Below are 144179 nucleotides of genomic sequence, written 5' to 3' on the forward strand. Positions count from 1 at the left end.
AGATGTTAGTTTGCCATGAACAGTACAAGTCATATAGGTGTATGTCTGTAAGACCACGTTTTTCTAGCAAACTGGTTAGCCTGTAACATTGTTACTCTAATAAAACCAGTTAATGTTACCCAATACATTTTAGAAACTGATCAATGTTTAAATTTTAATGCATGTAAGAATAATGAAAATATAGTTCACTGAAAACATAGTAGCATCCATAACAACTGATTTTATATTTCAATCAAATACATTATTTAGCATTACTGAATCAAATAAATGACATTAACTTATGCCAACCAAACTTATTTGTATGGGTTAAATACATTTTTTAAACAAATGCTCTGTAAGGTAACCACATGCCGAACATGTCTTTAAAATGACAAAAAGGCCAAAAAAAAAAAGTACTATGACTTTTGCCTAAAAAACTAAAACTCCTAATTTACTGTTTATTTATAGTTATTAAGGTAGTTGTTAAATTTAGGTATGGGGTGAATTAAGGGATCTAAAATAGATAGAATAAGACATTATTATTTGCTTTATAAATACTAATAAACAGCCAATATGGCAGTAATATGCAATTAGTTAATAGTGAAAATTGGCAATTATTTGTAATATAAATAAAAATGTAAATAAAGTCAAATTTCCTTGGGGATTTTTTTTCCCTCCCTTTCTATAGAGCTTCCCATTGCAGCACTTCCTGTAGCTTGACGGAAGGGGTGTGACTTACTGTAGTTGAGGCAACATTCATGCCCGACATGTCTTTGTGACATAAACGTAACGCTAAACAACTGTCTCCACCCCCTTCACCCCCCTGCTGTGGCTATTTATATCCTAATATCATGGCAAGTACTTTATCTTACGGAGTTTAATTGACCTTACAGGGGGGCGCAGGCACCCCAGGACAAAGCAGCAGTAAGATTAATGCAGCAGAGTGTTCAATGGGCTGGCGTTGAGGACTCTCAGAGGACTCTGGATGCTGAGTCTATACATTGCCAAGACTTGTCTCGCAGGCTCTTTACTGAAGGTGGACATCCCTGCCCCTGTTGCTCTGGTCGGAGGCCCTGTGTCCCAAGCTGCCGACTGCATAGGCGTCTTATCGGAGGGACAGTCCATGCAGCTTTTGTCATTGTCAGTGTTGACATTACCTCTTTCGTCCATCCTTTTGTTTTGGTTTTAATTACATGTCAGACGATGAAGAGCCTGTCAGTGTATTTTTGTCTGGAGAGCATGCTAGTTTTTGGGACTCCATTGTTGTTGTGAAGCTTGCACAGATTAGCTTTTCACCGTAATCAGTAGGAAGTGCATTTTTTAAAGCACTATTGAGCTTCTGTACTGTGTAAGAGCAACAATAACAATGCTACAATGCTTTTTATGATTTGAAGTTTAATATTTCGTTGCCTACTAAGAATGTGATAAGGTATCTTAACCTTAAAGCTAAGAATTTGTCATATCAAGACTCGACTGCAACAAGACAGAAGTGCAGGATGGAGTCTGAAGTGTGCATAATTCTTCACCCCTGCTGTGTACAATAGCGATAGGTAAGGTTAGCCGATTAGCTTTTAAACAACAGAGTAGTCAGTTAGTCATGTTGACTAAGGAGATTGTTTAAAATAGATGAATTTATTACAAAATTGAGTTATTGTTTATTTTTGTTTGGATACCATTTAGAAGCAGCATGCGTAAAGCTGAAAATGTGACTGTGGATACAAAATGGTTACAAAATAATATCACATTGCTTGTTGTACCACATTGCATGGAAGTTTCAAAGTGAACTGTCCACTGTCTCATGTTAAATTGCATGTTTAATTTTCTCATATTACATTGTGTCATGGATCTGTCTGTTCTCCACCAATCACGATGCACTCACGCACCTGGTTCCACCTAGCCATTGATTGAGCACACCTGCACGTCATCTGTTCACTCATCAACATGGCTACAAATTCACAAACCTCACAGCACTCCAGTGTCTGGTCTCATTACTATCTTACTACGTAAATATGGTAAACGGTCATGCGAAGAGGTGACCATTGCTATCACAATCTCTATGCCTGTGTGTCATCCCGAGTTTGTCTTCCAGCGATCCCTAGTCTGTCTGCTCCTGAGTTTCGTCCTTGTCTGCCGTATTGGTGAGGTGTATGTCCAGCTCCTGTTCCTTGTCTCCTGTCAAGAAGAGATATCAAAGTTAACGTTCCTCCAGATCTCCCAAGAATCCAAGGATCCCCACTTACCTGTTCTACTCCCTATTGCTCAAAGTCTGCCAATAAATACCTGTTTTCTATACGTCACGCAGTCCTACATCTGTAACACATTGTTTGTTGATAGTGTTAACTGAAAGTATTAATAAAAGCAAATGTGAGATAAGAACGCATTTTAAAAATTAGCAACGTCAACTTGCTTCCTTATACAAAGCTTTCAGCTCTTTTGTATAGTGTCTTGACTTGTATTTCACTCGAGCGTTTCGTATCATTGTTAGTCACCGAGCAAACTACGAAAAACAATGCAATAGTTTTGTGCGAGGAACCATGCAAAAAGCTAATAAATAATTGAAATGTAAAATTAAAATCTTTTTTTTAAATGACAACAATCTAAAAAAAACAATAAAAAATATGAAATATTATACCTGTTTACCTGCATGTCATGTGACCACGTGAATATGTATTCATGTAATCAATAAAAAGTAACTGTAGCCTGATTGCGGGTATTTTAAAGATGTAATATAATCTAATTACAAGTATTACATTTTTTGGAATCTGATTACATATTCCAGATGATTACATGTAATCGGTTACTACTCAGCACTGTATATATTATGAAAAATATGAATAAAAATGTGTAGTTGCACATATCTAGCACATAAGCACTACGCATTCTCAAATAAATCAATGTTTCTGTGTTATGAGCGTCTACACAATGTCTGGAGGCACGCTCTTGAACACAGATACAGTACAACATGTAATCTCTCTCTATCTGTCTTGCTTGATCTCATCGTCTCTGTTAAACCCTCCCCTTCCAATCTGTGACCATGCCATGCTTAAATGTCACTAAACATGTGATCTGTTTGGTCATCATAGGCTTATAAAAGTCATGTTCGGAAACAATTCTATCCTCCCCACGTGTTTCCTATCTGTCACTCTCTTCTGCTCTCATCTGTATGCTTGCGGGGATGGCCGGCCAGTGACTTCTTTGTGTAATCCATCCCTACTCTGCATTGCTTGTCAAATTAATGAATCATCAGTCACCAGGTATTAAGGATTGAGAAGGCCTCAAGTGTCTGTCCCCTCCTCCTTTATTCACTGTTCCATCAAATCATCCATCCCTTCCATCAGTCCTAGTGTGGGACCTGGACATGTCAATGCTCACCATTGATGATGGCAGTATTCACTGAACATGATCCAAACATGGGAACTGATTAGTAAGTCTGATTCACCAGTTAATGTAATAATGAGATTTGCCAAAAAACGGCATCTTAGGGTCATACAGAGTGGGATACTGGCTCATTTCAAGGAATAACTGTCAGACATGTCCAAAAGTGAGTTTTGATTGAGGAACCTGTAGCTCATTTCATACCCATATTACTTCTATTTCTATGGTAATCTGGAAGATATGGCTTGGCATTCCATCCAAATGCTCAGTACAATCCCTCCCAAGTCTCTATTGGCTCGTTTCCACCAAGCAGTACGGTTCAGTACAGTATGGTACGCAATTTCCATTGTCAGAAGTTGTGAATGGTAAAATAGTAAACCGTACTGTACCACTTTTTTGGTACCCTTCCGTTGGGGTACCTGGCACAGCAAAGGGTACCAAAAGGGTGGAGCTAAACTCACTGCAGAACATTGATTGGCTGACTAGAATAGTTTTTTGCGTGATACAAGGGGATCAAGCTTCTCCTTCACTCGTTCCGCTCTGCTGTCCATGAGTGTTGGGCTTATTTACATCAGAGTGTGCAAACACAAAAAAGAATAACAGTGTATTTTATAATTTTATATTTTCACACAGACAATAGTCGTTTCTCAATATGCATTCTTGTCTGTTCTTGTGGACTTGTGAAACGTCATTGGCCAAAAACCTGCGTAATTTTCAAAAAGTTATTCTGTCATGAAATGTAGTTTTAAGAGTTTTTCAGGCGAGAATGTAGTTGTTTAAAACTCAAATCTGCGGTTTATTTATAAAGATAGCACCTATTTGGAAAATTTGCTATGCCGATTTTGGAGCTCCAGGCGATCACCGGGCGGTCAGTGCACATGTATCCGCATAGAGCAGCCTTAGCTCGGCTAGTCCTTCCGACATTTGCCGCTGGCTCTGATGTCTCTGGAGGCAGAGTTGTGCTTATTGTCATGCTTTATCATCGATCGCTACTTTCCGGCATACACCACGCCGATCAGGTAAGGGTACTGTTGGCAGTGGAAACGCAAGCTGGATCAGGGTGTTTGGTCCCGAACCGTACCGTACTGTACTGTACTGACCCGAACCACTTGGTGGAAACCAGCCATATGATATTCTAGTGCGAAGATATGGCTGATTGCTTTGCTTTTCTGTTTTTAAGGTTTTCTGGGTGGTTGCTAGTATGTTGTTAGGTGGCCACTACTGATGATTTTTTTACAGGGCAGCACTATTGGTAGTTTGGCAGTGTATTCTGGTTGATTGCTGGGCCATTGCCAGGCTCTGGCTAGGCTCTTACTAAATGATTTCTTAATGGAATAGATCAAACGAGGTAAAAGGTAAAAGCTCTTTATAATTCTGACCCTTTTGAATGGAAGTACATATAGGCATATTTTGGTCTTTCTGGCATAATTCATATGTCTGATCATTAATAACGTCGTAGTACTACAAGTTTTATCCGTAAAACATTATAATAATGGTGATTCTTTGCTTTGCAGGAACCACTGATTAAACAGAATCCAAAATGCCCACAGAATTCCTCACTGCCAGCTTTTGTCTGTCTCTCTGGGTCCATGCCCTCCCATTGCTGTCTCGCACCGCCCCCACCCTCCACCCTGCGCTTCATAACGCCTGCAGAGAAATGTGAAAAACATGTCATCACTGAGCAATGTCTTCAAATATAACCAAGCTCACACTACAGACAGATGCAGCAGCAGATACGGGAGGGCCTGCACTCTCATTTGTGTGACCTCGTAGAAAGTCCCGACCATGGATTCGTAATGCACAAACAAAACACATTTCCACTCTGTGACATATTCCCAGTCCACTGTGATGTCCAGGGTCCTTGGTCAACAGATGATGCGATATCCTCCAGCTGTGGATACAACTGCAATTGTAATCGCATGACTGTGCACAAAGTGTACAGGGATTATTTATAGCCCATCTGTTTAACTTGGGTCTCCAATTTAAGTCTTCATATGATACTGCCTTATTGCAAGGGACGATTTAAATTAAAGTTAAATTCAGGTGATAATATCCACACTGAGCCTCATAGGATATCACAATGCTGCGGAGCATGTTGAATGCTACATTTTCTTTGGTTATCATAACTAGATGAAACAAAAAAAATGTTGGTTGATATCATATGTCCATTAGTGGTGTTTGCCACCTGATCAAAAGGGCTCTGCAGACTCCAGTTGAAAATCCTTCGCTCAGTTGGACTGATTCAGTCTTGTGCTGTGTGTTTTATTAAGGAGGTGGTCACGCTTGTCAGTAAATTCAGCTGTAGATCATTTGAACTCAACTGTTATCATAAATAGCAACCACAGAGTGTTTAAAGTCCATTTAAATTTATGGTGCAGAAAGTTGCCCCTTTATATCCTGTTCTGTCCTAATTACAGTTTCCCAGTTCGGTTCAGATGGCAGAACACATTTACAGATCTCTTCATCTGTATTTCTGATTTGGCAGTGACCTTAGTGACCCTAAGATGAGTCCCTTGGTGAAAACTATTTCTAGCGTTGTGCTGATAGCAAGTTACCAAACACTGCGACTGCACATACACGCAGACGTGCTTTGACTTAGTACCTTTAATGTACTATCAATTTGTTAAGACTGGATGGGACAGAGATTACTGTATTGTGGAATGGTAGTCTGAAGCTAGATGCAGAAGATTAGCACAATATGCCACACTTTGCTGACAATGTACAGCGCCACTCAACCACTATAATCTAAATCATGATTCAGGCCTTTATAGCACTGAATGGTCCTCGATGGATTGCCCAAAAGCATTGTAAGCCACCTATGTCGCCAGTTCCGTTGTTGCTAACATAATTCAATGATCTGGTGTTTCCTGAAACCATAGCTCCAACAAACATTCGCAAACAGCATTGCAGACTTGTGTAGTTGGAGCTACAGCTCAATACCTGGTTAGAATCTTCCAGTCTGTACATGTTAGCATGTCAAAAATCAACTGCGTTTTTTCAGATTATGCATATGTATGTGCATAAGGGAGCAATGAACGGATTTCTGTTGCTTTGGGTGAATAAAGTATAATATTTAAACATTAATTGTGATCTTGAATCAATTAATTAGTAGAATTTATTACTCAACCACTGCACATGAAGTCATTAATGACACTTCTATATAATCGAACCAATGTGGTTCAAACAGTGGAGGTGCAACTATCTTACACAGTATCAGAAAACAGTTACTGGCTAGTTAATTTCTTCAACTATGCATTGCACTATGGCAATTAAGCAGTTATTTACACTGTTTTGTGGGAAATCCAGATTGATAAAAAAAATATATACAAACAAATATTTTTACCAAAAATTTATTCACTACTTATACTTCCATGGATGATAATAGCACAATGCAAATTCTCTAACAGAATATTCTCTACCCCAAAAAATGTGTATTTACCCATACAGTATGTCGCTTCAAACCAAGACTTTCGATCATCTTCAAAACCGGGTGTGTCTCACTTGTCCTTAAAAGTGAAGCTGCAGGCTCTTTGATTGCCCCCTAATGGCTGGCTGCAGTACAGGTCATAAACCCCACCCTCTCCATGTAAACGAATGGGACTTCAGTCAAAAAAAAAAAAAAAAGAAAAAAAAAAATTACACTTCCAATACAATTTTCCGAAATATGGTTTTGGTCATTTAAGGTAGTTGTTATCACGCTGATATATGTTCAATTGTTCGTTTTTGTGATAAGTTTGATTTTAGCTAGTAATTTGATGCTATAAAAAATGGGGCGTGTCGTTATGGTTGATTGGGTCTGCCGGAGTTTGGGCGGGAGTTTGATTCCGTGGCTCCACCTCACGACTCTACTGTGCAGACTCTGGCTCCAAACGAAGCTCTATTGCACAGACTCAGGCTCCAAATGACGTCATTTACTCAAGATGGCAGCGGCCATACTGAGATGTATTCGCTTCACTTTTCTATAGTGGAAGGAAGCGGAGACGCATCATCCATCTTTTTTTACAGTCTATGTTCAAAACACAAATTAAAGGGGTCATATGATGCAATTTCAAGTTTTCCTTTCTCTTTGGAGTGTTACAAGCTGATTGTGCATAGATAAGATCCCTGAAGTTTCAAAGACTAAAGTCTCAAAACCAAAGAGATATTCTTTATCAAAGTTAAGACTCTGCCACGCCCCCCTAAAACGGCTCATTCAAACCCGCCCCCACATGTCTACATCACAATGTGGAAATATTTGCGTAATGCCACCCAGATGTTCACACAAAGAAGGCGTGGTTTCAGTAACCGCTGTAGTGTTGATGCAGCCATGTAAGGGAGAAGCTGTGTGTTTCTATGTGAAAGCAAAAGCACTTTATTTGGCCTTCCGCAAGTAGATGCATTTAGGAATCATTAAGATTACTTGCAACAGAACAGCAATGCATTTTATGGAAGACCGTTTCATGAACCTAGGAGAGGAGGTAATTCTGACTTTGCTATGCCAATCTGGTGCTTCTGAATCAGCGACTGTAAGTATGTTTTGTTATTATTTGCTATTGACTGTTCAAATGCGGAGTCTTGTGTACGGGCCGGAGGAAAGATTCTGGGTTGCCCGGGACGATGTGCTGATCCCTCTCTCCTGGCCGAGTTTCACCAGAACCATTCTGACCGTCTCGCACCCAGAAGCCGTGGCCGACCCCGTCGCTGTAATAGGGTGTCAGGAGGAAGGGTTACTGTCAGAGAGTCACCACAGTCACCGCAGTCTCCACCAACGACACTCACCAGTTCTCAATCCCCTGATTACTGATCACCGCCACCTGTCAGCACTAATCAGCAGCACTATATCCTTGCACTCCTCCCGTTCACTCACTGTCTGGTCTCAAACATTCTATGTTTCCTGTATCCTGGAGCAAAGAAACGCAACTGACAGCTGTCTAATGTAGGAAACTCAGAAGTAAAACCAAGAGAGTCTAGTTTATCTACAGCAGGATTGTTTTTGAGAATGTTTTGTGTGGTGCTGCAGTTATCAAAACCTGACCAAGGCAGGCATACAATGTGTTTTATAGGCATTCAGTGGCTAGTCCTTAAACCACAGCCGTAGAGCCACTCTGACTGTGAGCTCCAGCAGAACTAATCCCTTAAGATAACAGTAACCCATGTATATAACAGTTTAAGCAGAACCTGGTCATGAAAACTAGAGACGTAAATATTCACGCAGTTTACCTTTCAGTAGGACAATCAGAAATTGGCAAACCCCCCTCAGTGGAAACTATTTTGAATCTAATCTGTAAACGGAATGCGATCATGTTCTCCTTGAATGGCCAAAACATTGTAGTTCACCTTAGTTTTTCACGTGATGTAATGTCAGGATGCAGGATCAGCAGATCTTAAACAGACAGTGTAATCCCACACTAATTAACAATATGCCCAATAACATGGTAATTACACAGTGAGCATGGCCAATGATTGACTCCTTAGGTGCCTGCAGGTCTGTCATCATACTAGTTGTACCCTTGTACATTAGTGTGCATATAGACTGGTCAGTATGTTCACACACATGCTATCCAATTAGCTTCAGCTGATTGGTCTTAAAATAGACATGGAGGTATTTCACGGACCACTTGCACCTTGGCTCTGGATTCGTGAATCGACTCCTCTCCAGTGAAGTGATGACATTTCTTGACTGATTGCAATCAATATGGGTGACCTCTTGCAAAAAATAATGCTTAACGGTTAACAGAGTCTCTTAGTACCCTATGACAATCGGATGCATATCAGGGCGCACCCAAAACATCTTCTTAAACATGCAGTGAATGTGGTATCGGAGACCCATTGGAGCAACTTCCCTGTCAAGTGGTGCACAATGATGAATGGTTGATATGAACACCCCTGGCTTCACAGTGGTGAGTCAACAACTGTTAGACCCCCACTGGATGCAAGAACAGCAGGTTTAGGCCGGAACGCAGCCCATCAATATCTATCAACATTATGTGACAGTGAGTTCCTTGTAATCTTGGCTATGAGAAAATACATTGAGCACTGCAATAGAATGCCCTTGTTGAGCTATACATTTTGTGGGTGTGTCTCATATTGGGTTTCTATGACAAAAAAAAATCGATATTTTACATTTGCATTTATATTTATATTACATTTTACATTTATATTTTACATTTTACATCTTTGTAGCAGATTTGTACGTAACAAGGTTAAGGCTGTTCAAAAATGTTTCAAAGCTAGATTTGTAGGCTTTTACCCCTAATAATTAATATGTGGTTACAGTATATGTAATATATGTATATGTGTTTATTTGTTGTCACTAACCATAAGCCAGTCATGAACACTTTATATACTTGCATCAACACATTACAATTAAAAAAATATTTTTCAAAACATGTTTTGTGCCAATCTGTTACATTCCAAATATTCTGAGATGGTTAAAGGTTGGTGTAAAATTGTTGATTACTGAAACTGGTAAAACTTTATAATAACGTTATTAAATATTTTTATATGCATTATGTTTAGTATACTGTTTATTATATTAGTCACAACCGGAACACATTGCTTCCTGAGGATGACTCCAAATGCCAGGACCGGCGGCTGCAAATAACACAGTTCTTAACTTCAAAATGTGCAGACCAAAAATGAGAAAGAAAGAAAAAAAGGGTCATGTTTGGTCTTATGACTCATGTGAGGTCAGGACTTTTGCAGAGCGCCCAGTGCACACAGCTCAATTTGTAATTTTCCCAGAAACCCATGTAGCACTGGTCCAGTCTTTCTAAAGCCTTTGTATTATGTATGATCTGAAATGTGTTCTTTCATCCATTGTACCGTTTACAATAAAATGTCCAGAATATAAAATCTTTTGTTTTAATAGATTAACAGGAGGCATTTGTTATTGCATAGAACACAAGTTTTATCAAATGTGCAACAATAATGAGAACAGCGGTGTACCTGTTGCAAAAAAAGCAGTGGTTACATTGCACTAATTCTAGAACTGGATCTAGAACACTCAGTGATCTATCTCTCTAGATGAGCCATTCTTTCAAATGGAGCGTCTGACACATAGAGTGTGCCGTGCCAACAGTGTTTACAATGAATTGTGTGCCTTTCCATGGTCTTTAATGCATTCTCCCAGTCGCCTCAGGCAGTGAAGAGGGATTCTAAATGTGTCCAGCGTGCCGCACCAATGAGTGAGTCAAACGCAGCACAGATCAGCCAGCACTCTAAGGGGAAGGAAGAGAAATAAGATGGAGGGGAAATCAAAGGAGGAGGGTAGGGGGATTCTCTGTGTGCCCCCTTTTCTACGTCATCACTGCTTTCTTCTCTCACTTGCTCCTCTCTCTCTCTCTCTCTCAGTTTGCTCAAGCCGCACTGCTTCAGGTTTTGCACTCTGGCAACTAATTAATTTATTAATTTATTTATGGTTTATTTATGGCATTTTAGCATCTATAGGAAGTGCAGTGTCAAAGCGTGCCAGCAGACTGCATCCTGCACAATGCCACACAAACCATTTGGCATGTTATGTCCACACTGCATAGATACACTGAGTATAGGAAGGGGGGGATTGGATGGTACTGACTGGCAGCTTCCTTGTTTTCTGTTTTCTGTTTTCCTTTTTTAATCGACTCCACCCTTCTTAATTCTTAAATACGAGCTAAGTGCGCTTTGAACGTCAGCGCTCTCAGAATTGTAAAATACTTCTGGCGCTATTGTTCTGCCTCTGCTTCATTCTCAACAACACCACCCCCCATACCCCCCTTTCCTGTGTGTACTGAATACAAGCTGCAAGCAGTCACGCAGCTGTTTCCATGGCAATATCTATCTGCGAGAAAGATTCGTTAACCCTCTCTCACAGGCATTCCTCACCAAGAGCCCACACTGTCCATGGCCAAAGCAAAGGCGCTGCTATTTACAGCAGGATGTGTTACATTACAGACACACATATGTCATCTTATTCATATGTTTCTGTACGTGCTTTGTGCATGCATTTCATTTGTGTGGGAATATGTGTTAGGGTTTCCATTGTTGCTGATTTATTATTATCCACCAGGCTGAGTCCACCTGATTTACTGTATTCTGACTATGTTGCAGAAGAAAAAGATTTTGTATGTCGGGAGAGAAAGCCATTGCTGCTCAAAGGGGTTTTTCTCAGCCTTATTGTGTGGAGGAAATCAATTAGCAATGGCTGCAACTTTTAACGCCACCAGCTGCTTTGAAAAAGAAAGAAAGAAACAAGTTTAGTTGGTTTGTGGTTCTCAGCTGGTTGTGCGTCAAGACTTAGATTTTACCAAAACCTAAGTTGTTACCTGAAAATATATTAATATTGCAATGGACTGCTTAAGCTCAGCAATATGCAAAATTATTAACAAGACAAAATTGGCAATTTTGTAAATACATGAACAATTTATTATATGTTCTCAGTAGTCACTAATTCATTATACAAAACATATTGCATAAACCTTAATGTACATAAACCCTGTTGTTGCATGCGAACATGCCTGTAGTTTAGTCTGGATCACATTTTCTATGGTTTTGTTTATGGGTTTTGAGGAAAAAGGTATAGTATCTGTCTTATTTGTCTAGCTTTGACCAAGTGATGAATTGATATGCACCAAAATATTGTTGATTGGACACACGTAGACCAGTGGTTCCCAATCTTGATCCTGGAGAACCCCCAACTCTGCACGTCTTTGACCTCTCTCTTTGACGCACACATGTGAGGCCTTGACTAAAACTGAAAGGGAGTTCCCCTTTCAAAGTGTAACTTTGAAGCTGTGACTTGGCGTTGATGCTATGGGAATGTGTGTACTGGACATGGTGACATAGCACAGTGTGTCAACAAGACCATAAACATACACCTAAAATGCATGTCATTAGAATATTATGTTTGTTAAGAAAGTGTTTGGAATATACAGTAATGGCAGGAAAAAAAAGTATTGGAGAAATATAATGCCATGTCAACACTTCATTATAGTGGATGACTGTTGCGATATGTGTGTGTCCTGTATGGGTGAGTAGCATGCATGGTCAGTCCTTGAAGTGGCTGATTGTGTGCACTGTGAGAAGTTTTCCACACCCATTGTGTCATTGTGTCCACACTCATGCAACTTCGACATATTCTGTGGCTGTTGAGATGCGCGAACATGGGTATGGGGTGTTGCTGAATGTGGAAGAGACACTTGTGGGCTATCTCACCCATTCATCAGCATCGTGGTGGAGGAAAACCATCTTACCCTTGAAGCTGTGTAAAGTAACATCTGGCTTAGTCCTTCTCCTTTATGGCCATTATGTTGAGACACAGGTACCACTCCATGAAAACCATAACAGCCATTTAACGGCCTATGGTGCAAGCCATTTACTTAGTGGCAAGACAGAGGGCATTATCTGTGGCTCGGCAGAGTTCTTGAACAAGACAAGCTCAGCCATCCAAGTGCCTGGTGGTTTATCTGTCAGATTTTTTTGGCAGCATGGCTGTATACTGCCAAATGTATCTCTGTGGTTCCTGAACAATGTAAGAAAAGGCCTCCCATCCACCTTGCTGCAATGTTGTACTGCCCATGGTGGTGCATCAAGAGCAAGCAGTGTTTCTCACTCAAGAACTGAAGCCTGTCTTGGCCAGAGGGGCCATAGAAAATATACCCCTTCCTGAGAGAGAGGCAGGTTTCTATAGCCAGAACTTCTTAGCACCCAAAAAACGATGAGGGGGTGTATTTGATTTTAGATCTGTGTGACCTGAACCTTACTCTGTGGACATACGTGTTGCTCAAATTTATTGTGTCACAAATTCAGTCGGAGGATCGGTTTGTAACAATAGATGTAAAAGATGGATGCATTCGCACTGGGATTCTGCCAGAAGAATACTGAACGTTTTTCGGGTTCACTTTTGGGGCATATTAAGTTTAAGCCTAGCCTTATCTCCACATGCATTTATAAAGTGCATGAATGCAGATTTGGCTCCTTTGCAACTCCAGGGTATTTGTGTACTCATTTAGTTTGACGACAAGCCAATCCTGGCCCAGTCTAAAGAGTTAACAGAATGGCACTGAGAGGTCATTCTTTCTCACGTGAGGTGTTTGGGGCTCAGATTAAACCTCAAGAAGAACATGCTATCACCCAATCAGAGAACCACTCTTCTAGGGGTACAATTGTTTCCTGCATATGTGGGTTCTCACTGCTTCAACGGGCACCAAGCAAGGTCAGGAGTTATAGGGCAGCCCTCAACAAAAGATTCTCAAAGATTCTCCTATCAGGCATTAATTGAAGCCATTAGTCAACTATTCACAGGTTTATGATATTAATTTAATGTCATCATATTTACTTTCTTTGCTTTCAGGGGGCTGTGGGACATGAGCAGGACAGAGACTATCGCTTGTTTAATATCTTAATTTCTTCTTCCAATGTTCCAAAGCAACTGGCACTTGTTGTAAAAGGTCAGAAGAGCAACTTTTGCCTTCCACACATGCATAAAATTAAGGCTATATTTGATCTCACGCTGTTGTACTGTCAAAGGAAGATAAACTAAATTACTGACTGACCCACTGTCCCCTCTTGTTCACATTCACGCTCCAGGTTTCTTTCTGATTTTCATCCCCTGCCGAAGATCTGTAAACTTTGGATTTGGCCCCTGAAGGGTACCAGCTCATAGATTCCAGTCTTTCAGCCGAGGTTATCGAGACAATCCTGAGTTCCAGAGTTCCTTCCGCTAGGAAACTGTTTGCACTAAAATTGGAGCTCTTTAAGCCATAGTATTTGCAACTTGAACCCAGTTAACTGTACAGTCAAGTCAAGTCAAGTCACTTTTATTTATATAGAGCTTTTTACAATGCAAATTGTGTCAATATAAAAAAAACACTGCACAATATCAAAAAAAGGAAAATAATGTGTCAATAAGTTTAAATAGTGTCTTTGCAATAAGGTCGGCGATATCGCTGGAAATGAAGCGTCCCCAACTAAGCAAGCCAGAGGCGACAGCGGCAAGGAACCAAAACTCCATCTGTGACAGAATGGAGAAAAAACCTTGGGAGAAACCAGGCTCAGTCGGGGGGCCAATTCTCCTCTGGCCAAACAAACCAGCAGTTCAGTTCCAAACTGCAGCAAGTCAGATTGAATGGGCTCAGCTGGTTCCAGTGGTCTTTTCCGATGGCTGTCTAAGTGGCGGGGTCCTCAATGGGGATCTGTCTCTGGCGTTCATCCAGGTGTTTGGCCTCTGCCTACGATCAGGGACACATACGTCATCTCCCGGCGCTGATCCTCCATCTCAGGTGTTCGGTCATCTCAGATCATGTAATGGTTAGATCCAGACTGAAGTTCTGTAATTCCTGGCTGCAGAAACGTAGAGACAAGCAGAGACATGATTAGCGTAGCTGCTGTTCCTAAGCAAAAATAAATTGTTCAACCCAAGCTAAAGAATAATAATAATGTACATTTGATCAGATATAACTGCAGTACAAGATTATAAAATGCATTATGTGTATGCTTGGCTAAAGAGATGTGTCTTTAATCTAGATTTAAACAGAGAGAGTGTGTCTGAACCCCGAATGTTATCAGGAAGGCTATTCCAGAGTTTGGGAGCCAAATGTGAAAAAGCTCTACCTCCTTTAGTGGACTTTGCTATCCTAGGTACTACCAAAAGTCCAGAGTTTTGCGACCTTAGAGAGCGGGTTGGATTATAGCGTGGTAGAAGACAAGTTAGGTACGCAGGTGCTAAACCATTTAGGGCCTTATAGGCAAGTAATAATAATTTGTAAATGATACGGAACTTAATAGGTAGCCAGTGCAGAGACTGTAAAATTGGAGTAATATGATCATATTTTCTTGATCTGGTAAGAACTCTAGCCGCTGCATTTTGGACTATCTGTAGCTTGTTTATTGAAGATGCAGGACAACCACCTAACAGTGCATTACAATAGTCCAGTCTAGAGGTCATGAATGCATGAACTAGCTTTTCTGCATCAGAAACAGGTAGCATGCTTCGAAGCTTGGCAATGTTTCTAAGATGGAAGAATGCTGTTTTTGTAACATGGGAAACATGATTTTCAAAGGACAAGTTGCTGTCTAAAATAACACCCAGATTTTTGACTTTAGAGGACGTACAGTTGGTACAGTGCAGGAGTTACAGCAACTCTCACCAGGGTTGGTCCCTGCTATTTTTTACTAGCCACATACTTTTGGATGGAGCTTCTTTAGAATTTTATTTATTTATTTTTTGCATTTTTGCCTTTATTTTGATAGGACAGATCAGGGCTAACAGAAAGCAAAGTCAGAGAGAGATAGGCGGCGGAATTCCAACTCGGAACGCCCATAGTGGAACAGCGCTGAATGTCGGTGCACTGCCCACCTAACTCAACCTAACTCATACTGGCTGGCGAAATCATTCTAATGCAACCTAAATCAACACATTTGAACTTATCCAGGATTGTATCACATTTAATGAAGAATGCTGTTTTCCTGAATATCAGCACATCTGCAAAACAAGAAGTTAATATTAAGTGACATACATTTTAGACACAGTATCGTCTGTTTTTGCTCGATATTCCCAATGAAAATAATTCCACTTCCAGAACAGAAGTGTTGTGCATCTCCGAGCAACACAGGTGTTTGGTTCCTAAATAAATTTTGAACGAATAGGCTGAACAAATGATCATCAGCCACTTTCTGAATGAATCAGTCCTTTATTTCTGAATGAATCAGTCCTTTTGAGCGAATCAAATTATTTTATGTCTCATTCTTTAAGAAAGCGACTTGCCGCCACCTATTGATGTTTTAGTTTCATATTTTAAAACATAATTTATTTTTCCCCATATTTCTGTTCAAAATATCATAATATTAATCTCATAGCATTATTCATGTAATTATAGCTGCATTAAATGTTCTTTGTAAATACATCTATTGCCACTTCAGATGCAGTTTCTATGCCACATCTTCAGTGCAATCGTGGATTTGGTACTGATTGGTAGCTTACAGTGTTTTATTAATCTAAGTATATATACTAATAGATGTAAGAATTTGGAATTGGCAGTATTCCACTGTAAAAAGTGAAAATACATTACAGTCTGATGTCTACTATTTACACATCAACTAAGCACAAACTAAACATCTGTGAATAATGGACACGGTATGATAATGTTCAGTTAGCATGCTAATTATAACTCATGTTCCATGTCTGTGTGAGGACAAAAATGGTTCAATAATACTGTTGTGTAAATTAACCTTTTTAGTGCACCCTACAAGCACCTAATTGACCGTGTTAGATTAATGAGCGTTGTGTATGTGTGTTATGGTTAACAAATACAAAGTGAGAGGCAAAACCTGCCTATATGACCCTAGAAAACATATCTGGCTCAGTCAAGAAACTCTAGATGTAATCTGCTAGCAATCACCTAATTTAATACATGGCCAAGCTGACTGGCCTTTACTGATTTTACAGTCAATGAGACTGCTTGCTCAACATTTGAATAGTCTGGCTCAGCGATTACTTGCTTATTTATTTATGAATGAATGAATGAATGAACGAACGAACGAACAACAGATTCCTCCAATCACTTGCACACCAAAAACTCATGTATGCCTATATGCTTTCTTGCACACAGTAGTGTGACTGTGTATCTATTGGCAGTTGCAAGTCCATATTTGCATACGTGTGTAGCAGATCTAGTCTGCCAAAACAACATGCATTAACATTGTCATAAACATTAACGTGCTAAAACTATATGCAAACTATTTGCTATTTAAAACTAATAAAACTACCCAAGATTGATCATGATTGAAATTATATTCATATGAGCAAAGATGGCAGTTAGAATCTTCTGGGGGTCATGCACCACCTGAGCAGCTGGCATTGACTTAAATGGAAATGGTCAGTCCTTGTTACTCATGTTGAGTAAATTGGCATTGCATCAGGATCAGATTGAGTGTACAAATTGGAATTATATGAATGACTGTCGTGTGTTTTTTTCCTCAAAGGTAAGTGATCTTGCTGTGAGCTAAAACAGAAAGTTATCAATTTGACTATACTATATTCCAATTCTTCTAAAGCCGTACAATATCTTTGTGTCAGGAACTGGCTGAAATTTATTTACGATGTCAAACATCACTGGGTTTTTCATGTCTCATGAGAAATGATCATTGACAGTATTTGTATTTTTAGGTGTAAGACCACTGAGTTTAAACATGAAGACTGCAGTCAGAACACTCTTATCTTATGACCACCCATATCCCATCATGTACGAAGAAGGAAAGGGGGTTGTGGGATTGGCTGCAGAAAACAGATGAATGAAAGCCTCGCGGAAAGTCGTCAGTGAGATGATACGAGAGTAAAGTCTTGAACATTCATCAGTTTTACAACAATTGATTTTCATATGCCGCAAGCTCTCCTGCTGTGACGCTTCCCATCAAGGTGAGACTGTTATTGGGATGTATTTTTCAACCTTGTGTCTTTGCCGTAATTCTGGAACGCTCTGTTCCCTCTTGAGGCAAGAGGGAAAAATACTTCAAATTTCATATTAAAATCAGTTTAGCCTGCTGTAGGAAAATGACTAAAGTTAATGATGATGAGTTTACAGATTTTATTTAATTGGCTAAAAATGTAAGAGCCCTCCAGCCAACTAAACTGATGTTTAAGGTACAAAATAAGGGCAATTATGTCCTCAGTCTGTGTCCTCAATCACTACCGGACATAGTGGCAAAGCCTGTATGTAACCATAAGGGAAAATTGGCAGAAACTTTCTTAACATTTTTACTTGGAAAAGTTTTGATTTCAGTTAATAAAGGACTACTTTATTATTCATATTGAAATATTTTATTTCACCAATGAAGTAACAGTTTAAACATACAGTTAAGTAACACAATTTTAGAAAATCAGTTTTATAAGATGAAACACATGCCACTGATCAAACTAAAATCTAATAAAAAAAGTCTAGTCCCACAGTACGGGAAACATGCCTAATTTAAAAATAAAAACTAAAATCAGTACAAAACTTTTACCTGTACTAAACCAATGTTTCATAATTAATGATATAATTTCTAAAATTTACCCGACCCGTATTTACTAAAATATTGACGCTGTGTGAAAATAAATGCAATAATAATTAGCACCACAGAATTACAGTAGAACCCTAAAAAATTAACTGAAACTGAATTGTGATTTTTTTATTTTGCAGTTCTATATCATGCTGACTTTAATTCAAATTGTTCTACACATTTAATATGTTTCTAACATTAAACTATGCAACACCAATAAGCAATGTTTCAAATAACCATATTGGGGGGGGGGGGGGGTAAATATAATAAATTTAAATATAATAACTCATTTACTAACTACAAAAAAAGTTTTGGACAGTCTCTTACTTCGAACTTTGATGTTATGTACTTTTCCACAGCTCTTTGTATTTTTCCTTTTTGTAAGTTGGTTTTCAACTTCCTTTTGCAGTCTGTGTGGCCTGAGGCTCTAGGTACCCATGGCAGTCTGAGACCCCGGGGCCCAATTCAAAATCCAGCCCTGGTAAAAGGCCTTATTTGATTGATCTACTGATAAACCATTAATGGAAAGACTGAATTACACAGCTAACTAAGGCCTAACTAACAAGCAATCTGGTTTTCTAATCAATAGCTTAATTTATGTACAGCAGTTTCAAAAAATCTTTAAGGAAATGTGACTCTGTAGTGGAACCACCTGTCTATTCTGCCATCAAATGGTATTGCCTTGGTTGCAGAGCAGCACATGGAAGCCTAGTTTATTAATAGCAATACAACACATTGTAAATTAACTTTTCCATTTCCGTAGTCTTATTTTAGATATTAGTTTAGATGCAAGCAATGAACGGTGTATATAAAAAAGCAGGCGAGAATCTTGAAGGCAGCAATACATTAAGCATGTGATACTATTTATATCCAAGATGTGAGAGTGACCTAGTAATTCACATGTCTTATGCAACGTGTGTGTGTGTGTGTATAAATAAGTGAGTGAAGTGACATACTGCCAAGTATGGTGACCTATACTCAGAATTTGTGCTCTGCATTTAACCCATCCAACATGCACACACACAGCAGTGAACACACACACACCGTGAACACACACCCGGAGCAGTGAGCAGCCATTTATGCTGCGGCGCCCAGGGAGCAGTTGGGGGTTCGGTGCCTTGCTCAAGGGCACCTCAGTCGTGGTATTGAGGGTGGAGAGAGCGCTGGACATTCACTCCCCCCACCTACAACCCCTGCCGGCCCGAGACTCGAACCCGCAACCTTTGGATTACAAGTCCGACTCTCTAACCATTAGGCCACAACTTCCCCTAGGAATTTCTTTCATTCTAGGAAAAAAGAATCAGCGCACGTGTTGGGACTAAACATATATATTAATTATTCTCATATTCTAAATGCATGTACCTCAAGAGTCCAGACACTTACAATGGGTACATTGCAACTCAGAGAACAATGAGGGAATGGCCTAGGAATATACTACCATTCCTAGGTTTGAGGTCAGTACATTTTTTGAATGTTTTTAAAACAAAAAAATTTATATTAATAATATGTCTTAATTTTAAAATGTAATTTATTTATGTGATGGCAAAGCAGAATTTTCAGAAGCCATTAATGCAGTCTTCAGTGTCACATAATCCTTCAGAAATAATTTTAATATGCTGATTTGGTGCCCAATAAACCTACCTTTTTTTTCCACAATTATAATTATAATTTAATTTTATCTTATTTTATGTTATGTTTTATGTTATTTTATTTTATGATTAATACAAAGCTCAGAAGAGCAGTATTTATTTTTAAATATTATTTCTTTGTAACAATGTGAACGTCTAACAATGTAAAACTGTCACTTTTGATTTTTATACATCTTTGCTGAATAAAAGTTTTAATTCCTTTAAAAAAAAAAAAAACTGCCGAGTATTGATTGGTGAGTGTGATTTTTTTTTTTTTTTTTTTATATATATGTTCCAATGAAGACACAAACTCATCTACATCTTGGATCAGCTGAAGGTAAGCACATTTTCAGGAAAATTTCATTCTCAGGTAAAATATTCCTTTAAGCGGGTGAATGATGCAGTGTCACTTCAGTGTATGTTGCACTCAAGCAAAGTTTAAAATAATTGGTGTAAGCACTAATAAACTGCCCAAAAGTGCATTTTCAGAATTCGACAACGGAAACCGAAAGAATGTCTATCTAAGCCGTTTTAGGAGTGCATTCCTACAGATAAAGCAATACATCGTGATGTAAACCTCACAGGGAGAGTTGAGAGAGAAGAAAAAAATACATAATAATTAGTCTTCTGCAACGCAACTGAGTGACATTTTTAATAAGAGAATTTGCAACAAACAAATTCAAGTGTTGTAGCGCTTCCAAAGTTCATACGTTCACGTAAGCTTTCCGAAGCAAATTTTTCAGTGAGTCAGCACTGGTGAAATTGCTGTAGCTATTCGAATTTACCTCATGATTGCTTTTAAGTTTCCAGATATTTAAATGGAGACACAAATACATTTTCTTTTCTCATCCTCCCCAGAGTCAACATGCAACAAAAAGTAAAGGGCATGAAAAATCTACAACTGATAATAGATGATTGTGGCTTCCCAACATTTAATAGGCTCACTATACATTGTGAAGAAGGATTATAATTCATTTTTGAGAATAGCTGGGTGCTTCATGAAGACTTTTGGTCCTGTGCACCATTAACCCTTGCAGTAAATTACAGGGTAAATAACTGTAAAATAGCCAGTGTGTTGCTGTAAAAAAAAAAAAGAAAAGCCTGGTAAGGTCTAACAGTGTGGACACAATGTTTAACATAATTTATGTAAGATTGAAAGATTGATGTTTGGAGATTTTGTAGTTGATGGTTAATAAAATCTTGCAAAATAAATAAAGCGTAGTAACAAAAATGTGTTGTATATGTGTATATACAGTATGTTATGTATAAAATGTATACATACGTACACACACACACACATATGAACATTTAAGCTACACTATAGTCTCGCATAGCCAGACCTTTAGACTGACGGCTGAAGGTCTGGGAACTTTGGCAGCTATGATTGGCCAAGGCCCACCCAAGAGGCCATGTGATTGACAGGTAAAGCGACCAATCACATTTCTATTTGTTCCGCATCATGTTTAAGGGCGTGGAAATGTCTCCACAATAACAGACCGGTGTGTAAAACTATACACACCTTTCTATGCCGCAAACTTTAAATGTTTCACATACTTTTGAAAATTCAGCGTTTAGTTGATCCTGATAAGCACTCGTCATCACAGTTGTAAACACAATGGCTTTCTTCTTTCGTGAGGGGGTTTGGCGTCACGGCATTTGTGTTCCCAGGCGGAACGTTAAAGAACTCGACACACACGTTTCCTGGAAATCCTGTATAATTCAACCAGTCCAATAAAGACTTTGGAACTCCTGAAGTGTTTCCAGATAAGTGTGCCATTTGCATCAGATATTTAGCCAACATTCCGTGGACGTGACATCTGAGGCTGAGACTAGCTACACTATGATCCATATATGATGCTGAAGAATTTAAAGAAGATGATGGCGGTGATGATCATCATTCTGCTGAGCTTGATTTCAGCTGAACTTACTATAAAAAAAAAAAAGGGAAGTAAGGCAGGCATCAAGATATCTTGGTCTCTTGTGCCCGCAGCCATGTTTCTTCTATTGTTTGACTGTAAAGCAATTTAGATTCAAATAACTACGCATACAGTCAAAGGAGCACTGTCATTTCCATTGTCATTATCCCAGTGGTCTTTAATATCATAGCTGTCATTCTAATTCATTAAAGCATCTAATGGCCTTCGGACAGCCTGGAGCTCTCGCTAAAGTACCTTACTTTAATGAGATGACTGCAAAGATGCCTTGCATCCAACCCGAGGTTGGATAGAGGGTGAAACTTAAAAGTAACTAGGAAATGTGTCTTAATGACCTTCTTATTCTCTACATGCACTTGAAAGAGGTGTGCCAAGTTTTTCACCATTTTACCAGAGAAAGCACTTATATTAGTGTGGGACCCTTGGGTCTATGGGATTAGCAGAACTTCACTTGTACAAACATGACTCCATTAGCTAATCACATGATAAATTTGCTCCTTGAATCTCAAACACAGAGGCTGACTAATGCATATTTATTGTAAAGCACATATGCGTGTTTGTGATGATATTAGACCAAACATTTGCATTGTAAGGCCATTTTTGCATGGTGATGCCATAATTAGGAATTTCATAATCTTGAATGTTCTGAAATATACAGCTGGAGACAAACAAAATATATGAATGTGTGCTTATTTACAGCAGAATTTTGTATTTGTGACCCTGGACCACAAAACCAGTCATAAGTGTCAATTTTTCGAAATTGAGATTTCTACATCACCTGAAAGCTGAATAAATAAGCTTTCCATTGATGTATGGTTTGTTAGGATAGGACAATATTGGGCCGAGATGCAACTTAAATAAAAGGTTATAAATAAAATGCAATAAATAATAATAATAATAAAATTATTTAAAAAATAAAATAAAAAAGTTAAGTAATGAAAAAAGGAATTTATTAAAGGTGTTTGTCATGATGGATGGAAAGATGTACAGTATTTTATGTGGTTGCACTTCATTTTAAGGTGTCCTTGTTACAGTGTAATTATTAATTTAAGTGTTAAGCAATATTAATTTACTACATGTACTTACTATACGCTTAGGGTTCAGATTAGGGTTTGTTTTAGTGTTACTTGCATGTAATTATGCATAATTTATTGTTATTATAATAGTAAGTACATGTAACGTGTAAAAAGGACACCTTAAAATAAAGTGTTACCTTTTATGTTTTAGTTTATGAAAGCGAAAGGTTGCTTCATCCTCACTGGAATTTCCTCTCCAGATCATTCAGCACAACAACAATGGACAGTCCATTGTGAATGACATGTAACATAAGGAGAAGAATAGTTCTAAAAGACAATGAAGCTTGTTTACTGTGTCCAGAACAGGTGTAGTCCATGTTTTTGGGGCTTTTACTCTGACTACGGTGTTTTGTACATGTCCATAAAGCATGTGGATTTTTTGGAGACTGTTCCAATATGAAAACAAGCACAACCTGCATTGAGTATTTAGCTTTATCAGTCCTTCATTTCTACATGGACTGCACAACAGCGATCCAGAGCCTTGTCCATGGTCCTGAACCCACTCTTCTCCAGCTGAGCGAATATGATGCTGTCCATGGTCCTGAAATTACTCTTCAGTCATAGTCTCCAGCAGAGGTAAATCTGATCTGGCCTTTCTTTCAAAGAAGACAAACATTGACAGCCCAGATCTGTAATTTTAATTTATGTTCATTGTGACACAGGGAGGTGCACTAGTAAGGTTTTAAAATTCTCATTAGGATTCCATATACCCAAGACCACTGCCAAGCACACATCTGAATCCACTCCACATCACACCCAGTAAACATATGATGGGGGTGTTACTGATATGGCTTATAATACCTCTTGTAAAGCACAGCTGAACTACTGCAGATAGTGCTGATGGCTGTCTATCTCTGCCCTTCACATCAATGTGCCTCACGTTTCAGCGGGGACCATCAAGGAGCTAACTGGGGGTCGAGGATGCCCACATCACCACTGGGGCCCTCATGTCCAGGAGATGCAACAGAGAAGCTCCTTTAAATGTTCCATCGAAACACCACTGCTCTGCATCACTGCTAGCACGGTTGCCTAGCAACTAGACAGCAGATGCCTGCATCCCTCATCTTCTGAGTAAAAATACATGGAAAAGAAATCAACACATCTTATGTGTTTGTGCAGTACGCACGATAATTTTTTTATCATTTCGTTTGATCGTTAATCTTGATCTGAAATTTCAAACTGCATGTTGGCTGCACTGATTTCGAATGGTTATTACTCCATCATTATTTGCATATATAAGCCATTTCTGAGTTTGTGTTTTGGAGGGTGTGTTTGGCTGAAGAATTTGGAAAAGTGGAAGAAATGCATGAGAATGCGCCGGGATACTCTCGCAGCATTTTAATAGGTTGCAGCTCGCGAGCCGACAAGTACAGACATCATTCCTCCGCTAGACACGCGCGTGGACAGACTGCATTTCCTCTTTAGTTCGCGTTCGCTTTTATTTTTTCAACAAACACCCGCATTTTATTCAGCACATTCAGAAGAGGACAATGTCTTTTCCTCTTCTTTTGAAAATCCAAGCGTGCGCGTCGGAGATTTTTGTTCAAGTCTTAATTATTTTCTTGGTTCCTGGAGGTGTTATTGCAACTGAAGTGTGTCATCATTTGCTCTGAACAAGAGCAGGAACATGCCCTGGGATTCAACCGAGAGATAAGGTGGCTTTTCCAGTAGGCTAGACAAATATTGGACATTTTCAAGCGTTTTATTGTGATACACACACAAATACCGCGCGTTTTTGTCCCGCTTCTGCTTCATATAAGGTTGTACTATGGACTACAAGCTCTGACGTCTGCATCAGATATTCTCTGCTGCATTTCTTTAAATGTGCATCTTTTCTCCACTGTGACTTTGAGAGGAACATCTCGACCATCAGAAGTAGGGGATGTAGATTTTATTTTTATTTTATTTCATTTTCCAACCTTTATAGCTGAGGTGGGAACTAAATAAAAATATCACACACTGTGGAGCACCCCCTCTTTGAAGGAGCATCACTGGAGCCATGGCTTGTCCACAGCTTTGGACCTGGAAACTGCGACGACGGGTGTAGAAGAAGACTGATACTCTTCCCTTCCATTTTTTTTTTCTTTTTTCATCATCATATTTTTCTTTTTTCTCCATGGTTTGGTTGAAGAAGACTTTCCAGCACTTTTTCCAGAAGTCCTGTCGAAACTGAGAGATGTCTGATCTTCTGGTGTTGATTGAGGGGGTCTCTGACCTGCACGGATTTCCATAGCAGAAGAATAACAGCTGGGACCTATTAAAGGCCCCCCCCTCCCCATTTTATTTATATTTTTGTTTTGTTTTTTCTCCTTTTCCTGTTTCTTTCTTCTTCTTTTTTTTCGCGGGGCCATCACAAATGTGTGCATTAGTGCTTTGATCTCAGTCATTCATTTGGCCTTTTTCTCCCATGCCCTTTTGTTGGATTCTTTTTTCTATTTCTTCTTCTTTTTTTCTTTTCTTTCTTTCTTTTTTTACCATCAATTTGGAGCACGGGCGGTTGGATTACTGAAATTGAATTAACGGATTTGTGGAAATGTTGGGTCCTCAAGAAGACAAATTATGTGGAATTGTTTCTGCTCTGGCGGCCTTGTCCTTTGTCTGCTTTGCACAAAGGTAAGACAATTAAAAATATTGCCAATTATGACTGTTGGATTAAATAAATGAGCCCACATATCAGTCAAATTCAAACAGACACACCGATGATTCACTGATAGGGAAACATGACTGCATAATATCATTTTGACTTTATTTTTTATTATTATTATAATATTTTTTTTCACCTGAAATAACAGTCGAATTCGTGTGTGTGTGTGTGTGTGTGTGTGTGTGCGTGTGTGTCTGAGTGAGTGTGTGTGCGTGTGTGTGCGTGTCTGAGAGAGTGAGAGAGAGAAATCATATGTGTAAGAAACATCCTCGCATCGATTCTATAGCGCATATAAGCCTATTATTGAAAACTAAACATATATTTTATTTATAATCCGTCACAATATTCTTTTGTTTGTGTGAGTTACACATTATCCCCCTTTAAAAATCCCTGCTCAGTTAAACAGTTAATTAACAATTAATTAGCACAGCTACAGTAGGCTATACGAATATATATATTTTTTAAATCTTTCTAACCATATTCTACATCCACCTGGCCTTGCGATTCATAAGGGACAACTCTGGCATCAATCAAAAGCAGGTCATTACAGAGCTGTGTTTTAAATCTCCGATAAGCAAGACTAACGATATATATATATATATATTTTTTTTTTTTTTAAGAACGCTTTCCAACATCTGTAACCAATATGTTTTTGATGCAACGGTCCACTGAGTGAAATACAAATATATAAACGATGAATGTTTTTCTTCTGATCCACCCCCACCCATGCCACCATGTCGCTGGCGTTAGAAGAGATCCATCATCACTCCATCATCACTAAAAACGACGACGTCTATCAGTCAATAATGGTTAATGACATGTGTTCACTAGTGATCACTAAGATGCGACGTGGCTTTGAAGCCTTTGAGGCCGAATGAACGTATATTTTCTCATATGTGATTGTGGAGCACCTGTAAGACAAATTACAAGCCCGATTATACTTTAAACATTTTTGCCTTTACTCATCACATAAGTATGAGCATTGAAGTATGAGTCAGTAAAAGCATTGAAATCAACAGTGGCCTAAAACCCAGTGCCTTCAATTTTGACGTTTACCTACATTCCTTTCAGTTCAGTGTGCAGTGAGATTTTATTTATTTATTTATTCATTTGTATGCATTTATTCCAGAATGGCTGTCATGTGCAAACTATCTGTTGTAAAAAACACTAAAAGGTGCCCATAAAAAGAGTTTTAAACATTTAAAGACCAAGCAGGATCCCCCATGCTTTTACATGTTCAGCCAAGCACCCCCAATAGCTCCATTTTACCCCCCCCCCCCCCCCCCCCCCCCAAAAAAAATAAAGTTTATAAATTATTAAACGTAAAAATATTAATAATGTTTTTTTTCTGTATTTATAGGTAACATTACATATCTTTGTAAACTGACACATCTTGCTGTGTAACATTCCATACTGCACTGAAAAATATTTTATTTATTATTATTCATACAGCTTTAATGATCTCATAGTAATTGAGACCAAATATTTGCTGTTTTCATATTTTGTCATACGCCACAACACCACACAACCATCTACAATAAACTAGTAAGGGCAAAATCGTAAAACAGTTTAACCTAAACATTCATATGCATTTTATCCTAAAATAAAAAAAAAATAATAAAAAAAAACGGAATATGTTATGCATCAACTACCCATCTGTTCACAGACCCTCAGGGGTCCCGGAACCCCGAGCTGAAAACCCTGGCTGAAGACTGCATGTTTGAACCAGATAAACCCAGTCACGCCAGCCGTCAAAGTTACATGTTGAACTGACCACCCACTGTTGACTGCTGACAATGTGATGTTTTCAGGTTTTTGTTATTCAGCAAAATGTCACAGTCAAATGTTTTTGTGCATTTTTTTTTTTAGATTCAATGGAGCTTTCAGTAGCATGCTCTGAAAAAAACAATAAATGATTCACTCCCATAGATTTATGTTAATGATTATGTGGTGGTTATATTGATAGAGATAAGCCTCTTCGGATTGGCAGCATTCAAGAAAAACAAAATCTTGAATAAATACAGAATGCAGTGCAATAAAATCATAAATAATTGCATCAAATCACATGAATGAACAAATTAGCTATGTGATGTATATTTTGCTTTAGCGGAATTTCCAACAAAAAGTGCTCTCAATTCTCTCTCTTGCAGCACCTCCACCGGAAGTAGCGGAATATCTGTGGCCAAGACGACAGTAGACAAATTGCTGAAGGGGTATGACATCCGCCTTCGGCCAGACTTCGGAGGTACATGTGATTCTTCATTAGAAATCTTAAATCCTCACCAGTTACTGATGAAGCATTCACTTATCTGGAGCATATGATATCATTGACTGATGAAGTACGTACATAGTTGTGCAATATTTTCCTCATCTCCTTGTGTAGGAAGGCTTTCAAAACTTTGTGCTTTAAAAACATATATATATATATATATATATATATATATGTATATACTAAGACTGGTTTGTTACTCATGGTCTCATGTAAATACTTAATGTTAAAGTGACAGTATGAAAGTAGACATTTTCTAGAAACTGCTGAAACATCTCATGGTTTAATAGCATCAATCTCAAGGTTAGGCAGTACTTGAGAAACGGCACACAGAAAACAATGGACTGTTTGAGATGGAAAGGCACTTTGTGCTCTTGCATCCTGTATGCCCACAAATCTCCACCGCCCCCTGTAAAAACGTTGTGTTGGTACAGTTTTCACAAAGGCTGAACACACAGTTTTAGGTTGCTGTTCATGGTCAATATTTCTGCACACGTTTACATTGTTGAAGGACAATGAGATGCTTTCCGAACCCCAAAGTCGGGGAAAATTTTGTTTCAACACACCCAGATGTCAGCTTGTCTGGCTATTCATCACAAGTCTTGTGTTTGTCCGCTGATATCGCAAAGGGACTATAGATTTGCTACAGAATGTACTTTTAAATTCTGTCCTTCAGAAGCTTTGTATTTCAACAAAGAAGCAAGCAAGTCTATCTATCTATCTATCTATCTATCTATCTATCTATCTATCTATCTATCTATCCATCCATCCATCCATCCATCCATCCATCCATCCATCCATCCATCCATCCATCCATCCATCCATCCATCCATCCATCCATCCATCCATCCATCCATCCATCCATCCATCCATCCACCCATCCATCCATCCATCCAAATATCATATATGTATATTCTCTCAAAATGCGTTCATATACCATAGAGCCTTAAATGATGAGTTTGATATATAATTCCGTGCTACATTGTTGTATGATTTGCAGTATTTTAGGACACATTGACCAGATTATAAACATGTTCTATGTACTCTTCAACAAAGCTGGGTAGATTACTTATAAATTGTAGTCCTTTACTCATTCCAAATTACATGACAAAAAAAAAAATAGTAAAGTAATCCATTACATTACACATTTTAGGTAACATAATTTGACTACTATTAGATTATATTTAGATTAATTTTGACCTAACTTGTTTATGCCATTGATTTAAATAGGATAATCTTGTACCGTGTTGATATAAAAATACAAAGAAAAAATATGTGACCCCGGACCACAAAACCAGTCATATGTTGCATGGGTATATTTGTAGCAATAGACAACAATACATTGTATGGGTCAAAATGATACATTTTTGTTTTGTTCCATGAAGATATTTTGTAAATTTCCTACCGTGAATATATCAGAACTAAAGTTTGATTAGTGATATGCATTGCTAAGAACTTCATTTGGACAACTTTAAAGGCGATTTACTCAATATTTAGATTTTTTTGCAAACTCATTAGATTTTCAAATAGATGTATCTCAGCCAAATATTGTCATATGCTAACAAACCATGCATCATTGGAAAGCTTATTTATTCAGATGATGAATCTCAATTACAAACAATTGACCCTTATGACTGGTTTTGTCATCCAGGGTCACATATATTGCATAGTGCATTAAACGTTGCATTACATCAAGGTTTCCCAAACCGTGGTTTGTGAAGGAACTGCAAGGGATCCGTGAGTTGAATGCAAAACTAATAATTAATTAAAAATCATCAATCAAATTTAAACACTTTCTAAAAAGATTAAAAGTTTTATTTGTTTTTTGATAGTTTATTGCTATTTTGTCAATAAAATGTAATCATGTAATCTATAAAAGTAGCTGTAGTCTGATTCCAAGTATTTTAAAATGTAATATAATTAGATTACATGTAATCAGTTTATACCCATCTCTGCTCTTCAACGCCATTTTTACAAGTCACAAAGAATTTTCAATCATTTGGCCAGGAGTGATGGCCCCTCCACAGAGCGCTGATGGGAGGTCAGTTATCTTGCAGCGCTGCACGCTTGTATTGGGAGCAGCATCCGCTCTGATAGAGGCCAGGGAACTGTAGTCTATCACATCCTGATAATTCCATCATCAGTCAGAAACCAAATCTCCTGACACAACTGCTGACCAACTTCAGCTTTGGAGCGCCGTGCATTTTAATTGGACCCAGGCCGCAGCAACGCTAGCCAGCGAGAGAGAGAGAGAGAGAGGGGGGGGGGGGGGGGGGGGGGGGAGGGTGAAGAGGGCAGAGAGGATAGAGATGGAGAGAAAGAAAGAGGCCAGTTAGGTGGTCGAGAAACCAGGCCGTCCTAAAAGAGCTTCATCTCTTTGGCTGGCTAGAGGGATAGCCGCGGGGTATAGTCGTGGTGTATTTGTGTATTTGTGTGTGTGCGCACCCCAGAAGTTGCATACCACACATAAATGCAAAGCCTGCTTACGCATACAAGCATACACCGATTCACATACATACATACAAAGAGTTGTTCAACTTTAGTGCGCTGTATTGCAGCACAAAAAACTGCTATAAACAAAATATCTGCAGTTCAGTTGAACAAACTTCAAAATATGCTGAAATGTTTTTTACATTTATTTTTTTTCCATATATTTTTTTTTTAATGAAGGCGTTGTCATTCTTTTTAGTGCATATGCCTTATTAGAAATTGTACTGCACTGTGCTAATTTGCTGACACACAAAGTTCATCACAATTTATTTAAATTTCAGACCTATTTAGCACACTTGATTTGAAGATTTTGTGTTAAAAACCTGTCTCTCCGATATTATAAATGTACTGATTATTATTATTGTTAGATACAGTTTTTATATTTAGCTAATTTAATTCTATGTGCCTCAAACACATAAAGTTTCCACATTATGCTCATTTACATGTTCATAATTTTATTTTTGCAGTCAACTAGAATGCATTTACATGATTTTTATTTTACTGTACATTGCTGCAGCACCTCTTTTACTCTCTGCTTGAAATTCAAGTTTTAATGTCTCTTTAAAACCCACCTTTCTGAAAAGCCTATTCTTTGATTGCTCAGCTGGCCTAGTCTGTTGTAAAAACCACTTGCCATAAACATTTTTCAACTCCCGAAGCTTCATAAGCAATATTATATCTATGGTAACTTTTGTGCCGGTATTGGTCACTGCATTAAAAAAAAAGAAAAAAATATTTGCAACGTGACGTAGCTAAGTCACATAAATAATGACAGGCCAAAACACAAGGTGTTTAATTTCCAACTGGCATTGACTTAACATGCACAAACAGCTATATCACACATTAAAGCATTATACACATTAAATGTATAACAAGCATTTCTACAAAATACCATGCTAGTGCATTTTAAACATGATTTTCAATATTAGGTGTGCTGTCTGAGGCTGAGACTAACGTGTATATGGCAGTTACGGTCTTCCCATTGTAGCCTGTTCATGTTCATTGTTTCAGCAGCAGCAGATGATGAGTCATTTTATTCAGCCTTGCTTTACACTCAACGTCGTTGCCTTTCGTGTTTAGGTTGTAGTTATTGGCTTTGGCTCCAGCTCTTAACAAATAGCCCATGGATGTGGTGTCTGAGCAGAACTCAAATTGCATTTTGTGTTTGAGCGGGATACGACTTTCAAAGCATTGATGCAACAATAGAAACTGGAGACAATATTTGATGTTGATGTTTATGGTGAAATATGCAGTTGTCTATCTCCTTGTAATCATTATAATCAGTGCTCATGAGAAATTTCAAGAATTCGATATGATGAATGGTTTGATTGTCACTGGATTCGAGTTTTGTTCCAATATCAAAAAATCAGTTCAACAGTAGCATATTGTTAATGTATTTTTTGCTCAGAAAATGAGTAAAAAAAAAAGGAAAGAAAATTTGTATAAAATTTTTGTTATTTAATTAAAAAATGTAAAATATTTAATTTGATCAATTTATTAAATATTTTGGATTTTTGTCTTTCTCCACAAAGGCTAGATGCAGTACTGCTTTATTATATTATATTAAAATCATTAAAATCATACAATAGATGCAGATTTATTGTGACCTAACCCTAGCCATATTGAATCTGCTGATCAGTAAAGGTGTCCTCGAAGGTCTTCGCCTTCAATGTGTTGGCCCATCCAATCAACATGTAAACACCACATCCAATTTCAATTATAGGGAAATCAAATACCTATTAGGAACTTCATTAATCATATTTCCTTCATTTACTTTTAAATAAATGTATCTTCTAGCTGATATGCAATGGGAAAAGGGAGAGGAAATACCTGATACCTGATGTTATTTTGTTTTATATATATATATATATAATATATATTTAATATATATTAAATAGCCTCTGCCAACAACATGTGTTTTTTTGCACATTTTTTCATCATTAGGTAATCTGTATACAATCAGCTGGCTATTATCATGAAATAAACTTCTTTAGGGTGACACAAAACCTGCTGCAAATCCTGCTCACCTTGTCCGGGTTTATTTTGCGGTCGTGGCCTGCTGCAGATGATCACTTATGTATAAACTACTAAACGGTGGGAATATTCCACTGAAAAAAAAAAAAAATGACAATGGAAAATTATAATTTTGCTTTATTCAAAGGAAACAGAATTCCCCATTGTCTAGAAGAAGAAGACGACAGCGGATTAATTACAGCCCGTGCTGGCCTTATTTACAACCTCAATAATCAGGGCAGCCTCTGAAGCTCTCTGAAGACTTTGAATTTATGAGATTGCCGTTTCTCATTTCAAGTCATCCTCTCTAACAAAAGACACCTTCATGTTCTCAGGTCTGGTTCAGTCCAGCTATGTTGCCAGGGCCTGTTTATGTGCTGCTCATAAAAAACATGCTGAAAGTTTAATCAACAGAATGGAACATGAATACAGTTGCCTAGATACGCAACATGTCACACCCGAGGCCATAAATCAACTACATGTTTGTTTGTTTTTTCTCTTGCAACAGAAACTGTTGTTTTTAATATTCACACTAGGGAAATAAAATTACTCAAAACAGATCTTCCACACACACCGTGAACACACATCCAGAGCAGTGGGCAGCCATTCTTATGCTGCGGCGCCCGGGGAGCAGTTAGGGGTTCGGTTCTTGCTCAAGGGTCTCACCTCAGTATTAAAGGTGGAGAGAGCGCTGGACATTCACTCCCCCCACCTACAGTCCCTGCCGGACCTGAGACTCGAACCCGCAACCTTTGCGTTACGAGTCCAACTCTCTATCTATTAGGCCATGCTTGCCCCTAAAATATTATACATATTAGTTATTAAAACATGATTCACTACATTTGAGAGAGTTTACGATAACTGAACTTGGCTGTATAGCTGTCTTTGCAATACAATGTGACACAAAAACAGTATATAATTTTTTTTTTTTTGAGCTGCAGTGCTATTGGTAAAATATAGTAATTAGTAGGTGATTAGTAATTACTGCAAGTGATAAGTTAGGTCACTACCTTTATTTAGTTACTTCCTGACACTAAAAATCCATCTATCCATGTTCCATACCAGGACTATGGGAGCCTACAGTAAATGATAATAATAATAATAATAATTAGCCTTTGCTGACTGAGTGATGAGGTATGTAAGGCGTTCATGGTATTTACAGTATGTACATTTGTAATGTATAAAAGCAGTCATTCACACGTGAATTTATTTGTTAAAATGAAACACAACTATATTCACTAACATCCTTACAAATGTGTGAAGATCAACACAGCATTTACCTGTGTGTGTTTACGTTATGTAAGCAGTTCATGCTTCCCGACACCCCTCCAGACATGCATCCACCCACACACAGGGCATTCTGACAGAACAGGCTCCTGTCTATTTGTCTGTATCAGAGCATGGCTTGACTGAGATTCCTATTACAATCTGCTTGCACAGAATGGCTCAGACTGAAAGTGTGTATCTCAATTAACCACATTTCTCTTTCTCTGTCATGGCCACTATTAATGCCAACAGTAGTGCTACCGATGCAACACAAATACTGCAAGAATCCCTTATGGAAAAACTCTTTTGGAAAGAGTACTTTTTACACAAAATAATACAGAAATAATAAGCTTTAAAATATATATATATTTATATTTAAATATATATATAATTGCAAAATTTATGTAATGTTTTGGGGGCACTTGCAGTACATTTGTATATTGATTGCAAATGTATTATTTATTATTTATATATTTAATATAAATATATCTACATTAAATGCAATTAGTGTGCGTTTTTACCCAATTAAGGACCTAAGTACATCTGGTCCCATTTTATATTAGGTGGCCTTAACTACTATGTACTTACATTTAAATTAATCAGTTGATACAATGCACTTATTTTGTATGTACATGTTTTTAAATTGTACTTACATTTAAAATAATAATAATAATAATTAAATACCTGCATGTTATTACATCTGTAATTCATTTATATAATTACATTTGTAATTACACTCTTGACCCATCCCTTACACCTTAACAAACATGTATAACATGTATAACTCTACAATAAGCCCTCTCCAAAGGCGTTTCAGAGAAAATTTGGCAGTACATCCAACCGGCCTCACAACCGCATGCACGTGTAACCACACCAGCCCAGGACCTCCACATCCAGCATCTTCACCTCCAAGATCGTCTGAGACCAGCCACCCGGACAGCTGCTGCAACAATCGGTTTGCATAACCGAAGAATTTCTGCACAAACTGTCAGAAACCGTCTCAGGGAAGCTCATCTGCATACTCGGCGTCCTCATCAGGGTCTCGACCTTACTGCAGTTCGTCGTCATAACCAACTTGAGTGGGCAAATGCTCACATTCGATGGCACCTGGCACTTTGGAGAGGTGTTCTCTTCACGGATGAATCCCGGTTTTCAGGGCAGGGCAGATGGCAGACAGCGTGTATGGTGTCCTGTGGGTGAGCGGTTTGCTGATGTCAACGTCGTGGATCGAGTGGCCCATGGTGGCGGTGGGGTTATGGTATGGGCAGGCGTATGTTATAGACAACGATCTCAGGTGCATTTTATTGATGGCATTTTGAGTGCACAGAGATCCACGACCATCACCTCATGTTGCAGCATGATAATGCACGGCCCCATGTTGCAAGGATCTGTACACAATTCCTGGAAGCTGAAAACATCCCAGTTCTTGCATGGCCAGCATACTCCTTGGACATGCCACCCATTGAGCATGTTTGGGATGCTCTGGATCATCGTATACGACAGCGTGTTCCAGTTTCTGCCAATATCCAGCAACTTCGCACAGCCATTGAAGATGAGTGGACAACCTGATCAACTCTATGTGAAGGAGATGTGTTGCACTGCGTGAGGAAAATGGTGGTCACACCAGATACTGACTGGTTTTCGGACCCCCCCGGACCCCCCTAGTACAGTAAAACTGCACATTTTAGAGTGGCCTTTTATTGTGGCCAGCCTAAGGCACACCTGTGCAATAATCATGCTGTCTAATCAGCATGTTGATATGCCACACCTGTGAGGTGGATGGATAATATCTCGGCAAAGGAGAAGTACTCACTAACACAGATTTAGACAGATTTGTGAACAATATTTGAGAGAAATAGGCCTTTTGTGTACATAGAAAAAGTCTTAGATCTTTGAGTTCGGCTCATGAAAAATGGGGGCAAAAACAAAAGTGGTGCGTTTATAATTTTGTTCAGTGTATAATATAAACCCCTTGTCAGATTACTGTCACACACACTATGCTAGATTACCTCTCCCAGTCTCCCTGGTGCTTCAGTTTCATATGAAAAAGAGGGGTGCCCTGTTCCCTGAAGAGTAAGGCCTGTAGTCTAAGAGAGAGACCATTGAAGTGAAACTATGAACAGAAGGCCGCTAATTACATTATCTTTGAGGAGCTCACCATTTTGCCCAAGATGTAAGTGGCCCCCATGGACTGCAGGAAATCTAATAAAAAGCAGTGGCCTGTAAATTGTAGCAGTAAGTGTTTTTCCTGAGCTGGGTTATTGGCGTCTCCTTCAACTTTAGTACTATAGGCAATATTTTAAAAGCTTTGTTACATCAACACTTTGTAAATTAGCTCGGAATTTGAGGAAATGCCATGAAAATATCTCAGATGTGCTATGACCATGTAATAAACATGTAATAGGACATTTTTAAGCATTTATAGCTGCTCGGTATCATAATGCATAGAAAATACCAATTTCATTCAACTCAAAAGCCATTTTCTTCTAAACAAAATTGAATCATAAGTATTTCAAACAGAAAGGATGAAAACACTGAAAATATATTAGATTAATGGTGCATCTTCTGTTAAAGTGGTCATCTTCTACAGATGCGAATATATAGGATTTCTAACTCAAGTGCTATGGCACCACATCTCACACGCACATTTACATCACAGGGCCGATATATAATCCGAATGGTTGCCAAGTCCTAGACAAATAGCAGTGCAGAGTAGCCAGAGGGCAGACCATCTCGTTAGCAATGTGATTTACTATACCCGGCCTTAGTCAACAGTGTATGTGTGTGTGTGTTTGATGATATGTAGTCACTCTGATGGAACGAACAAGCTGACACTTCTCCTTCAAGCTTAATGCATTGCTGTGCATTACATGCAACTGTCACAGACAAGGTGCTGTGGATACATCTTAACTTGGGAGGATGTATATGTCTGTACGCTGTCTTAACGCAGGCCAGAATGTTACTGTGATGTACCATTTTCTGAGGCTCTCAGAGGCTTGTGTCAGAAAACGACATAAAGCTGGGCTGCAGAATGATGTCAGCTGTGATTTTACCAAGTTGGATATACTAAGCAATACAATAATTTCTCAATAATTTCTCCACCACACACCAGTAAGCTGGTGTGTGGTGGGCGTTCTCGCGCACTATGGCTGCCGTCGCATCATCCAGGTGGATGCTGCATACTGGTTGGGGAACGAGGAGACACCACCCCTCACAATGTAGAGCGCTTTGAGTGCTTAGAAAAGCAGAAAAGCGCTATATAAATGTAATGAATTATTATTATTATTATTATTATCCAATTGAATATTCAATGATTCACTGGCCAGCAGTAGAACTCCCCCAATGTCAGGAAAAGGGGAACTGTCGTGCTATTGTTTTGCACATGGGATGCAAAAGAGAGAACTCGGCTACCAACAGTCTCCTACCCATCCAGTTTGAGCCCCTCACTCTGGAGACAGCACTTTACAGTAAATCTAGCTGTCGTCGCCGCTAAAATGGGTTTTATGGTCTCAGATCCTGCCGTTAACAAAGCTTGAAATGGTGGCGACACATCCATAAAGCTGTGAACATGGACCCTTTTCCCTCAAGAATGAGCCTACTCTAGGCCTTTGGTGTTGCTATGTACCTTGAAATTAAACCAGGTTGGAGTTACCGCATAGATGCATTGCTGTTCTCTGCAGATGAACTACATTGTTAGTGTTGTTTGCTTAGGTAATAATAATATGCATCATCACTATTGCCATTGCTAATTCTTCAGATCTGAACAAACCTCAAAAGTTTGTTTTTGTTGGTGTTGTTATGCTGGCAAAGTTTTTAGTTACTCAATGCTATATTTGCCATCAGAAAGTTAATTTACTCCACAAATCAAAATACAATGTGAAGCAAGAAGCATTCGGCATGTGATCTTTCTGAAAATTCTGCCATAATTTACTCACCCTCATATCATTTCTTCAACATAGGCAATTAGAAAAATCAAGCCCCCACCTACATTTTTACAAAATTCCAAAAATGTATAGTTCACTGCAGTTTCTTGCTGAAATGAACACTTGTGGCAGGAAAACACCAACACTTTCATTCCTTTTCACACAAATTTTGATTACAGTGGCAGAATATTGATTAAAGACTTCACCTCGTTCACCTCATACTGTTAACCTCGTACAAATTAATGCAAAACTGCCACCTCGTAAAATGATGTTTTCCCGTGAGATCAGCTTGAAAATGTTGTGTTTGGACTTGTAGGTGGACACTTCATTTCCGAACTGCTGCAATGCATTTGTAGATTCGTGTTCGTCTTTTTTGGATGAAACTGAACATGCTTTTAGTGCTACTTGCTGGATATTTGTCACAAAGAAATGTCATTTTGCAGAAATGTCGCCACAGGCACGTTTTTCAGATGGACCTTGATTGCATTTCTTTTGTGCATGAAACACAAAATAAGATATTTTGAGACACATTCTTCAATCGTCTCCCTTTGTCTTCCACAGAAGAAAGTTAGGAATTGAAATGACGTGAAAATTATTTTATCATTTACTCACCTTCATCTCTTTAACATATCTGTCCACCTGAGGCACCCTGCTCTACATAGAAAATAAATAAAAAAACATCTCATGTGAGTGTATATTTTTAAAATATTCTTCAAAAATATTATTTTTAGTAACTTTTTTGACTGAGTGCACGTGAATGATACCTCAAGCGACTTGTTGGATATCAGACTTATTTTTGCCTCCCGGACAATAAAACTTGCAAAACCGTTCCACAGACATAAACTGAAGGAGACAACCAAGCAACATTTAAGTACCAGAATCATGGGTGGGTTTTATTTTTTGATTCAATAAGCAACGACATAGAACAGAGAAACAAGTTGAAATACTCTGTTATGTTGTACATTACATCATGTTGTTGCAGTGGGTTTGCTCCCACCTAAGGATTAGGTTGTCATGGACACCAGTGCATTCTCTAAATAGTTTGCACTAACTGCTAACGCACCGCCATCTTGCAGACACTGGCCTCCATGAGGTCAGACTAAATGGCTAGAGATAGGCTGCAGTTTTAGACTGAAAGTATTCTAAAGACAGGAATGCTGGGCTGAAGTCTTAACAGCTTGAGTGATAGTGGTCAGCAACTGGCCATTAATGGTTGGCAGTAATTATTTTACACTTCTGTAGTAAATCTGTCCTTCTTTATAGCTATATAACAACTGCTTCTTATATGATCAGCACACTGCAGTGGTCAATCACCTGAAAAATACAGTCACAAGTTAAATTACTTTTTTGGAAACGTTGATTGGCATGTGCAATAAATGTGTTCGACCATAGCGTTGTTCATACAGGAGACACAGGTTGGAATGTGAACTGTGCCATGTCCTGTAAAAAGAAAGTAAATGTTATAAATACAATTTATAGGGTGAATGCCAGACATTTTCACTTGACACCTTATCAATACTTATGAATGACAATAAAATAACTTATGAATAAAAATAATGTTTTTTTATTTGTATACATGCATTTTTGATTTGATTTCATTTCATTTGAATTGATTCGGGGTGAAATATTACCAGTACACGTTTTTGTGAGATTCACCCAGGTGTACTGCACACATCCTGGAAAAACTGGGGTGTGGTGTCATGATTGTGAGTTTGTGATCGGCTCTGCAGGAGTTTGGGCAGGACTTTGATGCTGCAGCTCCAGCTCACGATCACTACTGTGTAGACTCAGGCTCCAAATGAATCACCACTGCGCAGACTCAGGCTCTGAGTCATTAATGAATTTGAAAATTATTTAATAAAAATTAATGAATAATAATGAATCATTATTGCGCAGACTCAGGCTCCAAATACATCATCTACTGTGCAGACTCGGACTCCAAAACAATGATTACTCCACAGACTCAGGCTCCAAATGAATCACTACTGCTCAGACTTGGGGCGAATTCCAAACTGCTTTTTTGAGATCTTGAAGGGCACTTCGGGAAGGGGATGCCATTTGTAGTGAAGTTCCAAACGAAAGTGAGCAACTGAATTCCTTCACGATGGGCTCTTCCAGAAGTCCGTTAGTGAAGGGAACATGCAATGGTCACTTCACAGAAGTTATTTCCATTTGTGATCATGTGATCTTCAGTTAGGAGATCTTGCGATGCATTTTAAAGCAAAGTTAGTGTTGATTTGGACTGCACATACAATCGTAAGTAGAATAGGCTAATTAAATTTGTCTTTATTTTAATGTATTACAGAATATTTTTCATCAGACATAGAAATATGATTTAAGACGGTAGTGTAAGCAAGTTTAAGCAAGTTTGAAAAAGTGTAATAGTAGTTAAATAAGACACAATTAGACAATAGAATAAATACAATATTTGAATAAATTAAAAATAAGAAGAAATATTTATTAGCATCTGGTCAGTCATTCCCTTTGCCAAGGGAGTTCCAAATGCTTATACGAGACAGTAATGCCCTACACCCTTCAAAGAACTCACTTCAAAGGGCTCTTCACTACTGTTTGGAATTTGCCCTTGGGCTCCAAATGAATTACTACTGCACAGACTCAAGCTCCAAATGAATCACTACTGCTTAGACTCGAGCTCCAAATAAACCACTACTGCTCATACTCGGGTTCCAAATAAATCAGTACTGCGCAGACTCTGGCTCCAAATGAATCACTACTGCGCAGACTCAAGCTCCAAATGAATCACTACTGCTCAGACTCGAGCTCCAAATGAATCACTACTGCGCAGACTCAAGCTCCAAATGAACCACTACTGCGCAGACTCGAGCTCCAAATGAATCACTACTGCTCAGACTCGAGCTCCAAATGAACCACTACTGCGCAGACTCGAGCTCCAAATGAACCACTACTGCGCAGACTCGAGCTCCAAATGAATCACTACTGCGCAGACTCAAGCTCCAAATGAACCACTACTGCTCAGACTCGAGCTCCAAATGAATCACTACTGCGCAGACTCAAGCTCCAAATGAATCACTACTGCTCAGACTCGAGCTCCAAATGAACCACTACTGCGCAGACTCAAGCTCCAAATGAACCACTACTGCTCAGACTCGAGCTCCAAATGAATCATTACTGCGCAGACTCAAGCTCCAAATGAATCACTACTGCTCAGACTCGAGCTCCAAATGAATCACTACTGCTCAGACTCGCGCTCCAAATGAATCACTACTGCGCAGACTCAAGCTCCAAATGAATCACTACTGCGCAGACTCAAGCTCCAAATGAATCACTACTGCGCAGACTCAAGCTCCAAATGAATCACTACTGCGCAGACTCAAGCTCCATATGAATCAGTACTGCGCAGATTCCAAATTACGTCATTGGCACAAGATGTGCTGGCTACACTTTTCTAAGGAAGTGGAAACGTTTCTTCAATACTTTTTTACAATCCATGGCTTCACTTTATTACTTATTTACCCCATTATCCACATGATGCCCACGTAGTCCAGTAACATTCCAGTAGACAATGAGCTCATCCTGAGAAAAGAGATACTAGTGATAAAATGGAAAGACCCCCCAAACAGTTAAGTTATGGGTCTGATAAACCCGCATGACTCAAAGTGTTCTGCGACCACGCTGTGCCTCACAGGGGACAAACTCCCATAACCAAGGACAACTGCACACCGCAAAATCTCCCCTAATTGCTGACATCTCTCCCAGCTGGCATAAAGTCTCTTAATTAATAATGAATACACCTACAATGCTCCAGCTAGTTTCCCTATTTATTAACTTGACTCCTGCAAGCAGCCACACGGCTTCTCTCCCATGTGCCGACGCTTAAAAGAAAAGGAGCCTTTTTGGCGTGTGTGGGCTGAACATGCATCAACGCTGGATGCAAAAGTAGCATGCATTCAGCACAAAAGTGCGGCATTGTCAGAGCAAGGCGATAAATGGACAAGCACTGCACAAATGATCTCTATCCCGATGAGCAGAGAATGCCTTCTGATTTATGGGGAGAGAACCGGTCGAACAGAAAATGCTTGAGGAGGCTGTTCCTTTCGCATCCTCTCACGCTGCAATCCTCTTTTACTAGAGGAACGTGCTTTGTATGTGCGTGTTAGGCAGTTATGCTTGGAAGAAGAATGAAGAGGCCTATTAGCAGGCACGTAACCATAGAAAGCACACTTCATTGTTCACCTACAAACCACATGTTTTAGCAGCTATGACGAGACAGGCTGCAGGTGAAGGCGCAACACAATACGCTCATCCCCACGGGACCCTCTTCGCACCCCCGGTGATGGATGGGGAAGACTAGTCCTTGGGAGTCAGGAGGGATCTGTCAAGGAGAGGATACGGCCCTGTGATCGTCTCATATAAATACACAGTGAAAGACATGTCGTTTATCGCAGGGCCTGAGATGGATGCGACTGGCTCAATGGCCAGGAAGCATGTTTGAAAACCCATTTCATTATTATACCTCAAAAGAGCCGTTGGGAAACATTGACCTTCCGGATTCCATTAGAACAACCGACTCGATGTCGGACACTCCAAATGCTGAATGCTCACTAGCCCTTCTTTTAAGATATTATCTTTATATTCAATGGTGTATAATTATTAAATAATATGCTATGTGTAAGTTAATACAGTGATGCATTTTTTTAGACACAATATTGCCAATATCAACTGTAAAGATAATTGCAAAATAATTCCATTGAAAATAATGAAAGCAATTCCAACAATATCACAGCAAAACCACTGTGCTGAAGATCATGTGTTTCTAACAAATCATGTGAATCAATAATTTAATGACTTGTGCATTCAGACAGTCACTTGCTATTTCTGAATGAATCAGCCATTTTGAATAAATCAATCAATGACTAGATTTCACATTTTTGTATTCAATATATTTGATATTATAAAACATTAATATTCAGAATATTCAAGATCTTTAAAGTCATAGGTATTAGGTACAATTAAATTCTTATTTTGTTATCTCCTCAAGAGAAAAAGGGGGCAGAAGGGGAACAGACAATAAATCCTAAAGACAAAAAATATATAAAGAATATACAATAAAGTACAAGACAAGAAAATGCATTGTGTACATCTAAATGCCACTTTAGATGCAGCTTTGCAGTGCAAAGGTGGATTTTGTTGATACTGATTTAATTTGATTTGTAACATACCAAATCAATGGTATTCTATTTTTGTAATTGCATTTATATCCTATTATACTATCTCCTAGTGCCCTATTATGCTAAATGCATTTATTGAAGAAATTTAAGAATTTACATGAAAGGGGAAAGTTGCCCTTAGGGGGCAAATATTGCCCCTTGATGCTTATAGGTTAGGGAATGTGTTTCAGTTTTTACCCTGGCTTCACTGAATTCTGCTAAGTGCCCTCATTTTTAAGATGGACTCTTTTTAAAATGTAATTTTTTTTGTTGTTTTAAAATTCTTCTTAATATGCAGACACAAATGTAAAGGTCAATTTACCTGCAAAATGTAACACTGTGACTCTGGGCTCTGTATATTTAATCATCCTGAAGTCATGGAAATATAAATGTAAGCAGTTTGCCTTAGCTTCATTGTGTTTCAGTTGACGAAGGCTACTTTTTGGTCACCATTAGCTTAGTTCTTAAACCATAATCTCAAAACATCCTGCCAATGAACAGCTACTACACTACTATAATGGCTGCATTATTGACACAGTCAGTTTATATCTTTGTATATATAGTGTGTTGTTTGAAATATATCGGAAAAAGCAAACTATAGTCCTGAAAGTCCACTGCAGGTTGACGCAGTTCGGCTAGGTGTTTCTTCTTGCTGATGTGTATTTCTGCAAATGTGCAGAGCCATATGGCTGCTCGCTGAGTTTCGTAAAACTTGCAGAACTGTACACATTTATCTCTTTGTTCTGGCCTCTGAGTTTGCAGAGTGCTTTAATTTATCAAAGACTGTCAGTGTCACAAAGTTGTTTTGTTTGCAACAGATACACAATTACCTCTCCATTTGTCCATTAATGCTGACTATTAAGTAAAGAAAATAATTAAAACTATTTTGACTGTACGGTTTAACAAAAAGTGTCATGGCAATGACTAAACAACAGTCAAAATGTATAAAGTGATGACCACCATTTAAATCAATGCAGACGAATAGGGTACAAAACAGGGACTGAAAACATTAGGGTTAAGCTAAAATGATTTGAGCTGTTTTATTTCCTACTCAGGGTTTTCAGTTTTGCTTGTTCTTACAAATATACTAAAAACTCATGATTTGTGTTATTTTGTTGCCAATAGACTTTAAATTAAATGGTTATGATCATCCTACTGTATAGTTAGAGTTATTTTTTAGTGTAGGTGATTCCTATGACTACTTAAGCATAATAAATACATTATCGTGACTCACCACATCCAGAGACTTTTAAATGTCAATAATGCGTTAACAGCTATAAATGTCAGGTAGAGGAACATATAAGTATTCTCCTTTCATCCTGACACATGCGAAAGCTTCATGTTTTAAACATGCACCTGGAAGATCTATTAATATATGTGTCCAATCTTCAGTGTTCCATCTCTAATGATTTAACAGAGTCGTCATATACTGTATGTTCTTCATCTGACAAAAGGACACGATGCCAACGTTTGGCCATTCATGAGAGGGAAAAATTAAGCAGATTGAATAAAATGTATGAAAAGCACCGTGTCTCTCTGCAATGTAAGAGTGACAATGCTGCCTTGTTGCTATGGAACCCCTCTGTTGCTAAGCAATGAGTTGATGATTAGAATTTTGAATCGGGTGGAAGAGTGGTATTTTCTTCGCCACTCTATTTCTCCATGTATGGTGCTGTGCGTGACTGCGTTGATGAAAGGCATGTGAGCCTGTCCTTACTCTACTTCACATGCAATTGCAAATATTTACCCATAAAATGCTTAGAAATGTATTAATATTGTATTTGAAGGAAAATCTATTTGTCTATCTATCTATCTATCTATCTATCTATCTATCTATCTATCTATCTATATATATATATATATATATATATATATATATAAACACACACACACACACACCTATATATACATACTTCAGCCCTAGAGCACTGATATCTTGTCTTCAGAATGAAACAGAATGCTTTACCACAAACGTAGAAAGATGCAATAGCCCTGTAAGACACTTTAGCATCAGTAGAGGGCGTTGTAGGGCAACTCACACAGTCCTACCTACTGTAAGGGACTCTTGACCCATAGGTATGTATTTGTTTAGCACAAACTGAGACATATGTATATTATGCTCCGTTATGCCGCGAGTGCTCATCAACTTCTGAACTAATTGGGGCGATACATTCTTGGCAATCCGCTGTTATGCTGAAGACTTGCGGCGATACATCACCCAGATCGACTGCTATGAGTTTCCTTCACCGCCCTCCAGTAAGCACTTTCAGCACTCTCCTAAGGAAAGAGGTTCAACACAAACGCTAGGCATTACCGTCATCATTACCTGCAGGAGAGATACATTGCAGTGTCAGTGAAAACCTGCTTAGGGAAAAAGCGGCGACCCATGAGAATTCAGCCCGGGACGCAGTATCCTTGGCACTTGTGTTCCGTCAGAACTGCTATTTTTGCTGTTTCTACCTGGTTTTCTCTTTTTTTGCTGTGTCGGGGCCTGCCTCCATGTGATCTGGCCCCGGTTAAGCAAAACAAAGGCATTGGGGGAGAAAAGTGGCCCTCTGAATGGAGATATCTTCTCTAGAGAAGCCACCTGTCTTACATTTGTCATTTAAATATGTATACAGATGATGGTGCCATCTGCCAGTGCAGTTGGAGAGGGAAAAATTGGTGGAGTAGTGATTCATTTGGTGGTGCTGGTGGTGGGGTTCAGAAAGGGGGACGTACAGGTGCCACAGAGCATTAACCAAATAAATTCAAAATGTCAGGGTATTCAAAAGGAGCAATGGCGCAAATAGTCCTATTGAACATTTGACAGCTTCAAGTTGAAATGATTAGCCATTTTGTGTTTCTGTAGACAAAGCTTTGCATCATGTTATTTAATTTAAAGATGTTTTAAATGTCATTATATGCAGTCAAAATATATTCCTGATGAATGGCCTTGTTTCTTTTTTATTATCAAATCAGAGATAATATTCCTGGATCAGTACAGAATGTGTGGCATAATATTGATTATGACCAACTACCACTTGATATAAACAGTACGCATATTAACATGTGAAAAATGTCTATAGTGTGAAAAAAAAACATACTAATATTTTCTGTCAAAATCATTGTTGCAGTTTCGTTGTCTTGGGAATGCAAAGCCCTAAACACCTTTATAACTCAAATAATGCACAAGTTTTGATTTAGTATTATTATTATTATAAATAAAATTATAAGCTTCACATTTCTGTTTCATGAAGCCATCACATACTACAAAATTTGGCCCCAGTGACTTTCAATGTACGTGTCTTATTGTGCAAATATTATGCTACCAATGCTGAGCTTATCTTTTATTGTACCCAAAATGCTTTTTTTTTTTTTTTTTTTTTATGACAAACAGATTTCAGACTTTTCAGCCATTGCTTGAGACAATACTGTACATTTCAGGAGAATCAGTCAACCGATGGCTAATTTATACGTAGCTGCCTCTGCATAAACCAGGATGGAAAAAAGTATTTTAACATAATAAATAAAAAAAAAAAACATACAATATACACAGCTGTAAAATACATTTTTGCTTTTCATGCACTCTGCTTTTGCTTATTCAACCTGATAAACGACCAGTTTGTAGTAAACTGAATTTGATTGTTGTTGCATTTTTTAAACATTTGAACATATTTTCTTTAAATCATTTTAACAAGAAATTCTGATTATTCATTCATTCACCAAAAAATTATATACTGTATATTTTATCCTAGATATACAGCATTCCAAAATGAGAGCATATACTTTTTTTTACGATTTGTGAATGTATAGTGCTCTGGGACTTACTAGTGATGTAAACATTCAAATAAAATTATACAATACATTTACAAAGTTGTTCTATAACCTTTGTACAGGTATATTGAGCTAGACTGTATCAAAGACATTCCTCCTTTTGTTTTGGGTTAGATTAAAGCCTCAAGCAGGGGACAGGCAGACAATCTCAAGATCTTTTACCCCAAAGAAACTCCAGGAACTACATCATTCACACTTAAACAGAATTTTATCTGCCTAAAAAGTAGACATTTTTAGGCAACTGAGCTTTAAACCATCAACAGACTAAATGTGGTTTTGCAAATAAATGACAGCATGTCACAGATACTCTTGAACATCTTGAACCCTGAACATTGTTTTAAGCTGCGGCAGCACAACTGTTTATAAGGAAGATGGCTAACATTTGCAGCACTTCCTAATGACCGGAGTAGTAGGAGAGTAGGCCAAAACACTCTTTCTCTCTAAGAGCCTCATGTAAGTGGTTTTATATCGAGAAGCCGAGGGAGAGCGTATCCGGGGCAGCGTTCTCCAATGTTCCTTGGTTTCATGGAAGCCAGGGTCAAAAATATGTAGCGGCAGGAGAGTGCGGAAGATTTCAGGCTTTGCTGTTTACAACTATCCAATGAATGTACTTTGACATCTCCTGGGAAAACTCTTGCTGGTTGCCTTCACAAAGCGCACAGGAAAATAGCTCAATTTTTTCCTTTGCTCCGCAAGCACCGTTTCTCTCTCTTTCTCTCCCTCTTCTGATTTTATGAGGTGGGTAAGAGAGTAACGGAACTGCGGGCATTTAAGAGTGTGGCGGGATGCCGTGCAAAGATGTCAGCAGTGAAAAGATGGGGGTGAAAAGTACCACTGCACAAAGAAGATACGCAGAGAGATGGAAGACTGCACTCTCAGTCAAGTGCTCAGTTAGTAAATATTTCAAAACTGCAGTCAAAAGAACAATGTTTTTTTTTTTTATTCACTGGGTCTGGGTGACATCTAAGAGATATATTTAAGACAGCACAGAAGATGGATGACAAACAAAGGAAATCTCAGAAAATATACTGTAAAACTGGAAAACTTTAAGGAAAAGTAAAATGTACAAAAAAATTATATATTAGCATAATTTAAATCATATTGAATAGGGGAACAAACAGACTTTTTTATTTTATTTTATTTTACAGTATGTTTTTTATTTATTTTTTGTACACTATATCAACTGATTCATTGAACGAACCTCAAAAGACTGATTCCCTTATGAATCTATCAAGATCTTATGAATATGTCAAGGGGAACATTTGGATGTTCTTAGCCTTACTGTGCATGATTCATTGGTGCATGTTAGTCCAAATATATGACTGATTGATTGATTGATTGATTGATTGATTTTTTACTTTGTAATCTTATAAATGTAATACAATTATCTGTCTCTGACATGATTTTTATTTTTTCCTGATGTTGCTTTGGCCATCTGGACAATGTAGGACAACCAGTAGCCAATTCTCTTATCTTGGTTATCGTGGCACTCATGGGCAAACAAACAAACAAATACATACAGACATACACACACACACACACACACATGGATTCTTCAAAAGAAACTCCACCATTTTCCATCCACTTATACTGTAGCTTCTTTTTTTTTTTCTTTTTTTCTGAGTTCTTCTTTTTTGTCGTAACTAACCAGTGGTTTTGTTGACTGACAATGGCAAAATGATTCAGCAATAAAGAATAAGGATCATTTTAATATTCATAATATACTGGTTGTAAATGTTTCCCAAGCAGCACACAAGTGGTATGGTTTGACTAACCCCTCACCACCAAGGCATATGCCATATTTAGTAAATTAGTCATGCAGAGTATTTGATGGAGATGTATTTTTCAGTAACGGTTTAAAACCTCAGATTGGTGTGCATATGTTTAGTAAACAATTCCCAGTATCACTTTATTTTACAGTCCTGTTACTCATGTACATACAATGTACTTATTATAGTAATTACAATGACTAGGTACTAACCCTGAACCTACGCCATGTAGTTACCCGATATTACCAGTAATTTCTTCTGTAGGTGCACTGTAAGTACTGTAAGTAAAATAAAGTGCAACCCAATTCCAATGTATATATAATCCAATTAAAGGAAGGCATATTATTTGAAGTAAATGCTTTGACTAAATAATGAATGCCATGAGTAATGCTGGCCCATTGACATGTATTTTTTTCTTTGCAGCAATGTGGTCTATGCTTTATTATTTTTTTTGGAGACTTTTGTAACACAGGCGTTCTCACTTGCACCCACATACAGAAAAGGCAAACTCTGCCAATGTTTACATGGTTGTTTGTCTCATACTAATCTCAGTCTCAGACTATGCACACCCACAGTCTGTTCACTGACCGTCTGATGCATATTGCACACAAATCTGGAAAGCTTCTTTTTTTGGCAAGCTATATTCTGATTATTAAGCTTTAAAGAATGAATGAATGAATTCCGTCTGGAAACAAAGTTGTGTTTACAAGGTTCCAGGTTGATACAATGAGAACAGAATGAAATAATCACTGGAAAAGGTGTCTTTTGGAAGCACTTAGTACCAAGAGAAATAGATATCCACAAGTTGACTTTTTCTCCACTTTTATGTTTTGATTCTTGTTTTGCTCCTCATTGTAGATACACTTCTTATGTTGTTGCCGCAATGCAATTATGTTATAATTGCTTAAACTTTTCTCTCTCTTTGTTTTTTTCTTTTCTTTAGGTCCTCCAGTCATTGTGGGAATGAGTATAAATATTGCCAGTATTGACTCCATTTCAGAAGTCAACATGGTTAGTAGCATTAATTTGTCATTATTCATTATTGTTGTGATTGCTGTTGTTGCTGATTGTTGTTAGACTATAATAAAAGATGAACCTGATATGTTAATATTAATTATTGTGTCTGAGGCACTATATGCATTATAAAAAGTGTCTTTACAAGTCAATATATTATTTGGTTTAATGTGTTTAATAGTTGTTCTACACCGTAAGAGAACAGATAATGTCCTTACAGAAAACTGCAGGAAATCTACAGACACAATGCAATGTGCAATTCAAAATATATGTTATAAACACCTGTATAGAAGAAAAAAAAATCAGTATGGAAAAATTCCTTTATATATAAACAGTACACTGGGACGTATTTTTACAGACTTTCTTTGAGTACAAGTTTGGAATTTATTGAATAATTTAGCTCTGTTTCTTTAGAAAAATAGAGTATGTTTAAAGGCTGTTCTATTGAGTCTTCAAGGTGTTATATAAGAAAATGATCAGTATGCATGATTATGTATAACTGCGTTCATGACCAATTATGTAGCATCAGTAGACCTTTTGGCTCTGGACCATCACCTCAAGTTAAACACCACCCTGGAGCCCTTAAAAAGCGGTTTACTTAAAGAGCAGTCGTCTAAATTTCTGCTGACAACTCCCTATATATACTTACCGTGGAGACCCCATGCAGACTTACTGCATTCATCATTTCTTCATGCAGAGTCAGGGACTTTGGCTTTATTAGCGCCTCGGCTTCAATGACTGTGGCCTGAATCCATAAAGCACCCCAGAGAAGAAGTGCTGCACCTGGATCGGTTTTCCTCAGGTTACTGTCGGATAATAATGGTTTGACAGCAGGAAATATGATCCTAGATTAGATTACTCATTGGGAAATTTTAAGAGAACACCAGAAAAATACAGCTGCTTCCACATTAGTTTTTGTTTGCTCCTAACTAGAGCCCTTTTCCATGCAGATTTCTTTTTACACTGTATTTTGGGTCTGAACCATGATACGATTTAATGCATTTTTTTTTATTGGTCAAATCAAAAATCATGGTTTTCAATTCATTCAAATCTGTTTTTGATGAGTTTGGCGGAAAAAAGCAAGCAAAGAACACTCCCCATTTAAAAAATAAAATACAATAAAATAAAATAAAATAATTAATTGTATTATTCTATAAAAATGTAAGACTTGCGCCAAAATATTTCTACAGTTTGAGAAAAGACTCTGCTGCTGATGCGAAGAACATGACTTGCTAAAGACAGTAGCAATGAGGAAATTCACTATATACTGTATGTAAAGTGTGACTGGAAACATAGAAAGATGTAAATATATAGCATTTTAGTTCTGTGATTTAGAAATGAATAGGAGGGAAACCTGTCAAGTGGGTTTGGGTGCGATTCACTACCTTAAAGGGAGCATAACACACACAATTTTACCCAATCTCATGTTAATCTTGAGTACCTATAGAGTAGTATTGCATCCTTCATATCTCCAAAAAGTCTTTAGTTTTATCATATTTATAAAATAAAGATACAGTTTTACGATCCTCTCCGAAAAAAGCCGAGCTCCTGGAGGCGCGTTGTGGGCGGAGCTAAAGAGTGACGAGCATTAGAGCGCCGATCACCAACAAAACACAGACATTTGATGCTGTTTCACTTACCATCTGCCGTTCTGAATCATGACCGGGATCTATTATAGCTGAGACTGCTCCATCTTTCAGTATCAAACGATAAGCAAATCTAGCGTCAAACTGGGCCTTGTTTATAAAACGTTTGTCAACAAACACACTTGAGAAACTGTTGCTGCCCCGAAAAAATAAACTGCATCCACTGTTTACGTAACGCTGGGTTCTTCGGAAAGCTGAACAAGGTTATCTTTCCTTCACAACCAAAAACACACTTCTTTAGAGACATTCTTCCCGAGCGAGTCCCGTGCAATGAAGCGCGTTGATGGGCACGCCCTTGCACTCACTCTGGTCGATGCGTGCACGGGCACGTTCTTCCCGGAGAGATGCCCATATAAGGAGTTCCACCCTCGTTTTCGTCATCAGGAGCCACAATCGAAAAAAACTCAACGAAACTTGTACGAACCCGAAAGTAAGATTTTTGGCACAGCAAAACTCTGTTATACGTCTAAATTATTTTGTCCAAGCTTAGCATGAGAATCCAACTCTTTAACAGTGTAAACAACTCTTAATGCACAAAACAGCATTGTACCCCCCCCCCCCCCCCCCCCAAGACCTTCTGTGTCAATTTGAGGGCTAAACTTATGGCACTTGTGGGGACTTCAGTTCCCAGAGGCCCCTAAAGCATGCCGTGTCCTCATCATTAGAGAGAGCCCTTCGACAGTCATCACAGGCAGCAGTCTTCACCTGACTAAAATAAACCCAGCCAAGCAGATGTGTGAACAGAAGACACTGTGCTCACAATACATTAGCTCCTCATTTTTAGGAAACAATTTTCTTCACAGAAAAAAATCATAACTAAACACTTCTTTCAAAGAGGTACTTTGAAGATTATGTATGGGGCAAGTTCATTTCACAGCTCTGACATTTCTCACTGTCCAGTTTTGCCTCTGAGAAAAAGGTTGATGAGGCAATCAAAATGGAGTAGAAAATTGGCTACTGCTTAAATATATGCTTCGTTTAAGTGTTTCAAGGAACTTCCTAGAAGTTGTAATTACACTGTGATGGGTGTTAGAGTGATTTTGGGCAGAATTAAACAGACATTTTAGACTATATATTGTACCAAAAATAGTACAGTACTTAAAATGCATTCAGACTAAATTGTATTGACCCTAATTTGGAAGTAGCAGGAATGTAGCAGGAACATCTAGTATTTCCTAGTTTAAAATCCAAATGTATTTACTATAAAATAGTTTGTTCTTAATCTGACTAATTTCTGTGAGTATCACTGCTGTAGAATGAATTGTTGTAAACCTGTCATCAGGTTTAGACAGTGTTTATGCTGAAAGTCATCTGTGATGCTTGCATTAAACTGCAGGTGTGTTAATTAGCTCTGGTCGCAGCATTATCAAGCTCCAAGTGAAATTCAATTAAAATTTGATGACAGTGAGATTTTTCTAGATCTTTGCATGAAATCGCTCCGGGACATTGAAGGGACAGCACACTAGCTTCACAAAGGCTTTATTTCTAAATGACAGAATGTACAGACATAACGGTCTAAACTCATCCACTAGTTTCTGGTTAAATTATGATTATGAACATTTTGTGATTATTTATCAGTAATTACAAAATTGCCACATGAGACAAACTTGTTTGCTCATATTCAGTCTTAATGTAGGCTAAATTTATATACTCTGCTTAATTTTGATTGTCGATTAATGTTTATTCCTACAGAATTGTAGAAATTGTAGAGACCAATTTCTGTGAAAACCGGATCCACATTTTTCCTTTTTCTTTTTTACAAATAAAAAATAAACATTTTGGCCTTCCTTAGTGTGTGTAAAACTACATAAACCACGACTGGTTTGTTCCTTATAGTGAAAGTTATCTTCTAGTCACACAGGAAATAATCAGTTATATAAACTGTTATCCGTGATGTTTTCTACAGTATGTCCTCATATTAATTAATAGTCGTGATAACATTGTGGATTGTGGCTCGGCTTCTTTGTTGCATGCAGTTCTATGGATCATCACAACAAATGTTCACTTGGCAGAGGGCAGATTTACCTTGCAGTTTTGTAAAACTTGCAAAGCTTGTTAGAAATTAATATAATATCCATAATGTTTAGTTTGGTCTTCTGAGATTGACTATCAACATTTTTTGATCATTTGTTTAAAAAAAAACTAGTTTGAAGAACTATGGTCTAGCAAAGTCATTAAAAAGTGTCATAAGAAGACAGATATCAGAGACGAAAGGTGGGAGAGAGACAGAGATGATGCCATGCTTTCTTCCAACTGCAGTCCCTCCATTTATAGCCACTGAAGAATTTCCATACAGTTTCAGTCAGAAGATTTGATTTAAATTTGTTCGAAGTATTCACTCAAGTATGAAGTTGTTTTCCTTCCCGAAGTGTGTCTCTTTGATTTATCCATCATGAAGATTCTGCTGGAATTTCTTTGTACTGTGGTGTTTTGAAGATACTGTACCACAAGTTCTTCTGTCGGATGTTTTGTTTAACTTCCCTTTCCCTGGACATTAAAAAAAGTAGAGAAAGGTGCTTTGCTACATAAGAGAGGCAAAGGGCTGGAAGAATAAAAAAAGAAAACTGATGAAAGTATAGTGACAGATCTTTTCTTCCATTTTGTGCCATACATCCGAGTGTAATGGATCATAGACAAAGAAATTAAAAACAAAACAAAACATGCATTTTGAAAATAGATTGGCTGAATTACTAACTTTAAATAAAACTGTAATTTCAGAATTACCTGTATTGTCTTTGAAATTTGGGTGTACTGATAAGCAATTATTGTAAACTAAAATTTAAAGCTTGCATTTGGTTATGAAGTTTATTTGTTTATCAGTCATCAAATGTACAGAAAATATTGGCTGAAAACAACAGTTTGTAAACAAGCACTTTACATCTTTGCTGACCAATTCCTTAAATCATGCAGCACAATTAAATGTAGGCTTATTACATTAAACTAGTGTCTATATAGAATGCTGTATCATTAAAATGCAGTTCACAGTTAGCATTATCAGTGGATCTTAAGAGTGTCCTTAGCCAGTTTGCCCTACATCCAAAAGTTACTGCTCAGATGGACCTAATCCCATCAAAACAGTATATTTTGCTCCTTATTTAATCAATATCAATGTTGGTACACATCTTAATCCATTGCATAATGTTTTCATTACCTTCTCTATAATGAGCTTGCCTCTCTGCATGTTCTAATTCTGTCAAACCAGAGCAAGCACATAAGACTTGATTTTTTTTCTTCATTTGAAACATAATACTCGATTGAGGTTGCAATCAAATCTGTTTGCATATCAAGTATTACTTTTGCCAACTGAAGTTGTATGCCATTGGAAATAACTGTAAAAAATAAAGACTTTTATCACACCTCAATTCTCAACCTCAATCAGATTGTCTGTGCTCTTTGCAGGACTACACCATCACCATGTATTTCCAACAAAGCTGGAGGGACAAACGGTTGGCCTATTCTGAGATGGCTTTGAACCTCACTTTGGACAACCGTGTGGCTGATCAGTTATGGCTCCCAGATACCTACTTCCTGAATGACAAGAAGTCTTTCCTGCACGGTGTGACGGTGAAGAACCGAATGATTCGGCTCCATCCAGATGGCACTGTTCTTTACGGACTGAGGTGAATGCCATTGCTCTTGTAACATCATTGTCTTTAAGTCCGCATGAAATCAAAACTGCCCCTATTTACTTTGTTAGTGCACGTTACTAGTCGTGTAGTGAACAATTAATCCACAGAAAAAAAGCATTTTTCTTCATAATCTTTAGTTAAAATCTGAAAATGTGCTTTCCCTCGGAAACGCTGTTCCTTCCTTCAAATTGATGTCCTCAAGTGTCAGTCTGCAGTGAGCTAGAGATGTCGAGAGTGCGCTGAAATCTAGCCCCTCCTCTATTTTTCCTAATTCAACATTCTAATGCGTCGAAACTTTCGGTTGACACATGGTTTTAGGTGATTGTAATAAACTGAAAAAAAAATATGAATATGTTTCACTCACTCGGTCCAAGCTTACTGTTTGTATTTAGCCTGCAACTATTTTATGCAGCATCATTCTTGAATTAATTGTTCATATCAGTATCAAAGTTCAAAGTTCTGAAACTTCATGTCACACTTGCTAGCACAGTTAGAGGGCAGGTTATCTATGGGAAAGCTTCTATTTGGGGTGTGTGAAAGATATCTGTTGATGGCTCACAGCACTGACACACCGTGTTGAAAATAAAGGTGCTAATGATATTGGGTAGAAAGTGTGATCACATGAAGATGATTTGCCTTTTTCGAGTTCAACTCTGCTTCGAACTTCCTTGTTTGAACTGTTCGTCTCCTTTTGGACAAACTTCTATATCAAGGTGGTTCTTACTCTCAAAAAAATAAAGTATTGCATAGAGAAAATTACTTTTCCTTTAGCCAGTTGAATTGAGTTGCCCGATCTGCTTAAGATACTCGCATCGGGAGTTGAACCCAGAGGTTGCATAAATCTACAGTAGCCAATCAGGGATCTGTTTACCATGCCACAATGTAACTCACTGCTTAACTACTGTAGTATGATGCATCGTTGGAGAAATTAATTAGTCAGGACTCCTTCCCAAAAACGCAGTAATATGATCGCACCTTCATCATCTGAACTACTCATCGAAAATATTTGCCTCTGCAAAAAAAAAATATATATATATAGTGAAATGACGTGTGGCCAAGTATGCTGCCCCATACTCAGAATTTGTGCTCTGCATTTAACCCATCCAAGTGCACACACAGTAGTGAACACACACCCAGAGCAGTGGGCAGCCAATGCCGTGGCGCCCGGGAAGCAGTTGGGGGTTCAGTTCTTGCTCAAAGGCACCTCAGTCGTGATATTGAGGATGGAGAGAGCGCTGTACATTCACTCCCCCAACCTACAATTCCTGCCGGACCTGAGACTCGAACTCGCAACCTTTGGATTATGAGTCCGACTCTCTAACCATTAGGCCACGATTGCCCCCTAATATATAAATAAATAAACAAAACAAATTTATCATGCTCCGAGATTTGAAAACTGGTACTTTTGAACATTAACATCACATATACAGAAACATATTTATGGGTTTTCCGAAACAGCAGGTTTGTTCGGTATAGCTCACACGAGGTAAAGCACTCTGGTACTTATTTTGTGAAACCATGGTTTGACAAAACAGCTTAAATGATGTGTAGAAGGAAGTTAAATAGCACGGTTGCATCAGTGAATGCATTTTTCATATATCACTTTTGCTTTCGTTAACACTACTGTGTAGGTTAAGGGTTGGGTTTGGTGTAGGGAGTTTGTTATTTTCCAACACAATAGAGCATTGACTATTTAGCAACACTTGCCGGACGTTTCAATTCTGATCACCCACAATACGTACCTGAAGCAACCTAAAAAAAAAATGCTGTAATACGTTCCTGAAACAACACAATAAAAATGTGGCCACAGTCACAAAATTGAATGAGCATTTTAGCACCACTCACTGGACATTAACTTTAACGCTGCTGTGAAATGTGCAGTAAGGAACGTAATACCAGAGTTGCAGAAATGTCGCCACAAACACGTATTTTCAATGAGCCTGGGTTGCATCAGAACCCTGTTAATTCAGCACTTTAGGACTGTCATTATATAGGATAACAATATAGGCCACACTGTGCCACATCCAGTATAGACTTGCAATAATGATTATGATGTGTTATGTTTGCTTTTGAGTCATCGTATCATGCTGCTCATATTCAGTTCAGACAAGGTGTAATAATGTAAAATTTGGTAAAATTCTTATACAAAAAACTTAATATATGGAACTAACAGTCAACCATTAGAACCCACCTCTAAGTGGTTCCGCATAAGATGGAACATCTAAGAACTGTTTTCTCAAATGTCATCCTTCTTTGGACAAACAGAGGCACAAGAATAAAAACAAAGCACTCTCCCTCCTCACTCTGCTATGCATTAACCCAGAACCGCACTGGCAAGACAGAGAGTTCGCTCTGGGTCCTCCACTCAATCAAACTATCAATAATGAAAGATGACAAACTGTTTCCTCTTCCAAGAGGCTCTGGCACAGGTGGAATCGAGGAATCGCAGCGAGGCCACAGGTCGGTTGCTTTTCCCCCCCGAGGGTCTCTCAAACTTGCACCACTGCAGAGAATTTAAGTGCAAGGGGAACTAGAGCTTGGATGTTTGCAGTATCGATACGTCCACTCTTAATAACGTCTTAAGATGGGTCTTTGCTGGCTGTAAATTATTCATGAGTCAGGACTGTTGTTAATGTTTAATTATCATATCATGCCCTGCTGTGTCTAAAAAGAGATTTCAAATTGATGTGCCTTAGTCAGCTTTAGTACAGCTACAGTACATATGCAAAGCATCCTCCATATGACCCACAAATGCACAGATTTTTAAATATGCATTGGCTTGTGCTTTATGGGGATTTGGAGGAGAAAGCTACTGCTCATATTGAAGGGTTTTAAGCAAGCAAAGTATTTTATAGATTGTTTACACTGAGCATCTAAGGTAACTGACTGTTTACTCCACATTTCCAAGAAAGCATGCTAATCAATATGAGTAACATGAAATGAAAACAGATGAAAAACACAAACAAGCAGCTGTTATTGCATAAAGTATGTTTCATATATATATATAAAGTGCTTTTGCGGATGTTGTTTGCTCCTTAGCCACATACAGGGGTTGCGATTCGAAACGTTTTGAAGCTAAAAACAAACACAACCCTGCGTGTTAATTATAGGACACTCTCAGTGAAATGCACAGAAGGCAGTGTAATAGCTACATTACTCTGTTACACCCATGCTCCGTTACCTAAATTAACTCCACCACCATGTGTATTCCGTTTGCTGTTGCCATGTTCACTGCTATTGTCTGTCGAGGTTATATACAACACTACAAGAAATGAGAGTTTTATTTTATAAATATGTTCCAGTACCAATCACTTGCTTTTCGGTAATGTAATGAAAATAGTATACATTTTAAAGTAATGCACTATGACTACTTCTGGATTACATCCAAGATCATATAGGCTAAATCTATAATCATCATCATCATCGTTTTAAATGGCGCACATTTTATGCAGTGAAAGCAAGAACATATATTTGTGTTTTTTTTAATGATTTTATTAAACTACATTTATAGTTTTCATTTTATTTTAATTTCTTTCCATTATGGCAGAGTTCAAAATGTACTTTTTGTCAATTGAATTTAGAAAATCAACCATATTCTATATAATTTCTATTCTAAACTATATGCAGTACAGTATTTGTGCTTCCTTATCACAATGGGATTATTTGTCTGTTTGTCTTGCAAATAAGTGACAGACAGAGCAGGTCATTTGTCACTCGCAACATCATAGACGAGATGAGTCAGTCTCCGTCTTTCAGTGAAATGGCAGCTGTCACAAAACACTGCGTAGAGGCATCATGATTTTGCTCATATTATATTTATTTTGGAGGCTTAAAACAACCTGATTTTAACATGTGTGTTGCCACATTGAGTTCTGAGGAAAGACTATGTAACTTGCAATGAAATGGATAAGTACAACCCGAATTCCGGAAATTTTTTAATAATATATTTAATAATAATAAACTGAAAATGAAAATAATTTCAAATCACATGAGCCAGTATTTTATTCACAATAGAACATAGATAACATAACAAATGTTTTAACTGGGAAATTTTACAATTTTATGCAAAAAATTAGCTCATTTCAAATATGATGCCTGCTACAGGGGGCACGTTACCATGGTGTAGCATCTCCTCTTCTTTTCAAAACAGTTTGAAGATGTCTGGGAATCAAGGTTATGAGTTTCTGGAGTTTTGGTGTTGGAATTTGGTCCCATTCTTGCCTGATATACGTTTACAGCTGCTGAAGAGTTTGTGGTCGTCTTTGACGTTATTTTGTTTAATGATGCGTCAAATGTTCTCTATAGGTGAAAGATCTGGACTGCAGGAAGGCCAATTCAGTACCTGGACTCTTCTACTACGAAGCCATGCTGTTGTAATAGCTGCAGTATGTGGTTTTGCATTGTCCTGCTGAATTACACAAGGCCTTCCCTGAAATAGACGTCATCTGGAGGGGAGCATATGTTGCTCTAAAACCTTTATATACCTTTCAGCATTCATAGTGCCTTCCAAAACATGCAAACTGCCCATACCCTATGCGCTTATTCACCCCCATACCATCAGAGATGCTGGCTTTTGAACTGAATGCTGATGACACGCTGGAAGGTCTCCCTTCTCTTTAGCCTGGAGGACACAGCGTCCGTGATTTCCAACAAGAATGTCAAATTTGGACTCGTCTGACCATATAACACTTTTCCACTTTGAAACAGTCCATTTTAAATGAGCCTTGGCCCACAGGACACGATAGCGCTTCTGGACCATGTTCACATATGGCTTCCTTTTTGCATGATAGAGCTTTAGTTGGCATCTGCAGATGGCACGGCGGATTGTGGTTTCTGGAAGTATTCCTGGGCCCATTTAGTAATGTCAATGACAGAATCATGCCGATGAGTGATGCAGAGTTGTCTGGGGGCCTGAAGACCATGGGCATCCAACAAAGGTCTTCGGCCTTGTCCCTTACACACAGAGATTTCTCCAGTTTCTCTGAATCTTTTGAGGATGTTATGCAGTGTAGAGGATGAGATCAAAGATCCTTTGCAAATTGATGTTGTTTTTAAAGTATTCCACAATCTTATGACGCACTCTAAAAAAAGTGTGAATAAAATATTTTCATGTGATTTGAAAGTCTTTTAGTTTTCATTTTATTCAAATAATAAAAAAAAACCTTTCCGGAATTCAGGTTGTAGAATATATTCATGCAGAATATGTGCTTTATAAGTACTAAAATGTTCATGCCAATATGTTAATAATATGCATGCTAATAAGCAGCTAGTTAATAGTGAGAATTTGTCCTTATACTAAAGTGTTACTAAAATATTTTACAAAACCCAATCAGTACCTGAGCTTTCAGCTGTGAAAGCCACATCTGAAACTAGAATCTGCTGTTACTCATCGCGTTTCTCTGTCATGCATGGTCAGGGCAAAACCACTGATTAACATTGAAAATATTTTTATTGCATGCTTTGGTGTGTTTGGTTTGGACATGGTGTTAATCTGAATTCCATGCAGCTTTGAAGGATCCCACATTGTCACTTTATAGACTACAGTCTCGAATGATCGTTATTGTCCATCAAAATACTCCATACATCAGAGCTGTTCACTAAAGTGCACACGTCTGTCAGCATCAGATTTGACCAGCTAGAAGGTCCCTGGAGAGACTGAGTCAGCACTGAGTATGTGGATCCAATAATTCCCAAACCCAGCACAAAGTCAGACAAGAGGAATGTGGACAGGGATAAGAGAATGAGGTCAGAGGAGAATAAGACTGTCGTATCAGTGATTAAATATGATATGGATATACTGCATATAAGGAATGAATAAATGCAACTATAAATTAGCCCAAAACTATTTATTTATGATTTAATGTTTTTTTGTTTTTTTTGTATGGACCTTGACACTCATGGTTGTCATGTGGGAAGGAGCTGAAAAAACATTATTAATTTGTGATCAACAGTAGACATAGCATCATACATTTTGGAAGGATATGACTAAATAATGACAGATGTTACATTTTTTGTGTGAACGATTACTTGAAATGTTGTGGGTGCTGAGAGATGCATTTCTGATCAGCGACTGCTGACTAACTTGCGTTTTGTCTCAAGTTACCCAGAAGCATCTGTGCAAAGTGTTGAAAAATTAGCTCCATGTTTTGAAGCACTGTCAAAATGTTCTGCATAGCTGTTAAAATCTGGCCAGGTCTTGCATTTTGTTGATGATGTGCTCTGAATTTAGCGTACTCAGTACAGTGTTTTGTGTGTGCACAGATTAAGCAGGATAATATCATATCATATCATACAGTACAATATAATAACAAGTAATAAAGAATTTCCGGTTGCAACATACAGCTAACAGGTGAAGATATGAAAAAAAAAAATAGTCCACCTAAAATAGTATATTTTCATAATTTACTTACCATACTCTTATGTCATGCCAGGTTAGATGTCAATGTCCTTGTCATGTGTCATAATTGATTACAATGTGTCAAATTTAAATATGCACATGACAATTTGTGAATTGAAAGCTATGGCAATGGGGAGGTAAATTACTAAAATGAAGCATTCATTTGCATGTACCTATAAGAATAAATATATATTTTATTCAGACCAGTTTAATGAACCATTTGTAGATTGGTCTGGCCAAGTAATTGAAAAGAAACTAACATACACTATGGCTTGCATATACATTCAAGTGTTTATTTTTGTGTCAGGCTCCCTTTTTACTTATAATCCTCATCTGTTGTAATGAATAAGTTAGTAATGTTTCTCATGCTAAGCATGCAATGGTCTAGCCAACCATCTAGGGTGTTTCCCTGCTTGCAGCTCAAGACAAAAAAAAAAAAAAAAACACTGAACGCATTTTTAACACCAGTCATTGGACATTGTTCTTTGAAAGTGTTGCTAAATGTGCAAAAAGCAATAATTTTGCAGAAATAATGGCACATGCAAATATTTCCAGTGTGCCTGAGTTCCTTTGAAAGATAACACACAGTACATTATTCTTAAACTATTCTTCAAAATTGTTACTGTATATTTTATAACGGAGAGATGAACTCTTATTACTTATCACAAAAATGTCACATTGACATTTAAAATGAACAAATTTATGATGTGGCATCCATCTGCTAAATGTCAATAAATATCCCAATAAATGCCATGTAAACTAAGGTTAATAATTAGCCTCTCTTATAAACACAGTAACTGTAGCTATTACTACGTTTGTGTATTTTAACAAAGCTTATATTTACCACAATTATAGTAATTAATAATTTCTCATGAACCAAGAGGTTACCATTTTACCATTACCATTTTGTTTTGTTTTTTTCTTAGAATAAGAGAATAGATTCCAAACATTACGTATGATATTCACATGGTGCAGTCAAGGCTAAGCTATGATTTCCTAAAGGTTACCAAGGTAACAGAGTCTCTCTCTCTCTCTCTCTCACTCTCTCTCTCTCTCTCTCTCTTTCTCAATTCCTTGTTTTTCTTCCTGTCCTTTTCCCCAGAATAACCACTACAGCAGCCTGCATGATGGACCTGAGACGGTACCCGCTCGATGAACAGAACTGCACCCTGGAGATTGAGAGCTGTAAGTGAAAGGAAATATGAATGCGCATTCTGGCTATGTTTGAGATGTAATACTAGCACTCTATATCCGTAGAGAACATAATTTGATCATTTGTTCCACACAACTATCTCTGTATATTTTTTTGTTTGTTTGTTTGTTTTTTCTCTTTCTTTATGAGATTAATCATGGCAGCAAAATCCTGAATTTAAGTGTGAAAATTGCTACTATGGAAGAACAATGGTTCATTTTAATAAAACTCAAACAGTCAGAAAATTTTTATTTCACCATATAAAAAAGGAGGTTGTTTCAATTTTTACAGATGTTACTGATTTTGATAATGAACATAAATGGTTGCATTTTTATATATATATATATATATATATATATATATATATGGGCATGTATGGGGGGGCATGAAAGAAAGTTTGGGAACCACTGTTCTATGGCATCGTGAAGCACCTTTATTTTTAAGAGTGCAGTGTTGGGTGATGATGATGATGCCTTTTTTATATAGCGCTTTATTGTGTATTGCTGTACACCCAAAGCGCTTTACAATCATGTGGGGGGTCTCTCCTCAACCACCACCAGTGTGCAGCATCACTTGGATGATTTGTGCCACAGCACGCTCACCACACACCAGCTACAGGTGGAGAGGAGAGAGGGTAGTAACTGATTACATGTAATCTGGATTATGTAATCAGACTCCAAAATTAAGTACTTGTAATTAGAGTATATTTCATTTTAAAATGCTCATAATCGGATTGCAGTTACTGTTTATGGATTAGATCAGAGCTGTCCAAACTCGGTCCTGGAGGGCCGGTGTCCTGCAGGTTTTAGCTCTAACTTGCCTCAACACACCTGCATGGAAGCTTCTAGTATGTCTAGTAAAAGCTTGATTAGCTCCTTCAGGTGTGTTTAATTAGGGTTGGAGCTAAACTCTGCAGGACACCGGCCCTCCAGGACCGAGTTTGGACAGCCCTGGATTAGATGGTTAAATATTATTCACACAATGATTAAAATATTATTTAAAAAATGATTAAAAACGATTTAGTACCTCTCAAGCAATTAGACAATGAATGAAACAAACAATTGTTAAGTTATTACAAACTGGAGATGTCTAGCTGTGAAACACTTTGTCGTCATCATATCCATTGAGCTTCAGTAACTGTTGAGAATGTTTTTGAGGGCATAATATGCCAAACTAGGAAATCAGATGCCACGCAATGATGTCAAAGAACAGATCATTCATAAGAACAAATTTGAAGAAATGAATCAGAAACCCCATCTCTGGTGTGATAGTCTAATCTTCATCAATCATCTTCACAACCTACACTGCACAAATGCCAAATCTGACTCAGGTTCTAACCACATTACCTTGAAGAAACCGTGACCGTGGACAACAGCATCTTGAACTCATCCAGCTCATCAATTTAACTTTTACTTCTTATCTCTGTCACGCTCCACAGATATCTAATGTAAGCAAACGTAATCATTAAGCCCATTTAGAGTAATCACCCATATCTGTAGTCCTGCCCACTCCTTCTTTGGGTGTCAGGAGTGATACATGTTCTTGTAGGGGTTTGACACTGAGGGCTCATGGCACAATTGACAGACGTAGGTAAGATTGAATGTGTTTGCAGGTTTCACAATGAGGTGCCCTGCTCTATCGATCAGTCAATCGTATCAGGATGGCGTGCCCTGTCTATCATGGATACATCAGAGGAGCCCAGTCAAGTAGCTAGATTTGTGTTTCGAATGATTACACCATGCACTTTGTTTCATGCTTACTACAGATCAATGGGTCAGATGCTACTGCCTGCTGAGGCATGAGATTTTTCAGATGTGCTAGTATCAACATTTCCTTACTTTTGAAACACTTCTGTTTGCTATTCCAATAACTTAATGCTTTAGGTGTCACTAACTGCACAGTGGGCCGCATTCATAAAACATAAGAAAAAGTTTATTTGTAAAACATTCATAAATCACAGTCAAAGCAGAAAGTGTTCATTAATAGTGCATTAACTAATGTTAACAAACACAACTTGTGATTTTAATTATGCATAAGTAAATGCTATAATTAACGTTAACTAAGATTAATAAATGCCGAAGAAGTATTGTTCATTCTTAGTTCATGTTAGCTAATGTAGTTAATTAATTAACCTTATTGTAAAGTGTTACCAAGCATTCTTAAGTAAATTGTTGCATTAGTTGCATAAACCCATCATAAAACTTTTCTTACTTCTCATTTGTTACAGTACATCAATTTTTCAAAAAAACATTCTCACATAAATGACCTAATTTTGTGTAAATTATTCACAAAATCATTTAAATGATCTTACTCATTGTGTATAGTATACCATTCATAAAGCGATTATCATGTGAATTGTTTCATTCAGTGCCTAAATTTTGCACTTATCAGATTTCTGTTTGAATTACATAATTTGCGTAAAATGTTTTACAAACAATATTCTCAATTTTTATGCTTTTCATTGTGTCACAAGCTGCAACGTTATAGTATATATTAGCAGAGACAGGGAAATATTATTAATATTTGATTTTGTTTTTAATTCAAAATGTTGACAAGCGCTTCATTTGCATACCTCTTGCCATTTTTTCCTCCTCATTGTGACACAGCTTGTCATACAGAAAGCACATTAAGCACTCTAAAATGTGTGATGAAACTGAACACAGCGACCAACTAGATGGCACACAGCAGAAACATTTATTTGTGCAATTAACAGTGCTGATAACGACACATAACGCAGACCAATTTACACCTCACTAAAACACACGTCACATTTTTGTCACCATTGATGAAGGAAATAAACTAACTGGTTCTGTGCCTTCCGGTAGTTTGTGCCATGTAGTTCAATTTTCATTTTAGAAATCATCACTGAAATCAGTTTGCTAGATGTAAAACTGTCATCGTCCAGTGGTATGGTTGTATAAGCCACATACATTATTTAATATATGTTGTACTGTCTACAATCTCTGCAGATGGGTACACCACAGATGATATCGTGTTCTTCTGGCAAGGAGGGGACACTGCCGTGACAGGTGTGGACAAACTGGAATTGCCTCAGTTCTCTATTGTGGAGCTACGTCTTGTGTCCAGAGAAGTGAGGTTTACTACAGGTATGGACGATTCACTTGGTCCAAATACTTTGACACTTTCAAAGCAACTTATATTGCATTCAACGTACACATTTTATCAGTTTGTGTTTTCTGTGTGTGTGTGTGTGTGTGTGAACTTAACCCATGCCCTTGGCATTGCTTGTCTCATGTTATATTTCAAATCATGAACAAAAAGTGTTAGCAGTTTGGGTTCCTGTAGCTTAGCTGATGTTCACACTAAGACTTTTTTTTTCTACTAAGTACTTCCTATGTGAACATGGAGTTGGAATGCTGGAAAATTTGATCCTGGGATCAGGACCTTGTAACATTCCCGGGATCAATCCCAGAAAATCTGTGTGAACAAAAGCCAGCACAGATGCAGTGTAAAAGTGATGACGTTAGTTCTCATGTGGCTATTTTCCCAAGGGAAGAAGAAGAAGAAGAAGAAGGAGTAGGACTATATACAGACAAAGACTCCAAAAAGAACAATCGCTGCAAACAGGAATGATAGAGTGACCAAGAGTTACCAGCTGTACAGACTAAAAATATACCATGAGCTTAGCTTTACTGTACATTATGCAATTGTTTTTAAAACGACAGACCAAAATTGAATGAGAGGGGCTTCTCTGCGATAACATTAGATGTCACGTCATTATGTCACTTGTTTTTATGGGACTGTTTGGAATGTATATAACTGAAAGCTCAGAGCAAACCTCTGTAGTGTAAATTAACAAAATCATGCAATCCTAGAACAGGCTTTCTTAGATCATACAATGTATTTTCCATAAACAAAGCAGTATCTGACACAAACATGGTTGTCAATTACAGGGCCAGCATTAAATTTACAATATATAAAACAACTTAAACACCGAATTTGACAAATAGAGTGATAAGCAATGTCAAATTACATTTGTAATTCATGTTTGTGAATCATTTCATTCTGACAGTTATTGTAAAGCAAGCAGTTCACACAAAGTGAATTTTTTACAGGTTACACTGCTACTTTTTGTGGGAAAAAATAGTTCTGTAAATAATTGAATTACTTCCATACAGCTAAAAATGTAGTTTAGTTAGTAGTTTCAACTACTTTAATGTTGTACTCCACATGGGGTTAACAACATCACTATGGTCTCAGCAAACCGCCTCACTGAAAACAATGCAGTGAATAAGATTTAGTAAGTTTATCACGCTGCACTGCTCAACTTAATGCAGAAAATGTGGCTATCGTTTTAAGTGATCTTGTTTATATGTACTCTTATTTATTGTATGGGGAGATTCATGGGCTTGTGTCCAAACAAGTGTGACTAATAATAATAAAAAATAGTGCTGCTGTTGATTCATCAGTTTTATGCAAGCTTTGAAGGGCATCAGGTACTGTTCATTTTCAAATGCTATTTAAATTACAGCCTGATCAAGTTATTCCCTTTCCCTTGGATAAAATTGCTGCTAAAAAGCTCCCAATGGAATTTGTTCTATTGCATCCTTATCCAAAAACCTTTCACTTCAGCCCAAGCACAGCGAGATTGGAACCACAGGGAATAAACAAGAATATTCCTTTAACGTTAATAAATAGCCATAGCAATATGAATAATCAGTACACTGAATGGCTCAATTATTCATACCACACCTAACATTTAGTGGCGTCGTCATCAGCAAGCATTTGGAGGCCAATCTGGGAAAGGCTTCTTGAAACATGCTGTTTGCAGTTGTCTTAAAATGTACACCAGATTTTATACATTAGCGGGACATGCTCTTCAGTTACATATTTTATTTTTTTTCCTCTCTCTCAAATTCCCTGTATTAAAGAGCTAAATTGAAAAAAAAAAAGACACTGCAGGCTTTTGTGACAATTCTCAGAGGGACATAGACGCTGCCTGCTGAGAAGGGGGTTTCAGAAAAATCTGCCATGTTTGCGACTTTCTGCCATGTTTAATTGCAATAGAACTAGTCCCTGGGAAGGAATCCATTGCTTTGGGGAAATTAAATGCTCCATCTGAACAAATGGGAAAATGACTATCCGTTGTCAAAGTGCAGACTTTGACAATTGCAAATTGTAGATCTGTTTTTCCTGCGCTTGCTCTTTCGTGTTTCCACTTGCATGTTGACATCTCTCTTTTTTGGCTTCTGCTGTGTACTTGTGTCTCCCCAGGTTCATACCCTCGGCTGTCGTTGAGTTTCCGCATCAAGAGAAACATAGGCTACTTTATCCTGCAGACTTACATGCCCTCCATCCTGATCACAATCTTGTCATGGGTCTCCTTCTGGATTAACTACGATGCCTCTGCTGCTCGTGTGGCCCTGGGTAACTTTAACGTTTTGTTCAACAGGAAGTTTTTTTTTTTTACTTTATAAAACCATATCAATCATTTTGAATATCCAAATATTATATTCTATACTTTTTGTCAGCCTTGATTAAAGTACTCAAAGCCCTTTCACATGACCTGCATGAGTGTTCCCCAATGCAATAAACTTGAGCGAAGCTTTAAAAGCGTATGTGATGCTCAAAAGTTCAAGTGGTTTCAACTCCGTTTGCCACTGATTTGACTGGAAGATTTGCATAAAGTATAATTATGTGAGTGATGCAGGTACAAAATTAAAATAAAACTAATCCCATGTTTATTTAGATCAAGTATGTCTAAAATAGCTTGAGAAAACTGTCCTTAGCATATCTATTCATCTCAGTGACAATTGCTTAGCAGACAAAGAACCTTTTTTTCACAAGTACAGGGCTATGCAAACCAGCCCAAAGCATTCTAGGACATAAAACTTTGTGAAACTATGTCTGTTTTTTTTCTGCAGTATATCACCAGAATGTTGCCCTTTTTTAGCATTGAAATTGTTACATCTTTAATTTATTTAAAAAACAAAAAAGGGTCCCACTTTCTATTAGGTGGCCTTAACTACTATGGACTTACATTTAAATTAATCAATTGATACAGTGCACTTGTTTTTACACTGTACTTCTATTTAAAAAATGCCTGCTTGTTATTACATTTGTGATTAATTTCTGTAATTACATTTATATTTACACTGTTGACCCATCCCTTACAACTTATCAACCATGAAACCTACCCATACCATCAAACCTGCCCCTAACCTTACCCCTATCCCACCTTAATAGTAGAAAAAGTGTTTTGTAATTCAATATGAACACAATAAGTACATTATACTTATTTTTTGATGGTAGTTAAGGCCACCTAATATAAAGTGGAAGCCAAAAAAAAAAAAAGAGTTCTGTTATGTCAACAAAAGAGTTATTTTTTTTCGTTGGGTATGTCTTACTGCTCCTTGGACATGAAGTAGGGACATGACCTCCCTGTTAAGTGGTCCATGAAAGCCCTGACGCAAGTCGCGTGAATGTGACACGGTTCATTCAAATGGATTTTTTGCAGGTGTAACTACGGTGCTCACTATGACAACCATCAACACCCACCTGAGGGAGACCCTCCCAAAGATCCCCTATGTGAAAGCCATCGATGTCTACCTCATGGGCTGCTTCGTCTTTGTTTTCCTGGCCCTGCTTGAATATGCCTTCGTAAACTATGTGTTCTTTGGAAGGGGACCCCAGCAGCAGAAAAAGATCAACGAAAAGCTAAACAAAGCCAACAACGAGCGTCCCCGCTATGAGGAGAAGCGTCTGAGGGAACAGGTACGCAAGGTTTATAACGGTTACAGAGTAAATTTTTGTGCTAATTAAAAGCTAATTTAAATTAATTTAAGCGTTGACAATGTTCATGCATGTCTAAATGAATCCGTATGCACTTAGTTTGTAAGCAGAACAACTTCACTCATCAAAAAAACTATCGCCTGAATTAATCACCGCTAAAAACGAACATTCAATAGCCCATTAACCATCACTTTACTCAATCATTGACGTATTTCATGTGATTGAGGCGGCATTTCATTATTAAGAGAGGTTCCTCTCGCTCGAAAAGTTACAAATTATATTGTCATTGCATTATCAGATTCTAGTCTGCTTTATTGCTGCAGGCTTCTTTTTCAATCCAAGTACCATAGAGATAGACGGATTCATTTTTCCCTTCACAAAATATGTCAGCCATTTTCATACTTACAACAACTGTGTGGACTAAGCTCAACGACTAAACCAGAGTAATGAGAGTTTGACTGAATTAAAGCATTTGTGTCTGTGTCTTTTATGCAAGCTCTTTCTTATTCACCCTCATATTTTTGCACTTTTGTTTTCTTCGAAAATTGTTGCTTGATTGTCAGATTATATGGCCGTTTTAATGTTCTCTTCATTTTTTTCTTTCACATCGCAAGGACTCCATTTCAGCGCCGTTTCAAAGCAACACCCTCAGGTCATATACACAACGAAGAAATCTGTATCTTGAGGAACAAAGAAAAGTCGGGGTACATGCATTTAGAAATCATATCAGTTGAAACAGTAGACTCAGAAGTTGATGAAATATTGTCATTAACTACTGTGTGTGTGTGTGTGTGTGTGTGTCAGCCATCGCATTTTGAATGATTCTTGTAAATTTTTCTCTTCCCAAGTAAAGTTTATTGTAAATGTAACATCACATCATCACTGCATGTGCATGAAAGGTTGAACGCTGTTTGAGACGGTTTAGGACCGTCCCTTTCCTGTGGCCGCTCATGACCAGCCTTCTCTGTCTTCTCTTGTCTCAAGGTGGACACTTACAGAAACATTCTTCTCACCACTTTGGAGATGAACAATGAGGTGATGCCGTCCGACGTTGGCAGCAGCGTCAGTGACTCACGGAACTCCGTCATGTCCTTTGACAGCCCCGGGGTGCAGTTCCGCAAGCCCATGGCTTCGCGGGACGGGTTCAGCCACCATTCGTTGGACCGCAGCGCCATACGCAGTCGTGCCAACTGCCGGCTAAGAAGGCGCTCGTCCAAGCTTAAGCTCAAAATCCCCAACTTGGCGGATGTTAGCACCATTGACAAGTGGTCCCGGGTCATTTTTCCTATCACTTTTGGATTCTTCAACCTTATCTATTGGTTGTATTACGTGAATTGATATGCGTTCCTCTAGGAAACATGGGCCATATTTTGAGAGCACATTGAATTGGCTTTGATACAATTGGAAAATATGTGTACACATATATGAAAAGTTGATACATATGTATATGCATATTTCTATATATTATATTATTATATACACATGCGTGTGTAAAATCTAAAGGACTTTTCTGGTGTAAAAAAAAAACAACAACAAAAAAAAGAGAAACGTATTATATAGAATGACTTGAATGTTTAAGAATAATACAAAAGAAACATTTCAAGTATTTGAATTCTTTTCCTTCTGAAACAAACGACAAGTAACATACATTAGTCCCCTGTTCGAGGGTACGGAACTAAAGACTGCATGATATTTTTGCTAAAACAAAAGATCGCAAGAGAAAAAGAACGTCTCATCGGCTTTTTATCGATACTGTAATCAACCTCTACCAACCACAGCTCATGAAATCAGAAGTGGCTTGTGCATTTCGGGGTATCGGCCGAGCGGGCCCCCAGACCCGATCCACTGCTTTCCCCATCCCCATGGAAGAGATTGACGGAAAGCAGCCTCTTTTGGAATTATGTGTCATTCCTTGATTTTGCAAGCGACAAGCGTTCTCTTTATCGGACCTCTCAGCTCTGGTCAATGGTTTACACTGGACGGCCATCTTGAGTTTTAACCAATGCATCCTGCCCAGAGTCAGTATGTTTCATTTTCTCTCTTCTCTTTTTTGCAGATTCTCCTTACTTAACAGTTTTGGGCTAAGGGTTTAATCCTAATTTTTGGAGAGCATCACCTAGACATGTTCTAGAATTAGTTCATTAATAGATATTAAGCCACTGGTATGCTTCATTTGTTGGGAATTTAAGAAAATGAAGAAAAAAAAAGAGTACATTCATTCATTCAGTAGCCTTATTGACATGGTCAGGTAGTATTGTTGTTCTTTCTTTACTCTTGTTCCTAGTGCATTCCATCTGTTCTATTGATACAGTATTCATGAACATCTTGTAGAGCTTTGTGTTGTTTGGAATGGAGGGAAACCCTTAGTGAGCTGTAATGTTTCTTTAGAACTTGGATTTGAAGTTAGTCCAACTATGTGAAAATGTACAAAATAAGGAAAGAAAAAATTATTGTGTATTCAACAGGGGATGTGACCATGTTTTTATCTGTTTCATGTTTAAGTCAACCACTCAAACCTGATATTGTATATATTCAGTCATTGTAGTGATCCATCCTGAGAATGAAATACGCTGATGTTTTTAGTTTCTCTAAACTGTGCCTGTTTGAAACCTGAAGGATGTGTCCTCAGTTCATCAATCAGTGAAAGAGGGCCGAATGACCCTTGATCTTTGACCTTTCACTTTAAGCACTGCAGACCCACCCACAGCTCTGACGTTTTGCATCTTGGGATTGAATCTCAAAGATGAATGACATCAGCATAATCAGGAGAAAAAAAAAGAAAAAAAAAAAGCTTCTGAGTCTTTTCGGGGCAAAATGACATGTACGATAAAAGCCATGAACTGAAGTGACAACCAAAAAGGCCTATAATCCATTTCTCTTTTTACCATTTTCCTCTGACTCACCCACCACCAATTCTTTTGGGCTTCACCTAATTATGATTTACCTCAGCTTCATTGACATTGAGGTCACCAGATCTTTCTGGTGATCTCAAGGTGATCGCTCAATTTCATATATCAGTTCATCTACCTACCATCCACATTCATTCAAAGCTCATTTCTGGTAGTGTCTAGATGTCTCACTGCTCAGAATAGTTCGGTTGAGGGGAAGCATCCCAACAAATGCTTTTCACAGCATTGTTGGATCAGTTCTTGAAGATGTGGATGAGAACTGAATTGCTGAATAACTGAGCAAGGGGACACGTAAAAGCGAATAGGGTCCGGTGGTGGTTTGAGAACACGAGAGCCCTGAATTTGCTTGGGTTCCCCGAGGAGGATCTTCTGAGCAGGCCTCAGACCTCAGAGCTCAGCAGAGTCCCTTGGCTCTCTACCCCCACGCCAGACCTCTCAACACTCGGAAAAGTGTGGACCAGCCACCAGATCACCAACAGATCACTCATTCCATTGAGAAACAAAGGAATCAGGGAAATATGAAGGTATAGGAGGTTGTACCTTAAGGTACTTGCAAGGTCCTACGTTATTTGTCAGCAGATGACCGTAGAAGCACGTTCGAAGGATTTCCACTTATTTTGTTATTATATTTGTTATTGTGAGCACGACCATAACACCTGTGCAAGGGAGCCAGTACTCTCAATTGCAAAGCAAGACATGCACAGTTGCATGCACAGTGTAGCAATTAAGTTAAGCGCAAATCTGCACTAAAAGAGGATGGAGATCAGAGTGCTTTTCTTGAGAAACCCTAACTGATTTGAGTGTTATGGGGGTGGCCAGTTACAACTCCCAGTAGGCATTCAAGATGCTGCAATGCTTTGCCAATGAAGGTTCAAAGTAGTTAGGTATACACATTAAATCTTTAGCGTTTAGATGTGCATTTACAATGTAGAACAGACCTTTTAAGCTACAATGTTGGTCCACCTCTACTAGTGAAGTGTTGTAGACAAGTGTGATAAGTTGAAAATGCCAACTGCACCATTAGCCAACTTTTCTCTTAATGTATTCAAGGGAACTGGACCAGTTTTTTTTTTCATTCTTTCTTTCTTTCCTTATTTTTTTCCTTTTTGAGACTGGAAAACAGAGTTTGCTTTGCCTTTGACAAATTGGAAAAGGTGGAAAAGTGGCATGAAGTCTAGGTGGCATATATATTTAAGTTTATTATAATTTGAGCACCAGATGCTATTAATTTGATAAGACTGCACAATTAAAAGGATGTTGATATATTTTTGTATCAGATATTACTGCTCTAAATTATCAATCAGTGTTAATAGGTGATCAAATTGTTTCCTTAGAGTGACTAATAATAGAGAAAAAGGTGCATACGGTATCATAACCTGTGGTTCAGTATATTATCCATTAGAATAATTAGACATGCTTAGTAGTAGTTTGTACAAGAGGTTTCATAACTATATGCATATATAAGTTAGCGCCCATTTACTACATAGCTTCATTACCTTCTAGTAGACTTGCTGGCACTATGCAGTCTTTCTCGCTAATGCTCAGTTTAAAGTTCCACAGGGTAATCTGAAACATTATTGGTCCATGCATCCTGACCAATCACAATAGGCAAGAGATGAATTTTTCGATAGGGTGGGGATTAGTGAAATGCTAATACAGCCATACTGTGCCACTGAGACATGTTGGATGTTGAATTCGTTCAAATGGATATTGTGTTGATCATCAACATGTTCTTGTAGCACCAGCACTCTGTTTATTCACAGTGAGCTTACACCTAGAACAGATTTTTGGTAAGATACTGGTTTGTGGGCATTCGTCCCTGCAAGATTTGCCTTAACGCGATCACTAAGCATTTTTCGTGAAATATTTCTGAGCAATACAATGCAAATACTACAAAGTTCATAAGAGAGTGATTCTCTCTCAACTCAATTCAAGCCTTAAACATGGTTGTAGAGCGTTATAATTTGATCATTGGACATTTAGGGTACAATTAAGTTCTAGAACCTAGAAAATATAGTGATAAATTAGTTCCCTCAAATGTCTCACCGGGTACTCAGGCTATGTTTCCACTGCGTAACCTCAGAACCTCAAAATGTAGAACTAAATATTTACAGGTTTAGAATTCTGATGTCTCACTTTCATAATTGCACCTCTATTTTACAATTATAACATTATATCTGTTATCAATGCCTTTTTATCTCACGTTACTCACAATTTCCAGAATTGTGTTCCACAATTATAGCTTGTAACTGGGTGAGCTCCTAACTGCGATTATATTTCTCGTAATTGCATCTTTATATTACACTGGGGAAAAAAGTTATTTTACCATGTTATCCAAGTTATTTGGTTCTGAGTTTTGTAAGTGGAAACATGGATATTGTAGAGTAATTCACACCAGATAGTATGGTATGAATAACCTATAAGAAAAAAAAAAAAATCCAGATTTCATGGCAAGTAGTAGTACAAAATGATTCCCAGAACATGGAGGGTTTATACGGAAGCGTATTGCATTCACTTGAGGAAAAAAAATCTACTCTGTTTTTCTGAATTAACGAGTCAATTATCTCAGAATTACGAGATAATTTTTCATGAAAAAAAAGTTTTTGCTCTGTTTTTCTGAATTAATGACTTAATTATCTCAGAATTACGAGATAATTTTTCATGAAAAAAAAGTTTTTGCTCTGTTTTTCTGAATTAACAAGTTAATTATCTCAGAATTACGAGATAATTTTTTATGAAAAAAAAAGTTTTTGCTCTGTTTTTCTGAATTAATGACTTAATTATCTCAGAATTACGAGATAATTTTTCATTAAAAAAGTTTTTGCTCTGTTTTTCTGAATTAATGACTTAATTATCTCAGAATTACGAGATAATTTTTCATGAAAAAAAGTTTTTGCTCTGTTTTTCTGAATTAACAAGTTAATTATCTCAGAATTACGAGATCATTTTTTATGAAAAAAAAAAGTTTTTGCTCTGTTTTTCTGAATTAATGACTTAATTATCTCAGAATTACGAGATAATTTTTCATTAAAAAAGTTTTTGCTCTGTTTTTCTGAATTAATGACTTAATCTCAGAATTACGAGATAATTTTTCATGAAAAAAGTTTTTGCTCTGTTTTTCTGAATTAACAAGTTAATTATCTCAGAATTACGAGATAATTTTTTATGAAAAAAAAAGTTTTTGCTCTGTTTTTCTGAATTAATGACTTAATTATCTCAGAATTACGAGATAATTTTTCATTAAAAAAGTTTTTGCTCTGTTTTTCTGAATTAACAAGTTAATTATCTCAGAATTACGAGATCATTTTTTATGAAAAAAAAAGTTTTTGCTCTGTTTTTCTGAATTAATGACTTAATTATCTCAGAATTACGAGATAATTTTTCATGAAAAAAAGTTTTTGCTCTGTTTTTCTGAATTAACAAGTTAATTATCTCAGAATTACGAGATAATTTTTTATGAAAAAAAAAAGTTTTTGCTCTGTTTTTCTGAATTAATGACTTAATTATCTCAGAATTACGAGATAATTTTTCATTAAAAAAGTTTTTGCTCTGTTTTTCTGAATTAATGACTTAATCTCAGAATTACGAGATAATTTTTCATGAAAAAAGTTTTTGCTCTGTTTTTTCTGAATTAACGAGTTAATTATCTCAGAATTACGAGATAATTTTTCATTAAAAAAGTTTTTGCTCTGTTTTTCTGAATTAATGACTTAATCTCAGAATTACGAGATAATTTTTCATGAAAAAAGTTTTTGCTCTGTTTTTTCTGAATTAACGAGTTAATTATCTCAGAATTACGAGATAATTAAGTCATTAATTCAGAAAAACAGAGCAAAAACTTTTTTTTTCATGAAAAATTAACTCGTTAATTCAGAAAAACAGAGCAAAAACTTTTTTTTTATGAAAAATGATCTCGTAATTCTGAGATAATTAACTCGTTAATTCAGAAAAACAGAGTAGATTTTTTTTCCTCAAGTGAATGCAATACGCTTCCGTAGGTTTACACGTAGCCCAAATGCTTTATTTATTTATTTTTTTTTAAGTCGGCCTGTTTGACCTGTTTGCTAAGTCTGCAACCTGCTGCAGTACGAAGACATTGATAGATAGCTCTATATCTACTATGGCACACGTTGCTGTTTTAGAAATAGCTATCAGGTTAATCATACAGTCTCACATATGTTTCACTATCTGAGGGAGTCGGTGCATGCAACAAACAATACTAGCATTTTAGCTTTTTTTTTAAGTTTAGTTTCACCATAGTGTTAGGATATATAAATAGTCTTTAAGACCAATTTGCCAGTTTACAAGGGTCATTTGGCCAAAATACTCATATAAATGTAGCAGTACTGAGTTGATAGGGTGATAGTAGTTGACTCATGGCAGTCCATGTTAAATTAGCTTTTATGTTATTAAAATCATTTAAGTTTTGTAATCTTAATTTCAAAATCACAAAGTCTACATTATTAATTATTCTGCATGATTAGCTATTTTGTACACAAACAACTTGTGTCTTTTGTTGTGTATTTGATTTTTTTTAATGAAATTAATAAATTTTGAAAGTTGGTGGCTCTGTTATCAGTCTATCGCAGAATGGGTTTTAAATTGTGATAGAAATTGCTGCTAATTACCATTTTTAGCTAGTGATGCAAAAGACAGCGTTCAGTTTTGACCACTTTAGTATACATGTGTCATTTCTAGCATCTGGCCATTCTTTGCTACTTTAAAAACTGTGTTTGAAAAGAAATGGGCCCTTCGTGTCTATATTTGTAACAACTAATCTTGCACACTCTCTGAAGAATAGTGGCTCAGCCATAGATACACTATTGCAAGTCGCAAAAATGGCAGACTCCATTTATTGAGATGGATATAATTTAGATAATAACAGGACGAGAATAGCATTTAGAATAGTATTGTGTCAAGGTAGCATACTCTTGAGCACCGATGGGATTGTCGGCCTTTTTTTGGAGAATGGGACTCATCGTAATATTAAAGTATGATTTCTTCTGTGTAATTTGCTATCTGGTTAGGGAATAGGGGACACATTTTCCTTTCGCCTTGCACTTTGCTTTAGTTCTAGAAGAATATATTGTTTGTTAATGTTTTTTGTCCTTTTTTAAAACAGCTTTGCACAACTTGCGGCGGGGGGGAGGGTTTGGCAGAACTCAATGAGGCTAATGTGTTCTGATGACAACGAAGGACATAATTATCTACGCACTTCACACAAATCACCCCATATGCTCACTTCCACATTTTCATACCATTAACATAACTCAACAAATCATCAAATAGCTTTTACTCGAGTACATTGTTTTTGTCTTTTGCAACATCGATGAAGCAGGAGAAAAGGAAGTACAAAAACTGTTGAACTGATTTTAATGTGAATTTTCTTGCCTCTTGTGTATATGTGTAATTACATGTGAATTGTATTGTAAATATGATATCTTTCACTTATATTTCTTAATGCATGAACAAAACAGGGCAGTTGGTAATAACAGCTAGCCTCAATGCTACTGGCATGGACAGCTTTTACAGCACCGGCATAACTTCAGCAAACGAAACCTATCTCTGAGAAAAAAAGAAAAGGAGAAAAACTCACAAAAAGATACCGGTTTTGTTTCGCATGTCTCTTTTCGGAAAGGTTTTATTTTCATAATTTCTTTTCTATTCTAAAACTGGCCATTCATATCACCCTCACATACAAAGAAAGAAATCTTGTTGCTTCTTCCTGTGCACAGAGATCGAACCAAACACTGTAAATCTTAAATTAAAAATAGAAAACAAAAACTAAAAGTACTATATCAGAAAAGGAAAGTTATGGAGAAAATGATTCATGGAATCATCACTTTAAAAATAAAATAAGCGAAGATATGCACATTTTCATCCTCTCTTGCTTTTTTGTATATCACATACAGTTGAGAGACCTATTAAGCCATTAGTTCAAAGTAGACTAGACCTGCTTACATCTCGTTGAGCAAAACAGCAAGTTAAAGTTTCATGCCATGAGAATGCATGACTGGCAGAGCAAATTCTCAGTTTGTTGAAATGTATGGGCCAGTGACTTTGCTGTGCTGATATTTTTTTCCCTTTGCGCCAGGATAGCGTTACTGATAGCGAATTATAACACATAAACACAGCATACACAAGCAAACTACTAACCTGAAGAGAAAATCCTCAAATTTAAAAAAGTAAATACAAATAAAAATTGGCAAATGTCTAGGGCAACCACTTCATACCTAATTTGAGAATTCAATTGCTATTCGGTACTGTTTCGTTTCATTTCTAGTTGCCTGTATTTGTTGTATTCTTTAAATGAATTGTTAACTCTTATTGTTGATGTTTTCTCATAGAAAGGAAATATATTTCTACTTTACATCCTGCCCTGAAAGTAAAATGCATTCTGTTCTTTGTGTTGTACTGGTTTTGTTCTCATTAAGCTCTTGGTTTGATTCTGTTGAACTATTGATGATTTTTGATGATCCATTTGGGGGTATGATTTGTCTTCATGAAATCAACATTTGTAAAGTATAAGGTTGTATTCTTTTTTCTTTACTTTTTCTTTTTTCTTTCTTTCTTTTATTTTTGTCAGTGCCAATTAATGTAATGGTGTCAGTCAGCTTTTCTAGGTGTTTGAGCAAAATGTGTTTTTTACTAATTCAAGATGTTACAGTATGTGGTACAAAAAAAGGGTTATAAGTAACCAACTGACTTTTTACAAATAAAGGCTTATACAGTAAAGAACGACAATGCAGAAGTCTTTTAATTTGCCATTTGTGGACTAATGTTTGCATTTCTTTTCTTCTGGCTTGGTTTTAACTAATTAGTCCCCAAATGGTAAATCATGTATGTTTTCAGAACTTGATGTAAGGAGAGACGTTCAAAAGGCTGCAGGTCTTCACATTGTCATTTTGTTTTATTTAAGATTTTAAAGGGCTGCAGAGAAAAAGTTAAAAAAATAAAACATTATATATATATATATATATATATATATATATATATATATATATATATATACACACATATATATGTGTGTGTGTGTGTGCGTGCGTGCGTGCGTGTGTTTGTGTGTGTGTGTGTGTGCGTGTGCGTGCGTGCGTGCGCGTGCGTGCGTGCGTGCGTGCGTGCGTGTGTGTGTGTGCGTGCGTGCGTGCGTGTGTGTGTGTGCGTGCGTGTGTGTGTGTGTGTGTGTGTGTGTGTGTGTGCATATTTATGTGGTTTATGAGGACACAAATTTGTATAATGACATGGGTATGACATAGGTATTACAATATGAAGGTGGTTTATGAGGACACTGCCTATGTCCCCGTAATTCAAAAGGCTTAAAAAACATACTAAATGGTGTTTTTTTGAAAATCTAAAACTGCACAAAGTCTCCTGTGAGGGCTAAGTTTAGGTGTAGGGCAATAGCACACACAGTTTGTTCAGTATAAAAACCATTAAGCCTGTGGAGAGTCCCCATAAACCACAAAAACCAACGTGTGTGTGTGTGTGTGTGTGTGTGTGTGTGTGTGTGTGTGTGTGTGTATATATGTATACATGGTGTTTGATTATGATAATGACACATTACTAAAGATACACCTCCCGCCCAACCCTTGGTCCTGAATAAAGTACCATCAGAATCCCTGCTGGAAGAGTGTAATCTTTGCCCCATAACAACATTAGTCTGAATGCTAATATTTGGCAAGAATCTGCAAGAGAATCAGAAGAAAAGACATGTACATTAGGACTCCCATATGCCATAAAAACAGTAGTCGAACTTGCTTTGATGAGAAACTGAATCAGTTGCATCACTTTATATAAACTTTTTTCAATGAAAAAGTCTAAACACAGGAAGTACCCAGCTGCAATGCAGATAACATAAAGACAGTCTCTTTTAATTTCACTTGTTCATAGTGTGTTAGATTTGTTAAATTTAACATTGTATTTTTTTTGGGATTCCTGGAACTTTCCATATGGTATGAAATATGGTACTAATTTGTGTCTTGTTATATATTTATAAGCATTAGACACCAGTTCCATGTTTCCAATTCCAAACACAATTTTTGATTCTGGCCTGTCCAACAATCTGTTGAATTTAAAATCAATATATTCAGAGGGAATTTTTTTGAAAATAATTAGAGATTATGATAACTTTATTTCAAGGTGTCCTTGTTACACTTACATATACTTTCTTTAATAATAGCACTTAATTATGCATAATTACATGCAAGTAACCCTAAACCCTAATCCTAACCCTAACTGTAGTAATTACATGTAGTTAATTATTATTACTCAGTACTTAAATGTATAATTACACTGTAACAAGGGCACCCCAAAAATAAAGTGTAAGTCATAATATTAATGACCAAAGTCAATGTTTAGCACATAGCAATGCTGTATTGCTGCATAATTCACTATCATTACAAAAACTTGGTGGCCTTAACTGCTATGTACGTATATCAAAAAAAAAAAAAAACTTATTGTGTTCATATTGTATTGCAAAACACGGTAAGACTTTACAGTAAGGGTACATGAATAATCATATACTAATGCCTAAATTAATACTTAATTCATCAAATACTAATGATTATTAAAGGTGTTAACTAATCATGAATTAATGAAGAGCTATCCTTAGCTATAACTGGAGTCGTATGGAGTATTTAGCCCGGTTAAGAGATGTGGTGTGGATTTTCAAGAAGTCAGAGAGCGGAGGTACAGTATCATCACGGCCTGCGTCTGCATGCACAGGGAACTGTTTCCGCCATTTCTTCAGGATTGTTCTACAAAGTTCTTTGTGGATTTTGAGGATTTATTTTTATTTAGCTGTTTATAAGTCACAGCAGGGTGAGTTTAAAGGGAAAGAGAACAATACAAAACAGACAAGATCAATTATAAAGCTGAAGATGTCAAAAGCTCATATTATGATATTAAATGATTTTAATTAATTTCAAAGCCAGAGTATTTCTTATTATTTCTTAAAGAGGCTGATTTAGTTTACACATAAATGTCAATTAATGCATTAACTATCAAACATGTACTAATATGTAATTAAGGTTGTCGTTATTCATGTGTGAATCCGTATGACTCCAGTTGTAGTAAGGGATAGCTCTTCATTAATTCATGAATAGTTAACACCTTTAATAATCATTAGTATTTGATTGAGTATTAATTTAGACATTAGTACATGAATATCCATGTACCCTTATTGTAAAGTACCAGGGATCCTCAAATCTGGCCCACGAGATCCACTTTAGCTCTAACCCTAATCAAACACACCTTAGCATGCCATTCAATGTCTTCAGGATCATAAGAAAATTACAGACAGGTGAGTTTGATCATGGTTGGAGCACATTGGACCTCCAGGGCAAGACTTGAGGAACCCTGGGCTATACCATCATCAGCATGTTGAAGTAGATTCGTCTCTTGTCGTCTCTGAGAGAGTACGTGGCGTCATTCCGTTTTTACTTTCACTTTCTGCTTATAGTGAATTGACTTAAGATTAAGACGTTCACCAGCATAAATCTTGCGCAAAGTTTGGTGCAAACGCGTGCTTGTGTGATATCCATTGGCTATCATGGTTTAAAACAGAAATATTTCCAACATTGCGATGTAACCAATTGTCCCGCCCCCCATATCGAAAACGTGCCGAACCGTGACACCACTGTGTCATATCGAACCGAACCGTGAATTTTGCGAACCATTACACCCCTAATACACAATAAGTGCATTCTATCAAATGATTAATTTGAATGTAAGTACAGATAGGGCCACCTAACATAAAGTAGGACCAAAATTATTGTTTTGACTGCATTCATCAAGCACAATATTTAAACCCTATAAAACTTGTAGTTTCGGTAACAGTGTTAAGTGAACAATGAATAAGAAAAAAACACAACATGCAATATTTAGTTTCACATCTTGCAACCCTGCTTTCTGAAGATTTAGCACCTCCTTTTTTGCTGGCCTTGTTTGTTGTGAGTTTTAGGCCCTATTATGTATCCTGTTCAAGGAAAGTGACAGTTAACATTTCTAGTGAATCTCTGAAATGGTACACGTTTCAGTACTTTTTCACATTAAAGACACTGACTACATGCTGAGGTTTGTAATCCCACAGGACATTTGCCATTCTGCCCCTGAGCAGGACATGGTTTCACCACATCTTGTGTACTCTTATGGCAGTTTGTGTACATGATCGACGTGCAAAGTAAAATGCTTTCCCAAAAGAACGCAGTGGAAAAGACAACAAAGACTGAGTCAAGAAATGAAGATGTACATATAGAAGTACTCTTTCTCGAAACTTTGTTCTTTCTTCTTTTTATGCCCATGTTAACCAGAGGCACAATGAAGGGGATGTAAGACAGAGAAAAGAAAGATCCAATATAGAATCTTGAGGGAAATACAGAGTTGTTGTTTTTGTGCTCCATCTTGCCTCAGTAAACTTTGAAAATGTTCCCAGTGGAGGAGATGCACTTACGGGGCTAGGAATACAGAGATCTGTTGGGAAGATGGAAGCAGAGCACTGAACTAGATCAGGAAATGTGCCGGCCATTTCCTTGTTCCATTGTCAGCACTCCATAAAAAAGAAACATCAAATATTGAGAGGGTGCATTAACATGGGCCAGAAATTGATGGCTATTCGGGTGAGGGGTAAAAAAAAAAAAAGAGATGAAAACAGTCGAAGAGGTGGAAGATGCCATCTTGACTCGACTCTACTGGTTTCTCTGAACTGTGGACAATTTTCTCCATCTTGAAAAGTGGAAGTCTGTAAGGTGAAAACAAGAAGACATATTGGTGAATTATTTGTTTTAAGTGGTTATGTTAATATGGATGGATGACTGATAAATATATGTTAATCAAATTCATTAATGCATTAATGCACCACGTGCAACACCAAATGTCACTGCAATAGTTTTCAAAGACACATTTCCCAAAACAGTCCTTGGTCTTCCACTTGTCTGACAAACATATAAGTCTTATGAATCAACTTGCAGTTCTTTCATAGCTATTTCTAGCCATATGCTTATCTACAATCTAAAAAAAGTCTGTAAAATAGAGCCCGATGTCCTGTAACATAAAGGAGTTTTCTCTATTGATTTTTCACAGATGTTTTAGACATATTTTGAATTATGCTTTGCATCATGTTGTGTTTTAGGGTTCAAAGAAATGTCCATAAACTTTCTAAAATTACTAAAACCTTTTTTGTTTCTATGAATTTTGAGGAATTTTTACATTAGCTTTTGATATATGCTGAGTATCTAGTCAGATGTCTGGTATACAGTTCCTTGGTGTCCTTTGAACTTATAAATAGATTGGGAAAGTCACTTGGGGGAATAAAATGCCTCGCTTGAGGCCAGAAAGCTTCCATAATACTTTTATTTATAGATGTGGCGCATGAGATGCAAATATTACAGTGATACATAATACCAGCAGAGGAATCCCTGTTGATAACTGCACTCAATATTTATATGGGTAATCTCTTATGTAAGATGCAAATCAAATTAGTGACCCACACATGCTCTTGTGACCACACTGACAAATGACTTTGGAGCCATAAAATTACGGATTTGTATCTACGAGAATCAACGTAGTCTCTAATGTATAGTGTTTACACTGTACAATCGGGCCTAAATGTTACTATATACTGTATGTTTATAATATCTTATGATTTCGAATATAATATCTTATTATAGTAGTATTTTGCATATTACAGCTGGACGATGGTATAGTTTACATTTTGCGACAATGTCAGCAAACAAGTAGTTGAGATAGTCTGTATACTACTACTATACTATATATACTATACTATACATACAATCTGTTTACCACAATACATCCTATACGTGGATATACTATATGTATTAGGGCTGTTACAATATATTTGTCACGACATGATTATAGGTGCCAAAGGAATTCACGATAATAAAACATTGCCACAGTCATCTGTTTCAGGGAAAATTCAAAGCACTTTCAGCTCCACTCACTTTTAGTGGACATTTACAAGAATCATTTTGCCAAAATGCTGCTATAATCCCATTTGTCAGTGTCTTTTCTTAAAGTGTTACTCAAGTGTTTTTAGTTTAGATATTTTGAAGCTTGGATATTTTTGGTTAAAAAAATTGCATCCAAAATAAAAGTTTTTGTTAACATAATATATGAGTGTGAACTGTGTATATTATATATATATATATATATATATATATATATATATATATATATATATATATACAAACACATGCATGTTATAGTTATGTATTAAATATATTTATATCTAATATAAAATATAATAATAAGCATATATACATGTAAATAATTTCAAAATATATTCTGTATGTGTGTGTATTTATATATATATATATATATATTAAATAAACACAGTACACACAGTATTATGTTAACACAAACTTTTATTTTGAATGCGATTAATCATGATTAATCGTTTGACAGCACTAAAAAAAATACTTGAGTAAGACATTAAGAAAAGACTAAATATAATTATTTTGAGATTCATGGACATGGCTGTCAGTTCAAAAGTCAACAGTAATGTCAATGTCAAATTTTCTGTTTTAAAAATAATTGCATAAAAAAATGGTGTTTAGCATTTTAGCTTTTTTTTTTTTGTGCATCTCGTTTGGTTTTAAATTATGTCTAATTGTTGGATTCTGCATGTATACGCTACATCAGCCATTGGGTATCTGTTGTATAGATATCTGTATTGGTAGTTTTGAAAAATCCATATCCATTAAGCACTAGAGATGATAGACAATTTGTGCATAAGCATAGGGTACTGTTAGCAATCAAAGGACTTGATGGTTACAGCTATTGCTGACATAACATAATGCAGTATATGTTAACATAATATTATGGCTTTACCATTTTGAATTAATTTAATGGTGCATGCACAAGATATAAAAGAGAGGATGGTATGACTGAAAATTACATGCCTTTAAGGTTGTCCCACATATCTCCAATGCACACATTACTCGCATGCATAAATGCACATGCACACTCCCAAGTGCACTGTTCAGTCAGGGATGAATAGAAGAGGAATGCGTCTAATAAAATATTAAGAACTGGCGCTCTTTTATCTATATCATATGACCATTGCTGCTGCAAAAGTGAATTTATTTCTCTCTTTCTATCTACCTACCTCCCCTTCCTCCCCCACATGCGTATTTGCACATTTTATTTTCAATTCACAAGTGACCCTCCAAAAATGTCTGCCAATCGCTTCACGTGAAACATAATTACACTAAAGGAGACTAATGATTGGCTCAAATGATTCCTAGTAATTCCATGGCAATTTCCTTGTGTGATTCAAACAAACATGCGTTCCCTTGTGGATTGCATGCAGCCGGCCAGATGCCTTTGCTTTTATTTGACAAAGGAGCGGAAAAGGGTTTAATTAGATGTGCAGACACTGGCACAAATCCCCTTTAAAAACACTGCACTGTTTTTATTATTTTTGTTTTACACATTGCTCTGGCGTGTCACTCATGTTTGTGGTGTGCCACGACACAGCATGAAGAGAGTTAATATGGCTGGAATATAATCACAGCTAATGTCTAGGCTGGTTTCTCCAGAGGACAGGAGATGTGAGCCATTTTGTTGACTGAGGCACACACGTCTTTTGTCATCACTTGGCTCCAACTCCCTGCAGCTCTGGCAGCAGATGGTTGACTGTGTTTTCTTAGTCAACACCACCCTCTATTGGCAAGAATGGTCATACAGCAACTCGTTCTTAGATGTCTTACCAGGAGACGTTGATGTTAAATGTAAGAAAGAAAGAAAGAAAGAAAAATACATAATCATAATAATATATTAATTTATTTAACATAATATATTGACTTTCCAATACACTGATTTGGTGATTAGGAGCACCTCCAAACTACAGTCAGCATGTGTCGCAGCAAATGTTTTATAACTTTTAGTCACAGTGAGAGAGCACTTCTTTGGCAAAGCCTTGAGATTTCCTCTCTTTTTTGATGTATTTCCTTTTTAAACAGGAAGGTTGGGTTGAGCAGTTTAAAGGGCTTGGCTCTTGAAATATGATTTGTGACTTGCTATTGTTAGTCGCGTTTTATTCTTTCAAAAATGCATATGTATCCCTGAGTGCTGATAAGAACATATTCTTATCATGATATAATCTGTAAATGTCTATGTCCCTGCATATACATATATATGTATATATATATATGGACAAATTTTATGTTACATTTTACACTTGCATAGAGATGGCTTTCAAGCTAAAAGACATGAATCAAACCCAAATTTAGATTTTATGGGGAATCATGCCATCATTACAGACATGAAATATATATATGTGTGTGTGTGTGTGTGTGTGTGTGTGTGTGTGTGCGTGTGTGCATGTTTATGTGGTTTATGAGGACACAAATTTGTATAATGACATGGGTATGACAGAGGTATTACAATATGAAGGTGGTTTATGAGGACACTGCCTATGTCCCCGTAATTCAAAAGGCTTAAAAAACATACTAAATGGTGTTTTTTTGAAAATCTAAAAATGCACAAAGTCTCCTGTGAGGACTAAGTTTAGGTGTAGGGTTGGTGTAGGGCAATAGCACACACAGTTTGTTCAGTATAAAAACCATTACGCCTATGGAGAGTCCCCATAAACCACAAAAACCAACGTGTGTGTGTCTGTTTCTTTTAGGGATTTATAAAATAAAGCATGCTGCAACGGGCTCAGTGCTCCGAGTGTTTTTGGAGGGTAGGCAAAGGGCATGTTGTGACACTTGTTAACCCAATTCATTCTTGTGCATGTTTCATAACTTGTGAGCATGTTCCTCTTCCTCCCGTAATACTTACAGCAGTGATGGCAAAGGCATCGCCAGAAAGCAACACACTGTTAAAATGTTCAGACTCATCCAATTCATATGTCTGCTGCAATTCCTTTCTCCAAAAGATAAGGAGAGGTCTCCTCATTGATTATGTAATAATACACTTTCAAGTTTAAATGCATAGAAATAATTATCAGTCCCTTATCTAGAGTATATGATTATATTTACAGTAAAACTGATCTCAATAAGCAAACCTAGCAATGATTTTATTGAATTTTTGTGTAAAAACAATTCAACAATGTGGCCACTGTGTAGATCAGCATTGTCTCTTAGCTGAATTAAAAGAATGCAAACTTTAAATCAGCAGTAAATGAAGTTGATTACATATTTTAACATTTTGGATGTATTACACGTTTTTCTAAAAGACTCCGGAGCGCATGACGTCATATTATTTCAATTGTAATGTTCACATAAATTCTGCGTGCTCAAAGTCTAGTATGGCCGTGGCTTGGATTCTCCTCGACTGTCCTCAGGCTCCCAAGGGGAATTTTTCATCTGCATTTGTAAATTGCTCTTATATTATAAACATGATTCTTGAATATATTAAACACAAACTGGTGCACAGAGGCTGGGGTGCAAATAAGTAAAGATGCGGTCACTGTAGATGTTAAAGTCTATTCATTCCCATTCATATCATGCTTCAGACTAACCAGTCTTGAAAAGAACCTATTTGTCAGTAACCAGGCTTTGTGTGCACCTGTGCAACCCACATTTAACCACACGTCTCATCTTCTCAACTGACTCCAGTAAGCTTTTGGAAGCTAACACATTGGTCCACTTTACATTTTTCATCTTACATTGTAAATTATTACTCTGTGTATTGAGTAAAACTGTGAAAAGTACATTTATTATTATTATTATTATTAATTTAGTTCAAATGACCTGCCCAACTCGATCCGTCATTAGGAACGGCTCAAGATGCATCTCTTCCATCTACACTTGACCTTCTATCACTAGAACTCTCAATTCTATTTCTATTCTATCTACTAGGTTTCTTTTTATTTATTAAAAAACTGACTCTCTAACATTAGCATTGTCTATTAATTTTCTGTTCTATCTACTTGTTTTCTTTTTTATTATTATAAAAATTAATAATAATAACTTGAAAAAAATAATAAATTGCTACGTGTACTGCTTTAGACTAACCGGGACTTGTCCCAACACTCATATATTGTTGCAGTTTTGTTGTTTTTGTTCTGATTGCTTCTATTACCATCACTTTTAAATAAAAGCACCTGCTAAAAAATAAATGCATATATATGTAGATGTTGCTATGTAAAGCGCTTTGAGTGCCTAGAAAAGCGCTATATAAATGTAACAAATTATTATTATTATTATTAATGAGAAACATTCAAGTCAAAGATTTAACACCCTCACCCAGATCATTCCCAAGAATTTGACCATGTCAAAAGAAATAGTTTAAAAGAGGATACAACTGTCTGTAATTCAAATAATATGTTTTATTGTGGGGATGAATGTGTTTTTCACTCATATGTTATACTTGTATGTTTGTATATTTTTATGTATTTATTATATCTACAGTACGATACGTAACGTAGCGGATATATGCTGAGTTTCAGTTCATTTTTGTGCCAGGCTTAATTTGTTCACAGAAAGGAAACTCAAATGGCAGAAAGCAACATCCTATTTGTTTTCTTTATTTTATAAAAACACAATGTTTTGATTTCATTGTGTGTACAAATATGATTAAAATATGCAAGCAGACACTGTCAAAATGGCAATCAAGAAATGAACCGATACCCTCGAAAAACACATGCATCATTTTCAATGTCAACAGTCAGAATTGAAATGCAAAAAAGCGCCCAATATACTGTAAGTGATCAGAATAAGCAACATAATTATAGGTATTTCATACTCGTTCATGCACACACCATGACAGTCAAAACTGTGTCTGTATGATAATCTGACAATAAAAAAAAAATTAACAACAATAATGCTCTTACTTTTGTGCTGCTCTATAATTTCACACAGAACTAAGTCTTTCGTGAAGTTCATATTGAACATAATATAGAATTTTGCACAGTAAAAACGAACAAATCCAGCATCTTTAAAGGATATACCAACCTGGACCGTTTAAAAGATAAAAGACAGGATCGTATAGATATGAATAGATTTTGATTAAATAATTTAACTGTGCTCTGATTTCAGAGTTGCAGTGATATAGCCTTCATGTCACCTCCCTCAACAGGTGTAATTCACGTTTTGAGAGTTAAAACACTCCAATCTTTACCATCGAACTTATATATAGGCATTATGCTCACTTACAGTTATACATTCAAAATCAGATCCATTATCGTTCTAAAAACCCGTCGCTTATGAATCATCACGTCTGTCTGCTGATCCCTAGTGATTGGCTAAAAGTGCGGCCGCAACGTCAACATCAGCACCAGTCGTCTTTGCAGTGTGTGTGTGTGTGTGTTTAGTAACATTGTGATGACTGATAGGAAGCATTTGTTAACCAGTTAACCTATACAATTTGTTTTGGGGTTTTTTTCAGTGACACTTGATATGTAACTTCAGGAAGGTGTCTCATGTGTTTTCACTGAACTAAGGATAACCTTAGAAGACTTCATTATTACCATAGCAACCAGGATGACGAAATACTTGTTGTGCAGTAAACTGTGTGGTCCATGTTTAATTTTGAACAACATAGGCCTTGCTGTAACGGGTAATCTTTACAATGTGGCCACACAGATGGAGGGAAGGGTGTTGATTATTAAAGAATTAATTTTTTTCTTAAAATCACTTTCTTTTTATTATTATGTCAAGATATGACAGAGGTAAGCAACACCAAGATCTCTGGTTTTATTACTAGGGAATGCATGAAATATTTTAAAATATAATAAGGTTTTTATAACAGTCTAAAGTTCTCTCAAAAGAGACATAAATGTGTTTCTTTATTTTAGGTGGACAGCAATATATGTATTCCCTTTTTTTCACCACAGCTATACAAATCATTCTACATTTGTGTCTTGAATGAGGCCCAATGTACAAATATGCACAATAAATAATTCAAGTTTAGCTGTTCATGTACTCTTCTCCAGAATCTGATTCAATGCTTGCATTTTTTCAAGATTACTAGCTGGTTTTGGGAACAGAACAAACACAACTCCATCCAATAGCCACTCTAGATACTTAGGAAACAAACCGTCATAGCAGCAAAATTAGAAATTAGTGCATTAATAAAACAAAGACAACCGTATGCACTTTCTGTCATGAACTAATGCGCTTTTATAGCAATATCTTTGTGTCTCAAATACACAGAAACAGGCATTGTGAGTTCCAGGATTCCTCAGACATATTTTCTCTTTTTCTAAAGTTCATACCCCAGAAAATCCTGTGGTGCTTGCAATCGATTTCTGATTCCAAGCCATAACTAATTATGATATTTCTCCCCGTTATGAATATAAAACTGTAATTAATGTGTAATGGAGATTCAGTGATGTCATTTTCATTCATTGCGATTCATAGAATCCAATGCAAATGTTTCAAGCGCCAAAGATATACCCATAGGCTCATTAGAGCTTTCTGGTTTTTTTCTCCACGTTCACACAGTGAAAAAGTAGTGATGAAGACAGTTATTTTTGCAGCTGAACTTACTGCATATACACTTGTAGGAGTTTCCTTTTCAGATGCAAAATTTATGGGAGGAGAATATGAGTCATGCGAGGTGATTTGAAGAAGAAAATCATGGTTTGCGTTAATGCTAATTTCCATAATGATTATTGAGTTCAAAATCATTAATCGAGTTCAAAATCAATAATGGTGATTACATTAATCATTATGGAAATGTGTTGGGTGTTCTATAACTTTTCACTTGGGGGCCATCTTACCCCACATTCTGTGCTATGACACACACTATAAAATAAAGTACAACCAAAAATAATATTCTCTGCTAAACATCAGAGAACTGGAATAAACACACCATTATTTGCACTTTTATAAATAATTATTTGTACCATTGTACTTGTGCAGAAAATAGTACAATTGGATTTGTTCACAGAATCAAAGCATCTGCTAAATGAAAAATAAATTTAATAAAAAGACTGTATAATTGAACTTTGTCTGAGGCAAATAAGTTCTTATATTTTATGCCTTTCTTCTCACATAATAAAATGGTATCCACTCAAATTAATAGTTCATGTCTATCTATCTATCTATTAGCAGCACAATAGATTTTATATTGCTTCGCATTGGGCTGATAATGACTCTCTCCGGGTTTATTGCCCAATAATGTCTGGTCAACAATATATTATTATTCTTATTTAATTCTGTAAAATAGGCTTGTACAACAATGTGTTGTGTGCAGTCAGCAAACGCTTACCATATAATGTGGCTAAACCAAGACTGGTAAACAGGTTTGTTCCCATTTGCGCTGATGATGTTTGGAATTCATTCTTCACTGAACTTGATTCCTCAGTGTTATCTGTAGCTCTTGCTCATTTACCCAGTTACCAGGACAACCACACCGGCCCTAGTAACTATGCTGGTTTCCATGGGAACTATTGCAGACTAGTCTCTTTATTGTCAGTGTCAGGAATTAGAAAACAGGAGAAAATATTGCCCAAGTGCCATGCACTCTTATAGAAACCTGTGAAGAGGGTTTAGCTACAGTATTTTGACCCTTTTTCCCCCTTTCAGTTTCTATTCACATTACGGCCCTCTTAATAAGCTTAGTGAACTGCATACAGTATCAAAGGTACATGATTATGCTTAAGGCAGCGTCTTTTTGGTCAAATTCTATAAGGCAGCATTGCATGTTTACTTTAAGAAGAAATCAGTCCCATAATGCATTAAGCTCAGTGGGGAAAAAAACTAAATTCATCCAGGGTGGCAGTTGAAGCAAGAGAAATGTAAATGATAAATATACATATCATTCATTCAAAAACATATCAATGAGAAAAAAAAACATTCTTGAAGTATGGCCTTGTTTCATAGCTGTTTTCTATGTGTAAAGTTTGTAAATAAGCTGTAGGTCACAAAAAAATTATATATATATATATATATATATATATATATATATATATATATATATATATATATAATATAGGGGATGGGAGAAAACGTGGAGTAGCGTCAAGCAAACAGTCTTTATAAACATCCATAGGATTGCATGGGCAGGCAGGAACACACATAGCACAAACGCAGAAGACTTAAAGCAGACGCCAGACACGGGGGAAACACAGGGCACTGGAATAAACAAAGAAAATAATAAAACACAGATGGAAACAAATGATGAACTAATTGGGACCAAACGAGAACAGGAAAAAACAAATAAGGACATGGAGGGAGAAACTGGGTCAAGGAACACATGGCACAAAGACCAAACCTTGACAGAGTGTTAGTGATGGTAATTTTAGTTATATTGTTCTGCCTTTAGATGGCGACAACAGACTGTTTTTATGAGTCAGCAGTAGGCTATAATCAGAAAGGCTATAAACGGAAGTTATTTTTAGTTTCAACAAGAGCTTGATGCAGGAACAAATTTACTGAACACCCTTAACATGTCAGGGTATAGTAATAACTATTTGAGATGCGTGACACTAGGGGGACTCGGAGTGCTTTATGGGCAAGTCACAAACTAAGAGAGTCAGTCTGTGTTCTGAATCTGAATGAAAAAGTTGCTGTAAGTTGTTCTTCAATAAAGCCTCAAAAGACTACTGCCTCCTGGTAAATGCTTACAAGACATGGTGTCAGAAGTATAAGGACAAGAGAAGAGCAACATGTCGAAATTTAATCCACCAGAAAGTTTTAACTTTTATCGTCTATCGGAATGGCCCATGAAGCGGCAGAGGTTTGCACGCTACAGAACTGAGCAAAGAAGATAAAGAGGTACAGATCAGTACTCTATATGCTATGGAGACATTTTCAAATCATTCACCTTCACAGCTGAGGAAAGTGCTGATGATTACGATAGAGTGCTTGGAAAATTTGATGAGTAATTTTTGCTAAAAAAGAATGTGACACATTTATTTTATTTTTTACAGAAATTCTGAGCTGCTGCATGAACTTATGCATGAATGCATACTTATGCTGGTCCTAATGACTGTAAAAAACAGTAATGCTTAAGATTTAATAATTACCTTACAATATATATTCATACATATATTTTAAGGCTGCAATTTGGAAAACCTTCCAAGCTAATGCTGCTGAAATGGAGGTTAAATCCATTAAAGGATCTTTATGTTGCACCAATTAGGGTAAGCGGCAACACTTCCCATAATATCTAATGTACTTGTTAATTTGTAAGAAGAATGACATCAATGCTTATATTAGTCGCTTATACGGTCTCACCCTTATTCCTAGGTTACAGTAATCAGCTGATCCAGACGGTATCCAGACCAGACGGTGGACCTGCAACCAGGAAAGACCACAACAATAAAACTTAAAATAAAAGTAAAACTTAAAAACTAAAAATATAATAAAATACCTAACTACATAATACTATTATTGTTAGAAATTGCAACAATATAAAATAGAAATAAATACATTAAAACATTAAGTAAACAATAAATAAACAATTATCTCCTGACCAGAGAAGAGAACTGAATTATGACGCATAATGTTTTTTTTAATATAATATACAGTAAATACAATTTACTTGTTACTTTGTGGTTTAAAAAGTGTGTTAATGTTTATATTGTAGTACATTTGTTCATTGTTAATATATATTTATATTAAAGTATTTGGTAATTTTATAATGAAAGCCTTTTTAACGTTTTTAAATGGTTGTATTTGTGTTTCACTGCTGAATTACATTTAGCAGTTTCTGGGCCACATTTGGCCCGGGGACCTAGCTGAGTCTCAGCCAGATCTGGCTTAAAGTGTCTGGGCCAGACCTGGGCCACATAAAATAATAGAAGTCACTCTACAGTATGCGGGCCAGATCTGGGCCACATCAATAAATAAGAGTCATTGTACAGGGCCTGGGCTACATCTGGGCCAGAGGAAATTGTTTGAGTCTGTTTTCAGTGTGTGGGCCAGTTTTGGGCAGGGGACCCAACCAGAATTGGGCCAGAAGTTAAGCAAGGTTGTGGCCCAGAGGTGGGCCAGACAAATTTTGCTATCTGGGGACAAATTATTTTCCCCACAAAATTACAGCACCCGTGAGCAGGAGGATAACACTGGCATTTGTTTTGATACTGGAGTCTTTTAAGCATTTTTAAAACAGTTCCAATACAAGGCATTTTTCAAAACAAATGAACACTTTCACATTTTTAAAACATGTAACTTATTTACAATTGTGCCAGTTTTGTAGTGTATATAGCTATTTTGACTTTTTATTTTGTATTTGCTGTGCGGCTTGAACGCAGCATCCATCAAAAATAGACTAGGCAGGCACTTATCTTTGGCGAAGCCGTGCGGAGTGCCGCTTCTGAAACGTGTCGCGGATTGACTAGAGTGGGCGCAATCAGCTCCGGTGGCCACGTCGGAGCGGTGGTATGGTGTAAATCAGGGGTTATATACTGCACTACAGGCTACAGCGCTGATATTGCATATTGGAACAACTGCCTCACGGGCTGGATGAAAACACCCAATTTGCCCACCTCTGCAGATTCGTATAATTTTTTTTAAAAATCCCTCACGGGCCGCCACAGGAGTGATAGCGGGCCGTAGTTTGGACACCCCTGGATTAAATAAACTGAATGACAACATAAAAAGTGAGAAATACTGCCCACAATGGATGAGATCTTAGCTAAATTAGTTGGAGCAAGCATCTTTACATCACTAGACAGAGCGTCAGGATTTTGACAGATTCCATTATGTAATGAGAGCAGTTTGCTGACGACATTCATCACTCTGGTGGGGCGCTATTGTTTTAAGAGTCTGCCGTTCGGGATCGAAAAATGAATGAGCTTCTTGCTGACATGGAGGGAGTTGCTGTGTACATGGACGACATGATTGTGTACGGGAAGGACATGGCAGAGCACGAGAATCACTTGAAAAGAGTGCTGGAATGGATGGATAGTGTGGGTCTCAAATTGAATAAAGACAAATGCATATCCAGGAAAGCAGAATTGGGTTTCCTGGGACATGTTGTGGATGCCCAAGGTGTCAGAGCAGACCCGAAAAGCTGTGGACGATAAGAGATTTGCAAGAGCCATACAATGTAAATGCGTTGAGAAGAGCGTTAGGCCTCATAAACTACATGAGTAAATATATCCTAGTCTCAGCCTCAGACGTTATGCACACGGTCCGCTGGCTGAACGTCTGATGCATATGGCACACAAAAGTGGATGCACTTCAGGAGTTTCGAAGTCGTCATCGGATTGTTTGAATTCTACATGATTTCCGGGAGACGTGTGTGTTGCATTCATTAACGTCCCACCTGGAAACAAAGAGGCCGTGACGCCAAACTCCCTCACGAAAGAAGAAAGCCGTCGTGTTTACAACTGTGACAACGAGCGCTAATCAGGATCAACTAAACGCTGGATTTTCAAAAGTATGTGAAATATTTTAAGTTTGCGGCAGTCTTTAAAATATGTCCGAGAGTTTTACACACCAGTCTGTTACTGTGGTGATATTTCCATGCCCTGAAAGGTGATGCTGAACGAAACAAACTCTAATTGGTTGTTTGATATGTCGGTCAAATGGCCTTATGAGCGGGCCTTGGCCAATGAAAACTGCCATGGATTCAAGACCTTCAGCCATAAGTCTGAAGGTCTGGCTATGCAAGACTAAACACATCCTTGATCTGGCAACGACAGGAGGACCTTTGTATGAGCTGCTCAAGAAAGAAAGGGCATGGACATGGGATGAGCCTCAGAAAAGCGCATTCAGCACTCTTAAAAGTTTGCTCACTAATGCTCCAGTCCTGTCACATTATGATGCGGTTAAAGAAACAGCGGTATCAGCGGATGCTGGCAGCGTTATCGGCGGTGTTTTACAGCAAAAGCGTGACAACAGCTGGAAACCGGTCGCACACTGTCAGAAGGTTGACAGGGTCCGAAACAAGATATGCCCAGATAGAGAAGGAATGCCTCTCAGGTAATACCGCTGATCAACAGTAAAGATCTAAACACCGTGCCAGTGAGATGTCAGAAACTTTTGATGAGACACATGCGCTTTAATGCAAAAGCAGAGCATGCACCAGACAAAAGCGTGGTTGTCACAGATGTGTTGTTGCAAAGTCCATTAAACATTACGGAGGACTTTATGACAGGAGATGTGAGTTGTCATGTAGATGCACTCATCAGTTTTTACAAATGAAAAGACTATTTGTCAGTGAGTGATGGACTGATTGTGCTGGGGAATCGCATTGTAATTCCAAAATCTATGAGACATGAGATTCTTGGCAGAATTCATGACAGATACCAAGGCTTATCAAAATACAGGGCACGGGCTCAGGAGGCTGTATGGTGACCCGGAATTTCAGAGGATCATAGCCGCAAAATAGAGACATGCTGGTTCTGCATAGAAAATAAAAGGAACCTCTACAGCAGGGGTCGGCAAGTAAGTTTGGCATCGGGCCAAAAGAGAACATAGTCAAAGGATAATTTAAGATATTAATTGATGAAAAATGCAACCCGAATTGCCTGTGACTGCCTGTTACAGTGTATTTTATAACTGGTGAACTGTTACTATGTGTAAAATCCTGCGACAGTCATTAACAAAAAGCCACATTTGTGTGGCGTTGTCCAAACAGAGTATGTGAGTAGAGTGGAGCATCAACAATTTCCCCAAGCATTTAATAATCACTCCGCTCCCGCTCCACTCCGAGCTTACTAGCTGGGTTTCCATCACCCTGTTTTAATGCGCATTTTGAAGTATCGCATGAGAAACGCATGATGGAAACGAATACAAATCCCTTAATTCGCAAAAAAGTTTTTACGCTCACTTGAGGTGGTTTTTGACTTGTGCAAAAAAGGGTGAGGTGTAATTAAATTTTCATATATGAAAATTATTATATTCAGTAGCTTATCCTAGTTTTCTATAAGCTATTTAGTGCCAGTTTACCAGGAAGTGACGATTTTGCTCTCTTTGACTCGTTGGATGGAAACGGTGCTCGTTCGCAAATATTTTATGCGATATTCCAATTTTGCGCTTAAATTAAATTTGCAACTTTGAATGGAAGCCCGGCTACTGATATCAGAAACACCGCTCTGCGTCTAAAGTATAAGCAATTGTGAGATGTTGGTAACTGCAGTTTGACTAAAAGTAATGACTAAAAGTTGAAAAAAATGCAATGACTTTTCGGCGACTAAAACTATGAAAGACTCAAATTACTAAAATTTGACTAAGTCTATTAAGCATTTTCATCTCAAGATAAAGACTAAGACTAAATAAAAAATTCCTGCCAAAATTAACACTGCAGGCTTGGTAATAACTAAATGTAAAATGAATATTCGTGAATGCAATGTGTGACAGCAATGATAAAATGGTTTAATTTAAATGGTTTAAAAAAAAAAAAACAATGTTTTAGTTTGAAATTGGTTAATTAAATAGTCAATGTGTTGGGTAAGTTTATGGAATATATAACCTTAAGTATTTGACTTAAAGGGGAAGGTGTCAGTGTATTGCAATACCTATGAGATGCATGATAATATCAGTGTTGTTACCCTACTTAAAATGTAGTGTAATTTTCAATTACATTATTAAAGTAAAGTAACTGATTATATTTGGTTTCTTTTTGATTACTTTTCTAAATTTCTAAAGTTTTCAACTGTTAATCATTTTCAAATATGTTAACCAGGTAGGGTTAACCTTACAGTAGTGTTTAACACTGATTACTGTCAGACTTTCGAAATCCTTCATCACTTGAATTAAGATGATAATATTTCAATTTTAAAGGAGACATTGTCAGGATCCTAACCTGACAGTCTTGTCTGTCTTGTCCCTGTTCAATGTTTCTTTGTTTGTTTTGTGTCTGAGCACATGGCTCTGTCTCTGTTTGTGTTTGCCACGTGCTCCTCTTGTCTAACCTCCCTGTTTCCCATGGTCACGCCCCCTTGTTTAGTCCTTGTCTAGTCCTCGTTTGCTTGATTGTGTTAACCTGATCCTCGTGTGCTCTGCTGCTTTATATTGTGTTCCTTTCCCTTGTGTCTTTGTTGGTTCGTTTTGGTGTTTACCTGTTTCTTGGTCCTAAAAATATCCTTTGATTTTTCTCAAGTGATTTTTGATCTCTTATCTTGTTATTTTATATCCTCGGTTCCTTTTTATTTTCTCTAGTTCTGTCTAGTTCTTGTTTTTTTGATTGTGCATTCTTATCTAGTTTTGTTTTGTCTGTCTTGTGTCGTTGTGTTGTCTTGAGTCTTGTCTTGTTTGTTATTGTGTTTTGCCCAGTCCTTTACCCAGATTCCCTGGCCTCTGACCCCTACTACCTGGAAGCAGCCCTCCATTCTCACGAGTCAGGCCTTTGGTTCTGTGAGTCACTACCTGCCGGCTAGACTGGTGCGACTTCTGAGATTCACTTCAAGCTACGGGGTCCCTGTCTCTGGGGCTGCTGCCTCCGTGCTTGAGTCCGCTGCCACCTTTGACGGGCTCAGTGGTCATCCCTCCTGCCTGTATTGTGTTGTCTGCCCTACCCCTCTGTTCGGACCGATTCACTTCTCACTCTCCCTGCTGTTTCTAGTCAACGTCTTGTCAATAAACTACCATTGTCCGCTCATTTGCATCTGGAAACGTGAAACATGAAAACGTGAAACATTGTTCTAAAATATGATAAAATATTAGTGATGGGGGATTTCATTGTCCATGTGTGCTGTCCGACTAACCCCTTAGCAAAAGAATATCAGTCTTATTGATTATTTTGGGTTTCAGAAAATGGTGACTGGTCCTACTCACACTCATGGGCACACTCTGGACTTGGTTCTGTCACTCGGCTTGTTAGTGACATTATCATTGAGGATTTTATACTATCTGATCATAATACGATTTTATGTACTGTATCTCTTCCGTGCCAGCCGAGTAAATTTTGCCCGGCTAAAAGATGGCTTCGGCCACTAATGCCTAGTACACATGTGGAGTTCAATGTGTCTTTTATGCAGACGTTGCAGGGTGTGAAAGTGGACCTTTTATCTCCACATCTTTGCGTGGAGGAAACTGTTAATATTTTAAATTCTGTATGTGCTGAAACATTAGATAGTGTTGCGCCCTTGAGGCAGGTCTGTAGAAATCGTAAGTCTTCCCCATGGTACAATGAACATATTAAATCTTTGAGAAGACAGTGTAGAAGATGTGAATGCAAATGGAAGAAAGATAAGCTACAAATTTCCTATGAAATGTTGCGAGACTCCTTAGGCAAATTTCAGCAGGCTGTGAAAATGACCAGGTCTAGTTACTTTTCAAGTGTTATTGAGAATGATCGTCAAAATCCGAAAGTTATTTTCTCAACAACTTATTCATTCTTGAATCCTAGATTGGAGGTGCCCGGAGATATGCCTATGGGTTTATGTGAAAGTCTTTTAGATTTTTTTGTTTGGGTGTATATCAGACATCCGAAACAGTGTTCATATATGCCAATGGATATACCTGTAACTCATGCTGTTTTGTCTGATTTTGAGCCGATTTCTTTATCCATACTTTTAGACATTGTACTTAAGCTTAAGTCGACATTCTCTCCTCAAGATATTGTTCCAACAAAGCTCTTAAAGCAAGTTATTGAGGTGATTGGTCCATTTGGTTTATAAATAATTAATAAGAGTTTACTTTCTTGAATTGCTCTAATTTATTGTAAACATGCCATAGTGCAGCCCTTATTGAAGAAGCCAAACCTGGATAAGAGTGTGCTGTGCAACTATAGACCAATTTCAAAGCTTCCTTTTTTAGCAAAGATTTTGGAGAAAACTGTTTTTAATCAGCATAAAGCTTGCCGCAAGCACCTGCAAAAGTAATGATTATGAATGCGTCTGGGAAAAAGAAGATTTTTTTACTTTGCCTATTTATTATTTATTACTAAACTAGTGCTTTCTCAGTGTTGGCTGCAAACATGAAGTTGCCGAATGCCGATGCTGACTCGCCATCTCTACAGTAATGGACGTGCAATAAATAGAGAACCTTTTCATACAGACTATATAATTAAAGAATATTTGTTTTTATTTGAATTTGTTCGTATAATAGTATAGCCTACATGTCAAGCCTACTATAGGCCTAGATAGATTTATTTCTTATGTCTAGCTGTGGTCCGGTTCATTGTTGTGACGCGCTGAATTTCACGGAGACTGCAGAAAAGTGCGGACTATGTATTTTAAGTTCTTTCCGCTGGAAAAAAAGCAAGGGATTGTGCAGACGCCTCCATGCCTCGATAATACTCCCACACTCATAAACAGTTGACATATGCGCCTGCACAGCGCATATTCATCAAAATTATCATCCGGGTGATCGGCCCAAAAAAATAAAAAAATGAGATGAGTCAAATAACCATGTAATAAAATGTTACAAAATCGACTGGGTGATTTTAGTATTCATATGAAAAATAATAACCTCTTTTGGTCATATTTACTATTAATTGCCCAGCTCCCCCTGTCAGTGATCTAGCACCCCCTCAGCACCTGCATTAAAAATGATTTGGCATCGCCCCTGATTATTGTAACTCACTGTACTATGGTGTTCAAGACAAACAAGTCTGTTTGGACAGACTACAGCTGATCCAAAATGGGGCTGCAAGTCTTTTGACAGGAACTAGAAAAAATGAGCTAGACTTTTAAGAGAGCTACACTGGCTGCTGGTTTCTTATAGGATTATTTTTAAGATAATATTATTTGTTTTTAAAGCTTTACATGGTACAGCTCCACCATATATATAGCTGATCTGATCCTGGCTAAGAAATCAAAGAGAACTTTACGCTCTGAGTCATTGAGTCTCTTAGAGGTCCCGCGGATGTACCGGGAGATGAGAGGAGACCGCTCTTTTGCAGCCCCTGCTCATAGGCTATGGAATGGTCTACCACTTTATATCCGGCAGTGCTCCACTCTTGGAGAGTTTAAACAACATTTAAAAACATATTTTTTTACTGTGGCGTTTGAGCATACATGAGTGCGGTGTTGGTGGTGACATTGGGTTTTACCAGTTGCCTCATTAAATCTGAGGTTTTATTTGAGTTTGTGTGCTGTTATTATATAGAATTTGAAAGGGATCTTATTGTTATTCTGCATTGTTTCATGTACAGCACTTTGGTCAGCATGTGTTGCATTAATATGTGCTTTATAAATAAAGTGAACATTGAACATTTTGAGACAGAGGCTTGATCAGGCTGTGCCTTAGAGAGAATGGCTTGCGGTAGACGAAAATCTGCGGTAGATCAAATCACGAGGAAATTGATCCACACATGGAGGTAGTCTGAGTATGGTTCACTTTTGGGTCTTTTTAGGGTTGTCTGAGGTCACTTGGTTTGTTCACATAGCCTATGAGCTACACCACTAGGTGTGAAAAAAAAAAATTCTTAAATGCATCAACATAACACGTAAGAACGAATGAGTTACTTGTTTACAATTTCCTGTAAAGCATACATAAACAGGTCACTTCTATGTTTAGCATTAAAACCAAACTAGTTACTGTATCTGCAGAATCAATGAACCCATAATTCCTACAGCAAAATCTTTTCTAAAACTTTTGAAAGAATACTGACAATGCTATCCTATTGATATCATATTTAGTGATACCATATTTAGGAGGGTCAGCAGAGATATTGTCTAGACCAGAGGTCTTCAACCCTGCTCCTGGGGACCCACTCTTCTGGAAAGTTTATTTCCAACCTGCTTCAGCACGCCTGCCTGCAATTTTCAAGCAGTCTTGAGAAGCTTGGTTGGCCGCTTCAGGTGTATTTGATTAGGGTTGAAGCTAAACTCTTCAGTATAGTGGGTCCCCAGGTACAGGGTTGAAGACCACTGGTCTAGACCACTTCCTTTGTTGTCTGACAGCTTGTATATCTGCTGCTGCAATCTCCATTTAATCAGCCTGCATTAAAAAGCAGAATGTGGCTACAGAATCTACCACCACAAACACCGGTTAGACTCATAACATGACAGCACCCATGCCAACCACATGGGATCTGTCACAATAGGGGAAATCCATAACATTTACAAAAGTCATTTATTCTCATTCTCATAACAGGATTTTGCTAAATAAATAGTTTAGGTCATGTATTAAGTTCATATATATTTTAATATGAACAACTATTATTAACAATATCTATGAAATTATACTTTTTCTTATTGACGTCACACTGAAGCTGTGTGATTTTCATAGTTGTGCACCATTTAAGCTCACCTTAAAATAGTATGAAACCTTTAAAAATTACAGCACTGTATAACGACAGTCCAGCAATAAACTGTCAATCAATAATATTATGGATGTAAAAGTACAAGCCAGTAATGCCTGTGAAGTAATATGTTAGCGTAGCACACAATCCTATAGAGCTAGTCAGCTAACTGTGTTCTGTAGCATCTGCACTATGTTCCTAAAACTATCTTTTGGATTTAATGTAATTATTTCCCACATCTAAATTCCACGTTATAATATGCTGAACATTAATCTCTTAATTTTACAATAAGTAGTGAAATTTACCCAAATTAAATGCATAAACATCTAAAAAAAAAAAATGCACGTTTAAGGGGGTCCTCATTTTGTGAAAGTTTTTAGACAACTTTCAATATGGCCACCAGACAGTGTGAACACATGGAGACTCATATCTCAGTGTGCAATGATCTGACTGACTTGAAATTATAGGAGGCATATAGTAACAGACATATTAGTTGGTTAAGACATCAAGTAGGATAATAAATTATTTTTCCTTTTTATAATATTTATAATTTTATGTGTGCTTAATGGGTACATGAGCTTAATAGGTACGTGTACCCTAAATAAAAAGTCATGAAGGAAACCTAAAAAGTCTATCCACAAATGTATAATAAGTTCTGGGTCACAGACAGCATAGAGAATACTATGCTAAATGCAAATTGTATACAGAGCCAGTGAGAGAGAATTTAACTACAAAGCAAATGTAATAGTGTATTGCCCTGTTGAAAAATCCAGCACATGCTGGTTAGGTATGTTTTGAAGCATGGCTGCTGGTTTGAGCTGGTCATGTGCTGGTTTAAGCTAGTTCTTTGCTGGTCATGTGCTGGTCCTAAGATGGCCCTAAGCAACTAGCTCCTGTTCATGACCAGCATATGACCAGATTTAAACCAGCTCATGACGAGCTAAGGACCAGTTTAAACCAGCTCAAACCAGCAGCCATGCTTCACAACATACCTAACCAGTATATGCTGGATTTTTTTACAGGGTGATCAGATATGAATCAACGTAGTTGTAACACACTTAAGTTTTTTTTTTGTCGTGGCTGCATTACCACATCGGGTGTGCTTTTTCAGTTTTCTCGCTACAGCGCGAAGTCACACTATCAATTGATGATAGGTAGGAAAAGGTAGATTGGTAGTGATAATGCACCAATTACAACAATGACTCATGAGTTGCACAACATGGGACACAGTTAAAGGGGAAGTTATCATGACAGCAGATTACAGACTTTCAAAGCAACAAAAAAAAGGGTACATTACGCAGGTAATGATCTATAGAAGTCGTAATAAGCAAACAGCCTTGGGTAAAAAGTATGAAAACAGCGAATGGCCCTGAGTACACCACTGGTTTAAGGAGGTTGTTCTCCTGGCACCAGTCCTCCAGGCCTTTGATCCCCTCTATAGGTAGGCCAGTGTCATCAGCAAACTTGACAATAGTGGTGGAGTTAAAAGTGGCCATGCAGTTATAAGTGTACTATGAGTACAGCAGGGGGCTCTAGCGCTGAGGGTGAGACATGTCTGCCCACCCTTACTGCTTGTGGTCTGTCAGTCAGGAAGATAGAGATTTGTTTCTATCATCCACATGGTTCAGGGCCATGTACAGAAAGTTGTGTGATGGCATTGCCAGTTAATGATGGTATAGGCAAACTGTAACTAATCCAGGGACGTTTCTGACCAGTAACCAATGTAATGAAGTTTCTGACCAATCGTTCGAAGCATTTCATTACAATTGATGTCAATGCTATGGGCATTTTTGTATTTATTTTTTTAAATAAAGATCCATTACATGTCATAAAACATGATTATGAGTGCTTTTAAAAAGTTGACAGTATATTGTGTAGCTTATAACATGAAAAACAAATAAGAAAGTAAGATTTTGCTTCTGCTTCATTTCTTTCATTATTTTTATGTTGTACTTAATTATCTTAATATAACATAATAATTCAGAAAAGTACACAAATACACCAAAAAAAGCACTAAAAATGTGAGCAGCTCAGGTTTACTGCTTTGATTATAACTGGTTAAGGTTCAAGGTCTATGCAACTAGGTCATAAGTGCAAATGTAGTGGTGACCTTTCACTTGATTTAACTATATCTCGATCACAAGAAGCGCTGTCTTGTCAATCTTAGAAAATTAGATGATTTGTGTTAAACTGAAAATTATTTCATCATCTACTCATCCACAATCCATGTTGCACTAAACCTACTGAAACACAAAAGGAATACATAAAGTGTGTATGTGTTAAAATGCAATAATCTGAATTTAAAACTCAAGTCACAAACAGGATCCTGCAAGTTACCCACACTCTGCAGAAAAAACTTCTCATCGGTTCATCAATGCTCTGTCCAATCTGTTGATCAGAACCCGAATGACAACATCAAACCCACACAGCAGCTTTGAGCATCATGTCAAGCTCCCTAAACCTATCTAAGACATCAGCTGAGAACTGCAGTTTTTGCAACAAACAATGCAAACTTGATTTAAATAACAATTATTTCGAATTTTATTACCATGAACTGTTACAATAATGGCTTTAGCCAGATTACAGACATGTATAAATATGTACATACAGTTTATAAAGAATATGAAGAAAGACATGCAGACAGTAATGCATTTTATAACAGAAACAATATACACCATTTTATATTATTTGTAATTTTCTAGGTTAGTAATACAGTATGCAACATGGTTAATCTCATTCAGTTTTCAGTTTCTTGTCAACAAAATCAAATCAAACATTCAACCAAATTTTTATTTTTTTTAATTATGAACAGCATTTAGTATTTTCCCACATTGCTCTCATGTTAAGAAAAATGTACACATACAGAATCTACCACCACAAACATGGGTTTGACTCATAACACAACAGCACCCATGTCAACCACATGAGATCTATAACAATAGGGGGAATCCATAACATTTACAAAAGTCATTTTTTTCTTATTTCACATATTATAACTATCATAAATATAGGTCATTCTCTCAGTTAAATAAAGCCATGAAGGAAATCTAAAAAGCCTATCCACAAATGTATACTCCGAGTACTCTAGCTCAGTGGTTCTCAACTGGTTGTTTGCATGTCAGTTCTGGGCCACAGACAGCAAAATAAAAATAAAAAACACCCATGAAAATGCAATACTAAGTGCAAACTGTGTGTGTGTATATACAGGGGATAAAGAGAGAGAGAGAGAGAATTAAACTATAAAGCAAAAATAAAAGTGTATAGTTGAGCTATAAACCAATGCTTCCCATGTCTTGCTGTTAAAGTTAACAGCTGTGCATTCAATCTATCATTTAAAATAACAATAATAACAATATACTTCCACACATTTTAGCACATTCTTCTAGACAAGTCACAAATGGAAAAGTCATGGCGCCGCAGCATTGGCTGCCCACTGCTCCGGGTGTATGTTCACTACTGTGTGTACACTTGGATGGGTTAAATGCAGAGCACAAATTCTGAGTATGGGTCACCATACTTGGCCACACACCACTTCCCTTTCCCTTTCCCTTTTAATGCTAAATTTCAGTGAGTGACCGGTTTATGCTGATTCTCCTTCCGTTTAAAGCATGCATGTTTTTAAACTTGCCTTGAATGGCACAAAGTATTGTTTTCCTGTATGCACTGGATAAGAAGTAATAGATAATTGGGTCTAGGCAGCTATTTAGAGCAGACAATAGCAAGGTACTCTCATTTAAGATGTGCAACAATTGTTGGCTATGAAGATCTCCGATCACATTCAGCTGAGCCAGAACGTATGGTATTCTTACTGCATGGTAGGGAAAGAAACACAATGTAAAAATGGCTGGTACTAAGAAAGTCTTCATGATGACCCTATTTTTGACCTTAGGGTCACCATTACCCATGGACATAGTCCTGAGTTTCTTAGTGATCTTCACATAAAAACAAAGAAAGGCTACATAAAAAACGAGGAAAAGCACCACTGTTGTCAGGTTTATGATCCCACTGACAGGTCCTTTGCTGTGGAAGTGGAAGCAAATCTTGTCACACGGATGTTTTTGACTGTTGCTTGAAAAAAAGGGAATCGTTCCTGAAATGAGGATCACCCAGACGATGTAGCTTGCCGTGTGGCTCCACTTTGTCTTTTGGATTCAAAAGACCCAAACAGGCTTGATGATTTTCAAATAGCGATCCAGACTGATGAGGCTGAGGAACAGGATGCTGGAATACATGTTGATGTAGAAAAAGATGCCTACCATCTTGCACAAGTAGAAGGGACCTTCTTTGTTGTGGTAGTAAACTCGCAGGGGCAAACACATGACCAGGAGGGTGTCCGCCAGGGCAAGGTGCCGCATGTACACGGCCATGGAAGAGTCTGTATGCCGCCATAGGAAAAATATGTAGAGGGTGACGGTGTTACAGAGCAGACCAATGCAACAGATGAGAATGTAGCCGATGGGCAAGAAGGGCCACAATATGCCATCATGAATCTGACAGGACTCATTGGTGGTTAAATTGCCTTCCTGCAACATTGTGACAGCCCCAAAAAAATTGGTGTACACTTGCTGACCGCTGCTCCTCAAAATCTTGACATAAAGTGATTTTCGGTTGTCCTAATGGGGCATGGCAGGAAAAGGTCAAAAAATGGTCTATATGAAGACAGGTTTTCACTTGATCTATTCCTACAACTTGTAGAATTGCTTTTGAATAAATGCTAAGATCCCAAGAAAAGAATAGCACTCTTACCTGTGTGGCTGGTTTGCTTGTGCTTGAGCAAGTGACTAGATACATGTGTGTTCAGAAACTCCAGTACCTATGCAGGAAGCTTTGCTCGCATGTGACGTTGGGCCCTGGTTTCTGTGGTTGACATTACTGCTAACCTCAGAAAAAATGCAGAGTGCTAGATAAACCAAGCTGTTAGAAAAACAAAACTTACATTCATTCTCAGAGCACAGTAAATATCTGGTTGCTTAAAATGAAAACTGGTGACCATCACCTAGTTTTTACCCCCAACAATATACACAATATAAGCTTGAGGAATATATACTTTAGAGGTCATTCACCCTGCTCCTGGAGACCCACTTGGGTTGGAACTAAACACTGCAGGACAGTGGGTCACCAGGAGTATGGTTGAAGACCTCTGCTTTAGAGCTCTTTGACTTGTACCAAAGTACAAGTACCAAAACAAACATCCATTTACTCATAAAATTTGCCTTTCAGTGTCTTCATCTTCTGTCATGTGCTCAGTAATAAAATGTCCAAGATATTTCAATTCAACACAAACAGTAAGATCCTTATCAGACAATTTAAAGCCAGACATTTTTGACATTCTGTTTAGGTCTACAGATCATAACAGCACTCTTACTAGCATTTTATATCATACCATGTTCAAAACCATGCACAGAACTGATGAGTTACATACTTGTTTACCATATATATTAAAACATATACACACACACGTCACTGTCATGTTTAACTTTAAAACCAATCTATAGTTATCTGCAGAATTTATGAACTCATTTATCCTATCCAGCAAAATCTTTTCTAAAACTTTTGACAGAATACTCAAAGCTATTGGTCTGTAATTATCTGTACAACCTAGCATACCAGCTTTGTTCTTAATAACTTGGCACTAACAAAACAGACAGTATTGAGTCTGGTAACAAACCATGAATCATAAAATCAGTAAAACAGACAAAAGGGGGCTACCCTCTTACTACCAGAGGTCACGCATGTTCAAGTCTCAAGCAAGTCTCAAGTCCCTATCATCAAGTCTCAAGCAAGTCTCAAATGGAAGGCTGCATCCTATGAAGGCTTCATATCTCGGCTGCCACGTCATCAAACGTCGCTGAAGGCCATCTCAGTCGTAAGGATCCTTGGAAGACAGCTTTCGTTTCGCGTCCTTCATTCAGCTGAAATTGAATGATGCATGGGATGTATCCTCCGTGACCTTCAATCAACCACAATCCTTTGAACCCATTCCATTTCATGAAAATAAACTGATGAAAAGCAAGTCAGTACTGAGCTTGTCTGAATTCATTATGAAATCTAAGACAAAAATAATGTTTTCGGACATGAAAGGATAGATGTTATCTTTTAGTGTAAATTACTTACTAAACGCTAAACTGACAATATTAAGCCACAGGGAGATTATAGACGGCGGTTTTTCATTGTATTGCATTTATAGAAAACCAAATAATATAAAGCTTTGTAATACAAAGTTTTTTTTTTTCCAAAACTAAGTTTTATTATTGTTTGTGTGCAGTGACAGTGAGGGCGGGAACAAATGTGACGTAGCCACGCGCACTTACTAGACCGTCTTATTCTAGCGTTTAATGCCGATGAGTAGTACTCTAGCCTATAAGACTCTGAAGGACTGAACTAGGAAGGACGCAGCCTCGGTAGGATCCAGCCTTCCATTTGAGAAACACCCAGTGTGTTGCTTAGAGACGCGTGTAACTCTAGCTGTGGGAACTGTAGACCGCTGCGCTGAAAATATTATCGTATATATCGTATGTTATAAATATAAAAACTCATACTAGGGCCGTTTTGACAACATGTCTTGTCTCATGTTGTCAAAACTCCAATCACTTCTGCCACTGGTTCAGTGGCTTGCGTTTTGTTTACCAAATTATGTCGCAATGATTTATAATAATAATTAGAGTTGTTATAAAGTCAAGTCCTGCCGAGTCATGAAGGTCAAGACAAGTCACAAGTCACTGGATCTCAAGTCCAAGTCTAGTCGAGTCATTTTCTTTATTTAGTCAAGTAAGTCACTTAAGTCCTTAAATTTGCGACTCGAGTCAAGTCATGTGACTCGAGTCCCCCACCTCTGCTTACTACCATATTTAAGATGGTCAGCAGAGATATGGTCTAGGCCACTTCCTCTGTTGTCAGACAGCTTCTATAAATATAACTATCTACAAGCAAAAGTACTTTACCTGAAAATATGAGATTATTATCTTGACAAAACTATCAAATAGTGAATTTCTATCTGAAATGTCCACGTTCATATCCTCAATGACATATACACAAGAGGTGGTGTTAGTTTATCCTACCGCTAACCAGGACTCACCAACCCACATAAAAATTATCATTAAAAGATTGATTGATTACTTACTTACCAACCATTAATCTTGCAAACATAAAATATCACAATTCTCCACAATAATGTGGCAGGCTTCTGCACTATGGCCCACACGCAGTCTATGAAAATTGTATGACAATACCCAAATTCCACTAACGTGTGTTCACACAGCCAAGAGGCACACTCATTCCCCCAACAGCAGGTGCAGTATTAGACTCCCACCCTGTTTGGCTCATAATAGTGCCTGACAAATTTAATTTAAGTCGTTTAAACACAGAAGCACCTTGTACTGCAGCATCTTTCACACCAAATCCTTGGATGAACCTTCTGATGTCTCTTGCCATCTAGGGCCACCAGAATGATTCTAGAGGAGTGTGAGGATTTAAGGAGTGAGAGGTTTGGTCTCTAGTTGAGCTGTGCCCATGGAGAACTGTGCAGACTCAATGAAGGAGATCCTTTGGGAGACAGGAGTACATGTGCGGTTAATGGGGCAGCCCGGCGGAGCTGACTCAAAGGCAACTTTGGCGATTCTATCATACAGGGACCACTGTTTAGGATGGACCACAAGCACAGGGGGAATGATGCTTTCATATTTCAGATGGGAGGTGAAGGAAAGCTGACTTGCACGATGGAGGTGTTGAAGGGAGGAGTGGAGTGCATGGTTGAGAGTGTACACCTGTAGGGTCAAAAATAATCAAAGACTTCTGCCTCCCTGTCCCAAACCTATCTTCAGTAAGAAAAGGGCCATTTGGAATTCCTGAAAGCACAAAGTGGCTGAGTGATCAAGGCCTGTATGCCAAATATTTGTAATTGTCAAACCTTTTGTACAGTGGGTGAAGCTGTAATCTTCACAATCCAAGGATTGTAGATGGTTTAAATGTCTCACATTTGGTTTATAGTCATATGGTCAAGGAAGGGATATAAGAAGATTGTAGCTGTTGCTCTGTCTCTTTTCTTTGCTGACACTCTCTTCTTGGGGCTCTGCCCTCTCTCCCTCTTTTTCTCTATCTCCCTCTCTCTAGAGATGAGAGGATATGTAAGTATTGCACCCAATATAGGAATTTATTGACAGAAACTCAAAAGAAAGCAGGTGAGTGAGTTGTGACAGTGATAATGTAAACCAAGGATGGTAGATGGTAAAAAATGATAATGGCTTTCACAGGCAGAGCAGCACACTGCAAGGTAGACAAGATAACTGCGTATGTGTAAGGGTAGAGCCTGGTGTGACCATGGCACTACTTTGAGAGAGAATTTATGCCAGCGGTTTTCAACTCCAGTCCTCCTCCGCCCCCGCTTTGCACATTTTGTATGTATCTATTATCACGTCAGATGTTTATTCTACATCACAGGATATTCCGCCATGATTCTAGCTCAAAGCGGGCATATATGTTCAATTAAAAGGGCATTAAAGTGCGTGAGATGTGAATTGTACATTTAAATTGTATTTATTTACAGAGGTATATAATGTCATACTTCAAACTTCTCTAGTAAGTTTCGTCTGTGTGCGAAGACGCTGCAGGCAGTGGCGTAGCGCAAATCTGTGAAGGAATGTTCCGAAGTGAAGTAAACCAACAGATTTCCTATGCTCAAGGAGTAGGGAGCAATGAACACTGTGTAGGGACCATGTCAATCGGAACACAGTTCATGCATCGAGCTCTCTTCTAACAAGCTGGTTATCTGAATCAGGTGTGTTAACTAAGAGAGACATGAAAAAAATGTGCAGAGCGGGGAGGCTTGAGGACTGGAATTGAAAACCGCTGCTTTATGCCAACACATTTTTCTCTTAAAAGTTTACACTTAGCTCTTTGCAAACCCATCTCATGTATTTCATGTCCAGTATATCCATGAAATATCCATAAACTTAATGCATATATTAGTGCATTTATTATGTTATGTTTTTGTGAATGATTATTAATAAGAAAGTTATGTGGAGTTAAGAGACAACTATGTGATTAATTCATCACCATCACATTGAAAGCCCAGCTGGTGAGCACGGTGGGTCATTCATTCATTCAATCATTCATTTATTTATGTATTCATTAAAATGTCTAATCTTTGAATTTATGGATGTAATCTCTCTCTGATATCACATACGCAATCCGTATGTGCAATCATTCCTCGTATGATTGCACATACAAGGAATTTGTTTTGGTGACACAAGCTCCACAGTGCGACAGCTTCTGTCACCAAAACTAATTCCTTGTATGTGCAAACATATTTGGCAATAAAGCTAATTCTGATTCTGATTCTAATATCTGATGACAAACTATTCCAAAGCCTCAGACCCGTGAAGGCCTGATCCCCTTTCAGCTTTATATGAGTTCAAACTCAATTCCTGGAGGGCCACAGCTCTGCACAGTTTAGCTCCAACCCTAATCAAACACACCTGATCCAGATAATCAAGGTCTTCGGGATCACTAGAAACTTCCAAGCAGGTGTGAGTTGGAGCTGGCTGGAGCTAAACTCTGCAGAGCTGTGGCCCTCCAGGAATTGAGTTTGAGACCTTGAGACCACAAGGGATAGTTAGAAGCAGCTTATTAGTTGATCTTAAAGACCTAGATGTCTGACGAAAAGTAATAAGCTCCATGCACTGCCTTGAACACATACAACAGAACCTTAATCATAAACCACAAATAGACTTTTAATCATAAATCCTCAAGGACATCAACACTAGGAATCCAGGAACAGACAAAGCACAACACAACGCAGTGAAACAATACATCAATAATTGGCAAAGGACTGAACAGAACAGGGAGTCTAAATACAAAAGCAAGTGAGGGACTAATAACTTAAGCCCTATTCGCATGGGATTTGTATTATCTAGCGACCTCGTGTGATTTAGAAATGACTCCCTGAGTTTAGCTCCAACCAGAAAAGCAGCATTATTCTGTTTGTCAAATTTCAAATCCGGGTCAAACAGAACTCCTAGATTTCTTTTTTGGCCATGACAATAGGCTGACCAAGCTAGGACCTAAATAAGTGTTCATGTCTGAGCATCCTCTGGTGGGGCAAACATCCTAATCTCTGTTTTACTTTGATTTAACTGAACCAAATTGTGAACCATCCACCTCGTCCAGACATGCCAATAGTAAATTTGAACCACAATTCTCTCCAGATGTCAAAGTGAGATAAATTTGTGTATCATCAGCATACAAATGGTAAGACATGCTGTATTTTTTAAAAATCAAAAAAAATTCTGCATGAAAAATCAGTATGCACCTACAATGGGAATATCTTTTTTTATTTTTCATGGAAGGTGAGAAAAAGTACAAAATGACTTCCGAATAAATGCACAAGTCTATGTGCTTTAAACTATGCTTCCTATATACATCCAATAAAGAGAACAGACTAAAACAATTACAGATTTTTTTTCTTATTTACAGTATGTTGTAGGATTTATATTAAACAGTACTAATTAAAGAACTGACCTGATTCAAACCAATTTCCTGTACAAACATTTAATTTATTCATTAACATGGAAACTACAAAAGCTTTACCAATCATTTGCAACAAATAGAATTACTTCTCAAACATTTACTGCAAGGCTGCACAAGCCCATGACTGCTATCATTGCCCCCACAGGAAGTAACAAGGGCTGGTATCAAAATTCATGTTTTGCATGTCAGCCAAACCACATATGCAGCCATAATAATCTTTGAACTTTGTAACTCTTAAATCTGCAGCTCACTGCTAGAAAATGATGAACAGGTCACCGAAACCTTTCCAGCCCACGCTACCAAACTCCCCAGTTTCACTTGCGACACTGCAGAGCACTAGCAGCAAAGACATTCTGGTAACACACATCAAATTAAGTGTTACGTAAAATATAGGGATTTCACACTATAGAGAAAACCCAAATGTCCACATACAGTACAGCAAACCATTAGATTGATGGATTATTTATTCAGATTAAAATAAATATGCTGAAGTAGAAACTGTGTAGAACCTGTGACCTGTTTTTGTTTGTTACATCAACAGATGTTTCTTGGATGGTGTTTCATGTGCAGATCATCGCTTTTACAAGGCCTGAGGAAAATAATAGAAAAACACAACGAGTAAAAAGAACAAACATCCTTTAAAAATAGTTACATTTTGTATTTGCAGTCAGGAAATTGTTAGTACATTGCAGTAAAATATATCAATTATTCAAACACTTCTAATAATTAAAATCAAGAGACAAGTCTCCTTTGATAACTAGCAGCAGGTCAGCAAATAAAATAGGCTTACTCTGTTCATGTTGTTTTCTCCTTTATTATGTGTGTCTGATGTTAGCTTACAATTCATTTCATCTGGACGAATCACTTTGTTTCGACCTGAATCAGCAACATCAAATGAGATGGAAGAGGAAGCAAAACAAACATAAAGCCTGCATCTACCCTTGTAATATTTTTAATTATTTGTTATTAATACACATAAGAGTGGTATAGCCTTCTGAAAGGTGGCATGTACAAACCCACTATACACTCTAAAAAAGAAAAAAAGGTTCTTCAGCGATTCTTTGGGGTGGTTAAGGTGCTATATAGCACCACTGCCGTACATAAAGAAGCCATTAAGCCTGCCATTAAGTGTTTTAACTGTGTTTGCAGATGGATGGATTAATGCAGAGCACAAATTCTGAGTATAGGTTACCATACTTGGCCACACGTCACTTTCTTTTCTTCATTATACTCCAAATTTTGTTATTGCAGTAAATTCAATTTAATTTACTAATTGTACATCAGATTATAATTTGGTAAAACATGGGTAAGTCACATTTCCATATTTAAGATTATTGATTGTCATGCATAACTTTTTGATCATTAATATTTTTGTATTTGCCTAATTATAATAAGAAGTCTGGATTCTTTCTAGTAGGGCTGCCCTCGACTTTTTTTTTACATTTTATTGACAGCCCCCATTTTTTAACAATTTAACTACCCCAATAGGTTGATGCTGGAGCAAATTAACAAAGCATCAGGGAACATCTGCGTGTAATGAAGGAGGAAACAGAGAAGTTTAGACCAAACGTAGAGATCGCACTGATAAAATGCTATCGGACAAGTTTTGTGTCCAAATATAGCACAGAGGAGACTCTCTCTGAGTTCTTGTATTTCTTCCTGGCCAAATTGTTCAGTACAGCAGTGTGTTAATTGCCTCCTTATTTAATTGTATGAGTTATGACTATATTTTAATACATGTCTTTCCTCCTTTGCCTTCCTCTTAACACAAGCTCCTTCTGGATCTGTGAGACCACGTCAATGTTGATGTGGACCAACAAATTCTCACACAGCTCTCTGTAATGACATCCAGAGTCCTTCAAGTTTCACAGAGTCCCCTGAAGGAGAAGTCCAGGTGCATGTTTGATGACTGTGAAGACCGTGATGACTGCAGAAGGAAACACGATGCATTAAGAGCCGGGGGGTGAAAACTTTTGAACAGGATGAAGATGTCCAAATGTTTTTTTGTTTTTCCCCATCTAGTACTGCCATTCGGAAGCAACAGTGTTTCCCAGAAGACAAATTAAGTACAATTTACCCTGATCTTAAAATTCAAAAAGTTTTCACCCCCCCCCTTAATGCATCGTGTTTCCTTCTGGAGCATCAGTGAATGTTTGAACCTTTTTTTAATAGCTGTGTTTGAGTCCCTCAATCGTCCTCAGTGTGAAAAGATGGATCTCAAAATCACACAGTCACTGCTGGAAAGGGTTCAAATATGCAAAAGATGCTGGAAAACTGAAGATTCTGCAGAACTTGGAGGATTTTTCTGAAAAACAGCGCTCAGTTTAACTGTTCAGGACAAACAAGAGACTCATGAGCAACCATCACAAAACAAAAACAATGATCGTAGATCATCCAGGTAACCACACACAGTATTAAGAACCAAGGTTCTCAAACTTTTGAATGGGGTTATTTTAATCATTTGATCTATTTTTTTTTTATTCTGTTTTCTTTTTATTTATTATATAATAAATAATTTAAGAAAAACTTGCTTTGTGTACTGTGTTAAGCTTGTTACAGCACTTGAATATCATTGCTCTTTTGCTGATTTTGATTGCTTCCATTGTTCCAAGTCGTTTTGGATAAAAGCATCTGCTAAATGACTAAATGTAAATGTGAATAAATACCTCCTGAATATGTTCTAGAGGACGCAGTTCAGACTAGAACACTAACTGTACTTTCACTACTGAAAAATATATATATTTGTGTGTGGGACACAAGGGGACGTGCATGCTCTTCAATTTGATATTTACTCAAGCTTGTTGATGCACATGCACTAATTTATAGCGAAAGTTCATTTTCATTTCAATTACAATAATATACAGGAGGATTAATTAACTTTTCTCGTACGTCGTTGTTGTATTTCTTTATTATTCATATATAACTATGAAAGCAAAATTGAGCAATCAGCTGAAAAGAGCACAAACAATACCGCTATTCGGCATCTCGCTCATTTTCAGTTTCACAGGGAAACGAAACAACTTCAATCAGCAAGTGGTGAACACGAAAGTAATTCGGCGAAACATTTGCTCATTTTAAAACCGTACTATGATGAAGGCTCATTAATATTTAACAAACCGTCACATTGATTAATATTCATGAGCCACGCCTTTCTTTAATTCGCTAGACGACTAGCGCCCACCTACCAACGCCTGTCTTTCAGCCAATCAATTTGGAATACTGCTACGTACTTAATATTCATGAGCTTAGTCCTCGCCATAGTAGAAATCTCTTGCGGGTGCGCTTTACGAGACAGTACGTAAGTGCGCACTCTGAAGGGAAGCTGCAGTGTGCCAGCCCCCTCCTCACTCTAATGTTTATGTCAGCTGTGTCTTGTCTCTTGCGCAAACTCTGGACTTCGAGCCCGAATCCCTCAACCTTTATCTCCAACTATCTCAAGCTGCCTTATCACGCCGTATCGCTCCTCTGACCAGCCCCTTTCGGACCTTGAGCAGACCCAACTCGGTCCAGACTATTTTTCTTTTCTTTTTCCCTCCCCCTCCCCTCTAACTGTGAAACATGACATTAAATGCCAATAAAAACGAGCCTGCTGTCACTCTGGAGCGTGTGAACAGCGCGCGGACGGCTCTCTCCGATCTCTATCTGGAGCAGCTGCTGCAGAATAAACACAAGTCAGACAAGGTAAGAGGATCCACTGACCTCACGATTACAGAACAAGCCTTATTTCAGCATTTGTATTCGACAATCGGATGTTGACAGTGTGTGTCGATAGTTTTTTATCAGTGTCACAGATATAAGAGTTTCTCATGCACGTGAAGGATAAAGATGTTCCGGTGCAGACTGGTTTGAGATCAGCATTGCCGCTCAGAACAACTTTCCTCTTCGTGGCATTAGATATTTTGACGATTTTAGGTCAAATAGTTTGCAGCTTAACTACAATTAAATTCACACGAGTCGCATATAAAGGCGTTGAATAGATTATCGGATATTATTTTGGCATGACGCATCGTGACGTCATGATGGTTCTTTTAAGAGCAAGATTTGAACAAATCACACATTTATTCAGTGATTCTTTTATGAGATCTAGTCTAGAAACTATGGTTACACTTTATTTTAAGGTTCCTTGTTACAGTGTAATTATACATTATTTTATTTTAGTCATTTAGCTTTTATGCAAAACGACTTACAAATGAGGACAACAGAAGCAATCAATTGTAGCATTAAAACAACTAAAAACAGATCCAAAACTAAAGGCTAAAACTTTATAAATACTACCTATACATAAAGAAATTAAATAAAAATGACAATTTCAAAACTTAACATTTAAATGAAAAATAAAGCTAAAAACAATTCAAAATATTAAAGAACAAAAGCTTATTTACATATATTTATATACATACACATTTATTTCATTATTTCCATTTAGTTTGTTGAAGTATTCAAATACATTTAAGTACGGAGTAATATTAATTAACTACATGTAGCTACTTACTACATGGCTTGCATGTGATTATGCATAATTAATTGTTATTATAAGAGTAATTAAATTGAACATAACAAGGACACCTTAAAATAAAGTGTAACCAAAACTATGAAACTGTATGCACATTTGCTATTTATTACCCCCTTTTCTTCAATTAACTTGTGTTAGGGTTTTCTTGTGATAGTTTCTTGTGTAAATCTTTAATAAAAGTGTGTCATAAATGTATTTAAACTAGTTATAAATATTTGTAATCAAGTCATAACTATATTTCCAGTCGTAACTCGAACTACATGACAGCTGGGTGCGCATCGTTTCTCTCTGAAACGAATAAATTCATTTATATTTATTAGCATTTCATTTAATGTGGTGGGGATTTTTTCAGTCTGTGCCTGGAAAATATTATTTTACTCTAAGATAATTCTACTTTTTGCTGATGCCATACTCAAACAAGCGGCTTGTCATCTCAAAATACTAGTTTAAGCAAATAAATGATTTAAGGATTGCTCTTTTATAGCTTAGAAGACTTAATGGATGTCAGTTTATGCTTCAACTTAATCTCAGATGTTTTTTTGTTTGTTTGTTTGTTTTTTGCAGGCATAATATTAGAGTACAGCAGGGTTTAATATATGCTATTCTATAATTTAAGTAGGTATAATAGCTCAGGTGATTTGAATATCATGAGCAGTTGCAGTTTTATTTTTCAGGAGACACAACATACCAGAAAGTCACAATTTTATTATTTTCCTTCCTTGGAAAAACAATAAAGACATTGACGAGATCTCAACTAACATTCTCATAAGCTGTTAGAGATAATAATCACATCATGTTCACCTAGAAGCCTGTATTACTATAATGATAATTGAATTAGTCAAAGCAGAAATGCTTCAGATTCACTTGTTGACTCATTATTAACCCTTTTATGGGCTAATGTCATTAACTCCTTTTTCTTGTGTTACCAGCAGTACTTGGGACATTATGTTCTGACATGGTAAAGACATTTCCAGTTGTGAAGTAACAAGGTTAATGATTGTTTCCTGAGATAAACTCATTGATGAGGAGACAATAGTATTCTGTAGCAAAGATAGGATTAGGGGCAGGAGGCACTAGAGACATGTTTTGCCATAAGAAGTCAATCTTCTTGGTCAAATGTGATGTCTATTTTCCCGACGGAGACCCACTGAAAAGCATAAACAAAACAAATCACTGATTATGGATTATAGATTTTTTTTTTTCTCTCTATCTCTGCACTTCAGACAGAAATTGGCATCTGTCATTTATGTCTCTCTCTGGCTAACAAATGCTGCACCTATCCCTTTGATTTTCTTAAAATCTGCTCTAAACATATTTCTATGTTGGTACATACTCTTTCTTTAATATACTGATGTAGCCATAGCCAATAAATCTTTACATGCAATAATCACCAACAAAATGATTGATATTATAAATCGATACTAAACTCGAATGCTCCATTGTGGAAGTGCCAATGTCCTGAATATATATGCTTCCAATATCAGCCAGTTCAGACTGATCCAGTGCTAATATTGGAAAATAACTTAATGATGGTCAATATATTGTGAATTGGAATGCCTATTACACTGAGGTCATATCTAGGGATTTTCAGATTCGGGCCAGCAAGCTAACTAGCAACCTTCCAGAACAGCAACACAAAAGAAAATCATGAAGACAATCACTATCTAATTCAGATACTAAACCTACAGAATACTAAGGATTTCAAGATTGCTGACAGGGGTGCTTCACTAGTCAAACTGAAAAGCACAAGCTTTCTATAAATAGAAGCGGTCATTTTCTCTGCAGATAAAGGGGGAGTCTGGAGAACAGTTTGGAGCTGCTTGTGTATATTGTGTTATGTCTTGTCCTTTTATCTAAAGCAAACAGTGCAGGAACACTGTGTTTGCTTTAGATAAAAGGACAAGACATAACTTCCCTGTTCACACATGGCTGATTGTAAGCACAGTGATTTTAGCACATGTATGAGTAGCTGGTCTACAGTATAGAGATGGATATTTCCCATAAAAATCTGCTTATTAACAGTAAACCTTCAAAAAATAGCATTACCATCACAAAAACCATGCAAGCAAATAACATTTTAAATAATATCATAATGTTATTGTTTATAATAGTGGTACCACTTTATATAAGGTGGCCTTAACAACAATGTACTTACTGTGTTCATATTGTATTGCAAAACACATTTGCTGCTATTGAGGTGGGATACGGGTAAGGTTAGGCACATGTTTAGTGGTATGGATGGGTTAAGGGTAGGTTAAGATGTAAGGGATGGGTCAACAGTGTAATTAATTACAGATGTAATTACATGCAGGTATTGTTTAAAATACAAGTAAAATCTAAAAACATGAATGTACACTATATTTCTGTCATGACAACTCTTGGAGGGATTGGCATGGTAATGTACATGACAATGTAAATGTATTTGGTCTTGGTGGACTAGATCTGCTACGCTGCTGCTGCTGTGGCAGAACAAGTACCGAGACTTTCTACTGCCAATACATCCACAACATGCTGCTGTGAGCATGTAAGAAATACTGCTGCTGCACATATAACAGATATGAATAACCCCTATAGCATACATGAATCACCTCGTAGCAGATCTATACAGGTGGAGCTGGGGAAGGTGGAGAGTTTCTGAAACACGCTGTGAACTGTTACAACAAGCACTAGTCATATACTTGAATGTTGAGCAGAGGCTAACGATACAGGAGAGAACCAATCAGCTGTGCCATGTGATAATGATGTCATTAGGTCAGATTGAGTCAGACCGCACCATCTAGACTTTCATGCCAGAAATCTCTAGATATATATATATATATATATTTATATACAGTATATTAGGGGTGTCCTCGACTAAGGATTTTCATAGTCGAATCGGAATTGTTGAATCTTGCCGATAGTCGACTAATAGTCAAATCATATGTTTGGGGGCAAAATACATTACCAAGAGTCAAGTCAGACATACGACAGTCATAATTACTGACGTTAACACACAGGGAAAATGTGTATTGGATGCCTTGCAGATACAAAAATAATGTTTTATGTTTTGATTAAAAGATAGCATTAAACGTAATTTTTTACACAATTTGTTTTACAATCGTGCTCTCATTATAACGTTATGTATATGACAGAAGTTATTCTACATTCCTGTTTTGAGCTGCGCGCTCTGAAGATGACCTGTAGAATGAAGCATCTGATAGCAGGTTTTTAATCATTGGGATTTAACTCATAATTTATCTCAATATGCTTCATTATTTATGCAACATAACATTAATATCACGACTTATAGGGTAAAATATTTATTTAAAGCTGCCTTCTTTTCAGATTCTTATTTACAGCATTATTTTAATATAAACTTATTGGGAGAAAACCGGTAGTTTTATGTGAAATCAGACATTTCAGCACCCCCATATAGCCAAAATGGCATGACCATAACACCCTGCGAATATTCGACTGTGAGATTGGGAGTCGAATCAGGCTCCTCCTATCGAAGCATCGAATCGTCGACTATTCAGGGTCACCCCTAATATATATATACAGTATATATATGAATAAAGTCGGACATACTTATATATTCAACTTTATGTAGAGGGCTGCGTGGTAACATTTTGTGACTAAATGAAAAATCAGGCCGCTGAGATATATATCTTTATCAGAGTTTATTGAATTGTTTTTATACAATATATTTAATACAGGTTACATTTTTGTGATGCTGTAAAGAATCACACATTCAAGATGTGCTATATAGTATAATAGATAAAAATAAATAACTGTGGTAAAATCACTGTAAAGTTCACTGTTGTGGCCTATGGCATATGAAGTTCGCTGAATAAAGGCTTGGATTTGGGTCTGTTCCTCAAAATCGTATGGATTCGGAAGATTTGGATTACAGCGCACGAATAAAAATAGTTTCTATTTGTACTGTGACAGCGGTAATATGATAAAAGAAACCAAATGCCACAATATTCAGTATTACAAGGCTGTAACCATGTCAATTTACCATGTTTAATTTAAGGAATTAAACAATTAAGAGATTTAATAGAATAAATAAGAAGCAAGAACCTGAATTGACAGTAATCATTTTGAACTATTTTTAAGTGCATACTCTTATTCGCTATTGTTTATTGTCACATTCAGTTAAGAATGACATAAATCAAGTAAAGGAAAGAATATATTTTCAACTCAAAACTGCGAAATTTGATGAAAAGGTGGAGTAGTTTGCAACAATGGATATTATTGTCAGTTATTTCTAGATTTCTATGATAAAACAGTTGTTAAATATTAAATGTTTATCTTACCTCTTTCCATGTAATATTTTGCTGCCCATTTTTAACATCATTATGGAAGTTTTATATTAGCATAAGTCAAGTCGTGACGTATTGTCAAGTATGGTGACCCATACTCGAAATTGGTGCTCTGCGTTTAACCCATCCAAGTACACACACAGCAGTGAGTAGTGAACAAATGCACACACACACACACACACACACACACACCGTGAACACACACCCGGAGCAGTGGGCAGCCATGCTGCGGCGCCCAGGGAGCAGTTGGGGGTTCGGTGCCTTGCTCAAGGGCACCTCAGTCGTGGTATTGAGGGTGGAGAGAGCTCTGGACATTCACTCCCCCCACCTACAATCCCTGCCGGCCGGGGACTCGAACCCGCAACCTTTCAATTACGAGTCCGACTCTCTAACCATTAGGCCACGACTTCCCCATAGCATGTGAATAATAGATTGTATTTATATTTGTTCTGCAGAGACACATTTAAATTTTTAATCACATAGCAGTCAATCAAGATGCATGAAATGGTTTGGAAGATGACACTTTTTAAGCTCACTAGGGTTGTTTTGGCTTGTGTTGGTCAATGCTGTCTTCATAGATAAGGGATTTGCTTTGCTCCCCGGGGCATGGGACTAGACTCAACATACTGCAGGTATCAGCAAGAGTCATCAACTCTATCACACTCCTTTTGGTGAAGTGCACTGCAGTACATATCTCCTCAAAGGCCAGAGCTGTTTCTTCAGATGAAGAACAAAAAGACTATAGAGTTTCAAACTGAGGTGTTTGAACATGGATTTCAAATATTTCGAGGACTGTCTTGGTTATTGCTGCTGTTCAGTTTTTTATTACATTTTTTTGTTCAGCACTGGAAATCAGGTGACAGTTTCAACATCTTAAGCCATGCGATGACACTTCCCTGAAAACAGAGGTGGTTTTTCTTTGTCTGTTGAGTCATATGACAGTCCAGACTCAATGAAACTCAAAGTAGGAAGTGTATATAAGGAGATCACGTCGCAGACTGTTATTTCGCCCTTGGGAATGAGGATATGTTAGGGCCTTCCACATTTATAGAATTGCAAACTTTTAGGAGTGTACAAATGAAGTACTCTATTAGCATTACAGTCAACGGTCTAATATGGGATTTACTGCAGGAGGTAAACGTCAATAGCTTTAGTTATGTCAACACTGAATTCTGCATATGAATCATACAGTTTCACGTTTCACAGTGCTGATTGCACCAGACCTTAGTCAACATATTTCTCTGCATGGACACGCATTAGTAGGTTCTGTTTAGCTGACCCATGCATTGATGTTTTATCAGCCCAATCGTGGCATGTAACCTTTGCTCAGGATTTCCTATAATATGTGACTTCCCTCTGATGAAGACAGCGCTGTCAGCAGTATGAAGCGAGTTCATTGGAGGCTTTTGCTGATGGAGTATAGCCTTCTCTGAGATTTTGTATAAATCTTTTACAGAACGTATTATTTTTCTACAAAGGTTTTAAATTGATTGCGCAAAAGATTACGTGTATGGCTTCTTGGGGTCTTTGTATAATAATTTAAAATTTTTCATTATGACAAAAAATGATGTATATATATTTTTTTCTATTTATCTCAATATGTTACAATTTAAAAGTAAGTGCGCGTTGTTCTTAAGGGTGGCATTTTGTCGAATATTACATTTGCACTTCTGCCTCTGGTCTTAATGTGTCCAGACAGATGCTATATTTATACTGGATTGAATTACATGTAAACACATGTCCGTAAATATGCGTTTCAATATGATCATGCGGTATGTGTGCGTAAATGGGTTTCTTCAGAGAATCCATATGATCAGGAAGCACAAAAGCACTGATTTGATTACCTTAATGTAGTCACTTAGACCTGGGACTCCCCATTTGTCCTGTAATCTCACTTACACTAATGGACTCAGTCTTAATACCCTTTTACCTTTACTCTCACTCTCCCTTAGGCTAACTGAAATGCAGAGAATCTAACTTTGATTTGACTTTGATACAAATCATGAGTTGTACTTTTTCTTATGGAGGTTTAGTTAAAGCATCGTATGATAGTTGATTATCATATGAGTATCATATAATGTGTAATGCCAATTTTATTTGTAAATCTGATCATGTTTTTCATGATGTTAATGTCATGATGTTTATCATATCTTAGTATGTTTGTCCCTTAGCTGCATGTAGCTGATTAGAGCTGCACGATACTATTGTTTTAATTTAGCGATGTAAACAATCAAGCGTTTGAGATTTGCTATAGCTTAGGGTCTAAACCTCAGCAACCGATAACATATCCACAGCCATATCACCCTGCAGCCCGAGACAGGTTGCCCACTGAAGCTAAGCAGGGTTGAGCCTGGTCAGTACCTGGATGGGAGACCTCCTGGGAAAACTAGGTTGCTGTTGGAAGAGGTGTTAGTGAGGCCAGCAGGGTGCTCACCCTGTGGTCTGTGTGGGTCCTAACACCCCAGTATAGTGACAGGGACACTATACTGTAAAAAGCACCGTCTTTCGGATGAGACGTTAAACCGAGGTCCTGACTCTCTGTGGTCGATAAAAATCCCATGGCACTTCTCGTAAAGAGTAGGGGTGTAACCCTGGTGTCCTGGCCAAATTCCCTCCACTGGCCCTTATCTATCATGGTCTCCTAGTAATCCCCATCCATTTGATTGGCTCTATCACACTCTCCTCTCCACCTGTAGCTGGTGTGTGGTGAGCGCACTGGTGCTGTTGTACTGTGGCTGCTGTCGCATCATCCAAGTGGATGCTGCACACTGGTGGTGGTTGAGGAGAGACCCCCACATGATTGTAAAGCGCTTTGGGTGTACGGCAATACACAATAAATGCGCTATATAAATGCATCATTCATTCATTCATTCATTGAGGCCTCTATTTCTTCAGGTGCCCCTCCAGATGTGCATTAGATCAGCCACGTGTTGATTCTGATTTTAGCACATCAAAAGGGATGTAGTGCAGTCACAACGGAGCATTTCGGTGTTATTTAGTTCAGTATAACTTAACATCATCAAGTGTGTGCGATTCTATCCGCAACAACTTTGAGGAAATATGAAAGAACTGTGTCGAATTTGCATGCTCTAATATTATCACAGACTAACGGCTTTCGTTTGTTAAGCAGTTTACAGACCAAACTTGTTTGAGGGATTTCAAAGAATGTTTTTCACTTCTGTTTTACACGAAACCTTGTGTGTCAAGTTAAAACAGTGAAATGATTCATGGCTCAAGACAAGCATCCTTTGTCTCATTCTTTGCTTTCAAAAACAACCGCTTTCAAAATACATTTGATATTGCTTATGGTTTTGACATTTGCAGTTTGGTCATATGAGTCTAATCTTCTGTTTCTAATACGATCCATGGTGCAATGGAAAGGGCCAGTTATTATACATGTTGTTGAACTGCCAAAGTATAAAATCATGCTGTAATGTTTCCTAAATATTAAATGAGGAATAGCTATGGGGTAAAGTGTGCCAGTGGCTAAACTAATAGCGATAGTAAGCTTTGCATCCAAAAGCACTGTTGAAAATTGTTTCACTAAATTCAAATTATTATAAACTTTGTCTGGCTAGTTTACAAAATTCATTCATTGTGCAGTAAAAATTTGCATTGGAATGGAACTGCATTTTTTTTTTTTCTTATTTAGTTTTATTGTTTTGTTTATTGCTCAATGAAGACACTCAGTGAGGAAAAGATCTGTCGCTAATTCCGTTTCATCACGACTTTAAGCATTTTTATTGTGCTTTTCCTTTTTTAGAGGACAACTTGACAGATCCAATCAACATTCATTCACCTTCATGTTGTTCTAAACCGTATAGGAACGTGTTTTGTGGCACAGCTTGTCCTGATTGTCCAATATGAATACGTCATGAATTTCACAATGAAGGAAAAAATCATACTTCATCATCGTATCTAGCTGACACCAGATTTTGCTGATCAACCCATCATGTTAGTCACCGCGTCATAAAACTCAACTCAAAGCTGAGGTATAAAGTCCTGATCATGTAATAGTAGTAATGTGGTGTAAACTTTGTCCTGAGACTCATGCATTTGCTGAACATCAAAACGTGTATGTAAGAACTTTCTGTGAAGGTCACTGCTTGGAGGAAGACGTGGGACTTTTGTGTGTGTGTGTCTTCTTAGTATTATTGAAATGACAGGCTGCTGCTCTCTAGGCCCACTGCTGTGTCTGTAAAAGCAGATTATTGACAACCCGAGCATCTCTGTCATATTTTGCTCATAAATAATGCTTGAGGTTACCAGATTTACCCTAGGCCTGAACAATAATTATAGCATAACAGTAGTTGTACTGCAACCAACAAGATATGTTGTCTCACTCTGTGGACTCTGTGGGAAAACATAAATTCAACATGTATCCAAAAAAATTATAATTAATAAGTAAATAAATATGAGTTAAAAGTGCTGTCTTACATCCATTATTGTATTTAGCAGTGTAGTAGTTTAGTAGTTTGTAATAACGTCAGCTGCAAAAACAACTGTCCAAGTGTATGTATTGCAGATTTTTCACTGCGTGTTTTTAGTAAATCCAGACAGTATTATTTAGATTTTTTTTTATGCCAAAAGAAGGTTTTTGTTGGTGCTAAATCTGGCCCTATATGTATGAACATTAATTAAACAAACATTAATAAAGAATTAAGCCACGTTTATACATTTCAGACTGAAGTTCAATTTTTAAATCACTAATAAAAAAAAACTATTTCTGTAACAGATCAGATTCATAAGAACTTATGTATTGGACCACTCAGTGTAACATATTATTAAACAGAGCAGCATAAAACGTACCATTGCTACTTTCTAGGACGTGTGTTTAGTCATGTCAGTTGAAATCAAGCCCCCTCATCAGACAACATAACCATGCCAACCAGTTCCCAGCATTGTAGGATTTAATGAAGTGTTAAGATGTAACCGATTAATGGTTAACCCAGGACAGATGTCCACATTGACTCTTTCATTCTAATCCTTCATCACACCATTTTATTTTACACCTACAAAAAAAAAAGTTTTTAGTTTACAAATTATATATGATTCCTCCCTAATATCTTGTCTAAGATATATGGGTTCAGCTAATAGAAAACTAATTATTGGGATTCTTGTAATACAGATCTTAATGTGCTCCATGATTGCATTTCCAGACCGCCATGCAGACTTACGACTGCAAAGAACAGGAAGTTTTCTCCAACGGCAGCGCTGGCCATATAAACGGAAAAGACGCAAGCAGGATGCGAGAAGTGGCCTTCGAGAAGAACTCTTCTGAGCCACTGGTATAAACTTTTTATTTCATTTATGCATTTCACTTTTTTAACATACAAAGAAGAATACAATTAAACTCACTGGAGTCATTAAATTATTTGAACATAACGATTCACCCAAACATTTAAAAGTATGTCTAATTTACTTGTGTCATTCAAAAGGAGTATTAAGACGTCTTGTCTAAATTTGTGTTTTGTGCCTGTTCAGGGTGTAACTCTTAAGATGAATGAAAGGCAAAGGTGTACAGTAGCGAGAATATTGCATGGAGGGATGATACACAGACAAGGTACAGCTGATTTATGGTTTGGTTGTGAGTTTCCATACAGCTCAATGAATAATTGCTAATGACAAACCTTTTATTTATTTTTCATTTTTTAACAGGTTCTTTACATGAAGGTGATGAAATCGCAGAGATTAATGGGAAAAGTGTTGCTAATCAAAGTGTAGACCAGCTACAGAAGATTCTGGTGAGTTGTGTTCTCATTTGTGGAGAATAGTACTTTTAAAAAGAGCACTTATTATGAATAAAATATTTTGTAAAAGAATATACTTAAGTGTGAACTGGATTTAATATTTTTGGATATTTAATTGTATCTTATTTAACAATAAATGATATGTATAATACTATAAATGTATCTTAAATGCAATTAGTTTAGTGTAAGACAGCATTCATGCATTGAAAAGCATTCAATAATTGGCTAAAATATACCTTAATGTCATGTTTAAATATATAGCATGACAAAATTCTACATACACTGTTTTAATGTTAAACGCATTGTATAATGTATAAAACATTGTGTTATCATACATGATAGTACACAAAAAAGAACTGCCTGGGTCATATTTCATCCTAAAATCTAAAGAAAAAAAAGAAATTATATTTAACATGTTGTTTTGTTAATGCAAAGTATGAATGAAGTATACATGATGATAGCATTTGTGTACGACTGACAGGAGGATTTTCATGACTGCATTAGATTATTGAGATTGACATATACTGTATTTGTGTTATGCTAATTAGAATTTGGCATGAAGATAAAGTTCAAGTTTCTGTTGTGTAACTACTTTATTAAAAGATGAACTTTAAATTCTGGGTAGCTTGATGTTTGATTAGCTATAGTTTCAAAGCACTGGCACAGTTTTTAAGAACAATTAACACTCCAAGATGTTTCTGTGGTTGTGTTACTTTTGATTTATTGTTGTTGGATGCTGTTCAACATTACAGAAAGACACAAATGGTGTCGTCACATTGAAAATCATCCCCAATCAGCAAAGTCGCCCCATGGCATGCGAGGTGAGTAATAAAAAAATATAAAAATGCAAAACCAGTGTCACATCTTACCAGTTTCTTGCTTTTATTTTTATTGATCACGGTCTACTCAACTCGCGGTTTCCTTTGATCAGTAAATACACACTTAAATGTGATTTTATCACTTCTTTCTTTGTCTGTCTATCCTGTATTCTTGGTTAAATTAAGGTTTGGTGTTTATCATGGGAATGGGAAACTGATTGAAAGACACAGGTGACTATTTAAAGCATCAATAGAAGATAACTACACTTCCTTTTCTCATTAGATGAAATAACTACAAACTTCCTTCTGCCATCTGCTGGTCACACAGCATCAAACTGAACTGCAGTTGATTAAAATGTATTAGACATTTTTTGATGTTGTGTAGAGCGATGGCAGTCCTCATTCACCATATACAAATAACCATTGTGCTGCTGTGAAGTTCAAACTTGTAGGTCCATCTAGAGCTTTTCTTATCATTTTTAGCCTGTAACTAGTTCTAGCTGTAGATTTTGTCACTAATCTATCTATCTAACATTCTATTATTTAAAATAATATTTTACCCTACAATGAATGTATCGCATGAGGGGATTTTTTATTTATATATATATATTTTTTTTTTGAAGATGCTAGTTACAGCTTCTACAGTAAGTAGAAAGATGTTCCTGGGTCAGCATCTTTTGTTGACCATGGAGAGACCAATCCCTATGAAATCAGTTGTTGGCTGATAAGTCATCTTTATGAAGTGCATACTATGGTTTTATGAGCGAGTAATGTGTTTCAAATAATGTTTTTGCAGACGTATATGAGAGCACAGTTCGACTATGACCCTGTCAAAGATGATCTTATCCCGTGCAAAGAAGCCGGCCTGAAATTCCAAACGGGTGACATTATTCAAATTATCAATAAGAAGGATCCAAACTGGTGGCAAGGGAAGGTGGACAACTCCACCACAGACTTCGCAGGACTCCTCCCTTCTCCAGAACTTCAGGAATGGTACGGTCTGACATGCATTCATCTTTTTTCTATATTTTATGACAGATTGACTTTGTTTGAAATAACAGGGAGATAGGTAATGTACATGTATGTTCTCCCTGTCTTTCACAAGTTAAACATTTCTCTTTTTTTTCAGGCGAGTAGCAAGCAAAAGCAAAGCAACACGGGAAGCCAGTCAGTCCTGCAGTCCTTTTGGCAAAAAGAAGAAATGCAAAGACAAATACCTTGCCAAACACAGCTCAAGTAAGTACCTCTTTAGCATTTCTAGGGCCTGTTTCATATCACATGCAGTGCATATTTATTTTGAGAAAGTCCTCTAATAACAATCTTTTGTTATTATGTATACATACATACATATACTTTAGATTTCCATGTAGATTAATTACTTTTTGGATGTAAAAGTGACACTTCTACCAATGAAAATTACATTTCACAAAGAGTTGTAATAATTCTCAAACGCCACCTCCCAATAACCAGTTTATGGCAGTAATAATAAAAAAACAACAACTAAAAAAACACTCAATGTAGTAACCCAGAAATCACTTTATTTTCTGTATGAAGCCCAAACGGTTTCTGTGTTAAAGTGCAACATGTGTCTCCTGTTGTAGAAGCAGGCCTTAGACAGGTGCTCTTGTCATGCATCAACTAAAGATTTTTTGTTTCTTTCTTAGTCTTTGACCAGCTTGATGTGATATCCTATGAGGAGGTGGTGAGACTGCCTGCATTCAACAGAAAAACTCTGGTTCTCATTGGTAAGCATCATCATAGCTATCTTAGACACAGCTTTTTCAGAAATGGAGGACTGATAAGAGTGCAGATCATCATGGACATCACAGACTGTGATGATACGTTTCTAAAGTTATTGACACTGTAAATCCAGCCAAAGTTTTGGTCACGCTTTAGTTTGGTGACCAATTCTCACTATAATTATTAATTACAACTTTTGCCTCAATAAACTCCGGATTTGCTGCCTATTAATAGTAAATAAGGTAGTTGTTAAGTTTAGGTATGGGGTAGGACTAAGGGATCTAAAATATGATCATGCAGAATAAGACATTAATATGTGCTTTATAAGTACCAATAAACAGCCAGTATGCTAGTAATATGCATGCTAATAAGCAACTAGTTAATAATAAGAATATTATTGCTTCTGAATACATTGTAAAGATATGCCAGATGATCTTAATGTGCAGTTAATGTGAAGTTCACAGGCTAAAATGTGTTATTTGCTCTTTTGCTGTTGTTTAAAGGTGCACCTGGAGTTGGAAGGAGCCATATTAAACATTCACTGCTGAGTAAATATCCTGAGAAGTTTGCTTACCCAGCACCACGTATGCCTTCTCTTATTCATTTCTTAACTATGAACGCATTCACCTGTTTGTGAGAGTGTGAACTTTTAAACAGAGCCAAACTTAAACCATGTATACATTTGCCCAAATATTAAAATGTGTTAACACTTTAGAATAGGGAACACTTATTCACTATTAACTACGACTTTTCCCTCAATAAGTTCCTCATTTGCTGCTTATTAATAGTTAGTAAGGTAGTGGTTAAGTTTAGGTATTGAATAGGATTAGGGATGTAGAATAAGGCATTAATATGTGCTTAATTACTACTAATAAATGGCTAATATTCTAATAAACTAGTTAAGAGACCCTAAAATAAAGTGTTACCTAAAATTCACATCATTCCATACCTGTTTGGCATTAATGATGTCATGTTGACACGTCTATTGCAAACTGTATTTTATGCACTGTAAAGGCCCAGATGCACTTTTACAAAAACAATCATCTCTAAGAAAATTTAAGTTTGTTTAGAGTTTGTTATAGTTTACAATATATTTCCAGAGTGAATTTTTATTTATTTAATTTTTTTGAAAATGCTGGCTGTTAAACATCTCTGAACTACCACTAATTTACATAATCATCTAAACACCACATCCAGCAGTGCAGACGGTGTTTGCAAACAGTAGCTACAGTAGAAACCATTTCTCTGCTATTTCAAACATTTTTTTTTTACCACTGAGTGAAAACCTTAGGAAAAAATCAGTGTGAGGATTTTTGGGGCTTTAAAGGGTTTGTTTTGTTTTTTTCCTTCCACTCCATTGATTTTCCATTGTTTTTCTGTATAAACATGTTCTAGACTAACTTATTTTAGTTCAACTTTTAAGAAACTAACTAGCTAACTAACTAGCTTTTTATTGCAATTTTTAAATTCTTTAAAAAAAAAAAAACAAGACAGTTTTTAAATGATTTTCGCTTCAAAATTATTTTCAAAATTTCTTTATATCGAGTTTTATTTTTCATTTTTTAGTTTTCCACTTAGATTACATTATCATCCTTAAAACAAGATACAGGTACTTGTTAAACAAAGCCGCTGTTAACGGGGCGAACGAGACGCGAGATCCATTTGCAAGCTTTATTCCAAGACGTGGTCAAAACACAAGCAGGGTCAAACATCAGCAAACAGGTATAACACAGGCCTGACAGAGTAATCCTAGGGCAAGCGTGGGTCTCTGAGCGGCGAACAATATCCAGAGGGCTTGAGAAGAGGGGTAGTCCAATACCATGAGCAAAAACCCAAATGAGATATGAACGGGCAAAGGGTTAATCCAGGAAACACAGGCAAGAATCAAAACACGAAAAAACAGGCAAGACAAGACTATGACAACTAAGTGGGCTCCGTAGAGTAGCTATCGCTAGGAGAGTGATATACGCGATACAAGGGGTCTCCAACCCTGCTCCTGGAGAGCTACCATCCTGAAGATTTCAGCTCCAACCCCAATCAGACACACCTGAACCAGCTAATCAGGGTGTTCAGAGCTACCTGATAATTACAGACAGGTGTGTTGCAGCAGGATTGGAACTGAAGTCTGCAGGAAGGTAGCTCTCCAGGAGCAGGGTTGGAGATCCCTGCGCTATACAATACTCAGAAATTTGATTGAGGAAGTCCATGGCTTTTAAGTAAGGCGTGTGATGGTAATCAGCTGTGTGAGTGTCCTCAGTGCAACGGATGATGGGAATTGTAGTCCGGCAGTGACGTGCAACGGTTAGTGTAGTGCAAGAGTCAATGTGGTGAGCGAGTGACCTCTGGTGGTGAGTGAACGGAAGTTCATAGGCCGGATTCGTGACTATAAGTTATATCTTTTAGAGATAATTATTTTTAGATATTATCATTTTTAGAGCTTCATTTAAAATATATTCTCTGAAAACAAGTGTTGCAAAAATCTTATTTTGAGAATATTTATTAAAAGACAAGACAAATAATGAAAAAAATAATTAATCATAAAAACATACAATTTTTCTTTGTAGACACCACTAGACCCCCGAAGAAGGATGAGGAGAATGGCAAAGAATATTACTTTATTTCCAATGATGAAATGACCAAATGTATCATCGGGAATGAGCTACTTGAATACGGCAGTTACCAGGGACACATGTTCGGGACTAAGCTCGAAACTGTCCACAAGATTCACGAGCAAGGGAAAATCGCTGTGCTGGATGTGGAACCGCAGGTAATGACACACTGTCAATCTAATTAACATAGAATTTGATCCCTAGCATTGTGGAGATACATTTTGCGATTTGAATGAGCCTTACAGTGTCACTAATTCTAGTAAAAATAATTTCCAGATGCTGAAAGTGCTCAGAACGGCAGAGTTGGCTCCTCTCGTGATGTTCATTGCTCCTACAAACACTGGCAATCAGGTTAGAAACTGGTTTATTCCAACTGATTTTGAATAAATTAGAAACTTTAAGCCCCAGATGTTCATTCCTACTCATGCTTATGACCTGAAGGTTACAATCTTTCATTTTTACACTCAAGTTTCCATTCTACTTTTCAGTCAGAGGCGGTGCAGAACATCCAGAAAGAATCCGACAGCATCCTCGGTGCATACCGCCACTTCTTTGACAAAATGCTTGTCAACAACGATGTAGATGAGAGTGTGAAGGGTGTTGAGGAGGCCATCGAGAGAGCCTCCTCAACCCCGCAGTGGGTACCGATCTCCTGGGTGTACTAAAACCCCAATCCCTTTCTCCAGTCGACCCTCCAAAAATCCCACTCACACGGTGCCCTGCCTAATACAGTCGTTATCAAGACAGTTTGCACATGAATAAGTGTTTTATAGAATGTTTGGCAAAAAAAAGCAATAAGTTTGTTCTTTTTGTTTAATATGTGAATGATTTTCAATTGACAGAGCGCTATAGCATTAAGCGATGACATTGTTAGCGATGCAAAAAGGACCTCAACTGTGATTCAAAACACCACTCGGTTCATTAAGGTCTGTTGGTTTTTGATCTTCCCTGAAGTTTCAGTGCGTGTTTTTTTCTAACATCTGCCATGGTGTTCTTCTTAAAGATAATTAAAACACAGGGAAATTGTATCAGTCGATATTTATAAAAGCAGGTTTGTCGTGTCCTGAAATATTCCTCATAATTATATATGGATTTACCTCAAGTCGTAATGTAAGGCACTTTTAAAAGAACTGAATAAACCTCTCCCTACACTCCAACTGTGACTCTCTGTGTTAAAGTGTGGAAAACTGCGACTAGCTACACCATCTTTTTCACGTTTTAGCACTGCTGTCTGTGCTGAGCGTTTTAGCAGTTTCAGCTCTTTCATGGATGTTGGTTTTGTGAAGTTCTCTGTGCTTGGTTTTTATGGAAACAAGGTCTGTTGTACTTGAAACACAAATGCACCGATTGCAATTTTAAGAACTATAATTGAGAGCATATACAAACAAAAATCTATGCAAATTCAATTTACATAAAATAAATGATTAAACATTACAATTCCCCAAATCTGGACTAAGTTACAGATTTTAAACCACTCTCAAAATAAAGTGCTCTGTGACTGGAAAGAGGAAGAAATGGCTAACGTAAAATGAGTTGCTGTAAGTAACAAAACAGATGTCATTTCCCACTATGTTTATAAATGGACATTTTTCCCCCCCTAACCTTATTAAATGTGTCATCTTTCACATCAAATTCTGACTTTGCTTCAATTAATTCAGTTAGCATAAAAAGAAACGGTAGAGTTGTTACTATTCAAATGAAATTAGTATTAACAAACTCCATCTTTCCACTGCTGAGGTGGCATTAGATGCTTTTACACAGACTGTTTAGTGAAGCTGAGGTGCCATAAATGCATTTACACTGCAAAATTTCAAATGCATAAATTTATAAGATTAATGTTTTTTTTGTTTTGTTTTTTAAACATACAAATAACACACACAACAGTTCTGCTGTGGTTTGATCGGAACGGTTTTCGTCAGCGAAATTGAGCAAAAACAGTCAATATTTTGTCTAAAAGTCACTTAATTTTTACTTATTTAAATACTATTGTAAAAAATCAGTGTCACGTTGCAATCGTGTTGATATTGATAATCGGGGAAACATAATGGCCGTATAATGTTGCATATCTAAATCATATATTGAAAATATCTTTTTTTCTTCTACCGCAGTATGCATTTCTGTGAAAATGTATCATGAAAACAGGTTCACACAGATGATACACGTTTATGTCTGGCCTGCGGTGCCTCAATACATTTCTCCTGATAATTTGCACACTGATTTTTGTTGGCAATGCTAGAATGTTCATTTAACATTCAAAAAAACTTGGGAACTTGCTTCATGTGAAGTCAGATGTATTATACTAATAATGTTTCTGTCCCGAATTGTGAGAGACAGGTTCACACGTACATTTGAATGTCCTTTAAACAGTTCAAGATCATGGTGAACTTCATCTTTATCGATTTCACCGGGTTGGACTAAAATACACGGCTATAGTATGAAAGTGGTAGACAAATATTATGCTAAATATTCATACACAATAAGCAAATTGCCCAAAACAGACCTTTGCACCTTACATTCAGATGGATTGGGGCAATCTAACTACACTGCCCAATTTAAATTTCCTCATTTTTGTTTTGTAGACACTATAGTTCTTTTTCTTTTTGTGAATTATTATAATCATAAATTCATGCATTTTATATTTCCATGTAAGTGTTAGCATGTTGATAAATTCATTATCTTTGTAAAATATGATATATCTTTCAGTAAAAGTTTAATAAGAATGGCTATGCATTCAATAGAGCAGGAATATTAATTAGAGTATGTTTACTGACCACTATATGGCAGTATAGGATTGTGTTTAAGATAATAGAATAATTACATATTATATTCGCATACTAGCTCGTTACTATACATTTGCATACATTACTCTTAGTATTCTGCCTTATAAAGATATAGTAAAAATTGTAAGTCTATCTATATCTGTCTAATTATCTTTATGTTTATTTCTGAAGCACTTCCGAAGTACTTTTTCTTACCTTTGCGGTGTAATTTGAGCCAATGCTTATTCAAAAGTAGCTATGTATTCTGGCTTTTTTATTATATATATATATATATCTATCTTTTTTTTTTCAACATTTAAATGATAAATATATACAATATTTAACTAGAAACCAGGAGGGATTTTAAAGAAATATACTGCATTTGTCAAACTACTTTTCAAATTTCTTTCTTTTTTTTTTTTTTTTGAGATTCATATAATAAAAATGGCAAAAATTGTAATTGAATATGACAAGACATTTTCAGTAGATTAGTCATATAATCAGGGATATTTCCATACCCTTAATTTTAAACTCTCATCCTCTCCCTTTTTAATTTTTTTTTTTATTTACTTAATTCTAAGTTCTTGGATTTTTTTCATAAGCATTATTATTTTTATTTTTATTTTTTTCATTATTTCATAGAGTATCTAACCATCATAATAGATAATGCATTGAGTCATTGAGTATCTCTGGTGACCTCTTGTGGGGAAAAAAATATCTCTATGGAACTCCACAGAGTAAAAAAACTAAGGTGAAAAATGTTTTAACACTGCATTATTAGTTTCACTTAAAAATAATGTTAAATTTATGGACGTTCCCAGAAGTCCTTGCTTCACACATTACATATTATTATCTAGTTCTAGTACTTTTATTTATAAAGCACAGTCACAGGACAGACCAAAGTGCTGTTCAAAGTCGCAGTCAAAACAGGAAATAGCATACAAAAATGCGAGCATCAGCATCTTTTGAAAGCTAAAGAAAACAGGTGTTTTTACAGAAGAGATTTTAAAACAGATAAGGAAGGAGCAACTGAATAGGAGCAGCAAACTGAGTTGTGCTGGTTCCAAATCCACCGAAAAGGCTCCATCTGTGCAGGGAACCATAAGTAGGTTTTGGTTACCAGATCTTAAGTCTCTGGAAGGGCTGAAGGGATACAGATAAGTAACTCTAGGCACGGTATACATTTATACACAAATAGAAGCCTTTTAAAATGAACTGGAAGCCAATGAAGAGCTTGCAAAAAGGGAATGGCATGATCACACTTGTGACCTTTCTTAAGAAAATTGGCTGCAGCATTTTGAACCTCACTCATGTCATGAATACAGAGCATAGACTATGAGTTTCTACATATTTCCTTCTACGGCTCTAAAGCACCCGGCATAAAGGCCTGAAGGACGCCTGTGTTCTGTCACATCCAAACCACCCTGATCTGTAGATTCATGACGCTTCTCTTAAATGTATACAGACTAGGGGCCAGAATTACTAAACCGGGCAAATCAGGTAAGACTGCAATTCCATAAAAGTGCCAATGGGAGTGGAAATTGTTATTTGTTAAATAAGAACTTGTTTTTAATTAACTTACCTGGTTAAATAAAGGTATATATATATAATATAATATGCAGAGGCGGACAGTTTTTTACTCTGCTTTAAAAGTACTTTTCAAGTGTCTGTACTTTATTAGGGTGTTTTTCTTTAGAAAACTTTACTTCACAACATTTTAAAGCATAATATTGTACTTTTTACTGCTCTACGTTTCATATTAAATATAATTTAATACTTAATTACATTAGAAATCTATTACTTTTTTACTTTTACTCAAGTTTACTAGAGTACAAGAAAGCAGGCCTACTACATTTTTAATGTTCTTAAGTATTAAAGGTAAAACAAACAACAACTTTTATTTATGAAATGTAGTGCAGTAAAAAGCATGACATTATGGTTTGGAATGCAGCAAAGTAATGTTTTCCAAAGAAAAACACTCAGATACTACAGATGCTTTTTAAATTTACTTGAGTAATGTAAAAACACTTCACTACTGTCCGCCTCAGATAATATGTAATATATATGTTTATATATAATATGTGCCTGGTTGATGTAACTGTAGTGCTCGTTTCGTCCTCTGAGGGGCGCTAAAGCTCGCGACTGTCTGACTGACGTCACAGGAAGCTCCAAGACAATCTGATCTGATGAGGGCTGTGGCTTTGCCATTTAACTAGATATATAATTTTATTTAGACAGTTTGCTGTGTGAGTTGTGTCTATATTGGGATCTTCGTTATCTTTTTAAGCTCGCTGAGGATGGCTGAGCCAAGTGGGAGATATCAGCAGGTGAGTGAACTCCTCTGTAACTCGACACGGTTGTTTGTGAAGCAGAGCAGCGGCAGGCGGCTCCACGACGGGGAGTGTTGTCGGGAAACACCGAGGCTCTGACAGGATGCGGGCCGCAGTTTTTTTAAATGAATAACACGTCCATTTAAATGACAACGACACTTAAATCTGTGAACATATAGCGTTTAACCAGTAAAATGCTTGCTAATGCAGTTGTTTCTTGCTTGCGTCAAAGTTTGAATTCATACAATATAAATTACGTTACTCTTTTACAGTGTTACCCATGCAAGGAACTTAATGCAGGGATATTGCAGATGTTTATGCAACCATAGCCTGGTTTATTAAATTGACAAGTTGAAAAAAATATCTGGTTAGAACACTGAACTAGCGTTACAGGCCATTGTAATGTAATATCACACTGCAGCAGACATGTTGGCAGAAGTATGTTTGATTATTATTTTTTAACATCCTACTCAGTGACATATTAAGTTTGGTCAAGGTTATTGCACTAACCTTTACATGGTGCAATTCTGATATCAGAGATGGATGGTAATACCATGGTACTTTGATCTACTATAGAATTGCACGTCCAAGCTACTTCAAAAACTGTTTCTGTGGTGATAAAACCACGATTCTACTCTCTCATAAACTATGGTATTACGATGGTGAATGTCTAGAAACATGGTTAACCATAAAATATGTTGAAATGTTCTGGGAAAGAATGTTACCATGTATGTAATCAATGGATAATAACCATGGGACATTTAATTCTGTTACGCCTGATATAAAACCTGCAATAATAGTCATGATTGTCATCATGTAATAATAGTGAGAATGAGAAAATACACCTCAGTTTTATTCAGAGGCCCAAATTGAGCACACAAATATGCAATTTGGCTCAGATGTTGTTATTTACATGATTGTAAAGTAAGAAATTCAGATAGCTTATGATGTAAATCAGTGAGATTTGTATAACGGTATAGCAGACCACTTACCTAAAATGTAAAGTTCAGTTGCTTCAGTGCATTAAATGTTGACCTTGAAATATTACTAATATAAAAGCTATTCTTATGTTTGCTAAAATCCATGAAAGACTTCACAATAAGACACGTGTCCCACACCATGACATTTTTTAGAATTATACTAAAAGAGATTTTTCTTATTAAAAAAAGTATAGGCATACTGTCCATTAGAGAGCAGAAGGCATGTAATAGATTTTGTGTAATGGGTTTTTCAGTTGTTGATCATTTAGAGGCGTTAGAAATGCATGTGTCATTTGATACAATAATATTTAGGGGTAGTAATAATACTGCATTTACAAAATGGTGTAATCCTATTCCATCGCTATTATGTGGCTGTTCACTTTTTCATTTAGGGAATAAAACATGAATAAAGTTTGCATTGATGTTGTTTTATGTAATGTGAATACTTCTGGTCATCATTAATACAGGGCAGTTTGGCATCCCTTTTTTTTTCTTCCTGATTTGTGAAATGGTGAAGATGAACACTTCTGGAATGAGAGTGTTTAGTGCGTGGGCATGTGATGATGAGTGTATGGAAAGTCATGTGAGTTTAAACTTAGAGTTACATTTGTCATTAAGTTATATTGTCATGGTGTGCATTTTTACCGAGTGTTTACACTGACATCACTGATATTTAAATTTAACACATAAAAATCAGGTTTTACTTGTACCAGATCATCTCATATTTCCACTTGCCTTTGACAGAGTTGTATTCGCAACCATGTCACAGTCAAACTTGGGAGGCAAAGTTCAAGATTTCATGCAGTTAATGAATTCTCTTGTGTCACCAGCTGCCCAATGAAGAGGAGCCAGAGGAGGGAGCTCAGGTGGCCAGTGATCCTCCGCCCCCTTACAATAGTATTGCAGCTGACAACGCAGGTATGCAACATTTATAGGGCCCTGTAAAATCTTTTTTATTTTCTGTTTTCCGTTTTAGCATTCAAGGTTTAATTTGGAATTTAAATAATCAAAAAGAATGTCTAATCATCATTAAAATCATAGTGCACAACACATGCATTTTGTTTGTTCAAACCATATTATGAAATGGCAATCAAAATAGATTTTTCACTCTTCTCAGCATATTTTGATTACAAAGACGATGCAGCGTTTCCCAAGCCTCCATCTTACAACGTAGCCACATCTCTACCATCGTACGATGAGGCAGAGCGAACCAAAGCAGAGGCTACTATCCCACTGGTTTCAGGCCGAGTAAGTACCCCAAATCTCAGCCACGAATTCCAACCAGCTCTGGGACAAAAAAAAAGTCCTTAACATCACCACAGGAAATGCTGTTTTAATGTGATGTTTCCCCTGTTCACTGCTCTGTTTCTCTGCCACACGCTGCTTGCGTACAGCACAGGGAACGTCTGGACACATTCGATGATGTAACTCGCTGTGCGCTGGAGGTACAATAACAGAGTGTGTGAGACCGTAAAGTGTGGTGGAGGTGATGTCAATCTAGGAAGACCCCAGGGCCCTGTTTTTCTGGCTTGAACCTGTTACAATATGGGTGTATATTTATTTTTGCAATGTTAATTACTGCACAGAAAAATATCAGCATTAACAGCAAGCATTGCATGTTTGATACAACTATTAGCATTTGGATCACTGCACTGATTTGGTGCTTTTCAGGCCATGAAGTGTTGCCCCTGGTGTCTTAGGTTTTAGACTTGACAATAGTTTTTCAACAACCATTTTTTTGTTTTTCTGGAGATATTTTGTTATTTGAATGTGTTATATGTCTGTGGAATGTTTAATAATTTGGCTCAATCATCTTTAAAAATGTGTATATTTAAAATTCAGTTCTTTCAGTCAGAACAACTTTTAAAGGAAGTTCAAAAATGTTTGATGAAAGTGGAATCATGAACCTGCTAGCAGTGGAGAAATATATATACATATATGAAAGTGACGCTTTTTTGGGGGACTTTATTGTAATATGAAAACATACTGTAACATGCTGATTCACATCAGATTCAGGTTGGTTCACATTTCACCTTTACACTGTTTGCACTGTTAAACATTTTTGACATTTCATCTCTACATTTATCTCCGTGAAAGCACCACTTTCACATCTGCACAGCTGCAGCCAAATATCATTGGTAGCTGTGACTTGTTCTTATTTTTAAACACATTGCTTGTCAAACTAAAACTGCTTCAACTTTTAAAATAAAATTGTCTCACGACTATTCTGTTGCTTACCTTCCAGCTGTGAACCCAATAATGTGTCTTGTTTGAAGACTCCCTATGAAACGTGTCTGATAGGGTTAGGTGAACCCCAAACCAGTTTCAGTTTTGAAAATGTATACATTTTTGAATGTTTTTTTGCTGTCCCATTTTAAAACTACCAAAACACTAGACGGTTTCATCACACCTTCCATTCTTCCATAGTTCCCCAATGCTAGCAGAAATGTTAGGATGAGACCCATGTGATGTCTAAATTTTAACTTGTGTTGTTTTAAAGTCAGCAAAAAATCCAGAGAAATGTCACTACCAAGTACTTTTTATGTTGACTGTTTTAAGTACTTGTTCTGCCTTAGGGTACTTTCACACAAGCACTTTTGGGGCACACTCGGGTTCGTTTGATGGTAGAGTTCAGTTTTATATAAAATGTTTTCCAAACTTGGTTGTGCACCCGTGAGCTGTGCGTCAGTCTGGTTTTAAAAGCTGGTCTGGGGTACCGTTCATGTGAACTTCAATGCGTGTATCTGCCTCCCTCCAGCAGAAATTGAATTCTGTGTAATAGGGCTGCAACTAACAAGTTTGATAATTAACCTAATCTGTTTATTTCTTTGATTAATCACATGAAAAATACAAAACTTCTAAGTATTAAAAAATAATACTTGTATTAAAAAAAGTAATCCATGATTTACTAAAATAGTTGTTCCTTATCCTGCCCATTGTTGTCCTCAAGATGATGTGTAATATGAAGGCAGTAAAAAGAAATATAGTGAATTTATTTAGAAAGGCAATGTACAATTAAAAAAAAGTGTGCAAAAAGATGTTTGCTTACCGTTTGAAAATAAAAGTTAAAATGACTAAATTAAAAATGATAAAGAAAAACGAAAGCAAAGCAAACAAAATGTTAACAGGTTGAACACTGCATTAAATGGCACACACATCCATCAAATCACATGACTGAGCAACCCGCGCTAAACTATATGCTTTAGTTTGAAGCACTTAATATACATTTAGTATTCGCATGTTTAGGACAACATAAGCTTACTGTACATCCTCTGCTGTTTTCTAGATGTGTTTTGTGCATAAAATTTAACATAATCCATAGACACCGATGGGTAAGCAATCCAACTATAGTTCAGACCAAGCAATCGAACCAAGTGTGAAAGCACCATGAAGGTACATGTCTGCTCTTAAAATGTTGCTTTCTTGTTACATAGGTGTTTATGTTTCTGTGAATTATATGAGGCCCAATGCATCCAGTCACACTCTTCTCCTACCATTATCTAATTCTCTTGTTTTTCTCATTTAAAGGGGTCATGGCATGATTTTTTTTTTTTTATGTAACTTTATGGCCACTTACAACATTTATAAAGTGCTTTGCACACATTTTTTAAATGTTTTCAACCCTCATTCTGATCCTCTGTCTGAAATGATTTTAAAGAGAGGGCTTGGTTGTAAAGGTTGACTAACGTCATTGCGTAGGAAATAGCAAATATCAATGTCCCTTGTTATTGCATGAACACATTATCCATATAAAACCATCATTAACAGACAAACCAATGTTGCAGCTGCTTTCAGATCCAATATGAAAGTGAAAAGTGAGTGAAAGTGAGTGAAAGTGAAGTGACGCGTGGCCATGTATGTTGTCCCATACTCAGAATTTGTGCTCTGCATTTAACCCATCCATGTGCACATACACAGCAGTGAACACACACACACCGTGAACACACACCGGCGCCCGGGGAGCAGTTGGGGTTTCAGTGCCTTGCTCAAGGGTCTCACCTCAGTCATGGTGTTGAAGGTGGAGAGAGAGCACAGGTTATTCACTCCCCCCACCGACAATTCCTGCCGGACCTGAGACTCAAACCCACGACCATCAGGTTGCAAGTCCGATTCTCTATCCATTAGGCCACGATTGTCCCACTGTATAGGGCATACGACTTTCCACAGTCTTTCCATTACTGTACTTCATTTACATAATATGCAGTCAAATGCTCCAAACAATCATCTAATACTCCAGACTCCATCCACTTGTTCTTGATGCTGGGGTCCTTCTGATGTCTGTACTTCCTTTTTGTTCTCTTGACTGGAGTAGCTCAGGCGCATGGAAAATGTGCTTACTCATGTCATGACCCCTTTAAACGACCCCACGATTGTTGTGTTTTAGCCTTGCTTTCCTCTTTCTGTCTCTGTTACACATTTAGAGTTGATGGACATCTCTGTCTCTTTATATTTTCCTGCAGGATGATGACTTTGTGGCCAGAGATGACTTTGAGGATGCTGACCAGCTGCAGATAGGCAATGACGGCATTTTCATGTTGACATGTTTCAGTAAGTGTTTTCAGGAATGATAGAGGGTTCAGAAACAGTTTGTGCGTTCCTTTATCTCCTTCCCTTCAAGCAGGACTTTCCAAACATAAGTTAAGAATAAATGTTACCAACCAAATAAAAAAGATCCAAAACAGAAACAAAATCCTGGTGATAAGGGTCATGTTAAGTTTGTGTTTTTTTTATGGGAATAAACAATTCAATATAATCTTTAGAAAATCTGATATTTCAATTTTAAAATCTATTTTTTCCTCAGTGGCATTCCTCTTCAACTGGATTGGCTTCTTTCTATCATTCTGCCTTACAACCTCAGCAGCTGGGCGTTATGGCGCTATATCTGGGTTTGGTTTGTCCCTCATCAAATGGATTCTCATTGTACGGGTACGCTTCCACCTAGACATCCGCAGCTAATTATTCACATTATGTGCTTTATTTAAATATTATATCTATTGGCTAACCATTTTTGGCTTGGCTGGGTTAGTGAGAACATTCCAGAAGCACATTACCCCACATTAGTAATCACCACAACTGCTCAGATCTGACTAAATGATTCAAACGTGCTGTAATGTTTTGTAATGTGTTTTCTTCATGACATCACAAGCCTGGACATGATCGGTGCTTTATCCGTGCTTCTCTTCCTCTCTCTTTTCATTCTCAGTTTTCTACTTATTTCCCTGGTTACTTTGATGGACAGTACTGGTTATGGTGGGTGTTTCTGGTGCTTGGTAAGTCTAAGTTCACAAAACACAACTTGAGTTCCTTAAGTTAAATGTTTTCGCTTGTAAAACAGGCTTATGATCTGTATAAGTAGATTCTAAAACATAGTTTGATGTTTATCTAGTATAATGACATTCTTCATTTTAAGTGCATTTTATGCATTAAAACAATAGTGCTTTGTCAGCCCAGTTATAAGGCTGTTTGAAGCGAGAGCACTGAAATGAGTTTTTATGACCTACAGGCATCCTACTCTTCCTCAGAGGCTTTATTAACTACGCCAAGATCCGGAAAATGGCAGACTCTGTTTCTACTCTTCCGCGGACCAGAGTTCTCTTCATCTATTAAAGGTTAATATTTCTAAGCCTCTTTTATATGAAGGCAAAGCTAATTTGTGTTTAATAAATGAAGTTCTAAAACTTAATTGATTTGCCTTCAATTGATGATTATAATCACATGATTATTCCCTTGTGAGCAACCCCCTTCTTAATATTATAAAGACAGCTATATATATGTGTGTATATATATATATATGTTTTTAAAAAAATCTATATTTAAAAATGTATACAAAGTTGAATTAAAATCCCTTTTCCCACAACCTATTATTACCTGTTATGAACACCCTCTTTTGAGG

The 144179-nt window shown here is 37.1% G+C and overlaps 3 protein-coding genes and 1 pseudogene across 8 annotated transcripts in view; 3 read left to right on the top strand and 1 right to left on the bottom strand.

Moving 5' to 3' along the window:
* Window positions 1-25519: 25519 nt before the first annotated feature.
* LOC306855533 (gamma-aminobutyric acid receptor subunit beta-4-like) lies at window positions 25520-70334 on the top strand (the record flags this gene model as incomplete). The annotated part of the gene is made up of 10 exons (XM_079394288.1): window positions 25520-25599; window positions 27781-27875; window positions 49309-49376; window positions 54425-54645; window positions 62154-62236; window positions 65213-65350; window positions 67479-67631; window positions 68722-68978; window positions 69611-69700; window positions 69981-70334. The coding sequence occupies 10 exons, from the start codon at window positions 25520-25522 to the stop codon at window positions 70332-70334; spliced, it is 1539 nt and encodes a 512-aa protein (XP_079250414.1).
* Window positions 70335-105498: 35164 nt separating this feature from the next.
* LOC306855568 (putative G-protein coupled receptor 34) lies at window positions 105499-106491 on the bottom strand (annotated as a pseudogene). Its single transcript has one exon. The product of its transcript is annotated as a putative G-protein coupled receptor 34 (transcript).
* Window positions 106492-115773: 9282 nt separating this feature from the next.
* On the top strand, window positions 115774-133846 carry LOC306856415 (55 kDa erythrocyte membrane protein-like). Of its 2 annotated transcripts, none has more exons than XM_079395695.1 (12): window positions 115774-116164; window positions 126460-126588; window positions 126785-126863; window positions 126959-127044; window positions 127803-127871; window positions 128665-128861; window positions 128998-129104; window positions 129533-129613; window positions 130112-130192; window positions 132173-132375; window positions 132494-132568; window positions 132706-133846. In XM_079395695.1, the coding sequence occupies exons 1-12, from the start codon at window positions 116042-116044 to the stop codon at window positions 132880-132882; spliced, it is 1407 nt and encodes a 468-aa protein (XP_079251821.1). In that variant the 5' UTR covers window positions 115774-116041; the 3' UTR covers window positions 132883-133846. The 2 variants fall into 2 exon arrangements, with proteins under 2 accessions (XP_079251821.1, XP_079251822.1); XM_079395696.1 differs by having other exon boundaries at window positions 115777-116164; window positions 130112-130156.
* A 3253-nt stretch (window positions 133847-137099) lies between these two features.
* The window catches only part of LOC306856362 (NEDD4 family-interacting protein 1-like), an 8569-nt gene continuing 1489 nt past the window's right edge, over window positions 137100-144179 (top strand). Inside the window, exons 1-8 of one of the 4 annotated variants that reach the window (XM_079395607.1) lie at window positions 137115-137303; window positions 139117-139204; window positions 139404-139534; window positions 139681-139731; window positions 142747-142834; window positions 143088-143212; window positions 143490-143556; window positions 143790-143895. In XM_079395607.1, coding sequence (XP_079251733.1) covers window positions 137274-137303; window positions 139117-139204; window positions 139404-139534; window positions 139681-139731; window positions 142747-142834; window positions 143088-143212; window positions 143490-143556; window positions 143790-143893 — 684 coding nt within the window. In that variant the 5' untranslated portion in view covers window positions 137115-137273 and the 3' untranslated portion in view covers window positions 143894-143895. Of the gene's footprint in view, window positions 137304-139116; window positions 139205-139403; window positions 139535-139680; window positions 139732-142746; window positions 142835-143087; window positions 143213-143489; window positions 143557-143789; window positions 143896-144179 lie in introns of all 4 variants that reach the window. The other 3 variants (XM_079395608.1, XM_079395609.1, XM_079395610.1) reach the window with 3 other exon arrangements.

This window comes from Barbus barbus, assembly GCF_936440315.1.
Source record: "Barbus barbus genome assembly, chromosome: 36".
Classification (NCBI taxonomy): Eukaryota; Metazoa; Chordata; class Actinopteri; order Cypriniformes; family Cyprinidae; genus Barbus; species Barbus barbus.

What these genes read in the sequence shown, in the direction of transcription:
- LOC306856415 (XM_079395695.1), top strand. Translation starts at nt 116,042, where the DNA reads ATGACATTAAATGCCAATAAAAACGAGCCTGCTGTCACTCTGGAGCGT. An exon ending in ATAAACACAAGTCAGACAAG is followed by an intron (nt 116,165 to 126,459) that starts GTAAGAGGATCC and finishes TTGCATTTCCAG; the next exon opens with ACCGCCATGCAGACTTACGA. An exon ending in CCTTGCCAAACACAGCTCAA is followed by an intron (nt 129,105 to 129,532) that starts GTAAGTACCTCT and finishes TTTCTTTCTTAG; the next exon opens with TCTTTGACCAGCTTGATGTG.